The following is a 144,179-nucleotide window of genomic DNA, read 5'->3' as shown; positions in this document are numbered from 1 at the left end:
ATAGAGAGCTGAAGGACACTGTTGATAAGCAGTATTTGCCTACAAATACTATTCATGAGTGGGAATGGATGTGTTTTCACTTACTATTCTGATTTTTTTTTTAAAAAAAAAAATACTATTCTCTCTGTTTTCCTTTTAGGCTGCAGTTGAACTTGGTTAGGTATGCAAACCCTTCACCATTGCAACCAGTGGAGAGCTTTGTCCATTCATAATGAGCTCCATCCTTCTCCCTTATGAGTTTAGCCCTGGGACTAAGGAGGAGGAAACTGAAAGCCAATACCATCTCCCAGGACCAGCTGTAAGTAAGAAGGTAGGAAGGTGGGGGCTGGCTGAAATTGATGCGGCAGTGCACCATTAGCCCTAATGCACGAGCCTCCACCATATGCAACAATATGCAGTAGTGCCTTGGTTCTCAAATGCCTTGGTACTCAAACAACTTGGAACCCAAACGATGCAAACTCTTAAGTAAGTGTTCCAGTTTGCAAAGCTTTTTCGGAAGATGAACATGCTGTTTTGAGTGTTACGCTTCCAATTTGGCTGCCATACTTCCGTTCTGAGTGCCGCACTTCCGTTTTGAGTGTTACGCTGAGGTCTGTCTGTCTTTGCTATTTATTTTGCGTTTTTTGTGCCTTTTTTTGTTTTGTTTTTGTGACTGTATGGAACCCAATTCAGCTACTGATTGTTTGATTGTTTGACTGCAGTACATTGTTTATTGCTTTCATTTTATGGATCAATGGTCTCGTTAGATAGTAAAATTCATGTCAAATTGCTGTTTTAGGGGTTGTTTTTAAAAGTCTGGAATGGATTAATCCATTTTGCATTACTTTCTATGGGAAAGCACGCCTTGGCTTTGGAACGCTTTGGTTTTGGAATATACTTCCGGATTAAGTTTGAGAACCAAGGTACCACTGTAGTTTGCAAGGAAGTGTGTGTGTATAACTGCAGCCCTGCCTAAATCATTCTTGTGCTTCCCTTCTGTTTTGGACTTGGCTAAGGTAACTGTGTCCAGTTCTGGGCACCACAGTTCAAGAAGGACACTGACAAACTGGAACGTGTCCAGAGGAGGGCAACCAAAATGGTCAAAGGCCTGGAAACGATGCCTTATGAGGAACGGCTAAGGGAGCTGGGCATGTTTAGCCTGGAGAAGAGGAGGTTAAGGGGTGATATGATAGCCATGTTCAAATATATAAAAGGATGTCACATAGAGGAGGGAGAAAGGTTGTTTTCTGCTGCTCCAGAGAAGCGGACACGGAGCAATGGATCCAAACTACAAGAAAGAAGATTCCACCTAAACATTAGGAGGAACTTCCTGACAGTAAGAGCTGTTTGACAGTGGAATTTGCTGCCAAGGAGTGTGGTGGAGTCTCCTTCTTTGGAGGTCTTTAAGCAGAGGCTTGACAACCGTATGTCAGGAGTGCTCTGATGGTGTTTCCTGCTTGGCAGGGGGTTGGACTCGATGGCCCTTGTGGTCTCTTCCAACTCTATGATTCTATGATTCTATGATTCTAAGGTAGATGTGGATCATACTGCTACAAAACCATAAACCACCCTGGGTAAATCTGAGCCACTCACCTCACAGCCTAACTTAACTCACAGGGTTGCTTTAATGAGATGAGATGATGCATGGCACCATGAGCTCCTTGGAAGAAGTGTGTGTGTGTCCCAATTGTTACAATTTTGTAGAGCAGGGGTTTGGAACCTGTGGTCCTCCACACATTATTTGACTACCTTTTCCCTGACCACTGGTCATGTAGGCTGCAGCTGATGGAAACTGGAGTGAGCCTTAAAATATTTAGGACCTCCTCCATGTCCAGTTGCAGAGTCTGAAGACATTACTCATCTCATGTTAACCATATAGATGTACAGACATACTTTATTGTATCTTAGGAGTACTACTGCTGCCATATACATACAGATATCCACGCTCCACCCTCTCCCAAAAAGTTCATGCATTTGCTTAACCATTCTGCCGTAATTCATTCTGGAAAATCTGTCATGAACCAATCATAGACTACGACAGTGAAATAACATGTGCACTGTATGCAATGAAATGAAAGAGCAACTAGAGTATGTGAGTGCAGCAAAGTTATTTTATCATTTTTATTTTGTTTTATTAACATGTCAGGGGCAATACATCAGGGGGTTTATATGATTTCTTACTGAGTGCCACATAAAATGAAGCTCTGTTGCCGCATAGGCAACTGCCTTGAAACACCTTTTAGACTCCAGAAACCCTTTGCAGCTTCACAGTGATTTAATAAAGAAAAATGGTCCCATTCTGTTGTGGATGACTATGTACTTAAGTGGATTTTGTCATAGGGCTTCCGTCGGCAAAGGAAATCCACTATAGTTGCTTCTGATGCATTTTCTTAAAACAGAACAGGAACTTGTTCATTAATTTTAATGGGTCTATTCTGAGTCAAAATTTGTTGAATACCATCCATTGTAACCAACTGTGAAATGTGAGTAGATCCACTGAATTTAATGAACATGGCTACCTTAGGTTCACTAACTACAATGGGTAGTTGATAGATCTATATTCACATAATCCCAAATTTCAAATCTAACATTTCACATAATCCCAAAAGAATGAATGTTGAGTTTCAGTGTCATGATACTGATCTTTTACCCAAATAAAACAATATTACCAAAATGATGTTACACAGACCTAGTAAGTTTAGTAATGGCACCTAAATTTGTAGTAATTATCTGGTTCAGTTTGCGAATTTGCAAATGTTCTGCTGTATGACGAATCAAGCACCATTTCCCCTAGAAGTTCTCTAAATTTGAATGCTAAATTAAATTTTGTGTAGTTGTTGTCAACATTCACCAGATCCAAACCAGTGGCTGGACAAGATTTTTTTTTTTTTTAAATGTTAACTCCTTACTCTTAATGAAATTCTAGTTGATTGTTATGAGACTACTTGAACAGACCACCCGGTCAAGCAGCCATTTGTTTGGTGAGGGCTGTCAGTTCTCTTGGTTGTTCCTTGCAAATATGTCATGTGATTATTGTCACCCATCTAGATCTAGAAACCCTTCTTCTTGTTTTTTAAAAAAATGATATTTATTGAAAGTTTAAGATTACAGAAAAAAATAGGAAAAAGAGAGAAAAAAGAGATTAAACAATACCAGTCAGTACATATAAATAAATAAATAAATGAAAAGAACAAAGCACACAATACATCAAAGCAAAAATAAAAACAAAAACAATTAAAAACCCATCCAATATTTCCATATCTTTATCTTTCATTAACTTGTTTCATCGACCTCCTCACACCTCCCTTTTTTGTATTCTAGTTATTAATTATTTCAGCAAATCCTTTCCATCTTTCACTATTTTCTGTCATTTAATTGTCTTAATTTATTTTAACCTTATCTTACCATAAAAAACCCTAAAACTTATTTGTACATAACTCCTTATAACATTTCTACTAAAGCCATAGTTTCATTCCAACATTTTTCTAACACTCATTAATTTTACAGTATTTCTCTAAAAAAATTTTTAAACTTTCTTCCAATCTTCATCCACCATCTCTTCCCCCTGGTCTCAGGTTCTGTCAGTCCTTTCTATCCATTCCATATAGTCCATCAACCTGGTGACCTTCTGTCCGAGGCTCTTAACTCTCTTCCATGTCCCTTCTGCAGATCTTCTTCATATTTATACCTGCACTTTACTTTGTCTTCTGCTGATCTTGTTCTTAATTTCCTTCCTTTAACACTGAGGAGTAGATCTCGGGGAAGCTCCAACCTAAGAATGTCTTTATCCCTTCTCGACGGGCCAGCCCATTCTCCATAGTCAGAACTAAAATCCAAAGAATATTTCAGAGCATGTTTCAAAATCCCTCCACAGTTGAAGGCCCCCACCACTCCAATCTCCCCCTGGCCCAAAACAAGGTCCCAAAGGCCAGAACGTCCCTGCATAAGGGGATCTATCCAACTTTCCTTCTCCAATCCAAGCGGGACTCCATCTCTCCAAATCTGACTTTCTCCAGATTCGGTCATCAAAAACAACAGCTTATGTTCATACAAGGCCGAGGCTCTCTCCACTTGTATTACTTGAGGTTCAACAACAACCTCCTCCTTTATCTTCTCCACAGCTTGCCATGTCAAAACAGATTCCTAGGTTGGTTCCTGAGTAGTTTCTGTATAGGTATTCACTTTTTGTCCCAAATCAGTCATTTTTTGTCCAAAATTGTCAATTTTAGTAATCATCAAATCCGTCTTCTCATGAAGCTGTTCCAATAAGGCACTTGTCTTGCAAAAAGCAATCACTAAGGCTTCTTCTGTCCACATTCTTGTCTAAGTTCAATGTCTAATTCTCACGGTCTTTAATCTCTGCAGCTGGAGAATTCCCCAGCTCCACTCCTGCAACAGTTTCAAAAGCTCCCTCTAGGGGAAACAATTTCTAATTGTATCCGTCCTTTTACAAGCAGGTCCAGCAACAAAGTTATTTTCGATTTTCAGATATTTTGCTCCTTTTAAGTGCAAAAGGAAACATTGGAATCAATATCTTTCTCTTATTTGACTATCTGTCAACATACGTTTTATTCACAGTCAATGAACTTTCCCAAAACGTCGCTTCCTGGCAGCCCGTTCCCAGGTTCAAAACGGTGGTAATTTATCTTTCTTCACTCTCTCTCCTGCAGGCTTAAACAATCTGAAATTTCCCCCCTCTTCTCCTGCTTCCAAGGGGGGTTTAGTAATTTTAGCCGATGGAGGTTTAATCCTTTACAAAAGACTTTCCAGACTTTAGCTTGCAATGTCTTTGCTTCAATCTATTTACAAAAGCGGAAGGCGGACTTCCTGTTTGGAACCTTCCCACTTCGGTGCCAAATTAAGATGTTTAATAATCCAATTTTCCGTTCTACTCATAGGTAGTTGTTTAAAGTCCAATTGTCCACAGGAAAAAGTCAGCGCTCTCTGGCAACAACAATGCGGCTTCACTCCGTAAAAAGAGCAGTCGATTCGAAGCACTGCGCCGCTCACTCCACGTCGCTCCGGATCCCTGAAACCGGGTTTCCCTGCGAGTAGGGTGCCAGCCGAATCCCATGTCCACAGGCTTCTCCCACTGTGGTTTTTGATGGGTCTCCGCCTCGCCGTGGCGGTCCAGACCCTGATTTCCACGAAGCGGATTCCTCCCAGTCAGAGGAAATCCGCCATTGCCGGAGGCGCTAACCCGGAAGTCCTAGAAACCCTTCTTCTTGGGGATGTTTGGTTGTTGCAGCTTTTTAAAGTATAGGGCTTGAATTTCCACCATAGAAATTCATGGTGGATCAACCATCCAATATGGTGATCTGTACACACTGTTCACAAAACAAAATTACTCTCCCCAAGGGTCAATGTAATACTATGTGTGAGTATTACTCTTTATCCAGCTCTATGATGGGTAATACTTCAGCTCAACAGCCCAAAAATTGAGAGTAGGATCGTAGTTTGAGTAATTACAAATAATTTCATCATTTTGTTAATGACCTTTATAAGCCTTTAGACATGCAATTAGGATGAATTCAAAAAGTAAATCAAGCACATTTATCTGGTGGATATCCTCCTATTCCCTTCGTTCTAGACATGACATTGTTCTTAGTGCCACAAAAAAAGATTTTTTTGCTCCTTGTGTATCACCGCATGCTTAAAAACTCTGTATCAGGACTTCCCCTTTACAAATGCAATCAATCATTTATCCCCGGAGAACTGATAACATACCCTCCATTTACTTAGAATTAAATGCACAAGGTTCATCCTATGCTAATGTGAATTTCAGCTCAAGAGAAGGCACATAAAAAGAAATCCTGCCTCCATTTGTTCTCACAGCTGAAGTTATGAGAGTGTTGAATTATTCAAAGTCATTAAAGTTCTAAATCTATGACAAACTCTATAAACCTTACAAAATTGACTTAAAGTTTGGCTTTCACTTCATCTCTCATTTCTCCCACCTGCTTGTTGATTAGAACGGGAGGCTGCCAATTTTAGCAAAGTGTAAAGGATCAAATTGTCTGCATACATCTTTGGCTGTTGTGGTAGGCAATCACAAACTGACAATTCCCAGAACAGTGCACAAGGGCACACATATCTGAAACCCCATCGGCTGCAGAAATCTGCTTTGCTTAATCAACATTCGCTGGCAAATCAGTAGTTGTAATGGGTGGAAGAGACAGATATCGAGTTCAAATGTAATGCTGAAAGATAGTTTAGCACTCTGTGATTGAGTTTGTTTTTTTCTTCCATTCTGCTCTGCCACAATCAGAAGGAGACCATAAACAACAAACTGTGATTACCTTTAAAATGGTACTGGATTCTCCTTTTCTCCTGTTCATGGCTACAAAATACAAGGGTGGAGCATATGAGCCTGAAAATTGTGGTTTTACTGCTGACCTAACAGTGATGTGGCACATTCTTCCTCAGTGTTTTTGGACTTCAACTCCCATCAGCCCCTGTGCTCCAAAGTCTGCAAGGCCCCAAACTGGCTACCCCTGGCTTAACTTTTAGGACAAAACATGCATATACACCGGTGGTCTTCCAGACATATAGTTTTGCAGGAGTAATAGGGAATTTCTTCCTGCTATACTGCAATTGTTCTGAAAAGGGGAGACTCACCGAGAATGCAATGGAGGAGGAGAAGCAATCTCCTTTGAGTTACAGTCCTGACAGTGGTCATGTAGCACCCTGCTTGTGGTTAACGCTTAGCTGGAATGAAATATTCAACGCAGCAACAGAGAAATTAAAATAATAATTTATTTGTCAGACAAATAAATAAGAGGCACAGTGGTATATAGTTACCAAGCTCTGGCCTGGCTCCTGCCATTATGGCCAGCCCTTATATTCCCTTAATCCAGCCCCCTTTGCTCCTCCTGTGGCTGCCTCTGTCCAATCAGCCTGGTTGGATTTCCTATTGGCTGATTGCTATATCCAATCCTAAAAGATACACCCACATCCTCCTGTCCTTATATGGAACACAAACAGCTATATATTGTTACATCTATAAATGACAAATAAGTAGTAATATATCTTACATGTGTCTCAACAAGGAATCTTAATTACCAGCTCACCTCTTGCCCTCCCTGCCCTATTGCCTTCTAAAACAAATGGTTAATCTTAAATTTTTATCTTAAACATATGTCAAGGATCTTGAGTTTCACATCAACATTGAAAGATATCCTTCATTTGAAGGTTTCCAAACAAATGTCTGACAGCCATATATCAGGACAGCATTTGATGGCGTCTTCTTGTCTGGCAAGAGACTGGGCTCAATGGCTGACTTAATTTCAAGATAAATACAACTCTTCTAGCATTTGTTAAATCCTTTGCATAATTACATTTAAGCCAACATATTTAATACACAACACAGATAGCCTCTTAAAAGGAATAAGGCCTTTTTAAAGTAGAGAGAGAAAGAAAAAAAAGAACTCAGTTTAAAACAGTTTCAGAAGAAGCCTCTTCAGTTTACATCCCCCCCTTCAGCAAGCTGCTTTTCCCATTATCTGTTTAAGGAAGAAACAGCTTTAAAAAGACTTCCCAGCTAGATGCTTTAAAAAGACTTCCCAAAAAGCCTCTCTTTCTGCCAGCTAGATGTTTTTTCTCCCATTTGCCTCTGGCCTTAGAAAATACAGCTCAAGGTTTTAAGAGAGGCCCATGGTATCATTTTACTATTTGCCCATTCCTAATTATGTTTATCTCTGCCTTTGTTATCTTCTGTAACATGTAGGGTCAATGTCCTGCTCTTAGTCTGTATTTTCAGCTTTTACGACTTTGAGAATTGCTTTCTGCTATCAATCAAAGGGGCCCTTGTCTAGGAAGAACATTTGCCAGTGTTTTCTTAAGCAGCTAGCCTTCTTGCCTGGCATGAAACATTTGAAAATCTTTTAAGCTCACTCTTTAATATACAAGTCCTGATCAAACATTAATAAAATGCAGGCTTATGCCTGATGCCTCATTCCCCCCTTTCAAGCTCAAGGACCTTCATCCCAAGTGTCCTTGATAGCTTGACCTTCATCATGTTCCTGAGGTAAAGCTCTGTATAGGGCCATGATATGAGGTAGAGTTTCATTTGAAACCATCTTGCTAATTGTACTTCTAAAACATGAAATGATACATGGCATCATACATAAAACCATTACCACTACTGTCAAGAAAAACAAGCAAGACAATAGTATCCCTTTGAGTCCTGTGACATTAGGTAACCATCCCATATCCCATCCTTCCCTTGTTTGTACTGGGACATGTGCTATACTCTCCATCTTTGTGGCCAACACACGGATTGCCTCACCATTATCAGAAATGTTAAAGCAACAGGCATTCCCTGTCAAGTTCAAGACTCCACATAGGCAAGTACATAATCCATTCCCATTTTCAGCTGCAAAATGCGGCTCTACTTTCATCCAACTGTTGTGCAATAAGTCTCAAACTCCGGGCCGTTGCATTGGTTACAAGTTCCACTACTGCTTGCAATCGAATTATTCTGTTTAGATTATAAATAGGATCCCGTGCCCCTTGTATGAGCTCACCAGGATTCCAGGAGGCAGGATCATAATAGGCTATAATGCGCTCTGGTGGCCAATCATCAGTACCGCTCCAACTTTGGGTACTTCCTCCTGCTATATGAGAAATATCAGCGTTTCTTCGTGTTCGCTTGGCCAAATTAGTGGGCAAAATCCACATTGGTGGTAATACCCATCCCAGGAAACAAGTCCCACTCCATTTGGAAGGGAGTTTCTTGTATGCCCATTCTCCACATATCCACCACAACCATGGGTCTGAGGGTTTTGGTATGTGGAGTGCATAAGGCGAAATATCACAAGGGGTATATAGTTCACAGTGCAGTATGTTAGATTGCCTTTTTCTGTCACAGTTATGTTCCATACTACTTTCCATGCATGAATAAAAGGGGTTGCACAGGGCAAGGTATTCCGAGTTCGATAGGTAGTACCGTTTGCCCAGGTATGACTATTCTTAATATAATCCCAAGTATAGTGGCAATGAGAAGAGCCTATCATGGTAGAATCAGCTGCATCTGATGATTTATGTACACAGAATTCCCCTTGTACAGGTATAACTCGTAATATTTAGTTGAGTTCCATCCGGGGAAATTCTGTACTTCTGTTTGGTGTGGCATTTCGCTTACCATACCAATAGCATTTAATGGTATCGGTAATAAGGGCATACCTCCCTCTGAATCATCTGGCCCAAGAGAGCAAACAAGGCAATTAGTCCTATTTGCAACATTGGCTTACCATTTCAGCTAAACCTACCCACATATTGTGATCATAGCGGAATCCATATTTAGCAAATTTGGTCAGATTCAAGGACCCTTCCTCTTCCCAAGGGATCAGGATTAATAATAATATCATGTTGATGTCTAGCATATGCATTCCTTCCACAAAAGATTACCGTATTGTGATAGCATATAAATATTAGTCCCTATATAATTCCCCCAGTGACAGGAATGGGGAACCACCAAGACCAAAACATATATCCCAAAGATCCCCAATGTGTAATATCCCTGATAATTGTTCCACAAGGGGGCAGTCAATCAATTGTATAAGAGAATCTTCCCGCTCACAGTCTCTGGTTCAGACGCTCCTCAAGCTTCAGGCGTGCGCAGGTCAGCCAGCTTCCAGGGTGTGGCTGCAGCAGGCCGGTCGTCTAATGTTGCCCGTGACCTAGCCCGTTCCCGGTAGGGCTAGATACAGGGGTTTTTGGAGAGAGTCAGTTTAAGAGGATTAGAGGGGTCACCTTTGCATGTCCAACTGCCTTCGGACTTCTTCAAACGGGAGTGATGAATCCAGGGGGGTCACCTCAGCTACCTTCACCGCTGTTGGAGTAGAGAGCAAGACGGTGTAAGGTCCACGCCACTTAGGTGCAAGTGGATCACGTTTCCACTCTTTCACCCATATGCTATGCCAGCCTGAAGCTGATGAATCGGCACGGCAATGCTGCACGGCGTGCGCTCGAGGGCCCACCTGTTAAGATAAAAAACAAACAAACAAACACGGGAGAGAGACAAAAACACGGGAGAGAGACTGCACTTGTCCCTGTGTCACATGGTCTCTTATTTGTTTGAGGTCAGTTGGACTATCCTGAACAAAGGAGGGCGGCCTCCCATACAGGAACTCAAAAGGTGACAACTTAAGTCTTTTTGTGGGTGTGCACCGAACACGAAACAGTGTTATGGGTAACACGTCTACCCTCCTGAGACTTTAAACATATTAGTGGGCTTCTGGCATGCCCTGCAGATACCTTGCACAAGCGTCTGGCGGTAGGTGGTAAGCCTGGCCAGGTGAATTGCATTGTTTGGATCCCAATTAGGATCTTCCAAGGGAAAGTTGTCCTGGAGATGACGGTCAATATTATAAATATTTCCCACTCTGGCCTGCTCACGCAAATATATCTGTGCCTTTTCAATTATGTCTCTCCTTTCCTCAGTGGTGAAGAGAGTATTCAGGAGCTGGCGACAATCTGTCCAAGTAGGACTATGAGTATTTATTATTGAAGTCACCAAGTCCATCATAGCCTGAGGTGGCTGTATTGCTTGCTGACCGATCAAGGTCTCCCTGTAACTTCTGTAATAATTCTCTAGGACTTGGATGTACAGGGGTTTGGGGTAGGCAATCAGTTGTTCCACTAAAGGAGACTGTAGATGGAGTTCTACTGGGACTCACAGGTGGAATAACCACTTCTGCTTGGGCTTCATTATAGAACTCCAATGCCTCCTGAAGATATTTATCATAATCTATCAAGGAATCAAGTTCTGTGACTCCACCCCCATTATTCATTCCACTTTCTTGCCTTGGGGTTACAACTGGTGGAGTGTTTGGATTTATTTGGCAAGATTCCTTTCCTAGCTTTGGCTTTTACAGCCAATAATTTGCATCGTTGGACTTTGCATTCCCTTATCCATGGAGGATTTTTATTTAATGTGCTCAGCCAAGAATCTATATATGAAAATTGTTCTGGGCACCCTCCAATTTCTTTGGCGATGTTAGACCAAAGTTTGCTTACTAAATTTATATCAAAGGTTCCTTGAGATGGCCATTCAGTATTTTGCTTCGGCCACTCTAATTCACATAACGTTCTCAGGCGCTCTGGCGTCATTTTGACTCCATATGCCCCTGAGAAGGCTTTCTTAAAATTATTTAACATACATTCAAGAGGTGTATTTTCCCCTTTTGAACCCCCAACTCCCATTGTATGGCCCTGTGAAGTATCCACTCAGTCACTCACACACACGCTTCGTGGGTTTCCTTGCCCAGATGGAGTCGCCTCACTGGGAACCGAAGTACTACCCACTCCACACTCAGGTCAGCTACAGATTGCTCTGTACTTTCTCACACATACAATGCGTTAGATACTTCACCACACACTACCTCCCATTCTTCCCTTTTCCCCCACCAGATCACCATCTGATGTATCCAACCACCTAGCGTACTCAGTTCCCACTTACTGAGACGCAGAAGTTTGATCAAGACTTCTCTTCCTCCCAGTTAATTGGAGGGCCAAAAATCCCTTTGTGCACTTACCCCTGGTTGGTTCCGTTTCCCCCCGGTCCGTCGCCGCCAGTGAGCAGGGTATCAGACAGACGAGACTGCTGCGTTCCCCTGGAAAAAATTTTTCCAGTGCGCGCTGGGTAGGCACAGTTGTCCTCTCTCTTGTACCCCGTCCAGTGAGGCGAAGGCGCTGCGTTCCAGCAGACCACTTATCCGAGTCGCAGGCACCATAAAATGTAGCACCCTGCTTGTGGTTAACGCTTAGCTGGAATGAAATATTCAACGCAGCAACAGAGAAATTAAAATAATAATTTATTTGTCAGACAAATAAATAAGAGGCACAGTGGTATATAGTTACCAAGCTCTGGCCTGGCTCCTGCCATTATGGCCAGCCCTTATATTCCCTTAATCCAGCCCCCTTTGCTCCTCCTGTGGCTGCCTCTGTCCAATCAGCCTGGTTGGATTTCCTATTGGCTGATTGCTATATCCAATCCTAAAAGATACACCCACATCCTCCTGTCCTTATATGGAACACAAACAGCTATATATTGTTACATCTATAAATGACAAATAAGTAGTAATATATCTTACATGTGTCTCAACAAGGAATCTTAATTACCAGCTCACCTCTTGCCCTCCCTGCCCTATTGCCTTCTAAAACAAATGGTTAATCTTAAATTTTTATCTTAAACATATGTCAAGGATCTTGAGTTTCACATCAACATTGAAAGATATCCTTCATTTGAAGGTTTCCAAACAAATGTCTGACAGCCATATATCAGGACAGCATTTGATGGCGTCTTCTTGTCTGGCAAGAGACTGGGCTCAATGGCTGACTTAATTTCAAGATAAATACAACTCTTCTAGCATTTGTTAAATCCTTTGCATAATTACATTTAAGCCAACATATTTAATACACAACACAGATAGCCTCTTAAAAGGAATAAGGCCTTTTTAAAGTAGAGAGAGAAAGAAAAAAAAGAACTCAGTTTAAAACAGTTTCAGAAGAAGCCTCTTCAGTTTACATCCCCCCCTTCAGCAAGCTGCTTTTCCCATTATCTGTTTAAGGAAGAAACAGCTTTAAAAAGACTTCCCAGCTAGATGCTTTAAAAAGACTTCCCAAAAAGCCTCTCTTTCTGCCAGCTAGATGTTTTTTCTCCCATTTGCCTCTGGCCTTAGAAAATACAGCTCAAGGTTTTAAGAGAGGCCCATGGTATCATTTTACTATTTGCCCATTCCTAATTATGTTTATCTCTGCCTTTGTTATCTTCTGTAACATGTAGGGTCAATGTCCTGCTCTTAGTCTGTATTTTCAGCTTTTACGACTTTGAGAATTGCTTTCTGCTATCAATCAAAGGGGCCCTTGTCTAGGAAGAACATTTGCCAGTGTTTTCTTAAGCAGCTAGCCTTCTTGCCTGGCATGAAACATTTGAAAATCTTTTAAGCTCACTCTTTAATATACAAGTCCTGATCAAACATTAATAAAATGCAGGCTTATGCCTGATGCCTCAGTCACATCCAACCACAAGTCTCATATGAAAATATAAATATAAATTAATTGTAGATCATTGTAATGATGGGATTAAAAAAAGGGGGGATGATTGAAACTGACTAATGGGTATCAATGGTAAATTAAAGTGTAGCATTTTGTGCAGCAGCCTACTACCAATGTATCTGCTGTCTTTGTAGGTGAATACCTATGATCCCCGTCTAAAGATAAATGAAGTCTATCAGCTCCTACTCATCTCAGACAGATAATTGGAAGGTATCTGTGCTGAGACTCAAGAGACTATATAGATAGGCATCTTCCTTACCACAGGCATTGCAGGGGATGTTCCTATTAAACTGGGGAAATCAAAAAGAGCTAGCCTGAGACAGAATTATCAGGGAGAATTCTGCAGGTAAATGGAAAAGCACCAATTTCAAAGAACCTCAACAGATTCACAAGTTTGATTCACACACAAGCTATAGAGAAACCTGCCCTTTAAACAGATTTCCATTAAACAAAGTCAAATTTGCTGAACTTCTCAGAATGGTGGTATATTAATATTATAATGCTGAGCCTCGTGCCACAGGCTATATTTCAGAAGGAAGGCAAAAGGCAAAAGACAAATAAGTTTACTACAGGATAGTCTTGCAGTATTAATTTTGGCGGGAATGATAACTATGAAATAAACATGACTGATGGGAACAGTTTTATATTCATCAAGTTCCAATGTAAATTCATGTTATATTTATAGGATTTCTATGAAACAATTGGAATAGCTTCCAGAGCAGCAGCTGTTTTGCAGCAAAAGAAAAAAAAATAAGAATGCAGTCTTTCAGGAACTTAAAAACTGACAATCTCGCTATGACATAAGTTAGGCATGTCCAACTTTCAAGAGACTGAAATCTACTCCCACTATAAAAAAAACTGCTGGTGATCTACCAAAGTTGAGCTTTTTTTAGGGAGCCAAAGTTCTTGAGCTTTCAGGGAGGAGGGCAAGATCTACCATGGACACACCACGATCTACCAGTAAATTTTGATCTACCTGTTGGACATCCCTGGCATAAGCTATTTGTGGCTACAGTGCATCTGATGAAATGCACTGCAGTTCACGAAAACCTATGTCATAAGGCATTTTTAAGGTGCCACAACAAAGTCTTTGTTTTGTCTGAATAGTTTGCTACTGTGGGTGACTGCTGCTACACAGCTTCTTCTGTGACACAATTTGGGGTTGCCTCTTGTTCTTTGGTTTTTTAACATCAACAAACACTAGCAGGGGTTTCAGGGGGTGAGAGTACAACTTTATTTTTATCAAATCCAGGAGCAGTTGCCCAATCCCTGAACTTTTTGCCTTTATGCCTTGTTTGTGGGCTTCCTAGGAAAAAAAATTGGCTACCAATCTGGGTATCTGCAGCCAGAAGCAGAATGCCAGTCAGGTGCTCAATCTGATCCAAAATAGCCCTTGTGGTTTTATCCGTACAACCAGTCTCCACATACACCTATCAGTACTAGAAAGAAGGTGTACAAGTTCCATTTGGGACTTGTGCAAAATGGAGGGAAGGGGAACTGTGAACACCTGTGCTTCGTGTCCCTGGTCCCCCTTACCTTCAAATTTCTAGAGTTGCTGTTTGTGTGCATTTTTATACTGAGAAGATCTGCTCCTTGTTTCCATATTTTTTCAGATTTGGTGAGCTGGATCCACTTTTTCTGGAACTAAAACTAATTACTACCATCTGGGTTCCAGATGAATGCTATCTGACGTGCAACCCATTTCTCCAAAAGTTTGACCTGCTCAATTCTTCCAAATTAGGTAAGGCAAGAATGGGGATCCTGCTGTCTTCCAGATGTTGTTGGACTCCTGTGTCCATCAGCCCAAACCAGCATGGGAGATGGGAGTTGTATCAGCTTAGAAACATGTTGAGGGCCATATGCTCCCCATCCATGGGACAAGGGAATAAGAAGGGAGCTTAGGGCAAACAGGCTGTTTCTCTCAAAAAGAAGTTACTATGGATATGGAGGACTAACATTGATTTTTTCACTATGTGGCTATGATGCTTTCTTCTCAGAGTGGCAAGCACGTAGCCTTTTGAAGATCTGGTTAATGAATCACTCTTCCAATCTTTAATATCCCTCAGAGGCAGAGAGGAAGGGGGGAATCAAAGTAATTACTGAAAGGAACTTTTTTTTTTGCATCTTAATAATGGAGTTTAAATTCCAATAATTCCAATGTCACAGCACTCTGTCATATTTCTCAAGTGTGCAAGATAGTCTAGGCTGCTGTGTATTATAATATTTCCATCCATCAAACATAGTCTATCTTTGTATTTGAGAGGGGGGGGGGGAGAGAGAGAAAGAAAGAAATGTCAACCCACAGGAAGCAACCTCTGATCTGGAAGAGAGACAAATGGTAAATGACCCAGAAACAAGCCTTAGAGAATGCCTGAAAAAACAAGTGGAATAATGTAAATGTTTTGTTGTTGTTTTACCACAGAAACTAAGGGCTCAGCCACACTTCTCTTTGTCCCACCGCTTTCTCCCAGAAAAGACTGTGGTTTGGTGCTGAACCAGAGCAAACAACCATTGGGTTTCCCACGGACTGCCATTTGCTCTGATTTATCACCAAAGAGTGGGTTTTTCTGAGGGAAAGTTGCAGGGCAAAGACAAAATCACTCAGACCTGTGCTATCTAGGCACGAGACAGGTGGCAATGTGGACAAGCCCAACGCACACATTTTAAAAACAATAACAATTAAGGAATAAACTAATTACACCACAATTAACTAAGACAGTTTGGTACAAAAAAAAATAGCAGCGTATAAGATAAAATAAAACCTTAGGAAGAAATTTGGAGGTTAGTTGATAAGGGGAAGCCTTTTTGGAAGTTCAAGCCTTGTCTGTTGGTAGCTGTGGATCATCATCATCTTTATATGCTGCCTATCTGACTGGTTTCCCCAGCCACTCTGGGTGGCTCACAACAAAATATTAAAAATACAATAAAACTTCAAACATTTAAAACTTCCCTGAACAGGGCTGCCTTCAGATGTCTTCTAAAAGTCAGATTATCTCCTTATCTGCTGGCACAGGGCAGGCGTGACTACCGAGAAGGCCCTCTTACTTTAAAGGGACTGAGCAGAATAGTACATTCTGTGTGAGCCAGGAATACCCTCTGCTCAGATAGAATAGGTCCCAGGGGGTCTAGGAGGTGGCTGTTACAAAATAAAATGGTATAAGTTAAAACAATGTTGGGACGCAGGTGGCGCTGTGGGTTAAACCACAGAGCCTAGGACTTGCTGATCAGAAGGTCGGCGGTTCGAATCCCCGCAATGGGGTGAGCTCCCGTTGCTCTGTCCCAGCTCCTGCCATCTACTTGCACATCAAAGTACAAGTAGATAAATAGATACTGTTCCAGCAGGAAGGTAAACGGCGTTTCCGTGTGCTGCTCTGGTTCACCAGAAGCGGCTTAGTCATGCTGGCCACATGACCGGGAAGCTGTACGCCGTCTCCCTTGGCCAATAAAGCGAGATGAGCGCTGCAACCCCAGAGTCAGCCATGACTGGACCTAATAGTCAGGGGTACCTTTACCTTAAAAGGTAAAGGTAAAGGTACCCCTGCCCGTTACGGGCCAGTCTTGACAGACTCTGGGGTTTGTGCGCCCATCTCACTCTATAGGCCGTGGGCCAGCGCTGTCCGGAGACACTTCCGGGTCACGTGGCCAGCGTGACAAAGCTGCATCTGGTGAGCCAGCGCAGCACACGGAACGCCGTTTACCTTCCCGCTGGTAAGCGGTACCTATTTATCTACTTGCACCCAGGGGTGCTTTCGAACTGCTAGGTTGGCAGGCGCTGGGACCGAGCAGCGGGAGCGCACCCCGCCGCGGGGATTCGAACCGCCGACCTTTCAATCGGCAAGCCCTAGGCGCTGAGGCTTTTACCCACAGCGCCACCCGCATCCCCACCTTTACCTTAAAACAATGCTATTGATGGATTTTTCTCTCCCGGTATTCCTCCCTTGGATCTCATCCACAGATATGGGTTCCCCTGTGCAAAGCTAATAGGGGTTTCTTAACAATTATAGCGGGAAACAAAGTAATTTCTGTGGATCACAAATTGTTATGTACGGACTTGTAGTACATTGCTTTTAATGCCAATTATGCAAGTTGCTTTGTGAGACTTTTGTCCTAAAAGGCAAGGGTTTTTTTGGGGGGGGAGGTGTAAAAAATAAATTATTATAATATAATATAATATAATATATAATATAATATAATATAATATAATATAATATAATATAATATAATATAATATAATATACCGTATTTTGCGCCCCATAAGACGCTCCGGCCCATAAGACGCACCTAGTTTTTTGGGGGGGAAATAAAGAAAAAAATTTTTATTTCTCCCCCAGGTGCGGGGCTGGAAGAACCAGGTCGGGGAACAGTGGGAAGGCACGCTCTGCCTCCCCGCTGTCCCCCGAGCTTGTGGGGCTGGGGATGGGGAGAAGTGCACCAGTCCCGGGAGGGCAGGCAGCTCTGTGCCGCCATCCCGAGCGGGGCAGGACTTAGCGCCCCGCTCGGGATGGCGGCGTAGACCTGCCTGCAGTCCCGCGACGGCAGGCAGCTCTGTGCCACCATCCCGAGCGGGGCGGGACTTAGTGCCCCGCTCGGGATGGCGGCGCAGAGCTGCGCTGCTCCCAGGAGCGCAGGCAGCTCTGCTGGGCCACCGGGAGCGGAGCGGAGCTTCTCCCCCGGCTCCCGGTGGCCGGGCAGAGCTGCACTGGTCCCAGGAGCGCAGGCAGCTCTGCAGGGCCACCGGGAGTGGGGCGGAGCTTCTCCCCCGGCTCCCGGTGGCCGGGCAGAGCTGCGCTTGTTCCAGGAGCGCAGGCAGCTCTGCAGGGCCACCGGGAGTGGGGCGGAGCTTCTCCCCCGGCTCCCAGTGGCCGGGCAGAGCTGCGCTGGTCCCAGGACCGCAGGCAGCTCTGCAGGGCCACCGGGAGCGGGGCGGAGCTTCTCCCCCTCCCGGTGGCCGGGCAGAGCTGCGCTGGTCCCAGGAGCGCAGGCAGCTCTGCACGGCCCCCGGGAGCGGGGCGGAGCTTCTCCCCCGGCTCCCGGTGGCCGGGCAGAGCTGCGCTGGTGCCAGGACCACAGGCAGCTCTGCAGGGCCACCGGGAGCGCGGCGGAGCTTCTCCCCCGGCTCCCGGTGGCCGGGCAGAGCTGCGCTGGTCCCAGGAGCGCAGGCAGCTCTGCAGGGCCACCGGGAGTGGGGCGGAGCTTCTCCCCCGGCTCCCGGTGGCCGGGCAGAGCTGCGCTGGTTCCAGGAGCGCAGGCAGCTCTGCAGGGCCACCGGGAGTGGGGCGGAGCTTCTCCCCCGGCTCCCGGTGGCCGGGCAGAGCTGCGCTTGTTCCAGGAGCGCAGGCAGCTCTGCAGGGCCACCGGGAGTGGGGCGGAGCTTCTCCCCCGGCTCCCAGTGGCCGGGCAGAGCTGCGCTGGTCCCAGGACCGCAGGCAGCTCTGCAGGGCCACCGGGAGCGGGGCGGAGCTTCTCCCCCTCCCGGTGGCCGGGCAGAGCTGCGCTGGTCCCAGGAGCGCAGGCAGCTCTGCACGGCCCCCGGGAGCGGGGCGGAGCTTCTCCCCCGGCTCCCGGTGGCCGGGCAGAGCTGCGCTGGTGCCAGGACCACAGGCAGCTCTGCAGGGCCACCGGGAGCGCGGCGGAGCTTCTCCCCCGGCTCCCGGTGGCCGGGCAGAGCTGCGCTGGTCCCAGGAGCGCAGGCAGCTCTGCAGGGCCACCGGGAGTGGGGCGGAGCTTCTCCCCCGGCTCCCGGTGGCCGGGCAGAGCTGCGCTGGTCCCAGGAGCGCAGGCAGCTCTGCAGGGCCACCGGGAGTGGGGCGGAGCTTCTCCCCCGGCTCCCGGTGGCCGGGCAGAGCTGCGCTGGTGCCAGGACCACAGGCAGCTCTGCAGGGCCACCGGGAGCGCGGCGGAGCTTCTCCCCCGGCTCCCGGTGGCCGGGCAGAGCTGCGCTGGTCCCAGGAGCGCAGGCAGCTCTGCACGGCCCCCGGGAGCGGGGCGGAGCTTCTCCCCCGGCTCCCGGTGGCCGGGCAGAGCTGCGCTGGTCCCAGGAGCGCAGGCAGCTCTGCACGGCCCCCGGGAGCGGGGCGGAGCTTCTCCCCCGGCTCCCGGTGGCCGGGCAGAGCTGCGCTGGTCCCAGGAGCGCAGGCAGCTCTGTGCAACCCTCGGAGCCGGTCTCCTGAGGGTTGCGCAGAGCTTCCTGAAGCCTGGAGAGCGAGAGGGGTCGGTACGCACCGACCCCCCTCGCTCTCCAGGCTTCAGCCAAAGCCTGCATTCGCCCCATAAGACGCAGGCACATTTCCCCTTCATTTTTGGAGGGGGAAAAGTGCGTCTTATGGGGCGAAAAATACGGTAATAATATGGCTGCAAGCAGATTGCTGCCTTATCTTGCATACATCTGCTGTATATAAAATGTTCCATAATGGGCTTGAGAAAATTTTACAGCTGTTGCTTGGTAAATTGAAAACTAGTTTGGATAAGACTAGAAATGGTATATTAAGGAACCAGGCAAGCTCAAGCAGACACAAAGGCCAGAAGCTTTAATTGACCCTTTTATCCACAACATGGATCACTCGCGCTGGTGGAGAGTTGATTAGACATTGTTTTGCACTGAAAGTTTAACAGATATTAATGGAGCTGCCTCCCCTGGAGCACTGGAATGATTGCTTTCTACTCCCCACCCTTTCCCAGACACTGGGGGAGGAGAGAAAATGCTTTTAACTTTCCTCCCAAAGCACGTTACTTTAACTTATGGCACTAACTCTTCAACCCTAACACCTCCTACTACTGCCTCTCCCTGTACCTCTATCTACCTCCTTTGCTTTCCATTATTTCCCCTCCTCTCTGCTCAGTTTCTCTCCAGTGTTATCTATTTGCTACCAAAAAGAACCTAATTACACTCTTGACCCAAATTTCTCTCCTGCCTTTTCCCTCGTACCTTCCTTGTGTACATTGCAGGCTCCTGCCACAGTGAATTATGATTTTCCCATAGTAATTTATTCAGCTTTCCGATGCTTTACTTAAAGCATGTCTCAAATCTTGTGGGAGCCTGAGATGCTCCAATTATTGCCCCCATTTCTAGTATATATCTCACCACGGTGCTTGAGGACTGATATCCGGACTCTCTGCTCCCTCTCCAACCCAGGAATTTCCCAGCACAAAACATGCAATTCACTTGCCACCATAGCTAGAATCCCTGGATAAAAATAGCCCTACATTTTAAGAAGTTATTCTTTCATATTTCCCCCCACCCAAATGGTGAAACAGTTTTAGAATTCCCAATGTCAAATATAACAAATATAAGCAAAATAAATGTCTCCATCCTCCTCTCTAGGGTTCTGATTGCCAGCTGTTCTCCAATATATAGATCTAAATAACTTATTTCAATCAAACTCGGCATTCGTACCAATGTTTCTTGTAAACCACAGGCAGGGAATACAGGTTTTCCTCTGGAAGCTGGACCACCTTTATCTAATCTGATCTGAGGACAGAACTAGATAGGGATAGTAGAGAAATATGATCTAGGTCACATCTAGAGATGAACCGACCTAATCTTCACTTTCCAAAACAATATGAGAAATGAAACGCAGCATTCCTTCAAAATTCACACTACTCTGAATTTTGCAATGTGGTTCACAGCTAAGTAATGCACACAAAAATGCATATGCTGCGGTAAACTATGCCTAATAATTCACATATTTGCTAAAATAACACACAAAATGCATTCTATTGAAGAAAAATTGCTTTGCACAATTCAAAGTGTTGGTGCTGACCTTTAAAGCCCTAAACGGTCTCGGTCCAGGATACCTGAAGGAGTGTCACCACCCCCATCGTTCTGCCTGGACACTGAGGTCCAGCGCCAAGGGCCTTCTGGTGGTTCCCTCACTGTGAGAAGCCAAGTTACAGGGAACTAGGCAGAGGGCGTTCTCAGTAGTGGCACCTGCCCTGTGGAACACCCTCCCACCAGATGTCAAAGAGAAAAACAACTACCAGACTTTTAGAAGACATCTTTAAGACATCTGAAGGCAGTCCTGTTTAGGGAAGCTTTTAATGTTTAATAGATAATTGTATTTTAATAGTCTGTTGGAAGCTGCCCAGAGTGGCTGGGGAAACCCAGCCAGATAGGCAGGGTATAAATAATAAATTATTGTTGTTGTTGTTGTTGTTGCAAAATTGCATACAAAATTATGAGAAATTCACAGACAGATTTTCATGAGGATTTCCCCAACCCATTACAAATTGATGTAGAAATGGGGGGGGGAGAGAGAGAGAGATAAACTGAGAGAAAGCAAAATTGACAGATTCACCCATTCTTAAGCACAGGAGGCAGGTAGCTACCACCAAAATCACAGATCGCTGTCCTCCTCACCCCATTGATAGAATCTAAAAAACACACGGTGAGTTGTGATTGTAGCTAGCCCTCCTCGGATGTTGTTGCTGATAATTTCCTGATCATTCAATGAATGTGGATGGGGGTGGGAATGCTCTTCTCCAATCCATACATATTTGTTGATTGCTTCTGCAGGAGATCTGTGCTATAGTGTGGTGAAGTGGTAGCAAGGCAAGGCACATTTTTTAAAAAATATAGAAACAGTCTTGCTAGGGAGGCTATTGGCAAAACCTATTTGGTGTTTCGCAACTTTCTGACTAGTTGCAGGACCTTAGCCAGACCTAGCAGAGTACACGCAGAATCCACAGAAGTAATTGGCAGCTTGGCTGCAGACAGGATAGACGAAGCAGGAACCAGGAACTTGTAGTTAGGGGTTTATTATATACAGTGGACTATTTACAGGAACAGAACACGGATCTTTAGCTAGCTCTTTCTGACATGACTCACAACTCCTACACTCACTGACACACTGAACCATTGAACACTGAACTCTGAACTAACACATTCCAGTTATTAGGCCATTAATTATCACTCATTTGAGAGAGCTTGACCAATCAGGGAGCTGTCTCTACGTCTCCGTTATCACCAGGCAGACTTACTCCTTTACATGACCTTCTGGCTGTCTGCCAAACCTTAATTGACTCTGGGTGAGTAGCTGCACGTACACAGTTTCCCAACTTGCCATAGGAGAGTTTGTTTGAGGAACTGTTCCTTCACAGAGCAACAATTGTGTGTTCATTGGTGGGATGACATTTAAAAGCAAAACAGATTAAAGCAGAGACCATGTATACAGTGCAGGGTATCACACCATGAGAGAGTTGTTCAGAGTTGAGCAACTGCCCCTCTAGCATCACAGAAGGCAGAACCGGCAAGAACCGCAGTATAGGTAGTTCCAGGTTTCACTATACGTTACAGCATCCCAAGTTTTTGAGTTTAGCTCTAGACTTCACTTGGAAGTTCAGTTACTGCACTACAACCCTCTCAATTGCCTTTCTTCAAAGTTTCCAAGCAACAATGGGCCCATACTGAGCATTTTTCAGCAAAGGTTGAATCACTGCTTCTTTTGAGACATTTGGGGCGATGCCTTCCTGCAAGGATGCATTGATCACACCCTGGATCAGAGCTTTTTTCCCCCAGCCAGTACTCAATGGAACTCAATTCTGGCACGTCTCAGCTGGGTTCAAGCACCTCTCAACTGGGCACGATTGTCATTCTAAGAGAACGAGGGAGGTGTTCATGATGAGTTACGACACCTCTTTTTCTAGAAAAATAGCACTGTCCTGGATCCACGTAGTCATACTCTTTCTGCAAGCTTTAATCAGTCAAGAGGAACAAAGGTTCAATGAATACATGACTGGGAGAAGAAAGGTAAAATCAGTCGTGATTAAATGGGCACAAGGTGTAGGTCATAACATTATGATGGAAGATTGGGAAAAATTATGGAAAACTGATCTAAAATTTACAGACTGTTCCCTGTTGAAGGAGAATTATATGAAGATGATGTACAGATGGTATATGACACCAGTACAGTTAGGGAAAATGTACAAAACTAGTTCAAATATATGTTGGAAGTGTAAGGAAAAGGAGGGGACATTTTATCATATGTGGTGGGATTGTAATGTAATTAAAAATTTTGGGAAATGATATACAATGAATTGAAGAAAATGTTCCATCTAACATTTCTTTAAAAACCTGAAACATTTTTGTTAGGGATCGTAGGGAAAGACCTGCCAAAAAAGCTGGAAAATATCTTCATGTATGTGACAATGGCTGCGAGAGTCCTCATAGCACAAGGATGGAAGACTGAAGAAATTCCAGCTAAAGAATCATGGCAAAAAAAACCTGATGGACTATGCAGAACTGGCAAAATTGACACATAACCTATGGGACAAGGATAACTGTGACTTTAAGGATGAATGGGAACCCTTTACAAAGTATTTGAAGAGGCAACAAAGTGAATTGGACTCCTTGGCAGGTTTTGAATAAACATTCACAAACTTTTTATTGACAATAATCAGTTAAATAATTTAAGGATTTATACAACCTTGTAACATGCCGAGAACAGCATTCACAAAGAAACCAAAGACTGGAACTGAGGGAAGTCAGCAGGGTGGGGGTGGGTGGGTTTTGTTTGTGGGAGGGTGGGGTGAGGGAGGAAAATGGGGGGGGGGAATTAAGGATGACATGTTTTTGGATAATATGTTTCGTTTAAATCTTTAAACGATTTGTGGGAGGGTGGGGGAGAGAGGAAAATGGGGAAAAAAATAAGGATGACATGTTTTTGGATAATATGTTTAGTTTAAATCTTTAATAAAAATTATACAAAAAAACAACAATAAAGAATACATGACTGGTTGCCTCTTTGCAAAGTGGACAAGGTGCTTCTAGGTCAACAATATAAAAGGGAGAAGGGAAGCTGGATTATGGGTTGCCCTTAAAGGGCTAGTGCATACCTTCATTCATTTTGCCTAAATCAACATACAGGAGAAATAGTCATACAGTCACCGAGAGAAGAAAATGATTAGCATGTTTATCATTTCAGACTCTCTTAGTATGCATTAAAGATTGCACTTGAAAATAAATAAAATAAGTCTGTTCTTTTTGACGTACTATAGGGAAAGAATTTCAGATTCAAAGCTTTCCCATTTGTTTTGCCTGACATAAATTATATATCTTTTCCAGCTCAAAGATCCAGTAAATATGGCAAAAAAAGTTTCAAAAGTATAGATATTGAATTTTTGATGAATCCATTGAGATTTCTTTCTTCTTCTTCTTTTTTGGCTTATTGATAGTTTCTTTTTGCAGCAGCAGCTATTCCTAGATTAAGAATTCATCTTGGCCTACTTAATTAGAGATATCCTATTTTTATCTAGTTAGTCCTAGTTTTCTCGTTGGTATTGCATCAAGAAGCCTACATAAATATTTTTTATATGTCAACATTAACCTTCTTTCCAGTACCTTTGTTTCCCCAATACATTCAAAATTATTAGTAAATGTTGATTGCTGTGTTGGCATGGCAGCTTTGTTACAGAAGGATGCTATTCTAAATATTTTTCATGCTTGCTAATTTTGCATTCATCTAACACCTGGGTCATGAACGAATGCCTCCTTCCACATGACACAGCACAGAAATTATAGTCATGGCAGATGACCTTTTTACATCTCATCCCAAGAATATCTGATAGCATCCACTTAGCAGAACATCATACCCTGGGAGATCAACATTGCCTCCTTAGCTTCCTTCTTGTGAGAATCACATAAAGAAGAAGAAGAAGAAGAAGAAGAAGAAGGGGAGGTGTTCGGATTTGATATCCCACTTTATCACTACCCGAAGGAGTCTCAAAGCGGCTAACATTCTCCTTTCCCTTCCTCCCCCACAACAAACACTCTGTGAGGTGAGTGGGGCTGAGAGACTTCAAAGAAGTGTGACTAGCCCAAGGTCACCCAGCAGCTGCATGTGGAGGAGCGGAGACGCGAACCTGGTTCACCAGATTACGAGTCTACCACTCTTAACCACTACACCACACTGGCTCTCAGCGTGGCATCACCCATTAAAAAAGGGGCCGCAAGTTTGCAGCACTGACTCCATCCTTGAGGCTTTGCAGATCCTTGACCCCAGCCCCAACATCCACATGTAAATTGTGGACGTCCATAGGGAAAAAACGATGTGCATGGTTAGGGTTTGTATGCAGGCTGGAAGTTTGCACCGTCAGGGTTCAGACTTGCATGAAAGGCTACATGCATAGGCTTTCCCCTACAAACATTCAGGTCCAATAGATGGACATTAGCAATGGGGCTAAGAAGCTGTGCAAACCTCAGGGGCGGGGGCAGGGTGGGGCCTCAGATGCCTTATCTACATGTGATGCCCTTTCGTGTGATCCATGCATGTTTGGTCTGTGATGCTATTTTTATTTTATTTTGACTAGGGACGTGGGTGGCGCTGAGGTCTAAACCACTGAGCCTCTTGAGCTCGCCGATCAGAAGGTCGACGGTTCGAATCCCTGTGAGCTCCTGTTGCTCTGCCCCAGCTCCCGCCAACCTAGCAGTTCAAAAGCATACCAGTGCAAGTAGATAAATAGGTACCGTTGTGGCGGGAAGGTAAACAGCATTTCCGTTTGCTCTGGTTTCCGTCATGGTGTCCCGTTGTGCCAGAAGTGGTTTAGTCATGCTGGCCACATGAACCGGAAAGTTGACTGTGGACAAAGGGCAGCTCCCTTGGCCTGAAAGCAAGATGAGCACCACAATTCCATAGTCGCCTTTGACTGAACTTAACCGCCCAGGGGTCCTTTACCTTGTTTACCTTTGCTATTTCATATTTATATGGATAATAAATTGTACTTTGGCGGTATTCCCTTACTTCGGTTGGGCTTGTTAAAAAGTTTGCTGTTTTCTACAAGCTACTTTACTATACACTGTGCTATTTCAGTTCCCTATACGGTTCAGTATCCATTAGGGTCCTTTTTAAAATAGGTGCTATTTATGTGGGGGAATTTTAAGTATATAAAGCAGTAATCTGCTCTCTGTCATAATATTTGAAAGCCTTGGAATTATTAATGATCTTGTTACTAGACAGTTAGTATGTTCATGCATAATGCCTGTTTAATAGGAAGTGTATGTCTGGGATCAAAAAAGGTCCAATTCATTTTAGGCAGTGATGAAGATAAAAATTGTTAATGCATTATTATAAGAGCCTGAGAAAATTAAGGGGGCCTTAGAGGCAATAGGAACTCTATATGCAATGCTGTTCGGGCTTCAGTTAAGTATTGTAAAAAATGATGAGTTGTCAGCATAAGTTCTCAACATTGAACTGACATGTGGTGCCTCAATCCTTTTTTACCGGGTTGGCGATATTCCTAAATCAATTACAAAAGTAGCAGTGATGTGCTGAATCCCATCACTGTTCATGGCTATATGTTTTGCCCCAGGAAAATGGATTGGCTAAGCCAGCCCACATGTTTCTGCAATGTGTTACACCTTGAATGATGGAAACTGCTGCCATTTTCAAACTGTTCTGTACTCCTGACATCAGTTTTGGAGCTGAACAAATCTCTTCTTTTGGTTCTGGCTCAATTAATTATCACGAGCCGGGCAAGCCTTTATGAGTATCAATTTAAAATGGAGATAAAATTTATTGATCCTAGTTCATGAGATTCCTTACTGTATTTCAAAAATGCTACAATGTGGATGTGTTCCTTATCATTCCACTGAGTAGCTGTAAACAGCTGAGAAGACATTATTTACAGCAGAAAAGGACCAAGTGAGAGAAAGAGCTTTCTATCTGCTATCCAACTCCCCCGAGATAATCTTTCTCTGCTGATCTTCTCAGTGCATGCTTAGCTTACTATGTCACTGTCCCTTCCGTCTGCAGGTTTTTTCCGTGCTCACAGTTTACTCTGAGGTGTTAGAATGTTTGAAAACATTCCGTGACATCACAGTAGCTCTACCAATGACAAGGGGAGAATTCTTTTTTTAAGAAACTGGCTATATTATCAGGCGGTTTATCTGCATGTAACCTTAATGCTGCTACAGATCCATATAGTTCAATAATTTACAACATTCCGATGGGAATGTTCTCACCCTGAGATGATAATTTAAGCTGAACTTGTTTCCCAGAGCAGGATAGCAAACATAGCAAACACCGCTCAAAGCAAGTGCAAATCAGCTAACTGATTGTTGTAATCATGTCACAAGTTTTTGAAGAAGGTACTCCTCTATTTGTTGTGATATCACGCCCTTTCTAAAGATTGTTATCTGAACTGCAAAGGCATGATAACATGTGAACAACTCTGACTGTCTGCCACGTTCAGTTATTATCTTCTTATCGTGCTGGTAATGTCCAATCGCTTCAGATTATTGCTTCATTAACAGCCCAGTGATACAAGAAATATTTGTGTTGTACCTTTAAAGACTCATGTACAACAGAGTCAAAGGGAAAAATGCTGAGCACTTATTGCAAAGAAGAAGAAAAGAGCAACTTGGGGTATCTACTTTGGAATACATATTGCTGCCAGCTTAGAGATACAGCACCAAGCTTGGCATTCACATTTGCTGATCAGGTGCTCAGTTAGTGCTGTAACCCCGTCAACTGATAGGACACTCGTCTTTGCCACAAACAAGTGTTTGACGCTGCATGAATGCAAACAGTAATGGAATTCCCCTGCAGAACGTCCTTGCTCAACACAAGGAACTGAATAGAGGTGTCAGGGGTGGGGATTGAAAGTGTGTTCCTGCCCCCCCCCCCACAGTTCTAGCCAAGAATTCCAGCCAAATGCATATCCTGGAAATATAGCTGCTTAGTGTAGACCAACTGGTGGGAGTCCAAAGAATTTATGAAGAATTAACTAAAGCTAATTTAAAAAATTGTAATAAATGGGAGGGGTGAATCACAGGAAGATCTAAAGAGAGAATCTAATAGGGAATTGCATGCCAAGGCCCCCGTGACTCACAGTTTCCTAATAGACAATAAAGACACAGACACAATTATTTTGGTTTGTGGGTTCAAATAGGCCACAACTTTATTGGTTACAGAGGTGAGCGATTTGGCTAAGGCATTGGGTGAGGCAAGGCTGTATCACAACTCCAGCCCATCTGTTGGGAGTCCAACTATGGGTAAATCACCACGAGGGGGAGCTCAAATAGGGGCACCCAAGGAGTCCCGATAGGGATTGTGACATGGCCCTAGCCCACATCCAGGCTTTGGACAGAATCCACCCCACTCCCCAGATCCCTTTAACAGGATATCCTTACTGAGGAGGGGCAGGCAAAGGGTACAACCTCCCCACCCTGCAAACAAAGGCTTACCCAATGCCTAATCTCACAAATTTGTGACAATTGCTACCAGGTAGGTGAAAGCCAAATGGCTCGTGCCAATTTGCCAACTGGAAAAAAATCCTACCTGGCCCCAACAATATGGCGGCTGACAACTGTCCACAGCCAGGTCATATTATGATAATAATGCTAATACTACTAATAATATCTGCTTCTGTTGGTTTCCCACATTTATATGTAAGACAGTATACTGTATTTTTCGCTCTATAAGACGCACCAGACCACAAGACGCACCTAGTTTTTGGAGGAGGAAAACAAGAAAAAAAATATTCTGAATCTCAGAAGCCAGAACAGCAAGAGGGATCGCTGTTCAGTGAAAGCAGCAATCCCTCTTGCTGTTCTGGCTTCTGTGATAGTTGTGCAGCCTGCATTCGCTCCATAAGATGCACACACATTTCCCCTTACTTTTTAGGAGGGAAAAAGTGAGTCATAGAGCAAAAAATATGGTAAGTTATGGATATTAGTAAACTTACTTGCTTACCAGAGAAACATTTTTCAGTTCCTCCCAGCCTCCACTGCATCCCCATGACCTCTACCTTTTTCTTTGCTTCCATCCTTTCCCTTTACCCCACCCAACCCATCTTTCCTTCTTTCTATTCTTTCTTGTTGACCTTGGTTGCATTCACACAACAGTTTATTCAATTTTCACGACATTTCCCAGTTAATTTCACCATATAGTGAAGCTTTCGTACAATGCAAAAGCCACTTCTGAAACTTGGAATGTAGCACAGGTTTAGCACCCATTTCCACATTATTTGCAAATATATTTTTTTTCTAGAAGCAAATAAGTTGCACTAAATTCACTATATAGTTGTACCTTGGAAGTCGAAGGGAATCCGTTCTGGAAGTCTATTCGACTTCCAAAACATTTGGAAACCAAAGCGTGGCTTCTGATTGGTGCAGGAAGCTCCTGTTCGGCTTCCAAAAATCGTTCAAAAACCAGAACACTCACTTCTGTTTTTTGATCATTCAGGAGCTGATACGTATGAGTTCCAAGGCATTGGGCAACCAAGGTTGTGAAGATGGAATAAACTGCTGCATGAATACAGTATTTTAATTCAAGTTTTAAGCCATTGGTCTTGTTAGAAACCTCTCTTCTTCTTTTTAAAGAAATCCTTAAAAAAAATATGTAAGTCTTTAAGATGGAGATAGGATTGGGGGAGGATTTGAGGGTCAATATGAAAAGAAAGAAGAAGGGGGTAAATTGGGATAAGTATTGCTTTTGCTTAGCTGAGTTATTAGAACTAGCTTAACTACCAGGGTGAGCTCCCATTGCTCAGTCCCTGCTCCTGCCAACCTAGCAGTTCGAAAGCACGTCAAAGTGCAAGTAGATAAATAGGTACCGCTCTGGTGGGAGGTAAACAGCGTTTCTGTGTGCTGCTCTGGTTCGCCAGAAGTGGCTTAGTAATGCTGGCCACAAGACCCGGAAGCTGTACGCCGGCTCCCTCGGCCAGTAAAGCGAGATGAGCGCCACAACCCCAGATTCAGTCACGACTGGACCTAATGGTCAGGGGTCCCTTTACCTTTTTAGCTACCAGGAACAAGTGGTACAAAAGAGAACTGCTTAAAAAAGGACCTTATTTTTCTGATTTTTTGCCAAGCACACCAAGGATCTAGGTCTCTCATTTGACCCTCACAAGTAGTAAAATTATAGTCTTTTTAAAAAATCAAAAATCACCCACTGATAAAGAGTTAAATTGTGAAATACAAAACATAAAGGAAAATAATATGGTGGTGTTTAACTAACTCAGAGTAGACCCATTGAAATTCATGGACCTAACTTCATCAAGTTCATTAATTTCAATGGGTCTGCTATCAGCAAAGCTTAGTTGGATACCATGCTCCGAAGTTCACAAATATAGTGCTATATTATATTATGTCTTATCAAAAGTTTTAGCTGCTGCTGTTATTTCTGTAGATGCTAAAATAGTAAAAGCCACCCCCCTCAATAGCCTGGTTCAAGTGCAATTACCAGAAAGGACTGCATAAATAAATATAGGAATATATGGGTTGTGTGAGTTGTATGTATGAGTTATAAAAGTATTTTTCTATCTAGGAGCTATAATGGAAATGGCTTGTTTTTACAGCTCTGAAGCATTTCTGATATAATTGTTTTGCTGTAGAGCATGAATTATTCTGCATAGAAGAGCACAGGTATTTTGCACACTATTTAGAACTGAAAACCCACCCTCCCAGGAACAATCTATGCGCAGAAATTTAGATTGCTGCTGGCTTAGCTTTGAGAATCTTTCCCTGAAAATCTGCTTTATTTTGCATACTGACAAACGTGCTACTGGCAGATTCTTCGGTGGATTTCGTTCCAGAAAAGATACCATGGAGGAAAACGGACACCAGAAAATATTCCATGCAAAACACCTTCAAATGCGTAAACATTAATTGCCATGGGAATGCATTTGCAACACAGAAACATTAGATAAGCCTTGATAAAGTATCTTGATAACACAGAATATCCTAAACAGTATTGGGTCTTTTAATTCTGATCATGATCCTTTTGAGATGGACTCTATGGCAACCGGAAAGGGGTTATTTCACATCAGTGTAGACCGGTTTGTGGTGATACAAATTGCTTCTTCCTAGGCAAAGTGGCGCAGTAACCAAGCAAATGTCAGATGCAAAGAGAAATGCTTAATCATGGTAATGAGAAAATTGTGCAGGGAAACCTAATTGGCACACACCTGCAACAGCAGGAATCTAGTGTGAATTGCAGCCTGCAATTCTTAGTCGCTGATAGCTCTTGGAAGCCGCTTTGTTAAGGAAAGAAGGCTTGGCTTAACAACAACAACAACAACAACAACAACAACAACAATAATACCTTATTGTTTATACCCCGCCCATCTAGCCGGGTTTCCCCAGTCACTCTGGGTGGCTTCCAACAAAATATTAAAAATGCAATAAAACATCAAACATTAAAAACTTCCCCAAACAGGACTGCTTTCAGATGTCTTCTAAAAGTCAGATAGTTGTTTATTCCTTTGACATCTGATGGGAGGGCGTTCCACAGGGCAGGATATAAATATGTAAAGAATAATTAATAATTTTTTTAAAAAAAAAAACTTAGGAAGGAGGAGTGGGTCCATAGCTGTCAACTTTTCCCTTTTCTTGTGAGGAATCCTATTCGGAATAAGGGAATTTCCATTAAAAACAGGGAAACATTGACAGCTATGAGTGGGTCAAATATGCATACATTCCTTGATTATGGAAGAAAACTCAGATGCAGTCCACAGCATTTCCCCTTCCTTCCAGACCACCAGGCTCCTTTCCGCCATGTAGCCTCAATAATATGCCAATTTCCTACTATACAGGCCAATATTATATCTTTCAGAAGCCCGAATGAAAAGCCAAGCATTCAGTGGGCTCGTGAAGCTATAGAATATTGTCACCAGCCTAACCTCTAGATGCATCACCTCCTAAGTAAACAGATCCAAGGAATGTGTGATCAGTCGAGAGGCAAAAGCAGGGGGAAGAGGTGATGGAGAGGAAGGCGGACAAGGGGTAGGCAGACCTTTCCCTACATATTTAGTCTTCCCCTTCTGGGAAAACCAATAAGAAAGACCCACCCCCGCAAAAAATCCCTGCCACCCTTAAGCGCCCCTTCTTCCTCCCCTCTTTCATCCTGTCCCTTTTAACACAATTCATTTTATTCATTCTTCCATCATTTTGCAGGTGATTAAAATTGGGGGGGGGGCACCATTCATATCCTGATTAAAAAACATTAAAATGTCACACATTCAAAACTTCCCTGAACAGGGCTGCCTTCAGATGTCTTCTAAATGTCAGGTGGTTGTTTATCTCTTTGACATCTGATGGGAGGGCGTTCCACAGAGTGGGCGCCACTACCAAGAAGGCCCTCTGCCTGGTTCCCTGTAGCTTTGCTTCTCACAGTGAGGGAACTGCAAGAAGGCCCTCAGCGCTGAACCTCAGCGTCCGGGCAGAATGATGGGGGTGGAGACACTCCTTCAGGTATGTTAGAGGGTTTGTGCCTGGCCATGACCCTTTCCCCAGGAGAAAAAAAATGCATAATTCCCCTTCCCCTGGCTCAGTGTTACTTACTGAGTCAAAATTCGACAGCATTTGAAGTGGCACTGGGTGAAATGAAATTCTCATTCACAGAAAGAAGTCGTCTCTTGATGTTGCACTCCTCAAATGAGGCCTAGGCATGCACGGATCAGCCCTAAGTTACAAAATCAATAGAACACATTTCCAAGGATTTTTCAAGACTGCCTTGCTTCCTCTGAATGAAGCCAATGCAAAAAGAGGTCTTGCTTTCTAAGTGTTTGTGCTGGCATCAAACACTGACCTCAAACAGATGAAGTGGAATTAAACTGACAGTTTGCTGCTCTGAGACTATCCAACACATCTAGCATTCCTATTCACAGAGCTGATTTTCCAGAAGTGACATGGTCTGAACTGGATAGTTTTGGTTTGACTCATCTTTTACCTCTGCCCCACCATATAAGCCTATGAAATCAGAGAAAGCTGTCAAGGTTTGGACAGACTCTATTCTCACATAGATTGGACTCAAGACAAATAGATACATTACTAGGTCTACTATCATAGCAAAAAAATTAACAATTAAAATATGCAAAAAATGCATCAGACACAGAATCAGAAAAAGGAGGGTGCCTCATATATATGAATGATAAAATGGTCAAAACATATTAGCAAAGGGAAATATCATGTCAAAACTGTATAAATGACAATAAAGAGTTGGTGGCAATTTTATGTGACCATCTATACCTTAGAAGGTATACAAGAATATGGGACTGGTCTTTATGATTATAGTGGTACCTCGGGTTAAGAACTTAATTCGTTCTGGAGGTCCGTTCTTAACCTGAAACTGTTCTTAACCTGAGGTACCACTTTAGCTAATGGGCCTCCTGCTGCTGCTGCACTGCCACCACACAATTTCTGTTCTCATCCTGAAGCAAAGTTCTTAACCCAAGGTACTATTTCTGGGTTAGTGGCATCTATAACCTGAAGCATCTATAACCTGAAGTGTCTGTAACCTGAGGTACCACTATATTTTTTTTAAAAAATGCTCTGACCTGCACTCAGATTGGCTTATAAATTGAAATATAGATAAGCAGACACTGGGGTGCCAACTTGAATAAAATATTGGGAGGGCAGTTAAGCCCCGACATAATTGATCACACGATGTAGCACACCCCCCCCATCTGAATGGCAATGCCCATCTTCATTTTTTCAGAGGGGGGCCTCAAATATTTTAGGGGGGGCGAAGGGACCTTGGTCCTTAGGACTTGGCTCCTATGGCAGACATATTTATAGTTCCCATTGTTTCCAATTTTTTAAAAAGAATTGATACATTTTAAATTGAACCCTTGTATAAATAAGTAAAGTAAAGGGACCCCTGACCATTAGGTCCAGTCGTGACTGACTCTGGGGTTGCGGCGCTCATCTTGCTTTATTGGCCTAGGGAGCCGGCGTACAGCTTCCGGGTCATGTGGCCAGCATGACTAAGCCGCTTCTGGAGAACCAGAGCAGCTTACGGAAACGTCGTTTACCTTCCCGCCGGAGCGGTACATATTTATCTACTTGCACTTTGATGTTCTTTCAAACTGCTAGGTTGGCAGGAGCAGGGACCGAGCAACGGGAGCTCACCCCGTTGCGGGGATTCAAACCGCCGACCTTCTGATCAGCAAGCCCTAGGCTCTGTGGTTTAACCCACAGTGCCACCCATGTCCCATAAATAAGGGACATAACATTAAATAACATTAGGAAGAACTAATGTTCTTCAAACACAAAATAACAATAAATAACATTAGGAAGAACTTCCTGACAGTAAGAGCTGTTTGACAGTGGAATTTGCTGCCAAGGAGTGTGGTGGAGTCTCCTTCTTTGGAGGTCTTTAAGCAGAGGCTTGACAACCATATGTCAGGAGTGCTCTGATGGTGTTTCCTGCTTGGCAGGGGGTTGGACTCGATGGCCCTTGTGGTCTCTTCCAACTCTATGATTCTATGATTCTAAGTAGAATATTTAAATAGACTGGTACTTTATTGATAAGTATCCCCAAAAAAACATTATAGGTGAACCATTTTTCTTTAAAAACGTGAGAACTCGCCTGCTGGATCAGTGTATACACTAGTGGCCAAAATTGTGGAAACCTTTTGGAAAAGGTGTATTTCCGAGGTTTGATGGCTCATAAGACCACTTATTTCTTTCTTTTTAGTAATACCATAAAATTATATATCAATGGAAAAGTGTGATTTAGCCTAGCATCCTGTTCTCAACAGTGGTCAGACAAAAGCTTTCTAAGCTTACATGAAGGAAAGGATTGTCCTCCGTTGCATGTCCACACCAATTGGTATTCAGAGGTATCTTACTTAATTTAATGTATTTGTTTAATTAATTCATCACTTGAAATCAAACACGCCTCTAAGCAGCTTCCACCAAAACAAAGAAAATATAAAACATAAAGATCTAACCTTCTTTCTACTAGTGGCTACACATTTGGTGATGGTGCATTTTTGGAAATCCCAGCCTGAACTAGGTATGGTTCAGCAATATAATAATAATAATAATAATAATAATAATAATAATAATAATAATAATAATAATAATAAATTTTTATTTATATCCCACACTCCCCAGCCGAAGCCGGGCTCAGAGCTTATGATCTTAATGCTACATGGGTTTTTTTTCTGGAGTCTGTATTAAATTTGATTTAATGCAAAAAATAAAAAGTGTAAACATATGCCATCTAAAACACAATACGGTTTTCAAAAAGGCAAAAACGTAGCAGCAGACAAAGTATAAATAAATGGAATGCCAGGGAGAAGATTTATAATGAACTGAAAAAAATGTTGAAATATACATTTATTAAGAAACCAGAGGCCTTTCATCTTGGAATAACAAGTTTGGAACTGCCCAAGAAAGACGTTAAATTATTTTTGTATGCCACAACAGGTGCCCGAATATTACTTGCTAAAAATTGGAAAATACAAGAACTACCAAAAGTGGAAAATTGGCAGATGAAGATGATGGACTTTTCGGAGCTAGCTGACCTGACTGGGAGAATCCGCGACCAGAAAGAAGAGGAGTTTCAAGAGGACTGGAGGAAATTTAAGGACTGTTTGAATAAATATTGTAATATAAAAAATTAGAAATTACTTGAAAGAAACAAATAGGCCTAGGATTAAACTAAATTATAATTAAATAAATGGGATTTAGAATGTTAAGAAAAGTGAATAAGATGGACTATAATTGGAAATTGTTTTAGTTTAATAATGATATTGGAAAGCTGTTACTTTTAATTACAAGGAAACTCAGAAGGGAGGGATTTGAGGAAGTCAACCAAGATGTTTAAAAGGTTGGATTTGTGATGAATTAAGTTTGCTGTTATTGTTTACCTGTTTATTGTTCCCTTTTTTCTTTTTCTGTTTTTGTGTATCATTTTGCTTTGTGGTTTGTGTTATCATTGTGGAAAATCTAATAAAAAAATTATTTTAAAAACCAAAACAAATGGAATGCCAAACAGGCCAATTAAACCATATCCTCATTTTGTTCAGCCAGTTAACTGGTTTCGTTGCCCTTTTATGTTCATATTGGACTGGGCTTTTGCAACGTGGTTGTCTATAAGGAAAATGATCTTGCCCCAAGGTAAGAGAGTTGGAGCTCAAGTGATTCTTTGGTGGCATGATGACCCTTAGAAACAGAAGTGCAATCCATTAGCATCATTAACATCTCAACATTAACGGGATGGGGAGGGGGAAACACAGTGCAGAGGTCTACACAGATTGGCTTGCAGTACTGTACACTTCATATGTTTATTTGGTAGTTAATAGACTTTCTGCTAAGGAAGCAGACGTGCTTAGGGTGACTCATGAGGAAGTGCCGACTGCTTCTGACTGCCATATCCCATATTTTCTATTAGTGATTATCAATTCAGAGCTGTAATTGTGGGGGAGAGGAGCAGAAAGAAATATTTGCCACATACAGATTAAAGGCACAGCCGTCCCTGTTCACTTATAAAGCAAGGGAGAGCCCTGCTGGAGAAGTCCTATAAGTGCAGTCAGCTTTGGAGAGTTCAAGACAATGATTTACACGCAGCAGAGATAGCCGTGAGACACAGAGCTTAGACTAGGGGGTTACGTCACTTGACTTTTTAGGGTTATTCAGACAGCCTTGGAACAGACTGCATGAAATTAATTTGGTGCTCTTCAAAAGAAAACAAGGGGCATCAATAAAAGAGCACAGGAGTGTTCCTATAGTTAAGAAGAGTAGCAAATAATAATTAAAAATTAATAATTTTAAAAACTGTCATTATCTGCCTCAACATCTATAGCTTATATAAATGGCTAACTTGTATTTGGCATGTATGGTCTGCCTGATGGAAATGGCAAATTTCAAACTGATCCAATAAAAACTGCCACAGTTACAGCAAGTGAAAAAACTGAGAAAATTGTCAATTTCCAGTTCTGTTGAAAATTGCCCGTGTTCCTTATTCAGGCTTGTTTGTACAGCCTGTACTTCTATTAGTTTGATGAAGTTCTGACCAACCCTTTTTGTGCAAACTTATTGCACCTTGAAATGGCATTGCAAAATCTGAAGAAAGTGAAAGTTGTGTTTGATTTCTGTTCTTATCCTGAAGTAAAGTTCTCAACCCGAGGTACTATTTCTGGGTTAGCGGAGTCTGTAACCTGAAGTGTCTGTAACCTGGAGCGTCTGTAACCCAAGGTACCACTGTAATTCAAGAGGATTCTGGAAGCTTCTCTGTGTGAAAGAAGCAAGCAGAAGGTTCATGATGTTTGGGTTATTCCTTCAGAGAAGCTGAGTACAGCTGGCTTAAACTGGTTCTGTTATCTCTTTATGTCAAGGCCATACTGGCTATAAAAGTAAGGCCAGAAGGAGCCTGGGTTTCATTTTCTATCTCTTTTCCTTCTGGTGTGGTGTTCTGTACATAGTATGCTTAGTGCTAAGGTTTAGACTTACTATAGGTTATTGTAGGTTTAAGTTAAGTCTGCTGCAACTGGATTTCTTATTGCTTCTGCTAATTATACATTGAAATCTACTCTGGATCAATATTGAGTAGAATTTCATGACAACTTTAAGGGTCATCCTACCCAGTATGAACCAAGCTTATCTGTGGGAGCAGATGGACCAGAAGCATGACATGCAAAACATGTCAGTGCATTGCAGGGAGTTGGACTAGATGACCCGCGTGGTCTCTTCCAACTCTACAATTTGATGATTCTAATTAGGAATCAATCCTTCAGTGTACTGAGCCGAAATCTATGGAACTAACCTTCCATTAGAAATACGAGAGGCACTGCCCCTGCTAAGTTTAAGATGTGAGGTTTATTTCAGGAGGTGTTTTCACTAGGAATGTTGTTCTGATGTTTCTACTTTCCAAAGTTTTAATAAAGGTTTTAAATTTTGTATAAAGTCAATCCGTTCCGGAAACCAAGGCTTCTGATTGGTTACAAGAGCTTCCTGCATTCAAGCGGAAGTCGTGTTGGATGTTCGGCTTCTGAAAAACATTCAAAAAACTGAATATTTACTTCCGGGTTTTCAGTGTTCGGGAGCTGAAATGTTCCAGAACGGAGCCGTTCAGGAACCAAGGTTTGCTGTACTATGTTTATATTCTTCGGTAACCACTTAGAGACATACAGTGAAAAGTGACATAGAAGGTCCCTTAACTAAATAAAATAACATTATCACAGATTTATGAAATGCCTATAAAAGACTGTATCCCAAATCTTGAAATCTGCAATGGTAGCATCCAAATAGTCCATTCATTCAGATTTGAATGGGGTTGTGCGTTTATGAAAGCCTTTCAATGCAGGTGCATAATACATTTAGGAGTGTGATCCTGGTGTCATTCAAAGACTTGTTTTGAACTCAAACAAACACTGAGCACGAATGGATTGCAAAACGGGATTATGTTCTATTCAGAAGACATTTCCTGCTGCATTTTTGTTATGTACACAATATGCAAGGTAATGGTTCTGGGTACTTGAGGAATAACACTATTGAGAATGTATTTAGCATTGTGATATTTGAAGGTCAAAGGCAAGATTTAAAGTATCAGAATCAAGATAAACATTTGGAGAACATGTTTTTTCTGGTTGGAATAAGCACATACTTCCAGGACAACATACTTCCAAAATTAAACTGAGCATCTTTCCTGATTAATTTTCATCAAACTTTTAAAAGGGAATCTATTCTTTTTAGTAGGGTTTTCCCCCTTCAAATATTCTCTACATGGCCCTATGAACACCCACAAACCCTTCAAGTATCCCTATTTTCCAGGGACAGTCCCAGATTTACAGAAGCCATGCCAGTATCTGATTTGATCCCATAATGTCCTGCTTTTCCTTAGGATGTTCCTATTTTCACTGGCAAAATTTTGGTGGTTATGGGGTTATCCAACCCCGAGCCATCTGAAGGCAGCCCTTTATGGCGAAATTTATTAATGTTTAATGTTTTACTATGCTTTCGTATTCGTTGGAATCTGCCCAGATTGGGTGGGACAACCCAGTCAGATGGGCAGGCTATTATTATTATTATTATTATTATTATTATTATTATTATTAACCCCCCATATTCATCAGAGAAATGTTGGAGGGCATGCATCCATCACTGTCCCCATCTGCCTCCTTCCTGTGCCTTAAAGTTGGTTAGAGGGTCTTTCCTCCTAAGGCTCATCCACAAAGGATGTCTTTGAGCGGCTTCCCACTTAACCCACACTTTCTAGGCATCGGTCTGAGCAGTTCTCCCGTCGCCCTGCTCCTTTCCCAGGGAAAACCCACTCTTCAGTGCTAAATTTGAACAAACATCCATTTGGAGTGCTGTTTGCTCCGACTGAGCCCCAAAGAGAGGTCTTCCCCAGGGGAAAGCAGCAGGAAAAGAGGAAGTGCAAATAAGCCCCTAGTGGATGGGGAGGAGAGCAACCACCGTTTTGATGTGTAAATAGAAGTAATCAGAGCTGTGCCAAATTGTCCAGTCTAGATCAGACTCCCGCCACCAGTTAATTAGTTCTTGTTGGGGTGATACTGATTTAGATTAGTAGGAAGGACTTCCAGGGTCAATGCGAGTGGCTTCCTGGTAGGGTTGAGCCCTACCAATTCTCTTTCTCTCTCTCTCTTTAAAGAAATTAACCCCAAACTGCTTTCTGATTGATAAAATGGCCTACTATAAGCAATATAATAACAATTGCAGAAGGGAACAGTAGTCCAATGAAACCATAAACAAAGGCAATGAAGAACAAAAAGCAAATTAGAATTTATGACCTGAAAGCTATAAACTTTGGAAATGAGCTGCCTTCAGGTGAAAAGCAATAAATAATGAGTATATGCATCTCCGTGGAAGTCACCATCACATTATAAATTAATACTAACATCATAATGGCCCAAGACAAAATTAGTCTTGAATCTATAAAAGCAGATGCATAATACAAAGGAGTAATAAAAAGAAGACAGAAAGTGTGTTTAAAATTAGAAGGGCATATGGCCTTTGTTTTGTGAGGCAATTTCCATGGTGTTAAAGAGAGATGTTTTAGTATATAATCTGAACATATTGTCGGGTTGTCAAGAAATACCTAGTCAGCTTCTTTCTTTTTTTCTTGTTCAATTTCACACAACCCAGTTGAATTGTATTTTTGCACATCACAATTCCTTCTTGCATCTACACAGAAGTTTTTCATATTCTCAGTTCAGCACGGCAACACTAAAAAAATTTAAAAATTCATGTAGTAAAACAGGGAAAGTTTTCCAAATATTTTCCCTAACTCACACCTAAAATCTTTTTCTTTTGTGAGGCACAAAATATATCCATCTCATATTCACGGAATGAAGCTGATGTGATCTCCAGAGTCTGAAAAGAATGTCAGGCGTTGTACTGTCTGTGGTGGTCAGAGATGCTCTTGAAGAACATGCATATCCTTCTAAACTGTTGCTGAATTATAATGCCTGAGGAGCAAACAGCAGGCATTCTCTTCTATTTTACCTTTCCCAGTTTCATCCCCATGTCATGAGGTGAACAGAGGTGTTTGCTTAAAAGCAGCCACAGCACCCATGCATTTGGTTTTCTCTTAGGTCAGGGATGGGGAACTTGTGGGCCTCTGGAGATTCCTGGATCTTAACCAGCCAGCGTGGTGATGGCTGTTGTCATTCATCAACATCTGGTGGGTCACAGGTCTCTGTATTTTATATTATATATTGCACTTATATCCCACTTTTTCTTCAAGGATCTTAAAGTGGCATATGCATGATTCTGTCAGGCAGACTAGGCTGAGAGGTGGTGCCTGGCTCAGTGAGCTTCGTGGTCAAGTGGAGATTTGAACCCGGGTCTCCCAGTCCTAGTCCAACACTCTAACCACTACACCACACTGGCCGGAGTATGTGGTACACCCAGTGCTTTTTTTCTGGGGGGATGCAGGGGGGCGCATACACCTAAACATTTTGAGAAACTAAAGGGAGAAAAAACTTTTTTAAAAATATGTTTTTTAGTTTCTTCTCTAGCACAGTGAATCGTCAGTTCCGTTGCTACCCCTGATAGCGGCTCATTTATTTCCTGTCATGGTGTTTGCTGGGTACACCACATTAAGCAGTGAAGAGAATTTTACAGTCACATGGCTTCTTAAGATCAGTTGCTGCAATATAGTAAAAATAAACCTCACCATTTTGGCAGAAAATTCAGAAGACTGGTTTACCAAACAGTTATATGCACCCCAATGTAAACTGTGTTTAGCTTGTATTCATCTCTTTTAACCCTCTATGAAATGGTAATTTTGTGTGTGAGAGAGGGAGAGGGAGAGGGAGAGAGAGTGTTGTGGAGATTGTTTGTTGCCCCAGAACATACAGTTCTCTGACTACCTTACAATTAATAATAAAAAAGGAAGCAAAGGCAATTGAAATAGAAAGGATACACATGGACCAAAGTGGTGACTACATGAATGCAACAAAACACATTGCACCCCAAAATCAGATTTGAAAACAAAGAAAGAAAGAGCTATACCAGCAAATTGTCATAAAAGGTCTTCGTCAACAGAAAAGTATTTACCTGGTGTCCAGAAGAAAACAAAGAGAGTGTTTGGTGAGCCTCTCTAGGAAGACTATTCTATAACTAGGGTGTGACGCTACTGAAAATGCCCTCACACTGGTGGTTACTGGTCTCACCTCATTGGGTGAGGACACCTGGAGAATGGCCTACGAAGAGGATCTTAAGGCTCAGATAGGTAGATGTGGAAGAAGACGGACTCAAACCATTTGGGACAGCAACACTTTAAATTGGGCATGTAAAAGGATTGGAAGCCAGTACAGCTGAGAAAACACAGGTGTAATATGGTCAGCCCCAGAATAAGTAAAAAATGACTCCGTTATGGACCAGCTACAGTTCCCTGAGCATTTTTAGAGACAGCCTCGTGTACAGCTCATTGCAGTAATCTAAACAGGAAGTTTATTGGAAATATTAAGAACAATACATTCCTACACACACACACAAAAAAAACATGCTTAGTGCTTGGTGCTAAAATGTACTAAAAAGTCAATTTAAAAGTCAAAGACTGACTATACAATAATATTACATATAGTCTTCTTCTGGAAATTGCCTATACCTGTAAAATACTTCATTGGATTAAAAAGTTAGTTACCTAGAAACCATTTCACGTAGAGGGTGTATCAAAGCTGATAATAATTTATCGTTGCATACCCATATATTTTGTAAAGCTGTCAGCAAAGTCTCATAGAGACTGTTTTCTTCTTCTTCTTTTCCTTTGTTTGCTTCCCTTTGCAATGAAACTAAAGAAGTGTATACTCTGAGATGAGAGGGGAAAAAGTTGAGGCATATAAAAGAGGTCGTGCATGCAGAAAAGCTATTAAAAATACCAATATTTCATGACTAACGACTAAAGGTAGCGGTAAACTTGTCAAGAGGGAAGCAAATGGCATGACCCCAAATAAAATTGCTGAAACGAATGAAGAGGTCCTAACATCATCCACTGTTCATACTGATTAAGAAAACTAGGTAGAACAAACAGCTTTGATGTACTTAACCTTGAGCCGCAAACAATTAAACAGGGGTCTTGTTTTTTGTGGTGTTGTACTGTGGTGTTGTACTCTATTGTACTGAGAATTATGTAGCATATTATCTTAGGATAGAATTAATGGTGTCTAGTTTTATTCATACTTCATCTGTGCTAAAGCATATAATGGTGAGATAGCAACCACCCTCCGTTTCTTAGCCCATAAGTATACGCTCTTAGGAGCATCTGAACCAACTCAGATGACCTGGGCAGATGGAGGGCTGGTTACCACATGAGCCTGAGATCCACTAAAATCTATCTAGATATAGTAGCTCCAAGCTCTCATTTGCTACAGCTGGCCAGAGAAGCTTTCTGTCCTCTGGGCAATATAGTTGCCCTTACTGCTCCCCTTTCTGATCTTGCTCAACAGCACTTGGCTTATTTGGGGAGGAGTAATGGAGGTCATGATGGTTGGATAGTGTCCGTGAAGCTACCAGCATGAGTTTGACCAAACTTCGGGAGGCAGTGGAAGACAGAAGTGCCTGGCGTGCTCTGGTCCATGGGGTCACGAAGAGTTGGACGCAACTTAATGACTAAACAACACACAACAACAATGGAGGTCATTGTAAGTAAGTTGGCAGGCAAGTGAGTGATGCCTGAGGGCTTACTGACTGGCCCACTTTCCCTAATGGACTTAAGTATAGTAATTTAATTCACTGGCATTTTAAATGCTTGTGAGCATTACTATGTGTTTAAATATGATTGGTTAGTAACTGAATCGTCTCGTAGTTCTCCTGTGATTGGCTAGCGTTGGTCTCATGGGAGGTATCTAGTGAAGGAGAGACTCCACTTTATGCAAAGCAAAATGACAGTGTTTTAGAATCCACTGTGAATACTGCTAAGTTGAACAGAGTGTTAGGGTGCTTCTTCTCTGCTTGCAAGGAAGAGAGCAAAGTTGCAGGAAAAGGTGAAAGTGGAAATTTCTTATAGGAGCTGCAAGGCATGGCCTAACTAAGATACAGAAGGCTGAGTGCAGAGTTCTGGAAAGGGAGGAAAATACAGTTGTTTGGAAGTTATAAGAAGAGACTAAGCCAATGCTTGGATGAACATGTGACAGTAAATATGATGTTTTAATTCATCAATAAGTTTCTGCAAGTAAAGTTTTTGAATGTTAAAGTCTGGGCATTGGTTTCATTTCCAAAGAATGGTGTCAGATAGATAGAACAATGATTTGAGTGTCTTAGCTGCCATTTCGCTACCCTTACTTCAACAACTTGCCCCCACTGAATGGATGAGTTAGTTAATCACATGCTGCTACCTGAAGACACCATGCAGTGTTAAGGACGATTGCTTCTAAGGTTGCCATTTTTATGCCAGCGTGGTGGTGTGGTTAAGAGTGGTAGACTCGTAATCTGGGGAACCGGGTTCGTGTCTCCGCTCCTCCACTTGCAGCTGCGGGGTGACCTTGGCCCAGTCACACTTCTCTGAAGTCTCTCAGCCCCACTCACCTCACAGAGTGTTTGTTGTGGGGGAGGAAGGGAAAGGAGAATGTTAGCCACTTTGAGACTCCTTCAGGTAGTGATGAAGCGGGATATCAAATCCAAACTCTTCTTCTTCATGCAAGAAGAGCATTCTTATAATGGTTGAGGAGGAAGGAGTATAGCTCAGTGGTAGAATATCAGCTTTGAATGGACAAAGTTCCAGGTTCAGTCTCTGGCATTTCCAAGTAGGTTGGTGAACATCACCTTTCTGATACCCTGGAGAGAAGACTTCCATCTTTACTGATTTTTTAAACTCAGAAGGAATCTCAATTCACAATGGTTCAGAGATGACAATTCACAAGGCCATGCTATTCAACACCGAATCATCAAAGTTCAATAGCTAGTACCATTTCCTACGTAAGTCACAGAGCAAAACGACTCTTCTGTAATGGAGAAGTGGTATAACTGAGTTCCTCAAGCACTCAACACATCCCCCGCCAAGGTTATTTCCATACACCAACCTTCCTCCCTGGTGCCTTTAGGACTATACTGTTAATGTATAAAGGTTTGTGCATTTGGAGAAAAGAAGGACAAGAAAGGGTTAAGTTAGGTGTGCTGGTTAATTTTGGGTCTGTTTGTCTTGCACCTGCAACTTGTTAAACGCCTGTGAACTGCCTTGAGACCTGTGGGTATAGGGCGGTATATAAATTTAAATAATAATAACAAGAAGAAGAAGCAGAAGAAGCATGTGAGAATGAGTCAGCAAGCACAGACCGCCCAAGCGTCCCTATTTTCCAGGGACATCCCTGATTTAGAGAAGCCATCCCAGTTTCTGATTTGATCCTGGAATGCCCCACTTTTCCTTAGGATGCCCCTATTTTCATTGGTGTCATTGGGACATTCCTATTTTCATTGGAGAAATGTTGGAGGGTATGGAGTTATTTGACTCCCGCGCTGTCTGACGACAATCCTGTATACGGGCAGGGTTGTTGTTTTTTTAATAATGTTTAATGTTTTATTGTGTTTTTATAAGTAAGTTGTGTGGGGTATAAATAGTAAAATTATCATTATGGAATGGGACATTCCTATTTTCATCATAGGAATGTTGGAGAGTATGCAAGCATGTGGGAGTGACTCCGCATAATATAAAGTTGTGTTTCAAACAAGTTTGCTCTTAGTTCACGGCATGTAATGCCTTAAAAGAGAATTTAATGAAAACGATTTACAGGTGGTACATAACACCAGTCAAGCTTGCAAAAATTTATCATTTGCCCGATAACAAATGTTGGAAATGTAATGTATGCTACAACAGCAGCAAGAATACTTATTGCAAAGCACTGGAAGACACAAGATCTACCCACCAGGGAAGAATGGCAGATGAAGCTGATGGACTACATGGAATTGGCGGAAATGACTGGCAGAATCCGAGACCAGGGAGAAGAGTTGGTGGAAGAAGATTGGAAAAAATTTAAATTATATTTACAAAAACATTGCAAAATTAATGAATGTTAGAAGGATGTTGGAATGAAGCTATATGGTTTTAGCAGAAATGTAATAAAGAACTAAGTAAAAGCTGATTGATAATGGGCCAAAATGAAAAAAATTAAGGTTAGACCGTTAAGACAAATTATAGAACAAAAATTGAGAAAGATGGAAAGAATTTGTTGAAATAGTTAATTGAGCTAGAATACAAAAAGGGAGGTGTGAGGAGGTCGATGAAACAAGTAAATGAAAGGTAAAGATATGGAATATCGGATGTGTTTTAATGTTTTTTCTTTTTTCTTTTTTGTTGTATTGTTGTATTGTTTTTATTTTATGTTTTATGTTTTTTTCTTTTTTATGTATTGTAATGTATGTTTTGTTAATTTTTTATTGTTTTTCCTTTTTCTGCTTTCTGTAATTCTTAAACTCTTAATAAATATCTTTTTAAAAAAATGAAGCAAGTTTGCTCTTGGTCTGAGCCTAGTCTGTGTTGGAATTTTGCAGGGATTCTCACTGCAATCATAAACCTCCTAATCCCTGAATCGTCCACCAAAAACCATTTTGTCCTTCTTATTTTGCTTCATTTGAGGTGGTCATCCAAAATGCCCATGTTACAGTTCAGCCAGGCCACTGGAATCAAACAAAAGGAGACCAGCTCTAGTATCTGGTAAGGTAAAAAGAGTAGTTGCTTGACTATGGTGTATGGCTATTTAGCTTATGACTCTTTCTCCTGTAGGAAAGTGATGGCCTTGAATCTGCTGCAAAAAAGGCTCCTGCGCTAGTTGTACCATCTACCATTATTTGCAGAAATCCTCCTATAGCTACCATGTGTGCTAAAGTTATAAAGGCCTTTCATTCGCAAAGCATGCAGCTTGATTTAACACCATTATTATTTCTTGTATTTATGGGCCGTGAAAAGCAACATCGCACAGTCTCTTTACTGAATGCATAATGCCAGCAACAGCCAATTGTTGTGTTACATTCAGTGGATATAAAGAGGTTTATTGTGCAGCTTTTTAAAATCCTACATTGTTTACCAGCTTAGATGTCTTTGATGTGAATGCTTTGTGTGTCTTCTTATGGATCAAGTCAGATTGCTAAATCAACATGTCAAAATAAGGGAGGTTTCGAATGGAACATAATGTTATACTCAATAAGGGCTGCCATCAAAATTGTCAGTCCAATGTATTTGGAAAAGGTCTTTTTCAACCATTCGTTGGATGAGTGGGGATATTAAAAAAAGGATAATTGGGCAAAATAAATTTATCCCAAAATTGGGGGGCTGTGCCCTGCTTGTGTTTCTTAAAGCTATGAGGTGGCTGAGAGTTTTCTAAGTTCCTCCTTCTTACGTTTTAATAGAAGACCTGTGCTGCTTACATGGCATGAGGCTCTTTCCACAGCTTCTGTCAGTTGTACTTCCTCGTATGCCTTGGGAATGTCCTTAATGCCATGTCATGTTGCATCATTCCCAGGGTCTTCCAATGTCACATTGTCCCCAAGGCCAACAGGAAACAGCGCAAGACTCTCCTCATCTTCCCTCTGGCCACACTTCCTGGTATGCCTTGGGAGTGACACAATACAATATGACACAATGTAGATTTCCCTGTCTACAACCACGGTTGTTTGGCCGGGAAACCAGGAAAGGGTAGACACTATAAGGCATCTTTGTATTCCTATATTTCCATATTGTATTTCTATTTATTTTTTTATAAATTTTTTATTGGTTTTACAAAATTTTAATGAACAATACAAACAAATAAAAAGACAAAACAAACATGTATAATTTCCTCTCCTTTTTTCATAAACCTCACTTCTCTGACTCCCCCAAACCTCCCCTTTCTACATCCCAATTTCCAAAATTATTTCAGCAAATCCTAAACTTAATTTTATCAAATTTGTCCCTTATTTGTTCCTTTCTTTTACTTAATCTTTGGTCGCTGTAATCTCCTTTTCTTACTAAAAACCTCAACATTTTAGCATTCATTAATTTTATAATATTTCTTGAGATAAGTTTTAAATTTCTTCCAATCTTCATCCGCCGTCTCTTTCCCCTGTTTACGGATTCTGTCGGTCATTTCAGCCAATGTCATATAGCCCATCACCTTCATCTGCCATTCTTCCAGAGTGGATAGATCTTGAGTCTTCCAATACTTTGCGATAAGTATTCTTGCTGCTGTAGTAGCGTACATAAAAAAAATTCTATCTTTCTTCGACACCAATTGGTTAGCAATGCCCAAGAGGAAGGCCTCTGGTTTCTTAGGGAAAGTACACTTTAGTACCTTTTTCATTTCATTATATATCATTTCCCAGAAAGCCTTGATCTTCGGGCACGTCCACCAAAGGTGGTAGAAAGTACCTTCAGTTTCTTTACACTTCCAACACTTATTGTCAGGCAAATCATAGATTTTTGCAAGCTTGACTGGGGTCATGTACCACCTATAGATCATTTTCATAATATTTTCCTTTAAGGCATTACATGCCGTAAATTTTATACCGGTGTTCCACAACCATTCCCAGTCAGCAAACATAATGTTATGACCAATGTCCTGTGCCCACTTAATCATAGCTGATTTAACTGTTTCGTCTTGTGTATTCCACTTCAGCAACAAGTTATACATTCTTGACAAGTTCTTAACATTGGGTTCTAACAGTTCTGTTTCTAATTTTGATTTCTCCACCTGGAAGCCAATTTTCCTGTCTTGTTTGTATACCTCCATTATTTGGAAATAATGGAGCCAATCTCGTACTTTTGTTTTTAGTTACTCATGACTCTGTAATTTCAGTTTATCTCCTTCTTGTTCCAAAATTTCCCAATACTTTGGCCACTTGGCCTCCATATTGAGTTTTTTCACCGCTTTAGCCTCCAAAGGTGACAACCATCTAGGAGTTTTGTTTTCCAACAAATCCTTATATCTAGTCCAAACATTATGTAGTGCTTTTCTGACAATATGATTTTTAAAGGCCTTATGCACTTTAACTTTGTCATACCATAAATATGCATGCCATCCAAATGCATTATTAAAACCTTCTAAATCCAAGATGTCTGTGTTCTCGAGGAGCATCCACTCTTTCATCCAGCAAAACACCGCTGCTTCATAGTACAGTTTTAAGTCCGGCAGGGCAAATCCCCCTCTTTCCTTTGCATCCGTTAATATCTTAAATTTTATTCTGGGCTTTTTGCCCTGCCAGACAAATTTCGAAATATCTTTCTGCCACCTCTTGAAACAGTCCATCTTGTCAAGAATTTGCAATGTTTGAAATAAAAATAACATTCTAGGCAATACATTCATCTTTATAGCTGCAATTCGGCCCAACATTGAAAGCTTCAAATTTGACCATATTTCCAGATCCTTTTTAACTTCTGACCAACATTTCTCATAATTGTCTTTAAATAAATTCAAATTCTTAGATGTCATATGAACCCCTAAATATTTCACCTTCTTAACCACCGTCAAACCTGTTTCATTCTGGAACTTTTCCTTTTCCATGACTGATAAGTTTTTTTTCCAAAACCTTAGTCTTTTGTTTGTTCAGTTTAAACCCAGCCACTTGATCAAATTCTTGAATTAATTCTAGAACCCTTTTTGTACTAGTGTCTGGCTCTTGTAAGGTAAGCACTAAGTCGTCTGCAAATGCCCTTAACTTGTACTGTTTGGCTCCGACCTGTACCCCTTTAACCAGCTGGTCACCTCTAATCATATTTAGCAACACCCCCAAGACAGATATAAAAAGTAATGGGGAGATTGGGCATCTCTGTCGTGTCCCTTTTTCTATTTTAAATTCTTCAGTTATCACATTATTTACAATCAGCTTTGCTTTTTGTTCTGAGTATATTGCACCCATACCATTCTCAAAAGCTTGGCCTACCCCCATCCCATGAAGATTCTTTTTCATAAAGCTCCAAGAAATATTGTCAAAGGCTTTCCATATTGTATTTCTATAAGGCATAGCTTTGTATTTCTTGTAAACACATCACAACCTTTTCAGACTAATGTTGCGGGTGCATCTTCATAACTTGAGACTTATACAAGGTTTGACTTTGTCAAACCGCTTTACTAATAAACTTAAATATCCATGACATGGCATCTTTTGTCGTGATGTCTGTCCCTCTCCTGACTGAAGGACCTATTCTGCTGTTAGAATGGAAAAAACTTTGTCATCATCACCATAAACTTCATTGCACTAGCCGAAGGCCATGGCATCATTCACAAAGGAAAGAGAAAGAAAGACAACAATAACCATAAAAACCATAAAAAACATCAGGTACTGCAAATACAATAAACCACGGTCACATCTCCTAGAAATTATTTGTTGCATACGATAGAATAGCAGGGGGTTCTCAGATAGAATGTGCCAGCTTAAATGTTCGAATCACCTTTGTAATTGACCACTATTTTATCTAGTTCTTTTCTCCTGATCTTCTTAGCTGCCAGTGCATATAGTGCAAACTTTGTCAATTCTCTTTTTTGTGTGTGATGGTACTCCTCAGCGTGGAGTAGTGTCATTTTTGTCACTCATGGCAGCCATTTTGTGCTGGCACCCATGTTACTTTTATCAAGTAACCTTTCATGATGATGATGATGATAATTTATTATTTATACCCCACCCATTTGGCTTAGTTTCTCTAGCCACTCTGGGTGGCTCCCAACAGAATATTAAAAACCAATAAAACTTCAAAAATTAAAAACTTCACTAAACAGGGCTTCCTTCAGATGTCTTCTGAAAGTTAGATAGCTGTTTATTTCTTTGATATCTGATGGGAGGGCGTTCCACAGAGCGGGTGCCACTACTGAGAAGGCCCTCTGTCTGGTTCCCTTCATTATTTAAAAACCAAAAAAATGCACTGTACTTCATTCTTCTACTAACTCTAGTACTGGGATAGATAAAAGCTATGTCTACATCTACCATCCAGATGTGGACTTTCTGCTCTTTTTTGAGACCCATTTTGGAGTCTTCTGACTTCCTTCAGCACCTGCAACATATCTACCTCATGTTATTGACCAGAGGCAGTGAAAGCAATGCAGATGAGGATCTCATGCTTCAGTAAGACTACAATTTTCCTAGTTCCTTGGAAATTAAGATTCAGTGTATGTAATAACACAAAATGGCACCAGGATGGATGCTTTCCAGGCTAGTGATGTCATCAGGAACATAACTAGGTCTAAAAGCCCAACTGATCTAATGGTACAATAGCTTAGTTGGTAGATTCAATGTGGAACAGATGCTGCTGTGCTATTCTCTCACCTGAGATTTGTGGGATAATCAACCTTATGTAACCAACATGCTTAACTCTAATTAATGTATGAAAGGGGCTAAGACCATGGGATGGGCTGTCCTGCCAGGCTTAGATAGGTCAAGTCCTCTTACTTTGGGAGGGTTATCAAGCCTTTGTTCTTCCCATGTGAAGAACACCATGTGAACCTTAACAGTAAGAAGGTTTAAGCTGGATGCTCAAAGCTTAGACTGTGTGGCTTAAGCAAATAATCTTTGTGTTTCTATACAAATAATTTAGAACAAGTGCTGGAAGAGAGCTATGGTTTGGGGGAATTGAGACCTGAAGAAGAAGAAGAAGAGTTTGGATTTGATATCCCGCCTTTCACTCCCCTTCAGGAGTCTCAAAGCGGCTAACAATCTCCTTTCCCTTCCTCCCCCACAACAAACACTCTGTGAGGTGAATGGGGCTGAGAGACTTCAAAGAAGTGTGACTGGCCCAAGGTCACCCAGCAGCTGCATGTGAAATGGGCAGCAGAAGGGCTGGTGGTATCACCACTAGTCTCATCTTGAATGAAATCAGACTGAATTTAATGCTGAAGAACTTGTTCCAATGCTGTCAAGAACTTATTCCAGTGTCCTCAAAGGGACTTGTTCAAGGCTAATTTTAGCTGGACTGGGACCACTGTGTATTTGGCTCTTTCATAGCAAAGATATTTATTTGGATATACAGAGGCACAACCATTACACTGATGAATGAGACAATAAGACAGATTCACTTCTAGGCTAGAGGTAAGTGAATCAGGAAAGAACATGCTGTTTCATGGAGAGAGAAACATGGTTGCTTTTTTCAAGTATAAACTCAAACTGAAGCATAGTTACTCAGATGCAAGTCATATTGGTTTCAATAGAAATACGGTACTTCAAAATCAGTGGCCACGGGGTCAGCTACATTGACTTTGAAATTCCTTGCTTCCTTTCCCCCCTTCTATCTTATTTTCATCTTTCTTTCTTTTTAAAAACCAATCGACAGTGACATCACATGTGTTGGAACAGGCCAACCTGACCTAACAGATCTGAATTCTAAAGCAAGGTTAGTAATTCAGCTACCATGAAGGTGATTCTTTTCTGTCTTCATTTATGAATGTACTTTTGCCAAGGATAATAAAAAATGTTAAATCAGATGCCAGAGACTTTCTTTCTGGTTCTACTTATTTTCTCCGTTCAACAGAACAAATATAAATGGGCAGATTGATTTTGCGATGACATTAATAGAAATGGAAGTAGTAATTGAACTTTCATACTAAACTTTTTTGGAATGTAATGCTTGTTTATAAGAAGCTGATCCAACAGAAGAACTAAATTAAACTTCTGTAGGGTGGCTGATATTGGACCATGAAACTTGGTGTCTGTAGACTTTGCCCCAGGCATACAGGTAAGGGGAAATACAGATTTTATATATGACAAAGGGGTTAGTGGGGAAACAGTCCAAGAACACCCCTCTTCCCTTTGTTACCTGTGTGGAGTTCTCTGTATAGCTGCCCTTCCATATAGGAGGGCCATTGCTCCCTACTATTAAGGGGAAGATTGTTAAAGCATTAGCATTAAGACAAATCACAGTATTCATTTCTGGAAAAAGGGGTGAAGGAGATGGCTTGTATGAGGTATTCCATGATTGGTTCTTCAGTCATATAATCGGAGCCAAATTTAGGAGCTTCTGACAATCTAAGCCACAGCTGAGATGAATGAATTTTTCCAGATAGAAGGGGTGTGCCTCAGGACAGTGAGTTATAGATTATCATTGTTGTTGTCATTGTATATTTCTCAGTTTGCCTTTAGGAACTCCCATTGATCTGCTTTTCTTTATTTTCTTTTTTTAAAAAAACACTGTAATAGATCATGGACTTTATAGTGACACACACTCAGAGACAGACAGAGTCAACAAGGTCAAAATATTGGAAATTGAGATGAAAAGAGGATTGGGATACACAAAGCATTGTACGAAATAATAAAAAAAATGAAACAAGTATTTCCCTATTGTAATGCATAGAATGTTTCATGTTTGTCAAGACAGGGTTTGATAGCTGAAGAAGAGAGAGAGAGAGAGAGAGAGAGAGAGAGAGAGAGAGAGAGAGAGAGAGATGTGTGTGTGGAAAATGGATGCTTCCAGAATTCAGATTCTATGATGAACAATAATCTGAAGGATCATGAATCTGCAAGTTTCCTGTCTGCATCTCCAGCTGCTTTGGTGCTTGTGTTCAGTGAACACGGTGGCAAAAGGAATATGGAATATTGGCTAGCCACTAAGCAATACCTGCTCAGGATTAATATACTATGAAGGAATCTCATCCCATTCTAGGAGTAATAGAGACAGAATGGAGGTCTTTCTAGACAATCAGTCCAGCCATTTCATTTGGTGGTAACTTCATGAAGGTTGCTACATGAGGCAGAAACCCACAAAAGATACCAGTCATTATTCATACGGTAATGTGATGAAATCATCTCAATGAATTTTAAGCAATGACAAATATTTATTTGGGGTGGGAAGTGTCTCAATAACATTCACTAGTGTGGGGCATTATTGCAGTCAAACCAACAATTCATGCTTTGTCAGATGGGCAGAGAAAGGAGCTGAGGCTCACAGAGCTTTCCTGCAAAATTCACTCTGTGTGATCACTTTCTTTGTTTGCCTTGGCAGGAAGCTGTAACACTATATCCTTCCTTCCTATCTGGGCTTCTTTCTTCATCATGATTCCAAGCTGACCACACATGTATGTTTGAGTTCTGCAGCTCAGGCACCATTTTGAACTTACATTTTGTACTTTTGTAACTAAGATAGTAGTTCTAAACCTGCCTTCATTTTGCTACTGTTATAGCCGCTTCAATACCTAGATTGCGTAAGTAAATACTACTTTTATTTCTTCACCAAACAGTGTATGTCTGTGATTGTTATTTTTAAGGGGGAGAAAAGGGGCAATACCTTGACTATTGTTTCTAGAAGGTTAAATCAAACTTGTCTTAGCTTCCAAGTTTAAACTACAAATGATGGTACTCTGCTGATCTTGCTAATGTGAGCAAGGAAAAATAATAACTAAACAATATATCATCTCCTGGTATCTACCGGTAAATCCATTCCTACAACTAGTTGGCTGCAGTTCACTATATCTTGACAGGTGTGATAAAGGACGCAACCCTGTCAACAGTTCAATTGGCTTCAGTATATGAATAGTTCGTAGCACAACAGGGAACATACTTGGTCCAGTAACACCAGATCACCCAATTGATTCTTTGCCTCCCTAACACGAATGAAATAAGTGAAGCAGTTCTCATATACAGTCAGTTTCCATACACTTAGTGTGGCTACAGACTTTCAGCCTAACCCTTATTTCTCATGAATGTGGATCAACTTGCAGCAGCTTTCCATGAGCAATGAGTAACAGCAGGGAGAAGGATGTCTGATATTCTACAACTACATTGGAAGGTAAAGATAAAGAGGGGCTATAAGGAAATTGCAAAAGAGAGGCAGACGCTTTGTTGTCAGACGGCAAAGGTAGACCCTTGATTGAACTTATTTCAGAATGATGGAGCTTTGGTCTGCTCAGCAGGAATTAAGCACAATAGTACAAACAAAATGCAACCAAAGCCAACTGAATATGGCCATGTGTTGAAAATAAGCATTATAACTGGGGATGGGTGAATTAGAAAGAATTACCGTATTTTTCGCCCCATAGGACGCACCGCCCTATAGGGCGCACCTAGTGGTGTGTTTTTTTTGGGGGGGGAAATAAAGAAAAAAAATTATTTCCCCCCCAGGCACGGGGCTGGCGCGGGGGAAGCCCGAGCTTCCCCTGACCCCAGCCCCCAGAACAGCCTGCTATCCGCAAGCCTAGGGAGCTGCGCCGGTCTCCCCAGGCTTGTGGACAGCTGTGCGGAGCCCGGGAGCGCTCTTCAGCGCGCCCGAGGCTTCGGAATGCAGGCAGCTCTGCGCGAACCTCCGAAGGCTTGGCGCCGGGCTCCAGAGGGTTGCGCAGAGCTTCCTGAAGCCTGAAGAGCGAGAGGGGTCGGTGCGCACCGACCCCTCTCACTCTCCAGGCTTCAGCGAAAGCCTGTATTCGCCCCATAGGACGCACACACATTTCCCCTTCATTTTTGGAGGGGAAAAAGTGTGTTCTATAGGGCGAAAAATACGGTATTTCGTTTCTCACCCATAACTCTATTCCATTCCGTTTCTGTATTAATCTGCATCTTTTTTTAAAAAAAAAGTGCAAGGCAATTCATAAGTACACATTTTTAATTTATTTATAATTTTTTAATGCTATTTTTAAGAATCTTAACACTGAATAAGGCAGTACTGCTCTGATGACTGGGTAGGATTTGTAACTAGCTCCAGCTAATCAACTGTCCACAGCCGATTTCTGCTGTTGGCTTCTTCAGGGGGTTCCAGAGGTACATCTGAGATAAATGTAGTGAGATCCCTCTGAAGAAGCCCACATCAGAAATTGGGTGTGGACAATTGATTAGCTGGAGCCCCACCTCTCTGTAAAGAGATTCTTGACCCACAGTCATGAAGTTGATGGAGAACCAAATTTCAGCCTGTGTGTTACTCGGAGAGAGCACATCAGGTCAGTATGTACTGGCATTAGCAATGACTGAATTCCTCAAGCATCTCTAATTATGAAGAATGGGGCTGCAAAGGTCACATTCAATCAGGATCCAGAAGGATCATATAGATTCATTAAGTCTGTGACCCTGAGTCTGTGACCTTGAGGCTCCACCAATAGTTGAGTCACTGATATGTACTACTCTTGCGTAAATTGGAAATGCAGGCTAATACTACATGGCAAAAGGAAGCTGTGATGTCTGTTTTAAAGTTTTGCAGGCATAAACTGAGAACTGTCAATGTGTAATGAGAGCTAGTGTATTTAACTGATGTCTTCTTCACGTGTACATGTTTTAGTGTATTATTATGTATTATTATGTATTATTATTATTATTAGTGGGCAAGGACTGCAGGGCCACACATTTAGCTCTGCCCAATCTTTGCACATCTTATGCCAACTTAGAAAAATAGAAAGTGCCTTCTACTGAGATAGACCGTTGTTCCATCTGGCTCAGGACTGGCAACACTAGTTGGTAGTAGGTTTCCAGACATGGGATATTCCCAGTCCTACCTGGAGATGCTGGGAAACTCTCTGCATGCAAAACAGATGCTCTGCTACTGAGCTAAGGCCCTCTGCTTCCTCCTCCCTGAAGATTAAGAACTCTGATTTTCCAGATTCCTAATTGCATGCTGAGTCTATATGAGTAGAAAAGGCTCCTCCTTGCATTAAAATAATAGAATTCTAGAGCTGGAAGGATCCTGAGGATCATCTAGTCCATGGGTAGGCAAATTAAGGCCCAGGGGCTGGATCCGGCCCAATAGCCTTCTGAATCTGGCCCACGAATGGTCTGGGAATCAGCGTGTTTTTGCATGAGTAGAATGTGTGTTTTTATTTAAAATGCATCTCTGGGTTATTTGTGGGGCATAGGAATTTGTTCACATTTTTTTCTTCAAAATATAGTCTGGCCCCCCACAAGGTCTGAGAGACAGTGGACCGGCCCCCCTGCTGAAAAAGTTTGCTGACCCCTGATCTAGTCCAATCCCATGCAATGCAGGAATATGAAGCTGCCCCATACAGGAATCAAACCTGCAACCTTGGTGTTATCAGCACTACTCTCTAGCAAACTGATACATGGGGAAGCCAGAAGGAGCAATGCAACTGGCTCCTTCCACCCTGTTCAACTATGATGACCTGGGCAGGTCATTGGTTCTCAATAGAAGACATTTCACAGGATTGTTGTGAAGATAAAATTGGGATAAATTCATGCTCACTAGACAATTTTCATAGTAGAGGGCTTCAGTAGTGCTGGGGCATTTTATATTTTATTGCTACCACTGGGAAGCAGAATTAGAAAGGTGGTTCTAACAATATTGTATAACTTTCATCATATGCAGAAGACACAACTCTTTGCCCTGGCTGTGAGACCAGATATATATTTATTTACACACACAGAGAGAGAGGTGGGGGGGACCATCCCAGTCTTCTGACTGTAAGTTTTTTCAAGTGCTTTTAATTTTATATTGTTGATACCTATCCTGGAACCTTGTGGTGAAGGACGGCTAAGAAATCCCATAAAACAACAACTAAAACCACAGTGATTATGATGATAGTGTAATTAACATGAAACCATTAGAATAACACGTGCAGAGATACGATCTAGCCCTCACTTTGCTGATGGTGCTGCATGGTGACTGAGCTGTCTTTCATGGAAGTGAAAGTTTCCAAACTGCCAACGGACAGATTATGCAGCATATTTTGTGCAGAGTTTAGATTCCCCACAAGGTTGAGATTTGGGTTCCTTTTAAACGCTGGACCACTTCAAGCAACAGGAGTTGGCAGAAAGCCATGAACAGTAGCAGCTTTTGGATTTCAATATCATTTCAAATGCACATCAGCTGCCAAGGTTAAATCTGTAATTAAGTGATAATCCCATAGCAGCACAGGGAGTAGGGAAGACATAGTACTACCCACGTTCACAGTGACGGAGGTGGGAATCTGTCTTTCTAAGTTGTGTAATGTTTCAAAGGGCATCACAGATCTATTACGGAACTTAACTAACTGGATAAGAACAGTACTTGAAGAGATAGATAGATATATACCACACCAGCCAAATGTCTCCCTTCTCTCCATAATTGAAATACAAGTCAAGGTAAACTTATGGCAGGAAAAGAACTTTTTTTTAAAAAAGGAGAGCTGTCAACTTTTCCCTCATCTGGGAATATTCACGTACCACTTCCTATATTCCTAGGAATATTCACACCCTGTTCCTATGACCGTACAGCCAAGAGAATGGCGTGCATCTGGCCTCCCCCTTAAATAGGCCAGGGGTGTGGTGGGTTCAGCCCCCAAGCACCTGTCTCTTTTGACTTTGTGGGTCCTGCCCTCCCATACCTGAGAGGCCATTGCAGCCAGAGGTGGGTGGTATCAAGTGACCATCCCCTCCCCCGGCCGTGCCAGAAGATGGCTGCCTCAATAGACCCACCATGGCCACACCATGCGGCAAATGTCACCCACCCAGAGTCCCAAGTGAGTGGTTATTTCAGGACACACCCTTTCATGTAACTGTAATCTGTTACAGTGGTACCTCGGGTTACAGATGTTTCAGGTTACAGACTCCGCTAACCCAGAAATAGTACCTCGGGTTAAGAACTTTGCTTCAGGATGAGAACAGAAATTGTGGTGGCAGCGAAAGCAGCAGGAGGCCCCATTAGCTAAAGTGGTACCTCAGGTTAAGAACAGTTTCAGGTTAAGAACGGACCTCCAGAATGAATTAAGTTCTTACCCCGAGGTACGACTGTATAACTGTTTCTGAAACTGAATTTTTAACTCTAACATGCCCCGGAACCTGCTGTTGAAGGATGGGTGATAAATTTTGTAATCGTCATTTCCCCCCTCTCCTTTTGTTTTCCCTTTCTTCTCTCTTTGCCTCAGGCAGCAAACTATTTTGGTCTGGCCCTGGTCCAGAGTCTTGTGGAGTGGACAGCTATTTAATCCTGGACTTTGTCTCCCGAAGTGCTGGCAATGATTCTCTCTGTGTGTCTCCCCTGCCACTCACCTGATCATCCTTTATTTTGAATGCCTTGGGAAGGCTTTTTAGACCACAGTGCCACCCGCATCCTCTTGGGAAGGCTTTTTAAAGGCTTTTATGCAGTTTCTGTGAGTATTCAGGATGATGAAGAAGAAGGAGGAGGAGGAGGAGGAGGAGGAGGAGGAGGAGGAGGAGGAGGAGGAGGAGTGGTGGTGGTGATTTGGTGTCATGCAAGCAGGAATTCTGGGAGTCATGGGGTGGACCCACTTTTTATTTAGTCGTCAAAGATGCTCATAATAGCTGACTCAATTTCAAATCAATCCAAGAGATGTTCTCTCATCATTGCAATATGTGGTGTTTTGCTCTCCCATAGCTTTTGATAAGAGCCAGGTGTGTTCTGACTGCAGATGATCATTCAATATTACAACCAAAAGAAATCATGAGTATTGGGAATTTTTAGCAGTATCCTATGTTCTGAGGTCAGATTTCAATGTCTTTTCCTATTTTGTTCCAGCGTCTTTGAGGCATCTTTTCATTTTAGTCTAGGCATGTTGCCTCACAGCTTGAGTACTTGATTTGCAAGCTCCCTTCTGATGATTTATATCTATAGAGAAAGGAAGCCAAATGCAATCAGCAATTGAAATAAACAACCCTCCAGCTAGCAAACTGTTTGTCCCTCCGATGGCGAGTTCTGCATAGGTTGCAGAAACCCACAAAAGCAAAACACATTCTGACCTTTGATGAAAAATTGCAGAACATTTGCAACCCCCCTAAAAGTAGCCTCTGCAGCTATAAAGCATTCAAAGGTATCATGAAGTGTGAATAGAAGAAGCATGATGGATACACATGCACATATATATTTCCCCAAAGCATATATTGGGGACTTTATTATCTCTGACCATTGGGCATGCTGGCTGGGACTGATGGGAATTGAAGGCCAGCAACATCTGGAGGGCCGCAAAACTTTCCCCATAAAATCCTGTTTCAGACTTATCTAAAATGTCTGCCTGAGCAGAAAGGAATTTAAACATTTGGGGTGCATCCATACCACAGACTTCAAATCACTTCTGCTGTTTGGGGATATACACCTTTAAAGCACATTCAAGGCACACATGCCAAAAAGAATCCTGGGAACTGTAGTTCACTGATAGTGCCAGGAATTATAGCTCCGTGAGGGTATAAATTACAGTTCTCAGGATTCTTCTGGGGGATGCACCTTAAATGTATGGTGTATGCATAGTCTTGGCTTACAATAAAGCTTTTTGTAGGTTTCTTGAAGCAATTCTGTTTTTTCTATGAAGAGACCTCTACCACCTTTACAAGATTACGATGACAATGCTTAATTGTGTGGTGTGGGAACTCTTGTGATTTGCAAGCCTCGTGTCTTATTGTCTTCCTCAAAATTCCTTCGATACTTTGCCTGGGTATCAACCTCCAAATTTACCTCAGTGTTTCTTGTAGTAAAAAATCTGGTAGGGATCTCTAGTCTATGGGACATGGCACTCGTAAACAGGCACTTGGGGAAAGCAAGAAGGATTTTCAATAAAATTAACAAAAATTCTGAGGGGAGTTCCTTCAGCAGAGTCCAAGACCTCACCCTGTTCCTCCTCCTACATGTCCCACCTTGGACACAGAGGTAGCACGGCACTCTGTATTTATTCATTTGAAATATGTAGGTGCCACCTTTCAGTGGAGTTTTCATGTTGGTTTACAAGAGAAGAAAAACCATGTTGAGTCATTTAAAAGCCTGGGAGAATAAATATCCCTTTGCCTGGTGCAAAAGGAATAATAGTGATGGCATCAGATGGGCCTCACTTGGGAGTGAAGACCACAAACAATGAGAAGGTTCCCTTTCTGATGACCACCCAGCTTACCTCTCATGGCTGGAGGACCTGGAGGAGGACCTCAGTGCACAGACAGGTTGGGATTGGATCAGGTACTCCTTCAGATATCCTCAGCCTTGTGGCTTTGAAGGTAAGCACCAGTGTAGCTGGGTACTGCCAGACTTGTGCCCAACACTAGCTGCCCCCCTTGCCCCCAAGCTTGCCTCAAGCTTCTCAAGACGGGGACAACTGCCCCAACACTCTCACTCCATGGAGAACTAACAGCTGAAGCTAGAACAGAAAGGAGTGAGTGGGGTCAGCCAACGTGGGTTGAAACATAAATACTCAAGTAAGCATGCTCAGTATATTTCATGGAGAGCAGAAGATGGAGATGGCTGGGCATGGGATGGAGACACAACCTTTAGCAGTCACCCAGAAGGAAAGAAGCCAACAATTCCAGGGGCTGAGGGTGCAAAGATGTGTGTTTCTGGGGATTAGAAACAGTAACAGGGCATGGATGCCTCCTACATATTTCTTCTATCACTGAATATTTCCGATGCTCGGGCTCCCGCCCACAACCACTCCCCTCTCTTTCAGGGAGGAGAGTCTTTGTCATAATTCGTCTGCTTGCTTGTACAAAGTCAGTTTGTTCTGTAACATGTTTGTACTTTGAATATTTTAAAGGTTCAATAAATTCTATATTCCTCTATTTTCTTTTTATATCGTATACATAACAACTTCACAATTGACATGGATTGTTCTTGGGTCGTCCCCCCCCCCCAATTGTTAGCTACATACCACTAAAATGATTATTTCTGCTTTTGTTTATGTTTTCCTCGTGCCATTAAAGGATTTTCCTCCAGATTCAGAGGTGGTCAACCCCTCTCCTGATTTTTGTACATTTAGGAGAGGGAGGAAGGAAGAAAAGGAGGAAGGAAGGAAGGACTCAAGGATTCTTACAATTTTCTGATATTTTGTACTTTGGCAGCCACCTGGAAAGATGCTGTTGTCCGTAGCTCTCATTAATACACCATCTGACTATAAGATATGTCAGCAATGCACATGGTGGTGGGAGGAAGGCTGTAACTGGCACAGAGGTGCTTGCACACTTTCCAGATTAGCTGTGAAAGCATGTCCATGTAGGGAAAGCAAGAATTTGTAAGCCAAAGGTGAGACGTTGGGCTGTGTGTTAGAATCATAGAGTCGGCACCACTCTCCTGAGGGTGTGTGTAGGTGGATGGGAAATGTCAAGTTGATCAGTGACCCAGCACAGAAATAAACCCAGACTTTTTATAATATTGTGAACACAAGAGGAGACGAAGATGGAAGAGGAATTAATAGCAGCTGGAGCAGGGAGAATGAATAAACAAACCAAGCCAAGACTCTCCATGTGCACTGGTAACCTATATATAGTTTCTCACTCTTTATTGCTGGGACATTTTTTGCATGCACAAAGCTTTGTTTCTTTTCTTTTTTAAGAGACCCACCTCAAAAAATAAGTAAATCCTGAGATCAAATATGTGTGCATCAGTATTGAGGAACCTTTTCAGACTGAAGCTTTCATACTTTCATGGACATCCTTCCAAGGGGAATATTCAAAAGTGAGCAGAGCAACAGATGTAACTCTCACTGTTGTAACAATGCATTCCAACCACAAAAAATCAGTAGTACATAGACCTACAGTCCACTCACATTTTCTGATCCTCTGTCCAGGCAAACAAGAAGCAATATCATAGCTCAATAAATACATTTTTAATGTAATTTGAAAGACTGGAGAGCTTGTCCATTACAGCAGACCCTCCAAGTGTCCCTCTTTTTCAGGGACAGTCCCAGATTTACGGAAGCCATTCCAGTTTCTGATTTGATCCCCGAATGTCCTGCTTTTCCTTGGGACATCCCTATTTTAATTGGAGATGTGTTGGAGGGTATGGAGTTATGCCACCCCCAAGCCAAGGAGGTAAGTAAGCTTTGGAAGACGTCTGAAAGCAGCCCTGTATAGGGAAGTTTTAAAATGTTTAATATTTTATTTTGGTTTTATATGTGTTGGAAGCTGTGCAGAGTGCCTGGGGCAACCCAGTCAGATGAGTGAGGTATAAATGTTGTTGTTGTTGCTGCTGCTGCTGTTGTTGTTGTTGCAGTTGCATAGGATGTCTGTATTTTCATCAGAGAAAAGTTGGAGGGTGTTACAGTGTTATTCGTTTATTTTCCTCAAACATATTAATGCAGAACTATTTGCTTCCCTCAAAGAAAACTTGAAGTAAAATGTCAATCATGGGGATGTGTAAGCATTAGGGAGATGTGGTCTACACCAGATGTTTGAGGTAGAATCTGAAATGTGTCATGTGAGAAAACAGCTGGTACAGAATACCCAAAGGGCACTGTGGAGGCAGCTGTTTGAGGCAGAAAAGAAGATTGCATTTATTTGTCTCCTTTGGCATCTTTCTGACATGAGTAGGAAATGTAGGTTGCTCAAGCCAACTTGTTTCCAATTCCCATAAACAGAGGAAGGATGCAAAAGGTAGCATTGAGCCCTCAAGGCCTCAATTTCCAAATATTGCTTTTGGAAGTCAGAGCTGTAGTCAGGTTTTTTCCCCAGCAAGAACTCAGTTCCAACACCTCTGAGGTCGATGTCATTGACATTCTAAGAGAACAAGGGTGAGTTCCAACACTCTTCTTCTAGAAAAATAGCACTGGCTGTAGTTATAGAGTTCTAAGTTTAGTTAATATCTTCACTCTATTGCCTCTTTCCAGCTGAGCATCACTAACTGTGAGATGTCAGTATGCTTCTGTCCTATTTACAGGGCAAACTAGACATTAGACTAAACATGTGGTGAGAATATACTTATTTTGAAAGGTGCATCAGGTCATTGGGGTTCAATAGATATTATTGTAATTAAATATAAATATTGACCAAACTGTGGGAGGCAGTGGAAGACAGGAGTGCCTCGTGCGCTCTGGTCCATGGGGTCATGAAGAGTCGGACACAACTAAACAACTAAACAGCAACAAATAAAATATAAATATAACCAAGATAGATTATTTTTTATTAAGTACAATTTCAAATGCATTTGAATGCAACTTACTTAATTTTAGCCATTTAGAATACAGTGGTACCTCAGTTTCTGAATGCCTCCATTGTCATATGTTTCAGTTCTCGAACGCTGAAGACCTGGAAGTAAATGCTTCTGTTTCTGAACATTTTTCAGAATCTGAACGTGCGATGCGGCTTCCGCTGAGTGCAAGTAGCTCTTGCAACCAATTGGAAGCCACACCTCAGTTTTCAAACGTTTTTGGAAGCCAAATGGGCTTCCGGAACAGATTCCGTTCAAGGTACCACTGTAATAGGTATTTATAAACCACAACTCATATATGGCAGTGTGGAATAAAATCATTAATATCATAAAATAAAAAACAAAAGCCCAACTCTTAATCAAATTAATTCACCGAAACAGAAGAGATGAGTTACAGCCTAGAAAGGTCGGAATTTTGCTCAAACCTGCTCACCCCAGAATGCTGTCAAGGAGGGAATGCAACTGCCAGAATGAATCCCACCTCCTGATTTGCAAACATACAAGTAGAGCATAGGAGGAGACAAACAGCACAGGACTCCCAGGAGGCAGCAGACCTACTGCCTGTAGCATCCAGTGTGGTGGGCGGAGCCAGCCTCCCAACATCAGCATCAACTCAGTTTACCACTCATGGATGAAAATTATGGTTAGAAAAGCCACTTCGATTGGTATGCCACCTTCTTTCCTGTACCATCTGGGCTATGATACGCCCTTGAATCTCTGAGGCAAAGGATCTGGGACATATCACATAGTGATCTCCGATCTCAATCTCATGTCATCTGCAGCCCATTAGCAGTAGGAATTCACTATGGGTTCGAGTTTCAGACACCTGCATATCTTAGAAATTTGTCTGCACCAACATATCAGCGTCTTTTCACCAAAACCAGATTAAATGTCTTCCCATCAGAAGTGTTAAACGACAGACTGAGAGGTACCCCTTATCAAAATAGGATCTGTGTGTGCTCTCAGGACGTCAACTGCATGAGGCATATTTTATTGCATTGCGGACAATATGATCAAGCTAGGGAACTATTGATTAAACCACTATTGGCAAATTGGCCGGGTCAATCTGAAGCCTACTATATCAAATATCTTCTGGATGACAAGTCCAATGATATCACAGTGACCATGGCAAAATTTATTTCAGTAGTCATATGAATAAAAGATCAACATACCCATGACTAAACAAATAACGCTTTGGTCTCCCTTCCCTGGGGTGTAGTCTGTAGGAATCTGTATTTTATTCTGAAGCCATGTTATAGGTCGTTGGACCACAATAAAGATTATTATTATTAACTCAGCTTACCTGGATGAGATAGGGAAAGGATGGGGCTGAGGTTGGGACTGCTTGGACATAGCATCAAGACACGCAGATTGGCTCTTCCGGTGCATTTGTGCAGTGACAAATTCACCACCATGCTGTCCCATCCCCGTCCAAGTAAGCACAGTGATGCCAGTGTCGGGAGGGGGTTCGTACATCTACCTTTCCACACTGGTGGAGGATGTCAGAGTTTCGGGGACTGGACTGAGGAGGAATGGTGGGGACCGCTCCCACTCTTCCTGCACCTTCCTGAGAAGAGGAGGACAGTATAGATTAAGAACAGTGGTTTGCAGAAGGTCATAGTTTAGATGCTGCAGAGGGGAGAAGCTGGGAAATATTGGGAGAGGAGCAGGAAGAAGAAGCGCTAGGGGAGACAAAGCTGACAGACTCATTGCCTTTGGAAAGCATTCCTGACTGTGATAATGTTTAATACTACTACTACTACTACTACTACTACTACTACTACTAATAATAATAATAATAATTTATACTCTGCCCATCTGGCCTGGCCTCCCCAGCCACTCTGGGCGGCTTCCAACAAAATATTAAATACATTAATGCATCAAACATTAAAAGCTTCCCTAAACAGGGCTGCCCTAAACAGAGCTGCCTAGGAAATGATATATTGAATAAATATTATCCGCCCTTCACTCACATTATTAAGTGATGTAGCAGAGCAGATTCCCCTCATTCTAGCTGGAAGCTAGTTTGCAGATTTGTTTGAATCTCTTAGTTAAGATTATTTCCTGGTGTCCCCTTTAATCCCTCTTAAAAGAATAAAAACACAAGAGTCTTTCTGAGTAAAGTAACAAAAAGTTCACATATTTCAGTTCACGATTTGATCCCTGAAAGGTAGGCTTTACTTGGTAGTTACAGAAAGAAACTGTGACTTCATCTCATAAGGAGTCTGAACTCATGTGCTGCTGGCTGATAGCCAGCAGACAGCAAAATTATGTTAAGGTAACAAAATGGCTGCAAGAGAGCAGCATGACAGCAAGAGAACAACAAGAGAAAGACAAAACAGACTGAGAAAATGGCTCGGCTCTTTTATAGAGTCAGCCAGAGCCATGCCCATCTCCCAGATCACATGCAGGGGGGAAAAGCTCCAGACCAGTGGAACAGGAAGTTACACTGACTGGATGTCCCCCTGCATGTGCCCACTCTAGGGAAATAAGGAATGTTGCATTTGACTGCACCAGTGGCTTACATCCCACACAGACCCCCCCTCCAAGGACCAGGCGTGCCTTGAGAGTAGTAGAACAGAAAGCTCAGAGGCAGAAAGCACAGATCTGCCGGCGCAGGGTTGAAGTAGAATAGGAGGGACTGAGGAGGTGGGACTTTACTTGGAGCAACGCCATTATTTAAGAGAGACCACATTCCTCCGTCTCTGTGAATATTGAATAAACTACTTGGTAAGAGGGACGCGGGTGGCGCTGTGGGTTAAACCACAGAGCCTAGGACTTGCTGATCAGAAGGTCGGTGGTTCGAATCCCTGCGACGAGGTGAGCTCCCGTTGCTCGGTCCCTGCTCCTGCCAACCTAGCAGTTTGAAAGCACGTCAAAGTGCAAATAGATAAATAGGTAACGCTCCAGCGGGAAGGTAAATGGTGTTTCTGTGTGCTGCTCTGGTTCGCCAGAAGTGGCTTAGTCACGCTGGCCACATGACCCGGAAGCTGTACGCCGGCTCTCTCGGCCAACAAAGCGAGATGAGCACCGCAACCCCAGAGTCGGTCATGACTGGACCTAATGGTCAGGGGTCCCTTTACCTTTTTACTTGGTAAGAACTCTTCTTGTTTATCTGCTTCTTGGCATCCCACCATGAGAGGGATAGGATTCCCTGAAGCCTGACACAGAATCACTCACCTGCTCCATCCAAACCCCTCACACCTGGCAGGCTGGGGGACTGGCTTGCTTTGCAAAATGTTGCAGAGATTACTATAGTCATAGAGGGCTTCTCAGTGTGTGCCTTTAAGATCCATAAGTTTGCAATCGCAGCTAATGAGACGCTGCCCTCATACAGGAGTGGGCTGTGACACTTCTCAGTACTGCTGGAAAAAATAGTCGCTGGGTATATCAATGATTTTTTGTGTTGTGATCCCTTTTGCTTTTAAAAAAATAATGCCATGATCACTGGAACTGTTAAAATAATCTCAGCCAGCTGAATTTTGCATGACAGAAAGTTCAATCACATTTGCTTTTAAAAAGAGCCACCCTTATTTTATTTTATGGAAAATTCCAGTGACTGAGGTCTCCTCCTGCGTGTAATTTATGTACTAATATCAAATAGGCTCTAATCCTCTTACGCTCAAGACCACATAGCATATCAAATGCCCTTCTGGGTTCCTTTTACTTCCCTTGCTTTAAACTGTAATGTGTTAAATGATATTTAAGTCAAAAAAGTAACTTTCATTTGATGGAAATGAACCCACTGTAATTTTCCGTACATGTGCTGGAAATGTAAAACGGGGGGAAAGTAAATAGTCAATTGACATTCAGAGACTCTGATAAGGCATTGGCATATGTATTAGACTTGAATGCTAAAATAATGAGCTTACGAGAGCAAGTGTATGTGTACTATGGCACCCTATGAAATAGATCAAAATGCAAAGTCCTTACACTTTTCATCTATCCTGCTCACTGCATGTACTATGTTGTTATGACACCTCAATAAGAGGATCAGAAAGCATGAGTCCCCAAAGCCAAATCTGACTCCGAGAAATGCCAGCTGGTTCCCCAGTTATCTGGCAAAAAGAAATGTGCAGAGGAAGTAAGGGCGGATGTGAAAGTTGATTTTATTTGTATTTTAATGAGAAATGACCTAACTTGCACTTCTTGAACTGATACACATTCCAAAACACAGCTATCCTTCAAATTTTGTACCACTTTCCCCCTCAAAACTGCATTCCAAGTCTGTTCCATTACATTTCTGCAGAAACCTATACTTTAAAAAAAAAATGTATAAAAATTTAGATTACTTTCCGTACATCTCCCCACCACCACCCAAATACATACTTTGGAAAACACTTCACCCTGAAATATGCTCTTCAGTAAATATTTTGTATACTTGTTTTTGAGCTGGAATCATTCCAAGAAGCATGAAAGCTGAAGGATAACTCCATTCTGACCTGTCTCAGAATAGGAAATGTAGATCACGACAGTTCACTTAAAATGTTGACCAGATGAAATCTCTAATACCTTACTGCAGTGCAAGAAGTTTCTAATTCCCTCTGGACCTACTTAACGTATCTGAAAGGCCTCCCTACTGTTTGGCTCCATTGGGTTTGCCAGCCTGAAAGATGTTGTCACCCAATACAGCTTCATAGCTGAGCTCCTACATTGTTGCTGTTCTAAATCTTGTGAACTACAAAAAGTAACATCTGGAAAGGAGTTTCTTGTTGGGCTTCAAGTGTTAGGAGATTACATAATACTGCAGAATTATCTTTCAGATAGATCCTTTACAACCCCAAACTTTTGCAGTCCATCTGATGCATCTTATTGCAGCAGTAACAGTGTGCTGAACAAAATTTTACATTCATTTGGGTAAGATTCACCTAACCAGCCCATCATCCCAACACAAGGTCTCACTTCTGCAATGGCGATTCACCTCCTTCTCCCCTCTACCCCTCAAAATTTGTTCAGGGGGGTCAGTAACCCCCCCCCCCCAGAACAGCACACAGGGAAAGGAGAAGGTGAATCGTTCTGTTGGACAAGCTGAAATGCTTCCACATATGGGAACAACTGGGAGAGGACAATGTTAGATGCCACTCTTTGTATTTGGCTCACACAGAATATTCTTAAAGGGACATCTTGATGCAAATTGTGCAGAGTGGAAAGAATTCCCAGACATTTTCCTTTATTCTAGCCAAAACCCAATTATTTTCTCTCATTGAAACATTGCACATGCATTGGTTTCCCATCTTTTCCTGAATTCAGAAATTCAGGTGAAAAAGAAGTTGTATTCGGACACTATGACTTTCCTGGAAAACAGGAAAGAAGAGTGATTAACACTGCTATAGTAAATAAATTCAAGGTCTCATTTTGGACCTTATTAAAGAAGTCATCGTGTGTAGTTGCTATGAGTTAGTGGTAGATGAGTCAAGGAACACATACCTCAAAACATTCAACAGATAATTTGTCATTGGTTTCAATGGGAGCAAGATTTCAGCCAGAGCATTAAGTTTAACATTATAGAAAAGGCACTTTCATGACTTCATTTAAGTTTAGTTATTGTGAGCAAAAGACTCTTCTGTTTCTAAGAACTTTCCCCCCTTCTGATCTTTGACCTTTCCGACCGGCTACCTGGTCAGATTCCGCACTTCTCAAGTAGCAACGTTTATGATCGGGAGGGTTTTGAGCTCAGAGTTCTTACAGAATTCATTATCCTATTAGGCCAACACTTTTTGAACTTCAAAACTGTATAATGTTTGATCTGGTACATGATCTGAGGGGTAAATGTACTCATCTCTGTTCTCCACACAATGGTTACCATTGTGTACATTTGCCCCTGAATAGCCCTGGGGGACAATTTCATCTCTAAAGAACAAAGCATTTCACATGACCCTTGGATCTTGCCTTGAACCTTTGCTGACCTCAGGGGCCAAGGAGATGGGACCACACTTTGAATGCCAGTTATATATGACTACATGCATTAGTCTTGGGTCAAGCTCATAGAGAAGATGATAAATTCCCATTTTTATTCTATTTTCCATTTTTTCTTTCATAGACTTTGTGCTCTATCTAAATTTAGGCCTCATCGCCAAAGGAAAGCATGACCTTCCAGGGATCTAAGTTCCACAAGGAACCTTCATGAACTCAGGAGAGCAATAAAGCTTGGCACGTCCATCACCACTTCCCCCTCACATATTACTACCTACATAGGACATTATAATGCACAGAGTGCTCATGTTTGAATCTAAGATGAGCTAAAATGGTGGAGAGCTGTTGTCAGACAGTGTCAGCATTACTGAGATAGATGGTCAATTGGTCTGACTTCGTATAAGGCACCTCCCTGTTTTCCTGTGAGTTTGAAAGCATAGAATTCTTTTTGCGTGGAAAAATCCAAGTTCTTACTGCTACTCAAGCATTTCTGTGGATCATGACCATAATCTCTGCTCCCATGTCCTCCCATTTTTCTTTCTTTCCATTATCCTGCCTTAGACCTGACTATGCAACTTTACAGACCATTGGTTTGCTTACTCCGAACACTATGGCCCATTATATACATACTTATTGCATAAGAACAACAGCATCAATTGAAAACTCACAAGAGCCACCACAGATATAACACCAATGGCAGCAGTTACATCACCCAATCCCACTGGATTTTTCGCTGGAGTCAGATTACATATTTAAATGCAAGTTCTGAGAATATGTCAAAATAATGACTTGGTAATTAAATGATGGGAAATCAGGTGACACAAGTTCATGTGATATGTGAACCTGTCAGGTTTCAAACCTGCCCAGACTTGCAACTTGGGATCTCCTTGAAACAGGAGTGTCAGTAGGATGCCCAGATGATCTCTGGGCTACGCAGCAACCCTGAGGATCTGTCACATTCCTGGAACAGGGCTGGAGATTTCCACACAAGTTGCCTGGGTTCCTGGCCAGCTCTGGACTCCCACAGGAGCAGGTAGGAGCTCCAGTGCCACCAGTTAGATGCAAATGGGGCTACTTGGGAAGACCTGGTTGAAGAAGAAGAAGAAGAAGAAGAAGAAGAAGAAGAAGAGGAGGAGGAGGAGGAGGAGGAGGAGGAGGAGGAGGAGGAGGAGGAGGAGTTTGGATTTGATATTCCGCTTTATCACTGCCCTAAGGAGTCTCAAAGCGGCTAACAATCTCCTTTTCTCTTCCTCCCCCACGACAAACACTCTGTGAGATGAGTGGGGCTGAGAGACTTCAGAGAAGTGTGGCTAGCCCAAGGTCATCCAGCAACTGCATGTGGAGGAGCGGGGAATCAAACCCGGTTCACCAGATTATGAGTCCACCGCTCTTAACCACTACACCACACTGGCTCTTTGAAAGCCTGGAAGGGGAGGAACCTCCAGCAGTTTTATGAATGCTCAGATCCACCTGCTTCACTGCTGAAGCAATAGCTCCCTTAGAGCTCCAAGCTCCAGTTCAAAGCCTTCCAGAATGGGAAGAACCACCCATTAACCTAACAAAGTAACTGTAGCTGCTTTCACATTTTACAGGACAATTTAGTTCGAAGGAATGCATACCGGCTCAGTCTTACTTTCTCTGTATCTCATTTATTTATATCTGCAAAATTCCCACTACAGTCATGTTGTAAAGCATGAATCATTAACAAAATGGTGTTAAAATACCTATTTTCCAAGATGAAACCAGCCAGTCGCTTTGGTAGTGGGAAAACATCAACATCTAAGGTCTCTGAAAGCATGAAATGTGGCTTGATTGCCATTGCTGCAGATCTCTTGAAATAAAAGATGGAAATGCTCAGAGTTTTCAGCTTCATTACATTGCCAATTTGAGACCTGGGTATATTTAGCAGAAATGCAACTTCTAATGAGATGTCAGAAACTGAACAGACTGCAGTGAGCTTTCTGAAGGTATGGGCTGTAGGGAAAGAGGTATATTCCTTGTGTGACAAAACATTAAACTCTCCTTCCTTCTCCTAGCAGCATTTTAAAGGCTTTCCAGTGGAGTGGATGTATTGTGGTACTGTATTTTTATTTAAGCCAACACTAGTTCCAGGCCAATTTCAATGATAATACTCTTGTAATAAAGAGGCTGGGGTAATGCCCTCTATCAGCACATTTCAATCTTATTCCTTTCCAAGATTTGTATATCTGAAACTGTAAAATATCTTGGACCAGTTGCATGACACGCTGTGGCACTTGATAAGGGGGGAAATCATGTTAAAGATGAGAACAACTCAAGTAGCTGTAAGATGCAATGCACGTTCAAGAAAGCCACTGCTGTTTCTGAGAAAAGGAACAGTTGAATCCAAAATTGGAGTGGCTGTGTATGTCTGTTGTTTGTACAGATGAAGGCACTCAGCAACTCAAACGTAACCATTTGAGGTAACTTTTCTGACAAGTGTGCAAATACACAATGAGGGAAATACCTGGGAATTTGTAAGTATAGTACGCTAATTTAACTCACCGAAATTGTAAATGCTTGTATGCATTACTATGTATTTAAATTTGATTGGTTGGTAACTGAATTCTAGAGCGTTCCCTAGTACTTCTCATGGGACTGGCTAATGTCGGTCTCATGGGAGGCATCTAGTGAAGGAGGGACTCCATTTTATGTGATGCAGGATGACAGTGGTTGAGAATCCACTGTGAACACTGTTAAGTCAAATAGAGTGTTGGAGTGCTGCTTCACTGCTTGAAAGGAAGAAAGCAAAGCTGCAGGAGAAGTTGAAAGTGGAAATTTCTCATAAGAATTTCAAGGCATGGTCTAACTGAAATAGAGAAGGCTGAGTGCTGAGCTCTGGAAAGAGAGGAAAATACAGTTGTTTGGAAGTTAGAAGAAGAGACTAGCCCACGCTTGGAGAAGCATGTGACTGTAAATATGATGTTTCAATTCATCAATCAGTTTCTGCAAGTAAAGTTTTTGAATGTTAAACTCTGGACATTGGTTTAGTTTCCAAAGAATGGTGTCAGTCATATATAATGATTTGAGCTTCTTAGCTTCATTTTCACTACTCTTACTTCAAGAGGAAAGTCAGGGATCGAATTTGGGACCTTTGAATGCTCTACCAAAAAGCTGTGGTGCTTCCACCAACCTGCCTTGTCAACTAGGGTCAGAGGTCAGCCAGGAGTTGTTCCAGGAGATCATAGTTGAGGGACAAACCCTGTAGTCATTCTTACCCAAGCGTCAGATGTTTTTTCCTCTTTCTTAGTGTGTGTAGACCTGTGTCTGTCCAAGGCATACAAATGAGTAATTGCTGCACTTAGTCACACCAATCTCTACTATAAAGGATTGTTATTTATTTATATGCCATCAGTCGTGCCAAGATAAACCCACATCGCCATAGGCACGTAGGTATCCCTTTCATGCTTAATTTGTATGTCAGATATTAAAGGAGAAGAATGCAATGATAAACATTGTGAATTGTTAAAAAGGAGACGTGGGAAGCACAGGCTATAAAGCTGAACACTATGAAGTAAAATATTAAGCACCTTTTACACGGAATGGCTTTCAGCAAAAATCAGCTTGTTGCAAATGCTTCTTCCACACTGTTATTTTCTAGCATGATGAATTTGTCTCATTTGAGGTTTAGGTTTAGAAAATGGTATATACATTGGAAGCCCAACTAGATGAAAAGAATCTGAAAGTGTGTATCATTATTCTAGAGAGCATAACAGTGCTAGAAAAGAAAGGAGCTGTAAACCTTGCTCTATCCTCAGAAGAAGAAGAAGAGTTTGGATTTGATATCCCGCCTTTCACTCCCTTTAAGGAGTCTCAAAGCGGCTAACATTCTCCTTTCCCTTCCTCCCCCACAACAAACACTCTGTGAGGTGAGTGGGGCTGAGAGACTTCAAAGAAGTGTGACTGGCCCAAGGTCACCCAGCAGCTGCATGTGGAGGAGCGGAGATGCAAACCCAGTTCCCCAGATTATGTGACTACCGCTCTTAACCACTACACCACACTGGCTCTCAGGATTTTTTCTGTTGGGGCACAGCTGAGACAGGTAAAGGTAAAGGTAAAGGATCCCTGGATGGTTAGGTCGAGTCAAAGGCGACTATGGGGTTGTGGCACTCATCTCACTTTCAGGCCAAGGGAGCCGGCATTTGTCCACAGAAAGTTTTCCAGGTCATGTGGCCAGCATGACTCAACTGCTTCTGGTGCAACAGGACACCATGATGGAAACCAGAGTGCATGGAAATGCCATTTACCTTCCCACTACAGCGGTACACCCTTGTGCAAATTAATTGAAACAAACAATGAATTTAGTACAGTAGCTTATGTTGGGATTTTTGACTACGTGCTATCTAATGCAGCTTCCCACAGAAGCAATTAAGGAGTTGGCCAAAGGCCAAGAAGACTGAGCAGAGGGAGTTATTCTGCCTAGAGATATGGGACCTTGAATACAATTCTGCTATTGGTCGAGGTCACCCACATAGGCACGATGACTCATGACTTTCCTGTGTTTGGTTGGTCAGTGTTGTTCTGAGAGTTAGTTGGAGTTTGTTAAGAGAGAGTTGAGATCCGTGTCTGTATCTTGTATATAGTAATTTGTGAGTCTGTTGTAAATAATAAACCTATAAGCAACCAAGTTACTAGTAGCAGCGTCTTGTTGCTTCATCCTGCCAGCTTGCAACTGACTGCTTCTGGACAGTCTGTGTATGCTCTGCAATATTCAACAGTTTACTGTACAAAACTCACATATATGTACATTAGTAACGGATATGATCGCCACTATTTTTAAGCAGCATTTGAACACGGTTTGGCATGGAGTCTACTAGTTTTGAACAGTCACTGTTGATTTTTGGATCCCTGTACCACACTTGAATCAGCGCCTGAATGAGCTTCTCCATAGTCTTACAGTCTATAGTATGGAGGCGACTTTTGCATATAGCCCACAAATTCTCAATGGGATTTACGTCCAGGGAATTTCCTGGCCAATCAAGTACCTGCATTTGCTGCTCTGTCATGAATTTCTTCACCACTTTTGATGTGTGACAGGGGGCTAGGTCCTGCTGCAATATCCCAGGACCATCAGGATACCTCTTTTCCAGCTCTGGAATAACTCTCTTTCGTAGAACCTCAATATACTATGGCGAGCGCATCATTCCTTCCACTGGCTGCAGGCTTCCGACACCATAACTGAAGCATCCCCAAAACATCTTCTTTTGTGGGTGCTTGACAGACTGATCAATGTGGCATAGAAAACATGTTTGTTTCAGTTAATTTGCACAAGGGTGTACCTATTTATCTACTTGCGCAGGTGTGCTTTCAAAACACTAGGTTGGCAGGAACTGGGACAGAGCAATGGGAGCTCATTCCATCACAAGGATTCAAATCACAGACCTTCCAATTGGCAAGCCCAAGAGGCTCAGTGGTTTAGATCACAGCGCCACTGCTGACTAGGAGGGGAAGGGGTGAAATTAGTGCTATGTAGATGCACCAGTGGTTCACAGGGGATAAATTTGGTTTGGTTTACATTTTAATGTAAAACTGCCTCATTTGCACTTCCTGAAAAAATGCGCAAACCAGAATACAGCTATCCCTGAACACAGCTATCCACACTTCTCTGAATTTTGTCATACGTTTCCTCACCCAAATATCACAGAAGATTTCATGGGATAGCTATGTTCTGGTTCATGCTGTGTACTTCAGCTCTGCCCCACCAGGAAAGTTGCTCATTCCACCCAAGGAAAGAGCGAGGTATAAAGTGCCTTTATTCTGTAACCCTATCCTGGACTTCCAGTAGATACACCATTTTCAAAGTCTAAATTAGAAAATATATAATTATGTCTAATTACATAAACCACAGAGCCTAGGGCTTGCTGATTAGAAGGTCGGCAGTTCGAATCCCCGCGATGGGGTGAGCTCCCGTTGTTCAGTCCCAGCTGCTGCCTCCAGTTCGAAAGCACGTCAAAGTGCAAGTAGATAAATAGGTACCACTCCGGTGGGAAGGTAAACAGCATTTCCGTGAGTTGCTCTGGTTCACCAGAAGCGGCTTAGTCATGCTGGCCACATGTCCCAGAAGCTGCCTGCGGACAAACACTGGCTCCCTTGGCCTATAGAGCGAGATGAGCGTCGCAACCCCAGAGTTGTCCACAACTGGACCTAACGGTCAGGGGTACCTTTACCTTTACCTGTATACTCCAAATGCTGCCAAAACTTTGAGCGTCTAAAGAAATGCACACTAAAATACAGATGAATTATCATGAGAACCTTTTTTTTTTTTTTTACTGCAAACTGCAATGTGGAGAACAGAACCAAATACTGGGGAAAGGACAGAAACAGAGAGACACCAAAGTTAGAAGATTTGTCAGTTCCTAGATGCCCGTACCATGGATGTTATGCAGAAAGACAAAACATCTAGCCACTGGAGGGTGGGAGGAAATGAAGGCAGGGACTGGGCCCTGGGTAGTAGAATAAAACTAATAGCTCCAAGAAGGGAAGGGTGGTGTATGGATTCTGCAAAATGCCCTGGGCTAGCACAACAGTGTCTGAAGAATACACGGTAAGTGCATTTTCGCTTCAGGCTATTCAGATAATTTATATCTGGATGTGCCCTTTAATAGCTTGATTACTGTCTGTACTTCTTGTTGGAAGATATGCTAAGCATTCATCGGGCAAAGCTCCTTGAAGCAAGAGCGAAATGCAAGCTTGCAATACAGTCATACCCTTGCGTCTTTCTAAATAAATGAAAATTAGGCAATTGTTTTAATTGAGATATCCTGATGTTTTGGTGATATTTGGAGTACAGTGGTAATTATACTAAATGTCATCTCTTGCTAATTAGGCACATTCTGTGGCGTTCATGCATATTCATCCTTTCTGTTGTTTATTTCCACAAATCATCATTCACTGGAAATTATAACGGTGCCCTCCAATTTTCTGGGCCAATAATTTTCCAGGCGCAATTCCCAATCATATACTTAGAAGAACACATTTGAAGTTACAAATGCATCACAATTGCTCAGCACTACTTGTAAATGGCCAATTTTGAGTAATGATAGTCATGCAAGAATAGCAGCAGAACCACTTGGACATAGAGAATATCCCTCTTTTATATCCGACAATTCATAGATAATGCAGACAATTAATACTTGAGCAGCATTAAGCCCTATCCTGATTTTCTCAGTCAGATTAATAAACCAATATATTTAGCTGCAGATGCATCCCCTGTGAATGGTTTTTGAAACCCGGGGTGCTTTTCTGTGAAACTGAAGCATGACTTGGAAGCAGCAGGGTACAAAGGCCATGAACAAAGATGAAAGGCATCCCATGTGCTACATTAAAAGAGCACAGACAGGAACTGTAGTGCCAATGAGGGTGGAACTGCTTGCTATCAGACCATTCATTGGCTAACCTGGCACTGGTGAGGGTACGTGCAGTGTGATAATGTCAGGATCTGAGATTAATTGGACCATGGAGTGTTGTCTGGAGCCCATTGGGAAATGTAGGAAAGTAGGGTCAATGGTAGGTGGAGTCAGAGTCAGTGGTAGGCAGAGTCAGTGGTAGGCAGAGTCCATTCTAATTTTGTCCCCATCCATCTCCTTGTTGAGTTTACAAAAGCAACACTGAGGTGGAGGAGGAAGAAGCTGACAGCTAGGTGGAATCTACACACATATACAAAAAAACCACACACCCAAAAAAACACTGTGAAAAATGCTTTTTTTAAAAAAAACACGTTTTGATAAATACATTGAATTTTGCATAGCTCACTGTCGCCATCTAGGGTTGCATTTGTATATTGCACTTTACAACACATTTGAAATGTTCTATTTGCAGCTGTATAGCTGTGTCCCTAGTGACACCCTGGGCCAACAAGAAGGCAGGAAGGAATAAGAAGGCAGGGAGGTGAATGCAACAAGAAGGCAGGGAGGATAACCCAAGGGATCAGCCTCTACCATGATGATGTATAGCACCCTGTGGTATTTTATCAGCACATAATTTGTATACCTTCCTGGGAACTCTTAGGTTAAAGAACAATTCAAAAATGAAGCGAAAGAAATAATACAATCCATTTTATCATCTCAGAACTTATTTCCTCCTAACCTTCTTCATGTGGAGATCCAGCCTAAGGCAAATGTGCTTATTGGACTTGTTTTTCCTTTGGCATCGAATATTCACATGAAAGAGGGCTGTACAACCTCAAACACAAGAAAACTGGCAGATCAATACATTTTCTGTTTACCTTTATAGTCTTCACATCAACGTCAACATGTATACCTACGTAGGTACAAAGATCACACATGAAAAATGAAGTCCTTCTTAGGTGGAAATGCTTCTTCACTTTCAAACTCTCAGATCTTTGTTCATAAGGTAGATTAAATATTGGGAAATATCCAAAAGCATTCATCTGCTTGAAAGCAAACCATGCTGACATAAAAAACTTACTTAGCAGTCCCTCCATCGTACTTTGTAACTATTCTTGTCTGTTTTGTTCCAGTGTACGAATTTTGTGCTTCCCGGCTAAATTGCTGCTAATTCCCTTACTAATGCTGTTTGATATCATTGAAAAGGGACATATTTTTGCAAAGTTTCCTGTATTTAACGCAATTTAACAATGACAATTCAAATGAAACAACACATCTACTGATGCTTGAAGAAACACTTGTCTGAGACTTCTCTTTTCTTTATTTGTTTTAAAGGTAAAGGGACCCCTGACCGTTAGGTCCAGTTGCAGATGACTCTGGGGTTGCGGCGCTCATCTCGCTTTACTGGCCAAGGGAGCCGGTGTACAGCTTCCGGGTCATGTGGCCAGCATGACTAAGCTGCTTCTGGCGAACCAGAGCAGCACAAGGAAACAGCGTTTACCTTCCCGCCGGAGCGGTACCTATTTATCTACTGGCACTTTGACGTGCTTTCGGACAGCTAGGTTGGCAGGAGCAGGGACCGAGCAACGGAAGCTCACCCCATCACGGGGATTCGAACCACTGACCTTCCGATTGGCATGCCCTAGGCTCTGTGGTTTAGACCACAGCGCTACCGGCGTCCCTGGTATTTTAAAGGTACCTAGAATGATATTTGCTAATATAATTCATCAACTCGCTGTCATCTGAGAGATGGGTGGCATTCAATAAGCAGCAACTGTATCCTTTACCCCAAGCTATATAAAAGCAGGAAACTTTCATTCATATAAGTCATATTGAGAAAAATTGTCTTCCTGTGGTATTTTTTCATAGACATTCAGAAGGGCAATTACAACTGCTGTCTGAAGCCAATCTGCAACTCCAAAACAGTCTTAGCAGCTTTGGTTAGATGGTCCAAGTTCAAAGCAGTGGGGCAATTCTTTGAAGAAGGCCTTTGAAAGTTGGCACCAAGCAGTAGCTGATTTAAGACTTAGGTGGACTGGCTCAGTGCAGCTGCTTATGACCTTTTCTGTATCTGAATTAGACAAGATGTACCAAATATTTATCCTCTCTGCTAAGCCATTCTTATCGAATTAATGACGACAAAGAAATAACCTCAAAATTCAAAAAAGTATCAAAAGGAAGAGAAAAGTATCAGTGAAATTATAATGGATGGAGTGCAGAGTTTTTTTTGTGCTTCCCTTTCTACTGAGGTTTTGTGAGCATCTCCCCCCCCCCCGTCCTCTTGTGGTCCACATGCTCAGCTGGGCTTTCCTCATAGCATGGGAAGCCAAGAAGGCTACATACTATGTGTGCTTGAAAACTGTTCATTGTTATTGAAAGCTTAGAAGAAGATCTTGTGATATAACTCAGCCCATGGAAAGTTGAGGAGACTGCAGAGTGTTGGAGAATGGTTCACTGGAAATAAAGAAAAACTCAGCCACACTCACAATAATAAGGTAAGCTCAACCCTACACACTCCTCAATTCTTGTGTGAGGTCAAGTGTTTCAGGGTCCCAGGCAAGCAGCTGAAAGTGAAGGAATAGTGGACTTTGGATTACCCTGTGTTTTCCTCTTCTATGGTAGGTCTCACATTTACTGATCTTTGTCTAGGCACTCACTTTTGCACAGGTAACTGCTGGTGAAGATGGACCAATTACACTGTAATCAGTATTGTGCTGTAAGCAGTGTTCAAAGATGAGCTAGAAGTAGGAACCAGAAGCTATGAGTTGTGTCATCAAGTTGAAGGAGAAACACCATAGGCAAAACCTAACAGTAAGGACTAAGCAGGAGGCCGGATCAAAGAGCAGGCGGGGGGGGGGGGAGAGAGAACCAGAGGACATTAAAAGGATATGAGCACATGCCAAAACTCAGGAAGACAGCATTGCTCAGAAAAAGGCTCAGCTAGAACAGGAAACCATATTGTCTGTCTTCTTGCCCTGCAACATCCAATCACCAGCTTTGTTATAAGTCCAAGTAAATCCTGACAACTGTACAGGCAAAAAGGTGCAACCTATTCCGCTCTCAAAGGTTTGATGAAAGGGCATTAGCTCTACTTAATCAGAATTTGCCTGTTATTAATTAAATGTATATATTATCCTTCATCTGAAGATCACAGGGCAGTTCACAACATAAAAATACAAAACGAGAACACAAAACACATAATAAAACAGGAAGAAAAACAAACCAACACCCCCTCCAAAAAAAGGCCATTTAAAAGACCATCAAATGTTCAGTTGCCCCAAGGCCTGGTTATAGAGAAACATTTTTGCCTGCCACCTAAAGATATGTAATGAAGGTGCCCAGTGAGTCTCCCTGGGGAGAGCATTCCGCAACTGGGAAGCTACTGAAGAAAAGGCCTATCCTCATGTTGCTGCCCTCCACACTCAAAGAAGGGCCTCAGATGATTATCACAGGATCTGGGTCAATTTATATGGGGAGAGGCAGTTCTTGAGGTACAGTGGTACCTCAGGTTAAGTACTTAATTCATTCCGGAGGTCCATTCTTAACCTGAAACTGTTCTTAACCTGAAGCACCACTTTAGCTAATGGGGCCTCCTGCTGCTGCTGCCGCTCCGCCGGAGCACAATTTCTGTTCTCATCCTGAAGCAAAGTTCTTAACCTGAAGCACTATTTCTGGGTTAGCTAAGTCTGTAACCTGAAGCGTATGTAACCTGAGGTACCACTGTACTGTGGTCCTGAAACATATAAGGCTTTATAGGTCAAAACCAGCACTTTGACTTGGGCCTGGAAACTAATTGGAAAGACTACTGCAAAAAAACCCAATGACACAGTCACTGATGTGTTAAAATGTACTATTTATTGCAATATAGTGCATCATTTAAAATTACATTTGCTACTGTGGAGTTTACTTGTCTGTTCATCTCTTTTTCTCTTCTGAGAGCTTCTGCTCTTGCTCCAGCTGAATTGTTTCCGACAAAAAGTGTGCAGGTTCGGGCCAATTAAAACTATCCAATTTAGAACAAATCAGAAAGTTCAGATTGGTGATGTAATGGAATACAGCACAGGGGTAGAGGTTTCTGCCATCAAGAAAAAGTGAGTATTAGTTAATTTAGTTTTCTATTACAGAACATGGATTTTTAATTCTCAGCTCCAAATGCAATTTCTTCTAATTCTATTTTATGCCTATCAAATTGCATTGTCCACTATGGATGAACCTTCAATTGAATCCTAGCATAAAATTCCTATTAAATTCCATATCAATTAGAAGTGCCTTGTTTCATTATACTTCATATTTAAATGATTATTGGAGGACAAAGCCCTTGGAAAAGGACCCACACAGGTGATTTTAAACCTCCACTATAATGTACTCTGTGACTCGATTCACTAACCATCCACTCACCCTTGTATGCTCTGAATAGTATACTTTAATAACCCAAAAATGCTTTTGTTCAGCTTCATATCTTTCCTGTTGCACAGAAACTATGGATGTTAAGTTGTGGGTGAACATATCAGACAACACAGCGATTCTTCAGACAGCTCTTGTTTATTCACAGGCCAGAACAGAACTGGGCTGAAGGGTTCAGCCAACCTGCTTATATAGATCTCAACTACAAAGCAACAGTAACAACTTTCTGTAACTATCCAATCACTGAACGTTACTTTCAATTCCTTATTTGTATATGCGGACCTGAATGAAAACTATCTACAATATCCCCCTGCTGGCCCAGGGTGAGAACTGCAGTGCATAACAATGGGCAAAAGGGCTGAAAACATTGTCTGTAGTTTTCCTTGAAGTTGCTTCACAAACACATACTTAAACCAGGTGCACAGAACTACATATGAGGATCAATCCCTCCCTGTTTGCTAAACGCATGTGATCACAGTTACTTGAAGACTTGGCACTTCTGTTTTCCCTTAGATGAGCAGCAGCACTTATATTCTGTAAAAAAATCGGAAATGTAGATTGAGATGCTCAGACCTGATAAGTGAATTAGGATGACCGAGGATCATAATTCCTTCTAATATTGAACATGGCAGCAGGGATGGAAAAATCTATCAAGTTTGGGTTCTGCCTTTTTCTCATTTTTTCCAATCTTTAGTTCAGCTTGCCTCATTTCAACAAAATCTTGCAGTATAATAACAACACAGTTGAAAATTCACATGTACTTTCATGCACATTTATCCTAATAGTTTTGTACACAATTTTGCCTTAAATACATGTTTTTGCAAGCTATTTCCTCTAATACTGTGCATGGCAGGGAAGAAACATGGAGATACAGTAGTTGATTGGCTCAAGACTCAGAACAGCTTACAGTTTGTATCCTGTAGGTGGGAACTAGAGTTGGGAGGATGCACACAGAAAATAGATAACACTCTCTATTTGCAACAAATAGAGATATTACCAGCAAGAAGATTAGGGAATTTACCATCCATCTATCTGGTTACCTGCTGAGGGAAAGCGTAGGATCCCACAGTGGAAGTACTGCAAAAATGTACTGGGCTAAGCAATGAAACAAAACAAAACATTATTGGTACTGCCTGTATCTGACCCAAACACAACTATAGATTTCTGGCATGGAAAAACAGGGAAAGACCTGGCCTCATTCGTAAGCTCCCTCACTTCTTCGAAGGGTGTGGGTGTGTAACCACAAAGGAGGATGATAGGAGATGATTAGCAAGCCTGCATATGCAATAGGGCTTTCGCCCATCTCCTCCCCTGGCCCCGTGCTTCCAAAATTGGCTTAGAGTGTGTATCGAGAACTCCCCAGAACAGCACACAGATGAAGGAAAGAGGGGATTGCTTGTGCACATGGAACAACTGAAAGACCACGATACTGAATTCTATCCTATCCTGACATGAAGCTGGAGTGCTGCTCAGGTCTATTTCTCATGCACTGCTGCTGACACGTTTTTCCTTATTAATTTACAAGCCTGGCTTGTGGTTCGAGGACCTGATCCCCGCTTTGTGGAATAAAGACACACGGACACAGTGTATAAGGTTAATGGGCAAGAAAAGGCCACAACTTTATTGATTACAGCAAGTGAGAAGGTATTGGCTTAGGCATTGGACCACGAAAGATTGACTCCACCCACTCGGAGAGGGGTGAGCCTAAAGGGGGTTTATTCACCAGTAGGTGGAGCCTGTTGATGCTAATACAACTCCCCTGATGTCACTGAGGGTCGTGCCATGGCCCCCTGCCACACAGGCATCAGACAGGATCCACAACCGCCAGATTCCTTTAACGGAATACCCAAATTTGAAGGGGTAGGCGATGGCCACACCTAGGCCTTCCACACACCAACAACACATTCCAATGCCTAACCGCCAAATACCAAGAAAGTTGTGACGATTGCTACGAGGTAGGCGAAAAAAACCAAAAGGCCTAATGCCAGTTGGAAAAATTCCTACCAGGTCCCCTGGGCAACCTGGGCAACCAACCAAAGGTCCATAGCAAGGTCAAGCGAAAAGCTAAGCCCTAAGCCCTAAGCCCTAAGGGAGTGGTGGGTGGGTGACTCGTGATGAGAAGGTGAAAAGTGAGGCGGAATGGCTGGCGCAGTGGTATCTTAAACCGCAAACCACACCCCCGACAAGCCACCCGGTTGGGCGCTTACCTGTGGACGTGGTGCGCCAGCCAGGTGAGTGGGGCAAGGGGCATGACGCCCCCTGCATGAGGCAGAAATCGCATCCTGCCCACAACACCTCCCCTTCATGAGGAGGAGAGGCTTTTTCAGCAAGCCATTCTAAGTCATTAGATCCAGTGGCGTAGCGTGGGGGGTGCAGGGGGGGCCGGCCGCACCGGGCGCAACATCTGGGGGTTAGGGTTAGGGGGCGCAAATCCACGGGTTAGGGGGCACAAATTACTTGCCTTGCCCCGGGTGCTGACAACCCACGCTACGCCACTGATTAGATCACCAAAGCTATGTGAACGTAAGTGCAGTTTTCAACCCCCTTTTAATCATATTGCCTATTTCTGGACGTGGAATGTTTTGTGTCGTCTGTATGTACACACAGATCACAGTAATTCAGTATGACTTTGCCGTGGCTGCTTGCACCTAAGGGACTGCAAGTTCACCCAGATTCCTATGGGAAGCCTGCAAGCAACACCGGAGCACCAGAACCATCTCACCTCCTGCAGTCCCCAGCTACTGGTATTCAGAAACATACTGCCACCAAGAATGGATGTAGACCCTAACCATCAGGCTTAGTTGCCGTGGACTACTTTATCCTCCCTGAATCTAATTCTCTTTTGAAGCCCTCCAAGATAGTGACCATCACTGCTCCTTGGGGGAGCAAATTCCATAATTTAACTATGTGCTGTTTGAAAAAGTACCGTATTTTTCCATGTACAGGATGGTGTTTTTTTGCTAAATAATGTTAAGCAAAAATGGGGGGAGGGGTTTATGCATGGATAGTGAATAAGACAAATGGGGGACGGGCAATTGGCGTTGGTGAGCAATTGGCGGCAGTGATCTCCCCCCCCCAAAAAAAAAAAATAGGTAAACAACTCAAGAAATCAAGAATATTGATTTCTTAATTTTGGGTTCAAAAAAATAGGGGTTGTCTTATACATGAGGACATCTTATACACAGAAAAATACGGTACTTTCTTTTGTCTCTTGTCCTAAATCTTCCCACTTTCAGCACTGTTGCATGTCTCTGATTTCTAGCGTTATGAAAGATGGAGACAGTGTGTTAAAATTAAGTCTCTACTTACCAACTCATGCTTCTGTTACATTTAATATATATGAATAACATTTAAGGACAGCCATGATGATGGTTATGAAAAAACAAAAGCAGCCCCCTTTCATACATTTACGCAACTTGGGGGGGAGGGCTCTCTGCCAAAAACTGAACTAAGAGTTAAAATGTCAAGGGGAAACTGGTTCTTTCAGAAACTTCTTTTTCTGAGGTGAGATTGCCAGAGCTCTAATTTTTAATTCTCCTTTTGAGAATGTCATAGGCCCTTATTGCATCTGTGAGATTTAATTACTTATAGTTGCAAGGGGTCACCACTGGCTCACGGCAGGGAAGATAAAAAATGCTGAGCTGCTAAATAAAGGATAGTTAGTGGAGTTGTTCTTTCTCTCCCCCCCCTTCCCTCCCCCCATAAAGTGGAGGCTGACAAAAGTACAGATGTTCTTTTGGGCAATATCTTCCTGTCTCATCTGAAGCCTCTCTCCGCGTTCAGAATGAAATGTTCTTCTGTATATTCTGTCCTTAATGCCTTTTGAAATAGTTCCATAATTCAAATTCTATGCAACCTAAAGCTGAGCTTCATCAAGACCTTTTGAACTGCTTTAGAATTCAAGCAAGGACGTCTAATCCCGTTTTTTAAACATGAAGCAGAACAAGTTGGTGGGGGGGGGAGTTTCTATATATGTTACGAGTTTATGGAGAGTTTTGGGCTGTTCTCAAAAGCCTTTTTTCCTCCTCAGAATATTTTGGGTGGTTTAATGATTGTAGTGAAGACAGAAGTGCCTGGTGTGCTCTGGTCCATGGGGTCACGAAGAGTCGGACACGACTAAACGACTAAACAACAACAATGATTGTAGTCTTGAACCTGAGCATGGCAGAACTGGGTTCAGGTCGGTCCCTGTTTAGCGAGCAGCATGCAGGGTACATCTCAATGCTAAGGCCCTCAAATAAAAATAGTATTGCACTGCTATGCATGTTTGTGGGAAGGACAAACTAAAAACTGCAAAAGACACTACAAGCTGAAGTGCTGTAGGAATAATTAATGGCTGCTATACGTACATGTTTTAATGTTACTTGCTTATTTACGATAATCCACATCTTTGGCAGTGACAGAAAGGAAATATAGAACGTGTAAGATCATACAAATCCTATATAGTTACAAAGGGCTCCCCCAGGCAAACTGTTTGAACAAAGCTTACATGGCGCTTAAATTATATCCAGTCTTTATTGAACATTCATTCTGATTTGTTTGTAGGGAGGTTATACAACTGAGCATTCATCCTATATTTATCCTAATTTGCACATCTTCCTATTAATCATTCCTTCAAGGCACACTTTTCAATGCATTTCCTCGTTCAATCCAAAGTCCAGTCTTTTGGAGAAAGTGAGTTTATTGTGCAAGAAATCCAAATCAGCTTTAATTGTGCAACCTGAATTTGCCAGTACAAGTATGTGACTGGAGGTGCTCCAAGATACATAGCTGTTATATATATTTAAGCTCACATCTAACTTGGCCCACTGTGAGGCAAGCCATACACTAGGAGAGGGAAAGGGTAGATAAGAAAACTGTGGAAGGAATGTTGATGAGGACCACGGCTGCTTCTAGTCCTGTTTAGGGATGTCAGAGAAGCCTGAAGAAAATTGGAGCAGGAGTAAAAATTGCAAAGGTCCCCTTTTCTATCCCATATCCAGAATGGAAATCAATCCAGCGAATATTATCAATAGTCACTGTTGTGATTTTCTGCCCGCAAATGGTACTTCCTTGATCACCTTTCCCCTCCCCCCTCCCCATTTGTATTGCATTTTCTTTGCGCTGAAATGATTGGGGTGGAAGAAATTAAAAACAATACAAATTATGTAATTAAGTTGCGTATTTTTGCCACAGCAGACAGCGAGATAAATAACATGGTTTTTGGTGGAAGATTAACTGCAGCGGAACAGAAACAGCGTCACATGTGATGAATACAGGTTGAAACAGGAAATGATGCCTTCTTATATCACCAGTCTTACTCATGAGACCTAAAGGGCATTCAGAGGCTGAATAAGAAGGAGAAAGTTTATCTATAGTATGTATTGAATGTTTTCTAAACTCTACATCAACCATTTTCACCATTTCAGACTATAGTTCTAAAGCTTATACAAGCAGAGATGACATACTGCATTAAATAAAATGCCCTTCTCTACACGGTTGAAGCTACAAAAGGCTGATTTGCATGTGGTCATCCACATAAGAGAGATATAGTGATTGACTACAAGAAGTCTATATAAGAGCTAATACCCTCATTAGGCCAACCAAAATGTCATAATATGTCATAATATAAGGTTTAAGCTCCCTAACATCAGTCTAGATGTTAAAAGCAGAGCAGAATGATACAATGGGCACAAGATATTGGGCACAATATCTGATTCTTATCTTGGGAAAAGTTATGGAGGGAGGACTTAAAATTCACAGAATGATACGTTGAAGGAGACCTATGTGAAAATGATGTGTTGGTGGTATTTAACACCTGTAAAATTAGCAAAGATGTACAGAACTGCTTTGTTGGAAATATAAGGAGAAGGAAGGCACGTTCTAGCACATGTGGTGGATGTGCAAGATAACAAAAGCATTCCGGGAAATGATTTATAATGAGTTGATTTTTTAAAAAAAAAAGTTTGTGAAAAAACTAGAGGCTTTTTTACTAGGTATTTTAGGTACAGAGATACCAAAGGAGCAGAAATGATTATTTATGTATGCAATGACAGCAGTGCGAATACTGCTGGCTCAGAGATGGAAAGAAGACAGAGTCCTGACCAGAGACAAATGGTTGATGAAGATGATGGACTACGCTGAAATGGTCCAGGAAAATAAGAAACCAGGAAGAGAAGAACTTTGAGAAGAAATGGGAAAAATTTACAACGTACTTAAGAGAACACTGTAAACGACTAAAAACTTTGGCAGGATTTGAGTAATGCTTGCAAAGTAGGAAAAATTATGGTAGAAATGGATTCTTTTTAAAAAATAGAGAAAATTAAGGGAAGCAATTGAGGGGAAAAAGATTGACAGTGGTAACCATGGAAAGGCAGAGGGAAGTCAAAGGGTTCAGGGTATCCTAAATGTTGATGTTTAATGTTTGAATTAAAATTTGCAATGTAAAATTCAATGAAAATAATTTAAAAAAAATAAAAAGCAGAGCAGGAGGAGAGGAAAATACTTCTTGAGTTCATCAAGTCTTCCATGTCTGCCTCCGATATGTTTCACAGTGAATTATGGGAAGAGCTAGCAGACATTCAAACAAGGCACTTTCAGTGCTTGCAAATTCCATAAAAATGTGAAAAGGCAGCCAGGGTGAAGATCACAGATGTGATGTTATTTATGCATTGAATACTTTTCTAAAAGCATTAGGCACTTAAAAAACCCAAGTCCTTCTGTTCTAAGTTTACAGTTGCAGTTCACACAGGGTTTACCAACTTTTCAACCAGCTACCATAGATTTCTCTTTAATGACAGCTTCATGATGAAGCAGTGGCAAGTGTTAGGGATGGATGGCTGTCAATTTTGATTTCTCTATGTTTCTCATATTTTTTTAAAAAATCTTAACTTCAGTTCTCCAGATTTCTGCAGCAAGTTTAAAAAAATCCTCACAAACGTTCTCCTGCATTTTAGTGCAATTTTTTTTAACATACAGACGATAGCAGTGTTTTGCACATTGCTTTGAGAAGTGCGTGTTAAGGAGCTTCTCATGACAAACAAAAGTGAATTTCTCCTCCATCCCTAAGAAGTGGTCATGCTGTATTCTGAAAGCTTCAAGAGTATGGCAGACCAAGCCGCTGGGCAATTGCCTCCGTCAGTACCAGGAGAGGCATGAAGAGAGCAGGGGAGAAGTGAGCTTCACACAGGCACAGTCTCAGATTGCTTGAGAAAAGCCCTGGAGAGGAGGGGACTTAGGCAGCTGTGGGGAGGCGGGAACCTTCAGTCTCAGACCTGCTTCATGGGGGGGGGGGTAAGACCTGCTGGAGATGAGTTGCTGTGCTCATTAGGACTGACACTTCTATGCAAATCTTATTTTTGCTTTTTTAAAAGAAAGAGTTAACTTCAACTTGCTCAGTGTGATTTATTGCTGGCTCACTCCTGTCAGATGCCTTCTGGAGGCCCTGGATCACTTGCATTCCCCCACCCACGGCCACCCCAGCTTCTTCATTCCTGCCACAAGTAATGGATAGAAGACTAAGCCCCTTTTTACTTTTTTTTGGGGGGGGGAGAAAAGAACTAATTCTCTCCTTGCCGCAGGTGGTTTGTAGGAAGGAAGGAAATAATTCCTGCTGCTTTCTTCAAGGCTGTAAGGCTACAGCACACCCAAGAGCCTGTATAAAAACTTTTTTTGGGGGGGGGATAGCAGGGAACTCCTTCTTCTTCTTCTTCTTCTTTCTCCTCACAACATACCAGTTATTATTCCCCCTTAGCAGGTGGCATGGCAGTGCATCTATGTCTTGCATTTTCAAACAGAATAGGTAAATGGCAGAGCTTGAGATAGTTCTGTCGGCCATCTTCATTTCTCAGAATCTCATGTGGGACAGAGTCACATCACTTGGGGAAGCAAAGATGGCCAGAGTGACTGCAAGTTTCTTCCTCAATGTGCCCACTTTGTTAACACACACACACACACACACACACACACACACACACACCCTGCAGCTGGCTGCCATTGATGGAGTGAGGACATTCAGGGAGGCCTGTAACTGTACCCCATCATCCAGTCATAGCAGCACCACATTGTCACATAATTACTGCAGTCCTGTATTCCCTTGCTGCTTCCAGCCTCTCATTCCAAACTGTGGCTGTGATTCTACATCACACATTTAACTGGGAGTAAGACCCATTTACGGTAACCCAAATGATATAGGATTTTGCTGCAAGGGAGGTAGTGCCAATTAACAGATGTTAAATAAAACAATTGTTTGAATGCAGGAGTTGAAATATCTTTTTAAATGACTAATACTTTATATCTGAGATGCAAATAATCATTCCATTCTAGAAATTTATATTCATTCATTCATTCCAAAATGGATCAAAAATACATCCAGAAACAATCAGATTTACATAGAAAAAGGGGAGATTAACTGAATGCCTATCAGCCGAGAGATCAAAAGCACACCTCAAATGGATTAGTATGTGTCATATTCTCTCAAAATGTTCTCCCTTCTAAATTGTTATGATGTGGTACAAACTTTTTTGTTCCAAACAGGTCATTTTAGCACACAATCTTCTTGGTAACCACATATTTCAGCACCTGGTATGCCTTAAACTAGCAATTGTGGAGGTATCACAAAAAAGACAAAATAACCATTTTGTACCAAAAGGAATTGTGTGTTTTTTTAAAAAAGCAAACTGTCTCTAGGGCAGCAAGGATGTCAAAATGGCAGGAAAACTACAGAACTGTCAACACCTCTATTGAATACTGTCAGAAAATACCAGGATTTCCAAGACTACCTGTAGCTTTTTTTAATGGACAGTCCTGAAACTATGGTTTTCTTTTATGGTAATCACTGACATTTTTGTCCACTATAGTTTCTAGAAGTCGAGAGCAGATTGCATCCTGGAAAGCAATAGTCAGCCTAATGAAACCCACAATTAACGAGAGCTACTGAGCCTTAGAAAATGTATACAGTGGTACCTTGGTTCTCAAACTTAATCCGTTCTGGAAGTCCATTCCAAAACCAAGGCGTGCTTTCCCATAGAAAGTAATGCAAAACGGATTAATCTGTTCCAGACTTTTAAAAACAACCCTTAAAACAGCAATTTAACATGAATTGTACTATCTAATGAGACCATTGATCCATGAAATGAATGCAATAATCAATGTACTGTACTATAAAATAAATAAAACAGTATTGTAGATGATAAAAATTAAAATTATTTTTTTTTCTTACCTGCACTGATGATAGTCATTGTTTGGATGGGGGGCTTTTATCCATTTCCGCAGTCACACAATCAATCAATCAGTAGCTGAACTGGGTTACATACAGTCAGAAAAAGAAATTGACCAAAAAAGCCTCAAAAACAAAAAATGCAAAATATATGGCAAAAACAAAAGCACCAAATATAAGCTCTAAATACCACCTTAGAACACTGCAATTGGTAACGGAAGACTTCAATTACAATGGGGGGGGGGTGCAAATTAGCAGCGCAACAGTGAAAACGGAAGCTCAGTAACACATTCAGCTTTCGAAGCAAAGTTTGCAAACCGGAACACTGACTTCTGGGTTTGCAGCATTCAGGTTCCAAGTTGTTTGGGAACTAAGCTGTTCAAAAACCGAGGTACCACTGTACATACATTATCTAAAGATCTTTTGAAAGTGTAAATTCTTTTCAGTTTCTAAGTTCAGTTTCTAAGCGCAGTGTTCAGTTCACTCAAAGTCTAGTTGCTTTCTTTGAACTTAGCAGCGGGTGCTTGAGTCAATCATTAAAGCAACTTTATAATATATATCATTTATGTATGATACATTATGCATCTCACAAAGAAACATCACTGAAAAATGCAATTCAGTGGAAATGAGTGTAAAGTGATACATATTAGGATAAAAAACCTTGATTTCACATATACGCTCATGGCGTGTGAACTGGCAGTGATGAACCAGGAATGAGACCTTGGATGTCAGAAGCCAGAGTCAGGAGTAGGTCAACAATTAAAAAAACCTACTGATGTCAGTGAAATTAACTCTTTATTCAAGAAACCAAATCAAGGCAGGCCTGGTGATCACAGCAACTCTTCCCAGTAGGTCTTGCCCCAATGTGTCAGTTGCAAGAACTGAAGGTCGCTGCCTTCCCACCACTCTCTAAGGCCCCTCCCCTGGTTCCTTCCCCAGAAGCCTAAAGCTCCATTGTCTTGCCTCTCATTGCTCCGCCCTCTTAATTTCTCTGTCTGTACTGAGAGACCAGGAGGTTGGGAGCTCTCCACAACAGAAGGGAGAGACTCCCTGGGTTTAATAATAATAATAATAATAATAATAATAATAATAATAATAATAATAATATATTATTTATACCCCACCCATCTGGCTGGGTTTCCACAGCCACTCTGGACAGCTTCCAATAAAATATTAAAATACAATAGTCTGTTAAATATTAAAAGCTTCCCTGAACAGGTCTGCCTTCAGATGTCTTCTAAAAGTCTGGTAGTTGTTTTTCTCTTTGACATCTGATGGGAGGGCGTTCCCCAGGGTGGGTGCCAGTACCGAGAAGGCCCTCTGCCTGGTTCCCTGTAACTTGGCTTCTCGCAGCGAGGGAACCGCCAGAAGTCCCTCAGAGCTGGACCTCAGTGTCCGGGCAGAATGATGGGGGTGGAGACGCTCCTTCAGATATACTGGACCAAGGCCGTTTAGGGCTTTAAAGGTCAGCACCAACACTTTGAATTGTGCTCGGAAGCGTACTGGGAGCCAATGCAGATCTCTCAGGACCCGGTATTGTATGGTCTCGGTGGCCACTCCCAGTCACCAGTCTAGCTGCAGCATTCTGGATTAATTGCAGTTTCCGGGTCACCTTCAAAGGTAGCCCCACATACAGCACATTGCAGTAGTCCAAGCGAGGGATAACTAGAGCATGCACCCCACAACTGCCTCGTTTCTGTCTCCTGGCCCCCCTCCCCTCCCACCTCTGAGTCTGGACTGCTCTCTGCTGCAGCCTCTTCCTGCCCACTAAACCCTATAACCTCTTCAGCTTCCAACACCTCCTCCTCCCAGTCTGCTCCCTCTTCTGAATGCAGTTGCCCCACCACCAATCCCCTGGCTCTGAGTCTCCTTCCCTTCATGGTTCCCGTGGGGGATCCCTAGACGGTGCCTCCCACTATTCCTCTGTATCCAGCCATTCAATGATAGACAATAGCAATGCATCTGAGATTACTCTGTACCTTTCAGTTGCAATGAAAGCTCAGAGACTGGTGTGCCCTTTGGATGATGCCATTCATTTGTCCATATATTTGCACAGGGCCTTCTTCTCCAATGATCTGAATGTGGTCGATGCATCCATCATAGTTGTTGTTCCCCCCACCCCCCAAGGTACAGTAGCTCAGTCAGTAGAGCAAGAGACTCTTAATCTCTGAGTTATGGGTTCAAGCCCATGTTGGGCAAAAAGATTATTGCATTGCAAGTGGTTGGACTAGATGACCCTTGTGGTGAATTCTATGGTTCATCCCTTTTCACAACACACTGTTTGGCAATCACTCATCACATTTGTAAGGTTTCTGTGCCTTGGTATCTCCACAATTGGGTCAGAGAGTTGGAGTTCTAACTAACTAACAGCATACTCTAGCTATGTCTACTCAGAAGTGAGTCCTAATGAATCCTGTGGGGCTTAAAGGTAAAGGGACCCCTGACCATTAGGTCCAGTCGTGGCCGACTCTGGGGTTGTGGCACTCATCTCGCTTTATTGGCCGAGGGAGCCGGTGTACAGCTTCCGGGTCATGTGGCCAGCATGACTAAGCCGCTTCTGGCGAACCAGAGCAGCGCACGGAAACGCTGTTTACCTTCCCGCCAGAGCGATACCTATTTATCTACTTGCACTTTGATGTGCTTTTGAACTGCTAGGTTGGCAGGAGCAGGGACCAAGCAACGGGAGCTCACCCCATTGCTGGGATTCAAACCGCTGACCTTCTGATCGGCAAGTCCTAGGCTCTGTGCTTTAACCCACAGTGCCACCCGCGTCCCTCAGTGGGGCTTACTCTCAGGTATATGGGTTTAGAACTGCTGCCTAAGTCATACCAAGAAGAGACCCGCTCAAATCAGCTTAAATCAATTGCTTTCCATGTGTCTAATCTATGGCTCAGTCAGATGCAACCCTGATTTATTGTTTTAGTTGACATATTAAACTTTTGCATGACAGCGAGAAAGATTTTGAACTCTGCAATGGTCTGTGCCTCTGACATTGTAAAGCTGTGAACGAATATGAATGAAAATTTGAAAGCATTCCAAATAAGTTGGCTAGCCCAGAAAAGGTCAAGGGAAGGCTCTCAGTTCCACCAAAGCATTTTATTACAGCCTATTGTGCATGTTATGCAGATGAGAGCAATGGAATGAAATAAAATGAAATCTCACGATCAGATATGTTTGGTTCCCTCTGATTATTTTCTTAGTCTCTCCATGGCAATATTATCTCTTATGTCAAGCTAAAAAGAGAAAAAAAATAAATGGGTACTCAGACGCTAAGGCTAGTGATTCTTAAAAAAATAAAATAAAATCTTGTCTGTCAGCATCTACAGCATGAATACAAATGTAGCCTATTTACTGACACATCAGATAAACTAATCCCATCTCACAGGGGGGGAAATGAGATTGGGAAATTGGAAAGATCAAAGATAGGGGGGTATAATAGGGTGCACAATTTCAGGCAGCATTGTATTCATTTTGTGAAACCTACCAACATGGTGTAATATTGTTGCATGCATCATGAAATTAGGCTCCCATGCTGTGGTTAGAACTAAGCAGCAATGACATGAACGGCATAATGAAAAGGTTCGTATGTTGCTCAAAGTACAGGGAAATCGAAGGAAGCTGGCAACCCCAAGGTATATCTTACCTGTGCCTGGGATGGAGAACTTGTGACCTTCCAGATGTTGGACTCCAACTTCCATCATCCCTGATTATTCATCATGCTGGCTAGGGTTGGCGGGGGCAGGAGTCTGACAACATGTGGAGGGTCATAGGTTCCCCATCTATGACTTATGGTCTTAAGAACGGCTGAAGAGCCAACCCTTTGAGAAGCACAGTTGTAATGGGCGTAGGCACTGGCTCTTATATTACACAAAAGGTCCTCTGGGGACCTTCATCACCGTTCCATCCAGCATTACTCTGGCAGGAAAGGATATTTTTTTAAGAAATCAAAAACTTTATTGCAGTCCAAAGACCCATAAAACAATTTCAAAACTAGATACAGTTAAAATGACCAGACAGACAGATGGAAGAGGCCAAGGTAGTCATTTTGTTTTATCTAGGGCATAATGATCTTTGTTTCTTATAACCTCCGAAAGAAACTTTGCCACGGCCAGTGTAATATCATTTGACCCGTCTTCCAAAATATATTTAATATGGGAGGCTTCGGATTTGCTCACTTGCTTGCTCATATTACCCATAATGCAGTAGGATATGCTTTGTACAATCGACATCCTGGGAACATAAACAAAGCCTATTCTGATAAGGGATATAATAATAATAATAATAATAATAATAATAATAATAATAATAATAATAATAATTTATTTGTGCCCCACCCATCTGGCTGGGTCTCCCCAGCCACACTTGGTGGCTTCCAACAAAGATTAAAAATACATTAAAATGTCACACATTAAAGACTTCCCTGAACAGGGCTGCCTTCAGATGTCTTCTAAATGTCAGACAGTTGTTTATCTCTTTGACATCTGATGGTAGGGTGTTCCACAGGGCGGGCACCACTACCGAGAAGGCCCTCTGCCTGGTTCCCTGTAGTTTTGCTTCTTGCGGTGAGGGAACTGCCAGAAGGTCCTCGGAGCTGGACCTCAGTGTCTGGGCAGAACGATGGGGGTGGAGAAGCTCCTTCAGGTATACTGGGCCAAGGCCATTTAGGGCTTTAAAGGTCAGCACCAACACTTTGAACTGTGCTCAGAAACATACTGAGAGCCAATGTAGGTCTTTCAGGGCCGGTGTTATATGGTATCAGCAGCCGCTCCCAGTCACCAGTCTAGCTGCTGCATTCTGGATTAGTTGTAGTTTCCGGGTTATCTTCAAAGGTAGTCCCACGTAGAGCGCATTGCAGTAGTCCAAGTGGGAGATAACTAGAGCATGCACCACTCTGGCGAGGCAGTTTGCGGGCAGGTAGGGTCTCAGCCTGCATACCAAATGGAGCTGGTAGACAGCTGCCCTGGATACAGAATGCCTCTCAGGATGACTCTGAAAGCATACCAGACTTTGAAAGCACGCTTAAGAGTCATGGCTTTCCCCCTAAGATTCCCTGGAACTGTAGTTTGTGAAGTGTGCCAGTCAATTGTAGCTCTGCGAGGGCTACTGAAACTCCCAGGATTTGCGGAGGGTGGGGGGAGCTGCAACTGTTAATGTGGCCTCAATGTACTTTAAATGTTATGTTGTGGATGTTGACCCTTGGAATACACAAGATGAGAGCCGAGCACATCAACATCTTTTCCCTTGAGATCTTCCCCATTCTATTGTTACTGGAGCAGTGTATGGTGGAGACAGAGAAAATCACAACCACGCCTCTCCTCCAGACTAGTGATAAGAAGCAACTGAGCTATGACTGATAGTTCATGCAAGATCACAATACCATCAGCTGGAAATAGTGCACTCAATAATGAATGCACTTGGAGACTATTGTACTCTTTGCCCATTAAATTTAGGCACCGCCTGTAATTTTCTTGATTAGCCAGTCTTTTATTGTTTTGTATTGCTTTGAAATGTCTTTTTTTTTTTTCTTGCTGTGCACTGGCCTGATATTTTGCAAGGTGGCAATTCATAAATACTTCTTTAAATAAACACAAATAATGAGTCTTCCATGCTGTGGGGTGCCTAATCATGCATTTTAGACACCATCTTAAAACTCAATTGTCCCAACAAACCTTCTCTTGAAGGTGACCCATATTATAGTACCAAGAAACTATGTGAACATGCTGCATTTTATTATAATTTCTGTCTGATTTTTAATTTTTTTAATTATACACTGTGCAAGTATATATATACAGATGATTATACAGTATGAAAAATTGCTGAATAAAATAAATGAATAAGTCTGGAATGTAGATCTCTCAAATTGCCTTGCATATCAACCCGCCTTTTAGATTAGCCCAATGTGATTCAGATTATAGTGAATCTTGTGTATGAAGGCTGCAATGTACCAGAGATGACTGGAGGCAAAGGGAAGTTTAATAAATCCAGTTTAAAAGCTTTAGCTTTGGGAAAACTTGATCAGAAGTGGATTTGTATTACGATCACATTTGCCCAAAGCCAGGTAACATTTTTACTAAAGCCCTTCTTCCTTAAGATATTTCTGCAAACTTGAAAAATGTTCCAAAACTCACTCAGTGCAGTTAACCCAATGTAATTCGGTAGAAACGGTACTTGTGAAACTCTTCAGATGACTTTTACTATATTCTTGTTCTTGTACATATCACTCTATGTACTATATGACCAGGTGTTTTTTTATTTAAGTTTACAGTTATTAATATGAAACAACTTGCTCTGTTTTGTAAAACCAACAAAAAGACAGCAAAGGTAGGAATTTGGGGGCTAGTTTTTAATGTTTCTTATAGAGTAGAAAGTAACAAGTAAATGAAAAGAAGCAAAGTTCCATCCATTCTCTATATAGAATATTAGACTCATAATTTGTGTGCAGATCCATTTTTTAAAGGCAGAGAATTATCTGTGCTCTATAAATATATACAGGTATTATAATATTCACAAAGCTAGCCATATTCAGATTCTTTTCCACAAAGGGCGGCAAATATGTTCCAGCAGCCTTAAGGGTTTTCAACGCAAAACCCGTTTCCCAACTCCTGTACGCTGCAAATGTCTAGCATAGTAGGGACCTGCCAAAGCTAGATGGGTTTCAGGCAAAATTTCTATGATCTCTGCTGCAGGTACCCAACTGTGTCCCCAACTCCATACTTCTGTTAGAAGCTGGTGAATGCCCAATTTCAACTAAAGCATGGTGGGCTGCCCTAAAACATTGGCTCGGGATTTCAGTGTTTGATCTAGGGAAGGGTTTGTACCAACACCTGACCAATGAGGAATTTGTCAGCAAATGGCAGAAAACCATGACTAAAAAAGCCACCTCTATTGGTCTGTCACACCCCCCCCCCCAACTGTATTACCTGGGTTATGAAGGCACCCAAAAGATATTAAAGCAAAGATTATGGGATAATGCACACAGTGACTTGTGATCTCGATCACACGGAGTCTGTAGTCCGCTGGCAGTAGGAGTACAATATGGGCATGTCTTTAAGTTAACATCTTACATTAAAAACCTGACAGTACCAAACTACCGAAGGCTTTTCACCAAAACCAGACTAAACGTCTTTGCTTCTGCAGTGTTGGATGGCAGGTTGAGAGGAGTTCCCTACCAGGACAGACTTTGCTCATGTGCTCAAGACATCGATTCCATAAAACATATTTTGTTACACTGTGCAAAATATGAGCAAGCCAGGGCAGAACTGATACTACCCTTGCTGGTATCTTTCCCGGGAAAATCAGAGGCTCACTATGTCAGGTTCCTATTGGAAGACTGGACAAATGCTAGAACATTAGCAGTGGCAAAGTTTTTATCAGTGGTTGCAAGAACCAATGATCCCTATATTCTGAACAAAATAATTGTTTAACCTGGAGGTAGGCTGTATGAATTGTGTATTGCTTTGTAACGATTTGTTGGGTCTCTGGACTGTAATAAAGATTGGTATCTGAAGAAGTGTGCATGCACACGAAAGCTCATACCAAGAACTAACTTAGTTGGTCTTTAAGGTGCTACTGGAAGGAATTTTTTATTTTAAAGATTGTTGTTGTTGTTGTTGTTGTTGTTGTTGTTGTTGTTGTTGTTATATTTTTTAAAAAAACAGAAACAACCTATGAGTTTGTCCCAACTTCAGTCTCCATCCTCTTAAAAAGAACACCTCATAGGACTAAAGAGGACTATTTGAGGCATTCATGCTCTCATCTAGCCTACCTGCTAAACGACCACCACATCCAAGGTTCCCTCCCGCCTGCCAACAAAGTGAGGTTGCAATTAGGAAACTTCTGAGTCAAAGAGAAACCTTTGTAGAAACATTCTTCATCAGCCATGGAAGTGAAGGTTTTTTTCAGCCTGGTAAGACATTTTTTTGGGGGGGGGGGTTAGGTCCTAAATATGTGTCAGAATATAGATTTGCTGAGAGAAAAACTGTGTATACTGCAATAGTGAATAGAAACTTGCTTTAATCAACCTTTCATGGCTCATCAGCCTGAGAGGACTTGGGACCCTCAGCCCGAGGGTCTCAGGACTCATCAGTGTGAAAGTCCCATGGAGCCTGCCCACCTCTCTGGATCCAAAGTGACTTGGGTGGGTGGGTAATCAGCACACCATTAAGGTGTGGGGGCAGTGAAAAGTGAAAGTGGATAGAGACCACTGTCCTTATGCTTTGAACCAGGGTGATGTTGTCCAAATCAAAGAGTAAACTGGAGGCAGTAGTGTCCAAAGCCTCAAATCACTTTACCATGCCTAGGAGCTCGGTACCTCAAATATCATCCAGGCATAGGCTGCAGGTAAGCTATTTAGCAAAGTTGCAGACTTAATTCAGTCCCATTTTAATGTTCTGTGTTTTTGTTTGGGTGATGAACGCAATGGGCGATTCTCTTCTCTACACTTCCAGAAACTATTCACCATTTCAATACGCTCTTCCACCTAGTGAGTTATTGTCAAATGGATTGCTTCTTTGGCACTCTCAGCTGTTTAATAAGTACAACTTCCCAGAAGAACAATTACGAGTTTAAGGAGAAGAAATACTGTTTTATCTATTAGATGATGAATGCATAGCATTGCCCAGACACTCAGCTATAAAAATCTGTAACAGATTGTAAGCCCACATCCAATTTGTGAACGTCAAGATAAATAACTGGGAAACTACATCTTAAAGGAATATTATGGATGCTACCCCTATCTCATATGTGTGTTTGGATCAGATCAGGCCTGTTGCAATGGTATAATCCAACTAGGCAAAACTGAACCCTGGGGCATGAATGGTGATCACCCACTAAGGCTTCAATGTATCTCCTGTGTTTGGCTCCTTTCTGGGGACAACAAACCTGGGGAGGGGGAGTGCCAAACACTTACCAGGACACAATGCATCTCCCTGTTGGGTTGCATTCAGCTTGTTGGGTCACAGATTGTTTTCTGGACCTACCAGTTCACTTACCCGGAATCATAATGGACACCATTGCAGAAGGAGAAGCCACTATGTCCAGGGATGAAAGGCAGTTAGTATTGCTGGGGAAATATTTAAGGCAGCATCTTTGGAATATGCTCCATCCTTGGAACCTGTGGAATTCAGGGACCCATTCAGGGTCCATCAACATCTAGAGGGCCACAGGTTTCTCATCCCTGCCATAGCACTACGCCTAAGGATGGATTAAGGAATTCAGTATTTTCAGCATCAGGTCCCCAACGGTGCACCAAGAAGGGTAGGCTTTAATCAGCTGCTCTCAGAAGCCAAGTGATGTACCTGGTAGAGGAGTTCCACAGCTGCTTTGTACTCTAGCCATATGAACCTAATTTTATAGCATTGATCTACTACTCAAGAAGTTTCAGCATTTGTTGATAATGGGCACTTGCAAATATCTGGGTAGCAAAGCTATATGCATGATAGATAAAGACTGCATCAGCCACGTCAGTGGAAGACGAACAAAACCTTCTTGAGAACAATTTTTATTGGAGATGTTTCTAATTAGAAATTGGCTCATGCATTGAAGTGTGATGGTTTATGACCTTTAATAAATCTATCTTGGTGTACATGTATATCATCTAACTAACTAAAGCTTTTTACCCTAACAACCCATAAACTAATCCAATTAGCTATGAGGAGATGCCATATACTTCATTGGCACCATGCTTTCTGGTGTACCACTTTTGATTTCATATTTTGAAATTGCCTAAAGATTTAATGCAAACATGAGCAAACATCACAGGGAATGCAGGGAACAAACCAGTCTGAGGTAGGTGCAGAAAACCAGCATCTCTGATATGAGGATGAGAGGACACTCAAGAGCTGGAATAAGTAAAAATGTAAAGGTAAAGGACCCCTGGATGGTTAAGTCCAGTCAAAGGCGACTATGGGGTGCAGGGCTCATCTCACTTTTCCAGCTGAAGGAGCCGACATTTGTCCACAGACAGCTTTCCGGGTCTTGTGGCCAGCAGGACTAAACCGCTTCTGGTGCATGGAGGACCATGATGAGTTCCAGAGCAGAAAGTGGGATAGCACTTCAGGATTGCTATTGTTCATGGCAGTAGCAAAGAAGATATTGCAGCAATGACTCTCATATCTGTCTTGCTTTTATTCATGGACTGGGCTCTGGTATACAGCCAGCCACTGTCCGAAAGGGGTGAAGGGATACTACAGCTGAACAATCCCACCATGGGTGAAGGTCTGTTTCTGTGCAAGGCTCATGCTTTTAATTGTATGTTTCTCAATAAAGTTGTGCCCAATTTAATCAAAGTTCATGTATTCAAGTTCTTCTTCCACCCACTGGGGGAATTTCTGGTGGTTATTCAAAATCATTCTGAGTTTTAGAAAAAAAACCAAACAATGTTGGATTTGCCTGCTATATGGGATAGCAAGCTGAGATAAATGTCAGATACAAAAATGAATAAGGCTCCCTTCAGAGAGGAGTGGGTAACTAATAAGCTCAGGTTTGTGCAAAGGTGTAGCCAGTGTGACTTTTCTGCTGTCTTGTTTAATGGGGAATAATCCCCCCTCCTGGTTAATGTAGGAGTTCAGAGATGCAGTATTTTATGACAGAACATGAGTATGGAAGCACAAAGGTACCATGTTTGAGGCAGAAGTACAACCTTATCCCCACAGATTGAGAGGAGGAAAAACCTGTTCTTCTGCTTTATAGTTCTTCTGCCCTTTTAAGTCTGTTACTGATGCTGATGATTTCATACTTGCTCTCCACAAGAAGGTCCCAGAGTGGGTTAGAGCAACAAAAACAGCACACTTTAAAACAAAATAAAACCAAGATAAAATTCATGAAGCACCACACCTACACTGCTCTTCTCAGAGCAGCTTCTTGGGTGTAAAAAAATATTTTGAAATAAAAGATACTTTGAAACAAACTGCTAAACAAACCTTGATTGGGTAAATATGCAGTGTGCTTGAAGAAGAAGAAAAAAACACAAGAAAAGAGAGGGCAAGAGGTACAGGCAATTTGCATTCAGTTCCCAGGCTATAATGTGTGCTATTTGAGGTGAAAAACGGGGGGAGAAGAGTTGAGGAACATTGTAAGATGCCTTAAACTGAGTCAGATCTTTAGTCCAATTAGCTGAGTGTGGTCTACAGTGATTTCAGAATTAGGGGGTCTTTCTCTGCCCTACCTGGAGAGACTGCAACCTGGGAACCTCTGCATGCAGCTCTTCTGCAGTTTATGTTGTGAAAGAAAAAATGCAAAAAAAAAGAAAGAAGAAAGGTATTTGCTCCTGTTTGCAAATACACATTTAAGTCTGAAACTAAAGTCCTATGTGGGCATTCAATGCATCATTGATGACCCTGTGAGGCAAGAGAGTTGGGGTGCAAACACACATGGAGAAAGCCAGCATCCAAGAAAGAATCTGTCGGCTTTGATACGTGATCAAAGACATTGTTGCTGCTTTACAGAGAAAGGAAAATGTAAGCAACAACTCATAGCCAGTTTTATGCATTTATTTTCATAAGGTGAGGGAATCGTCTTTGGCAGAGGGAAATGTTCCAACACAAATGAAGGAATGCAAGCATTACCATATCAGAGTAGCTAAGGAAATGATTTATTTACAATATTCATTACCTATGCAAGTTTGGCTCTGTATATCGCTGTGAACATTTCCCTCTGTTTAGTCACCTTGAAGGCTGTTATCATATAATCATAGAATTGTAATCTAACCCCATGCAATGCATGAGTCTTAAAAAGCGGTCCACCATCCAGTTTGGAACCATGCCAGACCTGCTAGCTTTTGCAAATGTGCTAGCAATTTTATTGATGCACCACTAGGAAGACTAGATTAGGAACTATAGAATCATAGAATTGTAAAGTCTGAAGAGACCACAAAGATCATCTAGTCCAATCCCCTACAATGCAGGAATCTTTTGCCCAATGTGGGTCTCGAACCCAATTCCCTGAGATTGTCTCATGCTCTAGCAATTAAATAATATTTCAGTGCAACATTCACCATTCATCAGGCATGGCCAAACTTTGCCCTCCAGCTGTTTTGGGACTAAAACTCCCATCATCCCTAGCTACCAGGACCAGTGGTCAGGGATGATGGGAATTGTAGTCCCAAGACAGCTGGAGGGCCAAGTTTGGCCATGCCTGCCATACACCATACATTTGGGAATCTGTACCTTCCAATTCTAATCAGAGCCCATCGCAGCCACAGGAGGCCCTGCTGCCAAACTTTGGGGAACCGGCTTCCCCCCCTGTGGCAGTAAACAAAGGATCAAACAAAAGAAATGTCTTACCAGTTAGAATATTTAATAATCACAGTGAGAGAACAAAGAACACATCTCCTAGAATGGTGGTGCTCCCAATTAAGGGTCACTCCCCCCCCCTCGTTCATCCCTATTAATCTACATCACTCCTACGTCTTGTAATCTGAGTTTGTAACTTCTGTGCTTTCTGTTCTGACACTTTCTGAGCTCTCCGTGACTTTGGACAAGGGGGGGTGAATACTATCCAGAGACTGTGAATCTGTTAACTCTCTCTCTCTTCTAGTGTTTCTTCTGTGAGCTGTTCCCCATCCAGTATTTCCCAGCTGAACTATGCCCTTCTGCAAACCACGGTTCCAAATCTATACTGTCCTCCTGCTCCTGGGAAAATTCAGGATCAGGATCAGGGGAGGGGTGGCTCCCACTATTCTTACTCAGTGCAGCCCTCCTCCACATAGTCCCTGACACCTGCTGGGCCTTTGAAGGGTGTGCCAGAGTGCCCGCTGCTGCGACGGACTCTGATGGAGCCCACTGCTGCAGTGGGAGGGTCTGCTGGAACCCAACTGGCTACAAAATACTGAGATGGCCCAACCCCCTCATTGGAAATTTTCTGGGCACCCAGGGCTCCACAGAGACGGCACCCCTCATCTTACCCTATGTTTCACTGGAATTAAATAGCAGCCCTAAATCCCCATCATAAGCATTCAGAGCACCCCATAAACCCTGTCTTGACTCCCCCTCCCCCACTAAGGCTCACAACAGACAACAGTTTCAAAGATATTTCATGGTAGTGTAATGAGGCCATCATTTTTTGTTGTGCATCCACTTACCTTCCATCACCTCGGGTCAAACTGTTTTGATAGGAAAAAGCTGTGAAGGCAGTGGAGTGCATGTTCATGTACCACAGATGTCCCTTCATATAAATTTCAAATGCCTGAGCAAAATAATTCTCTGTTTCTACCCTAAGAGGCATGAAGGGCTTGAGAGTCATCACTTTGTAACCTGTGAATTTACGAACTGTCCACCTATTTGCAACATCAGTGGAGTACAAACTGAAGCAGCTGAGTCCAGCCCTCTGGGCATTGTAGATACCATGTGATGCCATTAAATTAGTAATTTTGGAGCCTGAAAAATAGGTCACTCATACCAACAATCGCTGCAATCCTATTGGTGCCCTTACCTTCACAAAAAGACTGAAAGAAGAAGTGTTAGAAGGGAGAGTTAGCTTAAACAGCACATGTCTCCACTTCTTATGTTTGCTAAACTCACTGCTGAGCCAGGAAGTAGCCAGTTGAGGTACAGATCTGCTGGATCTCAAGCTGCTCAGTTCAGTGATTGCATCCTAGGTTAGATCCATTCAATACAAACATGACCCATATAAATTATGAATAGCTGGCAACTGCAAAAGAGGAATTTCCCTGCTACCTTTTCATTTAGTGCTGGGATGACAGGTGGAAGAGGCGAGCAGGGCCTCATGGGAAACAACTCAGCTTTATGAACAAAGATGTTTCCAACACAAAATGGGTGCCACATTCACAGCCTAGAACAGGGACCACCAACCTTTTTGGACTCATGGATAAACTTTGGGAGCATCAAACATATACCAAAATGCTGTCTTCTTTCTTCTTCTTCTTTGGCGATCACTCGTAGCCCAGTAAGATTGTCTTCCATAAACACGGTCTTAACAATGAGCCCGAAAGTGACTGTGGAGGCCAAATCTGGATCCACACGTCCTTCCACAGTGGGGACATTGGTTCCCGGGTGGGAGTTGGATTTGCCAAACATGCCTTCCTCTTAGCACGTTTCTCCCTTGCGTCCTGAGTTTGAGTGTCTTCAAAGCCCATGACACCTTTGGTAAAGGCTGTTCTCCAACTGGAGCACTCGCAGGCCAGTGTTTCCCAGTTGTCGGTGTTTATACTACATTTTTTAAGATTTGCCTTGAGAGAGTCTTGAAACCTCTTTTGTTAACCACCAGCATTACGCTTTCCATTTTTAAGTTGGGAATAGAGTAGTTGCTTTGGAAGACGATCATCAGGCATCCGCTCATACTTCTTTCAATAAAGGACTTGGTGACCACATCTGTCACCCATGGGTGCCATGATGGTGACCCCTTTTCAAGAAAATTGGAAACTCCTTTTTTCTTTTAATTCTTCCCTATGTAAACTGTAATCATAATCAACCCTTGTCCGGGTGGCGGGGGGGGGGAGAAATATCCCACCTCAATCCCCTTATTTTCTGGTAAATAATCATTTCTCTCTCTCTCCTTCTGCCCCTCTATTTCTCTTTTTTGCCCTACAGCAGCAATGTGTTCAGCCTGATATATGCTGTACTGGTGAGAACCTTAAATAATTTAGTAAAAACTGTGTTCTGCAGACTCCCTCAGCCATCCTTGAGCTGGTGGAAAATAAATGCATTACCCAGTAAACCCTTTAGACTTGATTAAGCATGTGATAAGCTTTCCTAAAATGTGTTTTCTTAGCAATCTGAAGTCCAGACACAGGCACACTTAACCAACTGCAATGCATTCTTTCCAAAGAGGACAGTGATCTTATGGGATTACAAGAGGAAGAAAGACCAATGCAGCCCTCAGGCATTGCTTTGAAACCACAAACACTGAGCTGAAGGCTTCTGTTTCTTCTGTGCTACCCTCTTAGGCATCGCTTCACAGGTTAGAAAAGTCAACTAGCTGCAGTAAGAAGAGGAAACCTTTTCAAACTAAAAAATTATCTAGTCTGGTTTTGTTCACTGAATTCAGCGGAGACATTCTGGTTCTTTCTCCAGATCTTAGTACTGATGGTCAGTTCTCCAAGGGTGATAAGCCAATGTTAGTCATACTCAAGAGTATACCCATTGATGGACAAGCACATTAATTTCAATAGGTCTACTCTGGCTTGGTTGTATATCATTCAAGTTTCAAAGTGGTGGTGGGCAAATTCATCCTAGTCTGTGAAACCACTTGGTGGAATAAGAGTGGGGAGAGTTCTGAACTTGACCAGAACTGCACATAGTATTTCAAGTGTGGTTGCAGCATAGATTTGCATAGCACAACTTCCCCAACCAAGCACCCTTCAGACGTTTTGGGCTACTTCTTCTTCAGCTATCACTTATAGCTGAGTAAGATTGTCTTCCATAGACACAGTTTTAACAGTGAGTCTGTAAGTGACCGTGGAAGCCAATTCTGGATCCACACGTCCTTCCACAGTGGGGACATAGGTTTCTGGGCGGGAGTTGATCATGGTGAGGGTTTGCAAGCATGCCTTCCTCTTAGCACGTTTCTCCCTTTCGTCCTGAGTTTGAGTGTCTTCAAAGTCCATGACACCATTGGTAAAGGCTGTTCTCCAATTGGAGCACTCGCAGGCCAGTGTTTCCCAGTTGTCAGTGTTTATACTACATTTTTTTCAGATTTGCCTTGGGAGAGTCTTTAAACCTCTTTGGTTGACCACCAGAATTATGCTTCCCTTTTTAAAGTTGGGAATAGAGTAGTTGCTTTGGAAGACGATAATCAGGCATCCACACAACATTACTAGTCCAACGAAGTTGATGTTGAAAAATCATTGCTTCCAACACTGGCGATCTTTGCTTCTTCCAGGACACTGGCATGAGTTCGCCTGTCTTCCCAAGTGATGTGTACATCTTTTCTGAGACACTGTTGACAGAATCTTTCAAGGAGTTGGAGATGGTGTTTATAAGTGGTCCATGTTTCTGAACAATGTGGTGTCGGATGAACTCAAAATTGAAAAAGGGACACGACAGGGGTGCCCTTTATCCCCTCTGTTATTTATTTCTGTCCTGGAGGTGTTGCTGAACATGATTAGGGAGGACCGGTTGGTGCAGGGTATAGTGGTCGGAGCGAAACAGTACAAATTGAAAGCCTTTGCAGATGACCTAGTTTTAACATTACAGGAGCCGGAATCTAGTACAAAAAGAGTTCTTGAACTTATCTCGGAGTTTGGTCGGGTGGCGGGATTTAAGTTAAACAAACAAAAAACTAAGGTTTTGGCCAAAAACTTGACACCTACAGAAACAGATGGGTACCAGAAAGAAACAGAACTAAGTGTGGTTAATAAAGTGAAGTACCTGGGGGTATATTTGTCCACCAAAAATTTGAACTTATTTAAAGACAATTATGAAAAATGTTGGTTGGAAATTAAGAAGGACTTGGATACTTGGTCAAGATTGAAACTTACCTTGTCAGGTCGAATTGCAGCTATAAAGATGTGTGTTTTGCCGAAAATGCTATTTTTGTTTCAAACCCTACAGGTCGTGGACAGAATGGAATGTTTTGGAAAATGGCAGAGGGATATATCTAGGTTTGTCTGGCAGGGCAAAAAGCCCCGAATAAAATTTAAAATATTAACTGACTCAAAAGAAAGAGGGGGGTTTGCCCTGCCGGACTTAAGGTTATATTATGAAGCCGCAGCCTTCTGCTGGCTGAAGGATTGGTTTTTGTTGGAGAACACCGACGTCCTAGATCTGGAAGGGTTTGACAATGCTTTTGGTTGGCATGCATATTTGTGGTATGACAAGGCGAAAGTTCATAAATTGTTCAAAAACCATATTGTCAGAAAATCAATTTTTGCCGTCTGGATGAAATACAAGGATTTGCTAGAAAGCAAGACCCCGAGGTGGCTATCACCGATGGAGGCCAAGGTTCTTAAAAAAAGGCCCAATATGGAGGCCTACTGGCCAAAATATTGGGAATTAATTGAAAGAATTGGAGACAATTGGAAGCTACAGAGCCAGGACAAACTAAAAAGTAAGGTGCGAGATTGGTTACAATATGCTCAAATTCAAGAGGTTTTTAAATTGGATAAAAAAGTTGGTTTCCAGGTGGAGAAATCGAAACTGGAGACGGAGTTATTAGAACCAAAAACTAAGGTACTTTCGAGAATGTATAATTTGCTGCTTAAATGGAATACACAGGATGAAATAGTTAAATCTGCTATGATAAAATGGGCACAGGATGTTGGACATAACATTATGTCTGAGGACTGGGAAAGGTTGTGGAACACCGGTATGAAATTTACGGCATGTAGTGCCCTGAAAGAAAACATTATGAAAATGGTATACCGGTGGTACATGACCCCAGTCAAATTGGCCAAGATATATCACCTGTCTGACAATAAATGCTGGAAATGTAAGGAGGCAGAAGGGACATTCTTTCACCTCTGGTGGACCTGCCCGAAAGTAAAGGCCTTCTGGGAAATGATATATAACGAATTGAAAAAGGTATTTAAATATACCTTCCCCAAGAAACCAGAGGCCTTTCTTCTGGGCATGGTGGACCAGAAGGTGTTAAAGAAGGATAGAACTTTATTTATGTATGCAACCACAGCAGCAAGAATTCTTATTGCAAAGTACTGGAAGACACAAGATTTACCCACACTGGAGGACTGGCAGACGCAGTTGATGGACTACATGGAGTTGGCAGAAATGACTGGCAGAATTCGAGATCTGAGCGAAGAAACAATGGAGGAGGACTGGAAAAAATTTAAGGACTATTTGCAAAAATATTATAAGTTGTTTGAATGCTAAGATTGTGCACGATTAGGAAATGTTATGCTTCTGCAACTTGATTAGGTGAATGATAAAGTAAGTTATGATAAAAAAGGAGACAAATTTGAAACAAATATATTATGTTTATTGTAAAGGTATTAAAACTAAATTACAAACTTTTGAAATTGGTAACATAATAAATTCAAAGGTACAATAGGCGGTGAAATAAGGTAATAAATTGCTGACATTGTTAGATTAAAGAACGCAATGTTGGGAGAATGTGGGGAGGTCCAATGAAAATTAACTTTTTGAAAGATGATTTGAAATATGTTTCTTTTTTCTTTTTTTTCTATACTTTTAAAAAAAATGTTTCTTGTTTTATGCTTTGTAACTGAACCTGTGAACCTATGAAAAGAAACGCAATAAAAAATTTATAAGAAAAAAAAATATAAGTGGTCCATGTTTCACAAGCGTACAGTAAGGTTGGTAGTGTTGGTTTCTGTTTCACTCACTGAGCAGCAAAATGCACATTACCTGCTTATCCTTCTGCTGTGTGACGACGCTCTGCTTGGGCTCAAGATAAGACGAGCCTGTATCAGCTTCAGATGGGCAAAGCTGGTCAAAATCTCACATTTTTGGTTATGGGCCCAGAAAAACGGAATGCTGGCAGAGGAATGCTGGCAGAGGAACAGAGGGACGGATTGGACGTTATCTGCTCTGCATGTCAAGAAGATTGATGAGAGGTATGTGCTCATTGCCCCGAGAAGCCTGCCAGCTCCTAATTAATGGCTATAAGGCTGGACTTTGAACTTTTCAAGCCGTTTGCAGCGGCAGAGGCTCAAAGGCTTGAGAGGCTTGAAAACTGAAAGTGCTTTTACAAGTGCTTTTGGAAGCAGCTGTACTCAGAAGCAGCTTGATTAATTACGCAGAAGGCTAATGCCAGAGTCATGGCGGCCCTTCGGGATGCTTTCGGGATTCCAAAGCGCAATAAGAAGAATTATGCGGAGTGGGCATTGTATGCAGAGGCTTTGCTACAAAAAGAGGGTCTGTTTGAAGTCATAACAGGTACCCCCCCAGCTCCAATGACGGATGAATGGGCAGCTAAGGATTCCAAAGTAAGGGGAACTCTTACATTGATAGTCTCCCCAGAAGAGCTCTGTCTGTTGCGTGATAAGACCTCAGCCAGAGAAATTTGGGACCCTTTGAGAGATTCTCATTTGAGAACAGAAGCTGGTGCTTCTTTGTTCTACTATGCCAAGCTGCATGATATGGCACTTGCTGAAGGTGCAGATGTGCGTACACATCTGATGGAGATGCAGAATCTGAGACATGAGCTGCAACAGAGAGGACTCACCTTTCCAGAGGCTGTGCACTCCTTCATGATACTACATTCTTTGGGTTCAAGTTGGGAGTCCGCTGCCACTCAGATTGCTGTTCAGCCAACTGCTCAGCTCACGGTAGCCCGTGTTACTGCCGTTGTTCTGAATGAAGCGGACAGGCGAGGTGCTAGGTACATCGGTAAGGGGGAGTCTTCACAGATGTCATCCCAGAATGCAGTGGAACCACCAGATGACGCCAAAGCTTTGAAGGCAGTGAAATGCTACTCGTGTGGACGTCTAGGCCATATGAAGAGGGAATGCAGATATCCCAAGGCCAGACAGACAGAGCAGCACAGCGCAAGCTCAATGCGTGGAAAAGGCAAAGGCAACGCAGCACAAGGCAATGGTCTCACGCTTCACTCCAAAGGTTGCAAAGGTCCAGAAGACATCTAGATTTTTGGTTCTGACATGTGGGTTAACACATCCAAGTTAGGCAAGCGTGGATTGCATGGTATCTTTCTAGGTTATCAGAAAGGTTCTTACAGAATAATGATGACTGACTCTAAGACAATTAGGCTCACAAGAAGTGTTGAGTACAATGCCAAGTGGGGGGAGAATGTGGGAATTTTACAATGTTATCCTGATGACAGTGATGAGACTGAGGATAGGCAACAGCCACAGCAACAGCAGCAGCAACAGCCACAGCTGCCGCAACAACCCACACCCACTGATGAAGGTCCTGATTCTGAGTCTGAGACGGAATCAGATGATTCAGAGGATTTCAAGAGTGTGAAAGCCTCTATGCAACCCTCGACAACTTAATCAGCAGAAAAAGATTTTTTTTTAAAAAAAAAAAATCCCTATTTCATCAAATATCTGACTTTCAGCCATTCACTCAAAAATGGTGCCTACTGAAGAAGGTAGGAAAAACCACTGGGCCGGTAAGATATAATCTAAGTCAAATCCCGTATTTTGACTACTGGCTCCTCACACAGCTCCTGACTCACGACAGTGTGTTGACCATCGCTCTGTTCTGACTGCAGGATTTTATGCAGCCACTGCTGGTGGGGACATTTTGGGACCCAAAATATCCAACACCACTAAATTCTGGTGTACTTTTTAACATAATAGTGTAAACAGGGATCAACATACAAACACTGAGAAGCCATTCCCCCCACCCCACTACTGTATATGGAAACAACTGGAAAAACCTCTGTGATTGAGGCTACCAACATGGCGCCTTTTTGTACAACGAACACTTCTGGGGTAATTTTTACTACTGCTTTACTACTGCTTTACAACCATTTTACTACTGCTTTACTACCACTTTACTACTGCTTTACTACTACTTTACTACTGCTTTACTAGTACTTTACTACCATTGTACTACTACTTTACTACTTTACTGCCATCTTACTACTACTTTACTACTACTTTACTACCATGTTACTACTACTTTACTACTGCTTTACTACTGCTTTACTACCGCTTTGCTACTACTTTACTACCACTTTGCTACTACTTTACTATCATTTAACTAATGCATTACTACTGCTTTACTACCATTTTACTACTATCTTACTATCATTTTACTACTACTATTTTTCTACAATTTTTCTACAACTTTACTACTACTTTAAAGCTATTTTACTACTATTCCACCACTTTACTATTGGACCATTTTACTACCGCTTTACTACTATCTTACTGCTATTTCACTACTGCCTTCCTACCATTTTACTACTATTTTACTACTGCGTTACTACTACTTTACTGCTATTTTACTGCTACTATTCCACCACTTTACTATTGTTTTACCATTACTTAACTGCTACTTCACTACTGGTTTACTATTGCTTTACTACCACTTTACTTCCACTTTACTACTGCTACTTTATTACTTATACTACTTTACTATTTATACCCCTATTTATACAGTAGACCTTCCTGAACAATGGCATGCCTGTCTATAGTAACAAATAGTATTGTTACTATTTTATTAATTGTATATACTGCCCTTCATCCATAGATTTAAGGTTGGTTTACAACTTAAAAATGCAAGGTAAAAAACACAAAATACACAATAAAAACAAGAACAAACCAATAAGCCTCCTCCCTCAACCTCTCCTTTGGCTTGTCCTTCACTCATGACTTCTCTCTTGTTCCTTGATCTTAACTTTCCCACTTTTGCAAACCTTCCAGTTGTCCCTAATTTTCCCGGGAAAGTCCCAGATTTATTGAAGCTGTCCTGGTTTCTGATGTTATCCTGCTTTTCCTTAGGACGTCCCTATGTTCTTGGGAGAAATGTTGGATGGTATGGAGTTATACATAGAATAGAATGATAGAATGATCTCGATACGAATCCAAGGCAGACCTTTTAACATCACAGTAATCCAAGTTTATGCACCAACTACTGGTGCTGAAGAAACTGAAATTGACCAATTCTATGAAGACTAACAACACCTTATAGAAGTGACACCAAAGAAGGATGTTCTTCTCATTATAGGGGATTGGAATGCTAAAGTAGGGAGGCAAGAGATAAAAGGAACAACTGGCAAGTTTGGCCTTGGAGGTCAAAACAAAGCAGGGCAAAGGCTAATAGAGTTCTGTCAAGAGAACAAGCTGGTCATCACAAACACGCTTTTCCAACAACACAAGAGACGACTCTACACATGGACATCACCAGATGGGCAGCATCGAAATCAGATTGATTATATTCTCTGCAGCCAAAGATGGAGAAGCTCTATACAGTCAGCAAAAACTGTCGGATTCTTAAGCCTCAGTCAGAGGTAACTGGCCACTCTCCAGGCACCAGGCTTAAGATCCTTGTTGACCTCCCCGTCTGCGTCTCCCGGCAGGATACAGGCAAGGTCACAATCGGTGATCCCACTCAGCGTGAGAGGGACACACCATTTCTCCCTCCTCCCTGCTTCCCTCAGGGAGGGGAAAGAGACAGACAGAAATCTATTTACATGTCTTTATTTCTGTCATTGCAGCAGTACAGAGAAACACGTCTGCACTCTCCAGTCTCCTACAGAAGAGAGAGATAGACTCCTCCCCTGTACTTCCAGTACAGGTCAGATGACACTCTGAGCTAACATCTGGTGCTCAGTACAGTGAATAGACTGTCCCTTTGTTCCCACGGTACAGTCCCAAACATCAACATCCTGTTTGGCTTTCCAGCCACCTGCAGCTCGCTGCCGCATTGCTGCTTTTTCCTGACATCCTCCCCCAAAAGTATCAATGTGGGTTGCGAGCAAACTGTTATCCAGAGAAGAATACAAACAGTTGTTATACATATAACAATCCCCTGTTGTTTCAGTTCCACCCTTGGAACTACCCGCCACTGGTTTCCCCAGTGTATCTCTCTGGTTGTCTGGCTTCCAAGGAATGAGTGCATCTGCATTACCTTGGCTAGCAGCTCTCTGTTGTTTCTTTGTCTCTGACTTAGACACTGCTTCAACCTGTCCTCGGTTGTGTACAACAGCAACACATGTAACAGCTAAGTTAGCAAACTCTTTTGAATACCTCTTGGGTGGTACACCCTTTGTAACTCTTTCAGACCTGCGTATGAGGTGCTGATCATCTCTGCTCACTGGTTCAGCCTCTGGACTCTTAGGAGAACCAGATCCAATAGTAAACAGTGGTTCTTCCTCCATCTGTGAAGGCCTATCCATTGAGTAAAACTTCCTCTCAATGACTGTGTCAACTGAGCTCTGTGAGCTATCACTGTCATTTTCATCACCACTGTAATCTGTAAAATCTTCATCATCTGAATCGTCCTCTGTGGGAAATGTTTGAACAATTATTCTCTCCTGTTCAGGAGCACTCTCTAGAAATTTTGTGAGAATCACCTGACCAGATTCAGACAAAATTACTCTGTAGAGACCCTTTTCATATCCCACAAAAATGCCTCTGGCATTCTTTACTCCACCTGGAGCTTCTGTCCTCACATTAGACCCAAAAACCTTAAAATAGGCAACAGAAGGTTTTCTATGGAACAGCTTCTCAAAAGGAGAACTTCCCAACTCTTTTGAGACCTTTCTCAACCACGTGTGAACATAAGACATTAACGACTCTGCCCAATATTCATGTGGTAAATGTGAACTAAGCAATTGCGCATTCATCCCCTTTTGCAATTCTTTGTTCACCCTTACACAGACACCTCTGTTCCACGCTTCCGCTGAAACAGCAACCTTGTGCCTTATCCCTTTCTTCTGCAGGAACTCCTGAAAATCCTGTAAAAGAAAAATTGGCTTCTCATCTGTGAAAAGACAATTGATGTTAGCATCATGCTCACTTTTAACCTTGTCACAAAACTCCTTAAACCTTTCTAAGGCTTCTTTTGGTTTCTCTAATGTATATACCCACACATAATGAGAGAAACAATCCACACACACCAGATAATATCTTGCATTGCCTCTAGATGGTGCTAGAGGGCCAATCACATCAGCATACACCCGCTGAAATGCTCTGTCGACACTGGCCACCTTCTACGTGCTCTTGGTCACACCTACAAGAGATATTTCGTTAGTACCAAATAATGCATTACATTTCATGTAATCACTTTGATCAAAAGTCAACAAATACAGTCCATCTTTCTCTCTGGCAGAAAGATATAACTCTCCATCTTTGAAGATCTTGCAGCTTTTACTATCATAGGACAGTCTCAGTCCTTTCTTTGCAATCTGCGACACACTCAGCAGATTGAACTTCAACTCAGGAACCAGGTACACATTGTCTATAGTCAAGTTCAGACTCTCAAGATACACAGTTCCAACCCCGGTCGCTTCCAGCTCCTGACCGTTGGCCTGCTTCACAGTGAAGCTTTGCTTCTTAAACGTCGAAAACAGACTTCTGTGTGGGGTCATGTGGAAAGTGCAACCTGTGTCAATGACAAACGTGTCCCCCACCTTTGGTGTGGTTCCTTTCGACATCAAAGCCTTTGCAGGTTTCACCTGGGTCTTGGTACAATTTTTGCCTGACGCCTCAGGCTTCGCAGAGCTCTCCTTAGCTCTTTTCTGCTGACGTGGCTTCTTACAGTTCCACTGAAGATGCCCAGTCTGTCCACAATTGTAACATCGGACAACATTCAAAGCTACAGCATGCTCTCCAGTAGCAACATCAGTGGGGGAGTCAGAACTCCGTTCCTCCCTCCCCCTGTCCTTCACATCCAGTGCAGCAAGGCGATCGTGTTCATTCAGAACAACCGCACACACTCTCTCCGCCGTGAGATCCACAGCCGGTAGGGAACCAAGCTGACTGGCAACCGTTTTGTAAGTCCTATTAAGGCTGTTGATAATCATGAAGCAAAAGACCTCTTCTTGTAGACGGAAATTGCGCTCCGCCATCTGCTGACGCAGGAACTTCATTTCAGTCAAATGCGCTTGTACATCTCCATCAGGCGCAAGCCTCAGATTGGTCAGCTTTTCAAAATACAGCAACGCTGAAGAACCAGCATCTCTCTGATGTGTTCTACGCAGCGTTTCCCAAATCTCTCGTGCGTTCTGTAAATCCTGAATGTGCACGAGTTGCTGATCTGAGACACACAGAATTATAGCCGTCCTGGCTTTCACATTCTGTGAATTCCAACCTGGCGTTGGTGCTGCAGGAATGGTGTTCTCAATCACCCCCAAAACCCTCTGATTCTGCAGCAGGGCTTTCATCTTTATAGACCAAGATGAGTAATTGTCATTAGTCAGGGGAGGTGGATAAGGTAGGCCTCCCCCCTTCTTGGCATCCATTTTGAATCCAAGCCTCAGCTCTCACTCTCGAGCCTGTAAAATCCAACAGTTGTTTACTGCCTTCTCTTCACTTGGCAGATAAACCGCAAGCTGCATAAAATGTCCTTGCACAGAACAGCGAAGTTAGTCAAAACACACTCCGTGTTCCAGCCCCCAGTCAGTGACTCTTCTGACTCCTCGTCGCTTAGCAACTGTGCATTCCAGCGTTATCTAGGAATGCAAGGTATGCGGCTGTTTTCCCCACAGTGCTGGTTTCTCTCAAACGCAGACACTATTTGTGAACCGAAGACTGCCTCTTAACGCGTTCACTTCACAGCCATAAATTCTCCATACCTTGGGGCTCCGTCGCTTGGCTTTCACACCGTCTCGATGCCCAGCCGTCTGTTCAGCTTCCAGCTGCACGCAGACTTATCTTCCTCCCTTGGTGCAGAGGATGAAGAACGATTCATCAACCTCTCATGCAGATTTCCATGGATCAGAACCACCGGCTCTGCTACCAGATGTCGGATTCTTAAGCCTCAGTCAGAGGTAACTGGCCACTCTCCAGGCACCAGGCTTAAGATCCTTGTTGACCTCCCCGTCTGCATCTCCCGGCAGGATACAGGCAAGGTCACAATCGGCGATCCCACTCAGCGTGAGAGGGACACACCATTTCTCCCTCCTCCCTGCTTCCCTCAGGGAGGGGAAAGAGACAGACAGAAATCTATTTACATGTCTTTATTTCTGTCATTGCAGCAGTACAGAGAAACACGTCTGCACTCTCCAGTCTCCTACAGAAGAGAGAGATAGACTCCTCCCCTGTACTTCCAGTACAGGTCAGATGACACTCTGAGCTAACATCCGGTGCTCAGTAGAGTGAATAGACTGTCCCTTTGTTCCCACGGTACAGTCCCAAACATTAACATCCTGTTTGGCTTTCCAGCCACCTGCAGCTCGCTGCCGCATTGCTGCTTTTTCCTAACAAAAACAAGACCTGGAGCTGACTGTGGCTCAGATCATCAGCTTCTTATAGCAAAATTCAAGCTTAAACTGAAGAAAGTAGGAAAAACCACCGGGCCGGTAAGATATAATCTAAGTCAAATCCCTTATGAATAAACAGTGGAAGTGACAAACAGGTTTAAGGATTTAGATTTGGTGGACAGAGTGCCTGACGAACTATGGATGGAGGCTCGTAACATTGTACAGGAGGCAACAACGAAAACCATCCCAATGAAAATGAAATGCAAGAAAGCAAAGTGGCTGTCCAACGAGGCCTTACAAATAGCGGAGGAGAGAAGGCAAGCAAAATGCGAGGGAGATAGTGAAAGATACAGGAAATTGAATGTAGATTTCCAAAGAATAGCAAGGAGAGACAAGAAGGCCTTCTTAAACGAGCAATGCAAACAATAGAGGAAAACAACAGAATGGGAAGAACCAGAGATCTGTTCAAGAATATTGGAGATATGAAAGGAACATTTCGTACAAAGATTACCATAATAAAGGACAAAAGTGGTAAGGACCTAACAGAAGCAGAAGACATCAAGAAGAGGTGGCAAGAATACACAGAGGAATTATACCAGAAAGATATGGATGTCTCGTACACCCCAGGTAGTGTGCTTGCTGACCTTGAGCCAGACATCCTGGAAAGTGAAGTCAAATGGGCCTTAGAAAGCACTGCAAATAACAAGGCCAGTGGAAGTGATGGTATTCCAGCTGAACTATTTAAAATTTTAAAAGATGATGCTGTTAAGGTGCTACACTCAAAATGCCAGCAAATTTGGAAAACACAGCAGTGGCCAGAAGATGGGAGAAGATCAGTCTACATCCCAATCCCAAAGAAGGGCAGTGCCAAAGAATGCTCCAACTAAAGCACAATTGCACTCATTTCACACGCTAGCAAGGTTATGCTTAAAATTCTACAAGGAAGGCTCTTTATCAAAGGAAAAGAAATCAGCAATCGACAACTTAACCAGCGGAAAAAGTATTTTTTGGAAAAATCCCTAAGCCCCGGGGTCACAATTTCATCAAAAATCTGACTTTCGGCCATTCACTCAAAAATGGTGCCAAACGGTCGCATATGCTCCCTTGAGAGGTTTGGCGGTCGAAACAGAAGGCTTTTTATCTCAGGAAAAGAAATGATCCCTCGACAACTTAACTGGCAGAAAAAGATTTTTTTAAAAAAAAATCCCTAAGCCCCGGGGTCACAATTTCATAAAAAATCTGACTTTCGGCCATTCACTCAAAAATGGTGCCAAACGGTTGCCAATGCTCCCCTAAGAAGTTTGGCGGTCGAAACAGAAGGCTTTTTATCTCAGGAAAATAAATCAGCCCTCGACAACTTAACCGGCAGAAAAAGATTTTTTTGAACTTAATCAGACAAGGTCGAGGGCTGATTCTGTTTAGGGTTTTTTCAAAAAAAAGTTGTTCAGACGTCGAGGGCTAATTCTGTTTCCGATGATAAAAACCCATCTGTTTCCACCGAAAAACCTTTCAGGCGATCGTTTACAACAGTTTGGCAGCATTTTTGAGTGAATTTCAGAATGTCAGATTTTTGCTGAAATTGTGACCGCGCGGCATAGGGTTTTTTCAAAAAAAAGTTGTTCAGAGATCGAGGGCTAATTCTGTTTCCGATGATAAAAACCTATCTGTTTCCACTGAAAAAGCTTTCAGGGGATTGTTTGCAACAGTTTGGCAGCATTTTTGACTGAATTTCAGAAGGTCAGATTTTTGCTGAAATTGTGACCGCGCGGCTTAGGGTTTTTTTCAAAAAAAAGTTGTTCAGACGTCGAAGGCTAATTCTGTTTCCGATGATAAAAACCCATCTGTTTCCACCGAAAAAACTTTGATGGGATCGTTTGCAACAGTTTGGCAGCATTTCTGAGTGAATTTCAGAATGTCAGATTTTTGCTGAAATTGTGACCGCGCGGCTTAGGGTTTTTACAAAAAAAAGTTGTTCAGAGGTCGAGGGCTAATTCTGTTTCCGATGATAAAAACCCATCTGTTTCCACCGAAAAAGCTTTCAGGGGATCGTTTGCAACAGTTTGGCAGCATTTTTGAGTGAATTTCAGAATGTCAGATTTTTGCTGAAATTGTGACCGCGCGGCTTAGGGATTTTTCAAAAAAAAGTTGTTCAGACGTCTAGGGCTAATTCTGTTTCCGATGATAAAAACATATCTGTTTCCACCGAAAAACCTTTCAGACGATCGTTTGCAACAGTTTGGCAGCATTTTTGAGTGAATTTCAGAAGGTCAGATTTTTGCTGAAATTGTGACCGCGCGGCTTAGGGATTTTTCAAAAAAAAGTTGTTCAGAGGTCGAGGGCTAATTCTGTTTCCGATGATAAAAACCTACCTGTTTCCACCGAAAAAGCTTTCAGGGGATTGTTTGCAACAGTTTGGCAGCATTTTTGAGTGAATTTCAGAATGTCAGATTTTTGCTGAAATTGTGACCGCGCGGCTTAGGGTTTTTTCAAAAAAAAGTTGTTCAGAGGTTGAGGGCTAATTCTGTTTCCGATGATAAAAACCCATCTGTTTCCGCCGAGAAACCTTTCAGGGGATCGTTTGCAACAGTATGGCAGCATTTTTGAGTGAATTTCATAATGTCAGATATTTGCTGAAATTGTGACCGCGCGGCTTAGGGTTTTTTCAAAAAAAAGTTGTTCAGAGGTTGAGGGCTAATTCTGTTTCCGATGATAAGAACCCATCTCTTTCCACCAAAAAACCTTTCAGGGGTTCGTTTGCAACAGTTTGGCAGCATTTTTGAATGAATTTCAGAATGTCAGATTTTTGCTGAAATTGTGACCGCGCGGCTTAGGGTTTTTTCAAAAAAAAGTTGTTCAGAGGTCGAGGGCTAATTCTGTTTCCGATGATAAAAACCCATCTGTTTCCACCGAAAAACCTTTCAGGGGATCGTTTGCAACAGTTTGGCAGCATTTTTGAATGAATTTCAGAATGTCAGATTTTTGCTGAAATTGTGACCGCGCGGCTTAGGGATTTTTCAAAAAAAAGTTGTTCAGAGGTCGAGGGCTAATTCTGTTTCCGATGATAAAAACATATCTGTTTCCACCGAAAAACCTTTCAGACGATCGTTTGCAACAGTTTGGCAGCATTTTTGAGTGAATTTCAGAAGGTCAGATTTTTGCTGAAATTGTGACCGCGCGGCTTAGGGTTTTTTCAAAAAAAAGTTGTTCAGAGGTCGAGGGCTAATTCTGTTTCCGATGATAAAAACCCATCTGTTTCCACCGAAAAAGCTTTCACGGGATTGTTTGCAACAGTTTGGCAGCATTTTTGAGTGAATTTCAGAATGTCAGATTTTTGCTGAAATTGTGACCGCGCGGCTTAGGGATTTTTCAAAAAAAAGTTGTTCAGAGGTCGAGGGCTAATTCTGTTTCCGATGATAAAAACCCATCTGTTTCCACCGAAAAAGCTTTCAGGGGATTGTTTGCAACAGTTTGGCAGCATTTTTGAGTGAATTTCAGAATGTCAGATTTTTGCTGAAATTGTGACCGCGCGGCTTAGGGTTTTTTCAAAAAAAAGTTGTTCAGAGGTCGAGGGCTAATTCTGTTTCCGATGATAAAAACCCATCTGTTTCCACCGAAAAACCTTTCAGGGGATCGTTTGCAACAGTTTGGCAGCATTTTTGAATGAATTTCAGAATGTCAGATTTTTGCTGAAATTGTGACCGCGCGGCTTAGGGATTTTTCAAAAAAAAGTTGTTCAGAGGTCGAGGGCTAATTCTGTTTCCGATGATAAAAACATATCTGTTTCCACCGAAAAACCTTTCAGACGATCGTTTGCAACAGTTTGGCAGCATTTTTGAGTGAATTTCAGAAGGTCAGATTTTTGCTGAAATTGTGACCGCGCGGCTTAGGGTTTTTTCAAAAAAAAGTTGTTCAGAGGTCGAGGGCTAATTCTGTTTCCGATGATAAAAACCCATCTGTTTCCACCGAAAAAGCTTTCACGGGATCGTTTGCAACAGTTTGGCAGCATTTTTGAGTGAATTTCAGAATGTCAGATTTTTGCTGAAATTGTGACCGCGCGGCTTAGGGATTTTTCAAAAAAAAGTTGTTCAGAGGTCGAGGGCTAATTCTGTTTCCGATGATAAAAACCCATCTGTTTCCACCGAAAAAGCTTTCAGGGGATTGTTTGCAAGTGTTTGGCAGCATTTTTGAGTGAATTTCAGAATGTCAGATTTTTGCTGAAATTGTGACCGCGCGGCTTAGGGTTTTTTCAAAAAAAAGTTGTTCAGAGGTCGAGGGCTAATTCTGTTTCCGATGATAAAAACCCATCTGTTTCCACCGAAAAACCTTTCAGGGGATCGTTTGCAACAGTTTGGCAGCATTTTTGAGTGAATTTCAGAATGTCAGATTTTTGATGAAATTGTGACCGCGCGGCTTAGGGTTTTTTCAAAAAAAAGTTGTTCAGACGTCGAGGGCTAATTCTGTTTCCGATGATAAAAACCTATCTGTTTTCACCGAAAAACCTTTCAGGGGATCGTTTGCAACAGTTTGGCAGCATTTTTGAGTGAATTTCAGAATCTCAGATTTTTGCTGAAATTGTGACCGCGCGGCTTAGGGTTTTTTCAAAAAAAAGTTGTTCAGAGGTCGAGGGCTAATTCTGTTTCCGATGATAAAAACATATCTGTTTCCACCGAAAAAGCTTTCCGGGGATCGTTTGCAACAGTTTGGCAGCATTTTTGAGTGAATTTCAGAATGTCAGATTTTTGCTGAAATTGTGACCGTGCGGCTTAGGGTTTTTTCAAAAAAAAGTTGTTCAGAGGTCGAGGGCTAATTCTGTTTCCGATGATAAAAACCCATCTGTTTCCACCGAAAAAGCTTGCAGGGGATCGTTTGCAAGTGTTTGGCAGCATTTTTGAGTGAATTTCATAATGTCAGATATTTGCTGAAATTGTGACCGCGCGGCTTAGGGTTTTTTCAAAAAAAAGTTGTTCAGAGGTTGAGGGCCAATTCTGTTTCCGATGATAAGAACCCATCTCTTTCCACCAAAAAACCTTTCAGGGGTTCGTTTGCAACAGTTTGGCAGCATTTTTGAATGAATTTCAGAATGTCAGATTTTTGCTGAAATTGTGACCGCGCGGCTTAGGGTTTTTTCAAAAAAAAGTTGTTCAGAGGTCGAGGGCTAATTCTGTTTCCGATGATAAAAACCCATCTGTTTCCACCGAAAAACCTTTCAGGGGATCGTTTGCAACAGTTTGGCAGCATTTTTGAATGAATTTCAGAATGTCAGATTTTTGCTGAAATTGTGACCGCGCGGCTTAGGGATTTTTCAAAAAAAAGTTGTTCAGAGGTCGAGGGCTAATTCTGTTTCCGATGATAAAAACATATCTGTTTCCACCGAAAAACCTTTCAGACGATCGTTTGCAACAGTTTGGCAGCATTTTTGAGTGAATTTCAGAAGGTCAGATTTTTGCTGAAATTGTGACCGCGCGGCTTAGGGTTTTTTCAAAAAAAAGTTGTTCAGAGGTCGAGGGCTAATTCTGTTTCCGATGATAAAAACCCATCTGTTTCCACCGAAAAAGCTTTCACGGGATTGTTTGCAACAGTTTGGCAGCATTTTTGAGTGAATTTCAGAATGTCAGATTTTTGCTGAAATTGTGACCGCGCGGCTTAGGGATTTTTCAAAAAAAAGTTGTTCAGAGGTCGAGGGCTAATTCTGTTTCCGATGATAAAAACCCATCTGTTTCCACCGAAAAAGCTTTCAGGGGATTGTTTGCAACAGTTTGGCAGCATTTTTGAGTGAATTTCAGAATGTCAGATTTTTGCTGAAATTGTGACCGCGCGGCTTAGGGTTTTTTCAAAAAAAAGTTGTTCAGAGGTCGAGGGCTAATTCTGTTTCCGATGATAAAAACCCATCTGTTTCCACCGAAAAACCTTTCAGGGGATCGTTTGCAACAGTTTGGCAGCATTTTTGAATGAATTTCAGAATGTCAGATTTTTGCTGAAATTGTGACCGCGCGGCTTAGGGATTTTTCAAAAAAAAGTTGTTCAGAGGTCGAGGGCTAATTCTGTTTCCGATGATAAAAACATATCTGTTTCCACCGAAAAACCTTTCAGACGATCGTTTGCAACAGTTTGGCAGCATTTTTGAGTGAATTTCAGAAGGTCAGATTTTTGCTGAAATTGTGACCGCGCGGCTTAGGGTTTTTTCAAAAAAAAGTTGTTCAGAGGTCGAGGGCTAATTCTGTTTCCGATGATAAAAACCCATCTGTTTCCACCGAAAAAGCTTTCACGGGATCGTTTGCAACAGTTTGGCAGCATTTTTGAGTGAATTTCAGAATGTCAGATTTTTGCTGAAATTGTGACCGCGCGGCTTAGGGATTTTTCAAAAAAAAGTTGTTCAGAGGTCGAGGGCTAATTCTGTTTCCGATGATAAAAACCCATCTGTTTCCACCGAAAAAGCTTTCAGGGGATTGTTTGCAAGTGTTTGGCAGCATTTTTGAGTGAATTTCAGAATGTCAGATTTTTGCTGAAATTGTGACCGCGCGGCTTAGGGTTTTTTCAAAAAAAAGTTGTTCAGAGGTCGAGGGCTAATTCTGTTTCCGATGATAAAAACCCATCTGTTTCCACCGAAAAACCTTTCAGGGGATCGTTTGCAACAGTTTGGCAGCATTTTTGAGTGAATTTCAGAATGTCAGATTTTTGATGAAATTGTGACCGCGCGGCTTAGGGTTTTTTCAAAAAAAAGTTGTTCAGACGTCGAGGGCTAATTCTGTTTCCGATGATAAAAACCTATCTGTTTTCACCGAAAAACCTTTCAGGGGATCGTTTGCAACAGTTTGGCAGCATTTTTGAGTGAATTTCAGAATCTCAGATTTTTGCTGAAATTGTGACCGCGCGGCTTAGGGTTTTTTCAAAAAAAAGTTGTTCAGAGGTCGAGGGCTAATTCTGTTTCCGATGATAAAAACATATCTGTTTCCACCAAAAAAGCTTTCCGGGGATCGTTTGCAACAGTTTGGCAGCATTTTTGAGTGAATTTCAGAATGTCAGATTTTTGCTGAAATTGTGACCGTGCGGCTTAGGGTTTTTTCAAAAAAAAGTTGTTCAGAGGTCGAGGGCTAATTCTGTTTCCGATGATAAAAACCCATCTGTTTCCACCGAAAAAGCTTTCAGGGGATCGTTTGCAAGTGTTTGGCAGCATTTTTGAGTGAATTTCAGAATGTCAGATTTTTGCTGAAATTGTGACCGCGCGGCTTAGGGTTTTTTCAAAAAAAAGTTGTTCAGAGGTCGAGGGCTAATTCTGTTTCCGATGATAAAAACCCATCTGTTTCCACCGAAAAACCTTTCAGGGGATCGTTTGCAACAGTTTGGCAGCATTTTTGAGTGAATTTCAGAATGTCAGATTTTTGATGAAATTGTGACCGCGCGGCTTAGGGTTTTTTCAAAAAAAAGTTGTTCAGACGTTGAGGGCTAATTCTGTTTCCGATGATAAAAACCCATCTGTTTCCACCGAAAAAGCTTTCAGGGGATCGTTTGCAACAGTTTGGCAGCATTTTTGAGTGAATTTCAGAATGTCAGATTTTTGATGAAATTGTGACCGCGCGGCTTAGGGTTTTTTCAAAAAAAAGTTGTTCAGACGTCGAGGGCTAATTCTGTTTCCGATGATAAAAACCCATCTGTTTCCACCGAAAAAGCTTTCACGGGATCGTTTGCAACAGTTTGGCAGCATTTTTGAGTGAATTTCAGAAGGTCAGATTTTTGCTGAAATGGTGACCGCGCGGCTTAGGGATTTTTCAAAAAAAAGTTGTTCAGAGGTTGAGGGCTAATTCTGTTTCCGATGATAAAAACATATCTGTTTCCACCGAAAAAGCTTTCAGGGGATCGTTTGCAACAGTTTGGCAGCATTTTTGAGTGAATTTCAGAATCTCAGATTTTTGCTGAAATTGTGACCGCGCGGCTTAGGGTTTTTTCAAAAAAAAGTTGTTCAGAGGTCGAGGGCTAATTCTGTTTCCGATGATAAAAACATATCTGTTTCCACCGAAAAAGCTTTCCGGGGATCGTTTGCAACAGTTTGGCAGCATTTTTGAGTGAATTTCAGAATGTCAGATTTTTGCTGAAATTGTGACCGTGCGGCTTAGGGTTTTTTCAAAAAAAAGTTGTTCAGAGGTCGAGGGCTAATTCTGTTTCCGATGATAAAAACCCATCTGTTTCCACCGAAAAAGCTTTCAGGGGATCGTTTGCAAGTGTTTGGCAGCATTTTTGAGTGAATTTCAGAATGTCAGATTTTTGCTGAAATTGTGACCGCGCGGCTTAGGGTTTTTTCAAAAAAAAGTTGTTCAGAGGTCGAGGGCTAATTCTGTTTCCGATGATAAAAACATATCTGTTTCCACCGAAAAACCTTTCAGGGGATCGTTTGCAACAGTTTGGCAGCATTTTTGAGTGAATTTCAGAATGTCAGATTTTTGATGAAATTGTGACCCCGCGGCTTAGGGTTTTTTCAAAAAAAAGTTGTTCAGAGGTCGAGGGCTAATTCTGTTTCCGATGATAAAAACCCATCTGTTTCCACCGAAAAAGCTTTCAGGGGATCGTTTGCAACAGTTTGGCAGCATTTTTGAGTGAATTTCAGAATGTCAGATTTTTGCAGAAATTGTGACCGCGCGGCTTAGGGTTTTTTCAAAAAAAAGTTGTTCAGAGGTCGAGGGCTAATTCTGTTTCCGATGATAAAAACCTATCTGTTTTCACCGAAAAACCTTTCAGGGGATCGTTTGCAACAGTTTGGCAGAATTTTTGAGTGAATTTCAGAATCTCAGATTTTTGCTGAAATTGTGACCGCGCGGCTTAGGGTTTTTTCAAAAAAAAGTTGTTCAGACGTCGAGGGCTAATTCTGTTTCCGATGATAAAAACCCATCTGTTTCCACCGAAACAGCTTTCCGGGGATCGTTTGCAACAGTTTGGCAGCATTTTTGAGTGAATTTCAGAATGTCAGATTTTTGCTGAAATTGTGACCGCGCGGCTTAGGGATTTTTCAATAAAAAGTTGTTCAGAGGTCGAGGGCTAATTCTGTTTCCGATGATAAAAACCCATCTGTTTCCACCGAAAAAGCTTTCACGGGATCGTTTGCAACAGTTTGGCAGCATTTTTGAGCGAATTTCAGAATGTCAGATTTTTGCTGAAATTGTGACCGCGCGGCTTAGGGTTTTTTCAAAAAAAAGTTGTTCAGACGTCGAGGGCTAATTCTGTTTCCGATGATAAAAACCCATCTGTTTCCACCGAGAAAGCTTTCACGGGATCGTTTGCAACAGTTTGGCAGCATTTTTGAGTGAATTTCAGAAGGTCAGATTTTTGCTGAAATGGTGACCGCGCGGCTTAGGGATTTTTCAAAAAAAAGTTGTTCAGAGGTCGAGGGCTAATTCTGTTTCCGATGATAAAAACATATCTGTTTCCACCGAAAAAGCTTTCAGGGGATCGTTTGCAACAGTTTGGCAGCATTTTTGAGTGAATTTCAGAATCTCAGATTTTTGCTGAAATTGTGACCGCGCGGCTTAGGGTTTTTTCAAAAAAAAGTTGTTCAGACGTCGAGGGCTAATTCTGTTTCCGATGATAAAAACCCATCTGTTTCCACCGAAAAAGCTTTCAGGGGATCGTTTGCAACAGTTTGGCAGCATTTTTGAGTGAATTTCAGAATGTCAGATTTTTGCTGAAATTGTGACCGCGCGGCTTAGGGTTTTTTCAAAAAAAAGTTGTTCAGAGGTCGAGGGCTAATTCTGTTTCCGATGATAAAAACCCATCTGTTTCCACCGAAAAACCTTTCAGGGGATCGTTTGCAACAGTTTGGCAGCATTTTTGAGTGAATTTCAGAATGTCAGATTTTTGATGAAATTGTGACCGCGCGGCTTAGGGTTTTTTCAAAAAAAAGTTGTTCACACGTCGAGGGCTAATTCTGTTTCCGATGATAAAAACCCATCTGTTTCCACCGAAAAAGCTTTCACGGGATCGTTTGCAACAGTTTGGCAGCATTTTTGAGTGAATTTCAGAAGGTCAGATTTTTGCTGAAATGGTGACCGCGCGGCTTAGGGATTTTTCAAAAAAAGTTGTTCAGAGGTTGAGGGCTAATTCTGTTTCCGATGATAAAAACATATCTGTTTCCACCGAAAAAGCTTTCACGGGATCGTTTGCAACAGTTTGGCAGCATTTTTGAGTGAATTTCAGAATCTCAGATTTTTGCTGAAATTGTGACCGCGCGGCTTAGGGTTTTTTCAAAAAAAAGTTGTTCAGACATCGAGGGCTAATTCTGTTTCTGATGATAAAAACCCATCTGTTTCCACCGAAAAAGCTTTCAGGGGATCGTTTGCAACAGTTTGGCAGCATTTTTGAGTGAATTTCAGAATCTCAGATTTTTGCTGAAATTGTGACCGCGCGGCTTAGGGTTTTTTCAAAAAAAAGTTGTTCAGAGGTCGAGGGCTAATTCTGTTTCCGATGATAAAAACCTATCTGTTTCCACCGAAAAACCTTTCAGGGAATCGTTTGCAACAGTTTGGCAGCATTTTTGAGTGAATTTCAGAATGTCAGATTTTTGCTGAAATTGTGACCGCGCGGCTTAGGGATTTTTCAAAAAAAAGTTGTTCAGAGGTCGAGGGCTAATTCTGTTTCCGATGATAAAAACCCATCTGTTTCCACCGAAAAAGCTTTCAGGGGATTGTTTGCAAGTGTTTGGCAGCATTTTTGAGTGAATTTCAGAATGTCAGATTTTTGCTGAAATTGTGACCGCGCGGCTTAGGGTTTTTTCAAAAAAAGTTGTTCAGAGGTCGAGGGCTAATTCTGTTTCCGATGATAAAAACCCATCTGTTTCCACCGAAAAACCTTTCAGGGGATCGTTTGCAACAGTTTGGCAGCATTTTTGAGTGAATTTCAGAATGTCAGATTTTTGATGAAATTGTGACCGCGCGGCTTAGGGTTTTTTCAAAAAAAAGTTGTTCAGACGTCGAGGGCTAATTCTGTTTCCGATGATAAAAACCCATCTGTTTCCACCGAAAAAGCTTTCAGGGGATCGTTTGCAACAGTTTGGCAGCATTTTTGAGTGAATTTCAGAATGTCAGATTTTTGCAGAAATTGTGACCGCGCGGCTTAGGGTGTTTTCAAAAAAAAGTTGTTCAGAGGTCGAGAGCTAATTCTGTTTCCGATGATAAAAACCTATCTGTTTCCACCGAAAAACCTTTCAGGGGATCGTTTGCAACAGTTTGGCAGCATTTTTGAGTGAATTTCAGAATCTCAGATTTTTGCTGAAATTGTGACCGCGCGGCTTAGGGTTTTTTCAAAAAAAAGTTGTTCAGACGTCGAGGGCTAATTCTGTTTCCGATGATAAAAACCCATCTGTTTCCACCGAAAAAGCTTTCCGGGGATCGTTTGCAACAGTTTGGCAGCATTTTTGAGTGAATTTCAGAATGTCAGATTTTTGCTGAAATTGTGACCGCGCGGCTTAGGGATTTTTCAAAAAAAAGTTGTTCAGAGGTCGAGGGCTAATTCTGTTTCCGATGATAAAAACCCATCTGTTTCCACCGAGAAAGCTTTCACGGGATCGTTTGCAACAGTTTGGCAGCATTTTTGAGTGAATTTCAGAAGGTCAGATTTTTGCTGAAATGGTGACCGCGCGGCTTAGGGATTTTTCAAAAAAAAGTTGTTCAGAGGTTGAGGGCTAATTCTGTTTCCGATGATAAAAACATATCTGTTTCCACCGAAAAAGCTTTCAGGGGATCGTTTGCAACAGTTTGGCAGCATTTTTGAGTGAATTTCAGAATCTCAGATTTTTGCTGAAATTGTGACCGCGCGGCTTAGGGTTTTTTCAAAAAAAAGTTGTTCAGACGTCGAGGGCTAATTCTGTTTCCGATGATAAAAACCCATCTGTTTCCACCGAAAAAGCTTTCCGGGGATCGTTTGCAACAGTTTGGCAGCATTTTTGAGTGAATTTCAGAATGTCAGATTTTTGCTGAAATTGTGACCGCGCGGCTTAGGGATTTTTCAAAAAAAAGTTGTTCAGAGGTCGAGGGCTAATTCTGTTTCCGATGATAAAAACCCATCTGTTTCCACCGAGAAAGCTTTCACGGGATCGTTTGCAACAGTTTGGCAGCATTTTTGAGTGAATTTCAGAAGGTCAGATTTTTGCTGAAATGGTGACCGCGCGGCTTAGGGATTTTTCAAAAAAAAGTTGTTCAGAGGTTGAGGGCTAATTCTGTTTCCGATGATAAAAACATATCTGTTTCCACCGAAAAAGCTTTCAGGGGATCGTTTGCAACAGTTTGGCAGCATTTTTGAGTGAATTTCAGAATCTCAGATTTTTGCTGAAATTGTGACCGCGCGGCTTAGGGTTTTTTCAAAAAAAAGTTGTTCAGACGTCGAGGGCTAATTCTGTTTCCGATGATAAAAACCCATCTGTTTCCACCGAAAAAGCTTTCCGGGGATCGTTTGCAACAGTTTGGCAGCATTTTTGAGTGAATTTCAGAATGTCAGATTTTTGCTGAAATTGTGACCGCGCGGCTTAGGGATTTTTCAAAAAAAAGTTGTTCAGAGGTCGAGGGCTAATTCTGTTTCCGATGATAAAAACCCATCTGTTTCCACCGAAAAAGCTTTCACGGGATCGTTTGCAACAGTTTGGCAGCATTTTTGAGTGAATTTCAGAATGTCAGATTTTTGATGAAATTGTGACCGCGCGGCTTAGGGTTTTTTCAAAAAAAAGTTGTTCAGACGTCGAGGGCTAATTCTGTTTCCGATGATAAAAACCCATCTGTTTCCACCGAAAAAGCTTTCAGGGGATCATTTGCAACAGTTTGGCAGCATTTTTGAGTGAATTTCAGAATGTCAGATTTTTGCAGATTTTGCAGATTTTTCAAAAAAAAGTTGTTCAGAGGTCGAGGGCTAATTCTGTTTCCGATGATAAAAACCCATCTGTTTCCACCGAAAAAGCTTTCCGGGGATCTTTTGCAACAGTTTGGCAGCATTTTTGAGTGAATTTCAGAATGTCAGATTTTTGCTGAAATTGTGACCGCGCGGCTTAGGGATTTTTCAAAAAAAAGTTGTTCAGAGGTCGAGGGCTAATTCTGTTTCCGATGATAAAAACCCATCTGTTTCCACCGAAAAAGCTTTCACGGGATCGTTTGCAACAGTTTGGCAGCATTTTTGAGTGAATTTCAGAAGGTCAGATTTTTGCTGAAATGGTGACCGCGCGGCTTAGGGATTTTTCAAAAAAAAGTTGTTCAGAGGTTGAGGGCTAATTCTGTTTCCGATGATAAAAACATATCTGTTTCCACCGAAAAAGCTTTCAGGGGATCGTTTGCAACAGTTTGGCAGCATTTTTGAGTGAATTTCAGAATCTCAGATTTTTGCTGAAATTGTGACCGCGCGGCTTAGGGTTTTTTCAAAAAAAAGTTGTTCAGACGTCGAGGGCTAATTCTGTTTCCGATGATAAAAACCCATCTGTTTCCACCGAAAAAGCTTTCCGGGGATCGTTTGCAACAGTTTGGCAGCATTTTTGAGTGAATTTCAGAATGTCAGATTTTTGCTGAAATTGTGACCGCGCGGCTTAGGGATTTTTCAAAAAAAAGTTGTTCAGAGGTCGAGGGCTAATTCTGTTTCCGATGATAAAAACCCATCTGTTTCCACCGAAAAAGCTTTCACGGGATCGTTTGCAACAGTTTGGCAGCATTTTTGAGTGAATTTCAGAAGGTCAGATTTTTGCTGAAATGGTGACCGCGCGGCTTAGGGTTTTTTCAAAAAAAAGTTGTTCAGAGGTCGAGGGCTAATTCTGTTTCCGATGATAAAAACCCATCTGTTTCCACCGAAAAAGCTTTCCGGGGATCGTTTGCAACAGTTTGGCAGCATTTTTGAGTGAATTTCAGAATTTCAGATTTTTGCTGAAATTGTAACCGCGCGGCTTAGGGATTTTTCAAAAAAAAGTTGTTCAGAGGTCGAGGGCTAATTCTGTTTCCGATGATAAAAACCCATCTGTTTCCACCGAAAAAGATTTCACGGGATCGTTTGCAACAGTTTGGCAGCATTTTTGAGTGAATTTCAGCAGGTCAGATTTTTGCTGAAATGGTGGCCGCGCGGCTTAGGGTTTTTTCAAAAAAAAGTTGTTCAGAGGTCAAGGGCTAATTCTGTTTCCGATGATAAAAACATATCTGTTTCCACCGAAAAACCTTTCAGACGATCGTTTGCAACAGTTTGGCAGCATTTTTGAGTGAATTTCAGAATGTCAGATTTTTGCAGAAATTGTGACCGCGTGGCTTAGGGTTTTTTCAAAAAAAAGTTGTTCAGAGGTCGAGGGCTAATTCTGTTTCCGATGATAAAAACCCATCTGTTTCCACCGAAAAAGCTTTCACGGGATCGTTTGCAACAGTTTGGCAGCATTTTTGAGTGAATTTCAGAATGTCAGATTTTTGCTGAAATTGTGACCGCGCGGCGTAGGGTTTTTTCAAAAAAAAGTTGTTCAGAGTTTGAGGGCTAATTCTGTTTCCGACGATAAAAACCCATCTGTTTCCACCGAAAAACCTTTCAGGGGATTGTTTGCAACAGTTTGGCAGCATTTTTGAGTGAATTTCAGAATTTCAGATTTTTGATGAAATTGTGACCGCGCGGCTTAGGGTTTTTTCAAAAAAAAGTTGTTCAGACGTCGAGGGCTAATTCTGTTTCCGATGATAAAAACACATCTGTTTCCACCGAAAAAGCTTTCAGGGGATCGTTTGCAACAGTTTGGCAGCATTTTTGAGTGAATTTCAGAATGTCAGATTTTTGCAGAAATTGTGACCGCGCGGCTTAGGGTTTTTTCAAAAAAAAGTTGTTCAGACGTCGAGGGCTAATTCTGTTTCCGATGATAAAAACCCATCTGTTTCCACCGAAAAAGCTTTCCGGGGATCGTTTGCAACAGTTTGGCAGCATTTTTGAGTGAATTTCAGAATGTCAGATTTTTGCTGAAATTGTGACCGCGCGGCTTAGGGATTTTTCAAAAAAAAGTTGTTCAGAGGTCGAGGGCTAATTCTGTTTCCGATGATAAAAACCCATCTGTTTCCACCGAAAAAGCTTTCACGGGATCGTTTGCAACAGTTTGGCAGCATTTTTGAGTGAATTTCAGAATGTCAGATTTTTGATGAAATTGTGACCGCGCGGCTTAGGGTTTTTTCAAAAAAAAGTTGTTCAGACGTCGAGGGCTAATTCTGTTTCCGATGATAAAAACCCATCTGTTTCCACCGAAAAAGCTTTCAGGGGATCATTTGCAACAGTTTGGCAGCATTTTTGAGTGAATTTCAGAATGTCAGATTTTTGCAGATTTTGCAGATTTTTCAAAAAAAAGTTGTTCAGAGGTCGAGGGCTAATTCTGTTTCCGATGATAAAAACCCATCTGTTTCCACCGAAAAAGCTTTCCGGGGATCTTTTGCAACAGTTTGGCAGCATTTTTGAGTGAATTTCAGAATGTCAGATTTTTGCTGAAATTGTGACCGCGCGGCTTAGGGATTTTTCAAAAAAAAGTTGTTCAGAGGTCGAGGGCTAATTCTGTTTCCGATGATAAAAACCCATCTGTTTCCACCGAAAAAGCTTTCACGGGATCGTTTGCAACAGTTTGGCAGCATTTTTGAGTGAATTTCAGAAGGTCAGATTTTTGCTGAAATGGTGACCGCGCGGCTTAGGGATTTTTCAAAAAAAAGTTGTTCAGAGGTTGAGGGCTAATTCTGTTTCCGATGATAAAAACATATCTGTTTCCACCGAAAAAGCTTTCAGGGGATCGTTTGCAACAGTTTGGCAGCATTTTTGAGTGAATTTCAGAATCTCAGATTTTTGCTGAAATTGTGACCGCGCGGCTTAGGGTTTTTTCAAAAAAAAGTTGTTCAGACGTCGAGGGCTAATTCTGTTTCCGATGATAAAAACCCATCTGTTTCCACCGAAAAAGCTTTCCGGGGATCGTTTGCAACAGTTTGGCAGCATTTTTGAGTGAATTTCAGAATGTCAGATTTTTGCTGAAATTGTGACCGCGCGGCTTAGGGATTTTTCAAAAAAAAGTTGTTCAGAGGTCGAGGGCTAATTCTGTTTCCGATGATAAAAACCCATCTGTTTCCACCGAAAAAGCTTTCACGGGATCGTTTGCAACAGTTTGGCAGCATTTTTGAGTGAATTTCAGAAGGTCAGATTTTTGCTGAAATGGTGACCGCGCGGCTTAGGGTTTTTTCAAAAAAAAGTTGTTCAGAGGTCGAGGGCTAATTCTGTTTCCGATGATAAAAACCCATCTGTTTCCACCGAAAAAGCTTTCCGGGGATCGTTTGCAACAGTTTGGCAGCATTTTTGAGTGAATTTCAGAATTTCAGATTTTTGCTGAAATTGTAACCGCGCGGCTTAGGGATTTTTCAAAAAAAAGTTGTTCAGAGGTCGAGGGCTAATTCTGTTTCCGATGATAAAAACCCATCTGTTTCCACCGAAAAAGATTTCACGGGATCGTTTGCAACAGTTTGGCAGCATTTTTGAGTGAATTTCAGCAGGTCAGATTTTTGCTGAAATGGTGGCCGCGCGGCTTAGGGTTTTTTCAAAAAAAAGTTGTTCAGAGGTCAAGGGCTAATTCTGTTTCCGATGATAAAAACATATCTGTTTCCACCGAAAAACCTTTCAGACGATCGTTTGCAACAGTTTGGCAGCATTTTTGAGTGAATTTCAGAATGTCAGATTTTTGCAGAAATTGTGACCGCGTGGCTTAGGGTTTTTTCAAAAAAAAGTTGTTCAGAGGTCGAGGGCTAATTCTGTTTCCGATGATAAAAACCCATCTGTTTCCACCGAAAAAGCTTTCACGGGATCGTTTGCAACAGTTTGGCAGCATTTTTGAGTGAATTTCAGAATGTCAGATTTTTGCTGAAATTGTGACCGCGCGGCGTAGGGTTTTTTCAAAAAAAAGTTGTTCAGAGTTTGAGGGCTAATTCTGTTTCCGACGATAAAAACCCATCTGTTTCCACCGAAAAACCTTTCAGGGGATTGTTTGCAACAGTTTGGCAGCATTTTTGAGTGAATTTCAGAATTTCAGATTTTTGATGAAATTGTGACCGCGCGGCTTAGGGTTTTTTCAAAAAAAAGTTGTTCAGACGTCGAGGGCTAATTCTGTTTCCGATGATAAAAACACATCTGTTTCCACCGAAAAAGCTTTCAGGGGATCGTTTGCAACAGTTTGGCAGCATTTTTGAGTGAATTTCAGAATGTCAGATTTTTGCAGAAATTGTGACCGCGCGGTTTAGGGTTTTTTCAAAAAAAAGTTGTTCAGAGGTCGAGGGCTAATTCTGTTTCCAATGATAAAAACCTATCTGTTTCCACCGAAAAACCTTTCAGGGGATCGTTTGCAACAGTTTGGCAGCATTTTTGAGTGAATTTCAGAATCTCAGATTTTTGCTGAAATTGTGACCGCGCGGCTTAGGGTTTTTTCAAAAAAAAGTTGTTCAGACGTCGAGGGCTAATTCTGTTTCCAATGATAAAAACCCATCTGTTTCCACCGAAAAAGCTTTCCGGGGATCGTTTGCAACAGTTTGGCAGCATTTTTGAGTGAATTTCAGAATGTCAGATTTTTGCAGAAATTGTGACCGCGCGGCTTAGGGTTTTTTAAAAAAAAAGTTGTTCAGAGTTCGAGGGCTAATTCTGTTTCCGATGATAAAAACCCATCTGTTTCCATCGAAAAACCTTTCAGGGGATCTTTTGCAACAGTTTGGCAGCATTTTTGAGTGAATTTCAGAATGTCAGATTTTTGCAGAAATTGTGACCGCGCGGCTTAGGGTTTTTTAAAAAAAAAGTTGTTCAGAGTTCGAGGGCTAATTCTGTTTCCGATGATAAAAACCCATCTGTTTCCACCGAAAAACCTTTCAGGGGATCGTTTGCAACAGTTTGGCAGCATTTTTGAGTGAATTTCAGAATCTCAGTTTTTTGCTGAAAATGTGACCGCGCGGCTTAGGGTTTTTTCAAAAAAAAGTTGTTCAGAGGTCGAGGGCTAATTCTGTTTCCGAAGATAAAAACCCATCTGTTTCCACCGAAAAAGCTTTCCGGGGATCGTTTGCAACAGTTTGGCAGCATTTTTGAGTGAATTTCAGAATGTCAGATTTTTGCTGAAATTGTGACCGCGAGGCTTAGGGATTTTTCAAAAAAAAGTTGTTCAGAGGTCGAGGGCTAATTCTGTTTCCGATGATAAAAACCCATCTGTTTCCACCGAAAAAGCTTTCACGGGATCGTTTGCAACAGTTTGGCAGCATTTTTGAGTGAATTTCAGAAGGTCAGATTTTTGCTGAAATGGTGACCGCGCGGCTTAGGGTTTTTTCAAAAAAAAGTTGTTCAGAGGTCGAGGGCTAATTCTGTTTCCGATGATAAAAACATATCTGTTTCCACCGAAAAACCTTTCAGACGATCGTTTGCAACACTTTGGCAGCATTTTTGAGTGAATTTCAGAATGTCAGATTTTTGCAGAAATTGTGACCGCGCGGCTTAGGGTTTTTTCAAAAAAAAGTTGTTCAGAGGTCGAGGGCTAATTCTGTTTCCGATGATAAAAACCTATCTGTTTCCACCGAAAAACCTATCAGGGGATCGTTTGCAACAGTTTGGCAGCATTTTTGAGTGAATTTCAGAATGTCAGATTTTTGCTGAAATTGTGACCGCGCGGCTTAGGGTTTTTTCAAAAAAAAGTTGTTCAGAGGTCGAGGGCTAATTCTGTTTCCGATGATAAAAACCCATCTGTTTCCACCGAATAAGCTTTCACGGGATCGTTTGCAACAGTTTGGCAGCATTTTTGAGTGAATTTCAGAATGTCAGATTTTTGCTGAAATTGTGACCGCGCGGCTTAGGGATTTTTCAAAAAAAAGTTGTTCAGAGGTTGAGGGCTAATTCTGTTTCCGATGATAAAAACCCATCTGTTTCCACCGAAAAAGCTTTCAGGGGATTGTTTGCAACAGTTTGGCAGCATTTTTGAGTGAATTTCAGAAGGTCAGATTTTTGCTGAAATTGTGACCGCGCGGCTTAGGGTTTTTTCAAAAAAAAGTTGTTCAGAGGTCGAGGGCTAATTCTGTTTCCGATGATAAAAACCCATCTGTTTCCACCGAAAAAGCTTTCAGGGGATCGTTTGCAACAGTTTGGCAGCATTTTTGAGTGAATTTCAGAATGTCAGATTTTTGATGAAATTGTGACCGCGCGGCTTAGGGTTTTTTCAAAAAAAAGTTGTTCAGACGTCGAGGGCAAATTCTGTTTCCGATGATAAAAACCCATCTGTTTCCACCGAAAAACCTTTCAGGGGATCGTTTGCAACAGTTTGGCAGCATTTTTGAGTGAATTTCAGAATGTCAGATTTTTGCAGAAATTGTGACCGCGCGGCTTAGGGTTTTTTCAAAAAAAAGTTGTTCAGAGGTCGAGGGCTAATTCTGTTTCCGATGATAAAAACCCATCTGTTTCCACCGAAAAACCTTTCAGGGGATCGTTTGCAACAGTTTGGCAGCATTTTTGAGTGAATTTCAGAATGTCAGATTTTTGATGAAATTGTGACCGCGCGGCTTAGGGTTTTTTCAAAAAAAAGTTGTTCAGACGTCGAGGGCTAATTCTGTTTCCGATGATAAAAACCCATCTGTTTCCACCGAAAAAGCTTTCAGGGGATCGTTTGCAACAGTTTGGCAGCATTTTTGAGTGAATTTCAGAATGTCAGATTTTTGCAGAAATTGTGACCGCGCGGCTTAGGGTTTTTTCAAAAAAAAGTTGTTCAGAGGTCGAGGGCTAATTCTGTTTCCGATGATAAAAACCTATCTGTTTTCACCGAAAAACCTTTCAGGGGATCGTTTGCAACAGTTTGGCAGCATTTTTGAGTGAATTTCAGAATGTCAGATTTTTGCAGAAATTGTGACCGCGCGGCTTAGGGTTTTTTCAAAAAAAAGTTGTTCAGACGTCGAGGGCTAATTCTGTTTCCGATGATAAAAACCCATCTGTTTCCACCGAAAAAGCTTTCCGGGGATCGTTTGCAACAGTTTGGCAGCATTTTTGAGTGAATTTCAGAATGTCAGATTTTTGCTGAAATTGTGACCGCGCGGCTTAGGGATTTTTCAAAAAAAAGTTGTTCAGAGGTCGAGGGCTAATTCTGTTTCCGATGATAAAAACCCATCTGTTTCCACCGAAAAAGCTTTCACGGGATCGTTTGCAACAGTTTGGCAGCATTTTTGAGTGAATTTCAGAAGGTCAGATTTTTGCTGAAATTGTGACCGCGCGGCTTAGGGTTTTTTCAAAAAAAAGTTGTTCAGACGTCGAGGGCTAATTCTGTTTCCGATGATAAAAACCCATCTGTTTCCACCGAAAAAGCTTTCAGGGGATCGTTTGCAACAGTTTGGCAGCATTTTTGAGTGAATTTCAGAATGTCAGATTTTTGCAGAAATTGTGACCGCGCGGCTTAGGGTTTTTTCAAAAAAAAGTTGTTCAGAGGTCGAGGGCTAATTCTGTTTCCGATGATAAAAACCTATCTGTTTCCACCGAAAAACCTATCAGGGGATCGTTTGCAACAGTTTGGCAGCATTTTTGAGTGAATTTCAGAATGTCAGATTTTTGCTGAAATTGTGACCGCGCGGCTTAGGGATTTTTCAAAAAAAAGTTGTTCAGAGGTTGAGGGCTAATTCTGTTTCCGATGATAAAAACCCATCTGTTTCCACCGAAAAAGCTTTCAGGGGATTGTTCGCAACAGTTTGGCAGCATTTTTGAGTGAATTTCAGAAGGTCAGATTTTTGCTGAAATTGTGACCGCGCGGCTTAGGGTTTTTTCAAAAAAAAGTTGTTCAGAGGTCGAGGGCTAATTCTGTTTCCGATGATAAAAACATATCTGTTTCCACCGAAAAACCTTTCAGACGATCGTTTGCAACAGTTTGGCAGCATTTTTGAGTGAATTTCAGAATGTCAGATTTTTGCAGAAATTGTGACCATGCGGCTTAGTGTTTTTTCAAAAAAAAGTTGTTCAGAGGTCGAGGGCTAATTCTTTTTCCGATGATAAAAACCTATCTGTTTCCACCGAAAAACCTATCAGGGGATCGTTTGCAACAGTTTGGCAGCATTTTTGAGTGAATTTCAGAATGTCAGATTTTTGCAGAAATTGTGACCGCGCGGCTTAGGGTTTTTTCAAAAAAAAGTTGTTGAGAGGTCGAGGGCTAATTCTGTTTCCGATGATAAAAACCTATCTGTTTCCACCGAAAAACCTATCAGCGGATCGTTTGCAACAGTTTGGCAGCATTTTTGAGTGAATTTCAGAATGTCAGATTTTTGCTGAAATTGTGACCGCGCGGCTTAGGGATTTTTCAAAAAAAAGTTGTTCAGAGGTTGAGGGCTAATTCTGTTTCCGATGATAAAAACCCATCTGTTTCCACCGAAAAACCTATCGGGATTGTTTGCAACAGTTTGGCAGCATTTTTGAGTGAATTTCAGAAGGTCAGATTTTTGCTGAAATTGTGACCGCGCGGCTTAGGGTTTTTTCAAAAAAAAGTTGTTCAGAGGTCGAGGGCTAATTCTGTTTCCGATGATAAAAACCCATCTGTTTCCACCGAAAAAGCTTTCAGGGGATCGTTTGCAACAGTTTGGCAGCATTTTTGAGTGAATTTCAGAATGTCAGATTTTTGATGAAATTGTGACCGCGCGGCTTAGGGTTTTTTCAAAAAAAAGTTGTTCAGACGTCGAGGGCTAATTCTGTTTCCGATGATAAAAACCCATCTGTTTCCACCGAAAAAGCTTTCAGGGGATCGTTTGCAACAGTTTGGCAGCATTTTTGAGTGAATTTCAGAATGTCAGATTTTTGCAGAAATTGTGACCGCGCGGCTTAGGGTTTTTTCAAAAAAAAGTTGTTCAGAGTTCGAGGGCTAATTCTGTTTCCGATGATAAAAACCCATCTGTTTCCACCGAAAAACCATTCAGGGGATCGTTTGCAACAGTTTGGCAGCATTTTTGAGTGAATTTCAGAATCTCAGTTTTTTGCTGAAAATGTGACCGCGCGGCTTAGGGTTTTTTCAAAAAAAAGTTGTTCAGACGTCGAGGGCTAATTCTGTTTCCGATGATAAAAACCCATCTGTTTCCACCGAAAAAGCTTTCCGGGGATCGTTTGCAACAGTTTGGCAGCATTTTTGAGTGAATTTCAGAATGTCAGATTTTTGCTGAAATTGTGACCGCGCGGCTTAGGGATTTTTCAAAAAAAAGTTGTTCAGAGGTCGAGGGCTAATTCTGTTTCCGATGATAAAAACCCATCTGTTTCCACCGAAAAAGCTTTCACGGGATCGTTTGCAACAGTTTGGCAGCATTTTTGAGTGAATTTCAGAAGGTCAGATTTTTGCTGAAATGGTGACCGCGCGGCTTAGGGTTTTTTCAAAAAAAAGTTGTTCAGAGGTCGAGGGCTAATTCTGTTTCCGATGATAAAAACATATCTGTTTCCACCGAAAAACCTTTCAGACGATCGTTTGCAACACTTTGGCAGCATTTTTGAGTGAATTTCAGAATGTCAGATTTTTGCAGAAATTGTGACCGCGCGGCTTAGGGTTTTTTCAAAAAAAAGTTGTTCAGAGGTCGAGGGCTAATTCTGTTTCCGATGATAAAAACCTATCTGTTTTCACCGAAAAACCTTTCAGGGGATCGTTTGCAACAGTTTGGCAGCATTTTTGAGTGAATTTCAGAATGTCAGATTTTTGCTGAAATTGTGACCGCGCGGCTTAGGGTTTTTTCAAAAAAAAGTTGTTCAGACGTCGAGGGCTAATTCTGTTTCCGATGATAAAAACCCATCTGTTTCCACCGAAAAAGCTTTCAGGGGATTGTTTGCAACAGTTTGGCAGCATTTTTGAGTGAATTTCAGAAGGTCAGATTTTTGCTGAAATTGTGACCGCGCGGCTTAGGGTTTTTTCAAAAAAAAGTTGTTCAGAGGTCGAGGGCTAATTCTGTTTCCGATGATAAAAACCCATCTGTTTCCACCGAAAAAGCTTTCAGGGGATCGTTTGCAACAGTTTGGCAGCATTTTTGAGTGAATTTCAGAATGTCAGATTTTTGATGAAATTGTGACCGCGCGGCTTAGGGTTTTTTCAAAAAAAAGTTGTTCAGACGTCGAGGGCTAATTCTGTTTCCGATGATAAAAACCCATCTGTTTCCACCGAAAAAGCTTTCAGGGGATCGTTTGCAACAGTTTGGCAGCATTTTTGAGTGAATTTCAGAATGTCAGATTTTTGCAGAAATTGTGACCGCGCGGCTTAGGGTTTTTTCAAAAAAAAGTTGTTCAGAGTTCGAGGGCTAATTCTGTTTCCGATGATAAAAACCCATCTGTTTCGACCGAAAAACCATTCAGGGGATCGTTTGCAACAGTTTGGCAGCATTTTTGAGTGAATTTCAGAATCTCAGTTTTTTGCTGAAAATGTGACCGCGCGGCTTAGGGTTTTTTCAAAAAAAAGTTGTTCAGACGTCGAGGGCTAATTCTGTTTCCGATGATAAAAACCCATCTGTTTCCACCGAAAAAGCTTTCCGGGGATCGTTTGCAACAGTTTGGCAGCATTTTTGAGTGAATTTCAGAATGTCAGATTTTTGCTGAAATTGTGACCGCGCGGCTTAGGGATTTTTCAAAAAAAAGTTGTTCAGAGGTCGAGGGCTAATTCTGTTTCCGATGATAAAAACCCATCTGTTTCCACCGAAAAAGCTTTCACGGGATCGTTTGCAACAGTTTGGCAGCATTTTTGAGTGAATTTCAGAAGGTCAGATTTTTGCTGAAATGGTGACCGCGCGGCTTAGGGTTTTTTCAAAAAAAAGTTGTTCAGAGGTCGAGGGCTAATTCTGTTTCCGATGATAAAAACATATCTGTTTCCACCGAAAAACCTTTCAGACGATCGTTTGCAACACTTTGGCAGCATTTTTGAGTGAATTTCAGAATGTCAGATTTTTGCAGAAATTGTGACCGCGCGGCTTAGGGTTTTTTCAAAAAAAAGTTGTTCAGAGGTCGAGGGCTAATTCTGTTTCCGATGATAAAAACCTATCTGTTTCCACCGAAAAACCTATCAGGGGATCGTTTGCAACAGTTTGGCAGCATTTTTGAGTGAATTTCAGAATGTCAGATTTTTGCTGAAATTGTGACCGCGCGGCTTAGGGTTTTTTCAAAAAAATGTTGTTCAGAGGTCGAGGGCTAATTCTGTTTCCGATGATAAAAACCCATCTGTTTCCACCGAATAAGCTTTCACGGGATCGTTTGCAACAGTTTGGCAGCATTTTTGAGTGAATTTCAGAATGTCAGATTTTTGCAGAAATTGTGACCGCGCGGCTTAGGGTTTTTTCAAAAAAAAGTTGTTCAGAGGTCGAGGGCTAATTCTGTTTCCGATGATAAAAACCTATCTGTTTTCACCGAAAAACCTTTCAGGGGATCGTTTGCAACAGTTTGGCAGCATTTTTGAGTGAATTTCAGAATGTCAGATTTTTGCTGAAATTGTGACCGCGCGGCTTAGGGTTTTTTCAAAAAAAAGTTGTTCAGACGTCGAGGGCTAATTCTGTTTCCGATGATAAAAACCCATCTGTTTCCACCGAAAAAGCTTTCCGGGGATCGTTTGCAACAGTTTGGCAGCATTTTTGAGTGAATTTCAGAATGTCAGATTTTTGCTGAAATTGTGACCGCGCGGCTTAGGGTTTTTTCAAAAAAAAGTTGTTCAGACGTCGAGGGCTAATTCTGTTTCCGATGATAAAAACCCATCTGTTTCCACCGAAAAAGCTTTCAGGGGATCGTTTGCAACAGTTTGGCAGCATTTTTGAGTGAATTTCAGAATGTCAGATTTTTGCAGAAATTGTGACCGCGCGGCTTAGGGTTTTTTCAAAAAAAAGTTGTTCAGAGGTCGAGGGCTAATTCTGTTTCCGATGATAAAAACCTATCTGTTTCCACCGAAAAACCTATCAGGGGATCGTTTGCAACAGTTTGGCAGCATTTTTGAGTGAATTTCAGAATGTCAGATTTTTGCTGAAATTGTGACCGCGCGGCTTAGGGATTTTTCAAAAAAAAGTTGTTCAGAGGTTGAGGGCTAATTCTGTTTCCGATGATAAAAACCCATCTGTTTCCACCGAAAAAGCTTTCAGGGGATTGTTCGCAACAGTTTGGCAGCATTTTTGAGTGAATTTCAGAAGGTCAGATTTTTGCTGAAATTGTGACCGCGCGGCTTAGGGTTTTTTCAAAAAAAAGTTGTTCAGAGGTCGAGGGCTAATTCTGTTTCCGATGATAAAAACATATCTGTTTCCACCGAAAAACCTTTCAGACGATCGTTTGCAACAGTTTGGCAGCATTTTTGAGTGAATTTCAGAATGTCAGATTTTTGCAGAAATTGTGACCATGCGGCTTAGTGTTTTTTCAAAAAAAAGTTGTTCAGAGGTCGAGGGCTAATTCTGTTTCCGATGATAAAAACCCATCTGTTTCCACCGAAAAAGCTTTCAGGGGATTGTTCGCAACAGTTTGGCAGCATTTTTGAGTGAATTTCAGAAGGTCAGATTTTTGCTGAAATTGTGACCGCGCGGCTTAGGGTTTTTTCAAAAAAAAGTTGTTCAGAGGTCGAGGGCTAATTCTGTTTCCGATGATAAAAACATATCTGTTTCCACCGAAAAACCTTTCAGACGATCGTTTGCAACAGTTTGGCAGCATTTTTGAGTGAATTTCAGAATGTCAGATTTTTGCAGAAATTGTGACCATGCGGCTTAGTGTTTTTTCAAAAAAAAGTTGTTCAGAGGTCGAGGGCTAATTCTGTTTCCGATGATAAAAACCCATCTGTTTCCACCGAAAAACCTATCAGGGGATCGTTTGCAACAGTTTGGCAGCATTTTTGAGTGAATTTCAGAATGTCAGATTTTTGCAGAAATTGTGACCGCGCGGCTTAGGGTTTTTTCAAAAAAAAGTTGTTGAGAGGTCGAGGGCTAATTCTGTTTCCGATGATAAAAACCTATCTGTTTCCACCGAAAAACCTATCAGCGGATCGTTTGCAACAGTTTGGCAGCATTTTTGAGTGAATTTCAGAATGTCAGATTTTTGCTGAAATTGTGACCGCGCGGCTTAGGGATTTTTCAAAAAAAAGTTGTTCAGAGGTTGAGGGCTAATTCTGTTTCCGATGATAAAAACCCATCTGTTTCCACCGAAAAACCTATCAGGGGATTGTTTGCAACAGTTTGGCAGCATTTTTGAGTGAATTTCAGAAGGTCAGATTTTTGCTGAAATTGTGACCGCGCGGCTTAGGGTTTTTTCAAAAAAAAGTTGTTCAGAGGTCGAGGGCTAATTCTGTTTCCGATGATAAAAACCCATCTGTTTCCACCGAAAAAGCTTTCAGGGGATCGTTTGCAACAGTTTGGCAGCATTTTTGAGTGAATTTCAGAATGTCAGATTTTTGATGAAATTGTGACCGCGCGGCTTAGGGTTTTTTCAAAAAAAAGTTGTTCAGACGTCGAGGGCTAATTCTGTTTCCGATGATAAAAACCCATCTGTTTCCACCGAAAAAGCTTTCAGGGGATCGTTTGCAACAGTTTGGCAGCATTTTTGAGTGAATTTCAGAATGTCAGATTTTTGCAGAAATTGTGACCGCGCGGCTTAGGGTTTTTTCAAAAAAAAGTTGTTCAGAGTTCGAGGGCTAATTCTGTTTCCGATGATAAAAACCCATCTGTTTCCACCGAAAAACCATTCAGGGGATCGTTTGCAACAGTTTGGCAGCATTTTTGAGTGAATTTCAGAATCTCAGTTTTTTGCTGAAAATGTGACCGCGCGGCTTAGGGTTTTTTCAAAAAAAAGTTGTTCAGACGTCGAGGGCTAATTCTGTTTCCGATGATAAAAACCCATCTGTTTCCACCGAAAAAGCTTTCCGGGGATCGTTTGCAACAGTTTGGCAGCATTTTTGAGTGAATTTCAGAATGTCAGATTTTTGCTGAAATTGTGACCGCGCGGCTTAGGGATTTTTCAAAAAAAAGTTGTTCAGAGGTCGAGGGCTAATTCTGTTTCCGATGATAAAAACCCATCTGTTTCCACCGAAAAAGCTTTCACGGGATCGTTTGCAACAGTTTGGCAGCATTTTTGAGTGAATTTCAGAAGGTCAGATTTTTGCTGAAATGGTGACCGCGCGGCTTAGGGTTTTTTCAAAAAAAAGTTGTTCAGAGGTCGAGGGCTAATTCTGTTTCCGATGATAAAAACATATCTGTTTCCACCGAAAAACCTTTCAGACGATCGTTTGCAACACTTTGGCAGCATTTTTGAGTGAATTTCAGAATGTCAGATTTTTGCTGAAATTGTGACCGCGCGGCTTAGGGTTTTTTCAAAAAAAAGTTGTTCAGACGTCGAGGGCTAATTCTGTTTCCGATGATAAAAACCCATCTGTTTCCACCGAAAAAGCTTTCAGGGGATTGTTTGCAACAGTTTGGCAGCATTTTTGAGTGAATTTCAGAAGGTCAGATTTTTGCTGAAATTGTGACCGCGCGGCTTAGGGTTTTTTCAAAAAAAAGTTGTTCAGAGGTCGAGGGCTAATTCTGTTTCCGATGATAAAAACCCATCTGTTTCCACCGAAAAAGCTTTCAGGGGATCGTTTGCAACAGTTTGGCAGCATTTTTGAGTGAATTTCAGAATGTCAGATTTTTGATGAAATTGTGACCGCGCGGCTTAGGGTTTTTTCAAAAAAAAGTTGTTCAGACGTCGAGGGCTAATTCTGTTTCCGATGATAAAAACCCATCTGTTTCCACCGAAAAAGCTTTCAGGGGATCGTTTGCAACAGTTTGGCAGCATTTTTGAGTGAATTTCAGAATGTCAGATTTTTGCAGAAATTGTGACCGCGCGGCTTAGGGTTTTTTCAAAAAAAAGTTGTTCAGAGTTCGAGGGCTAATTCTGTTTCCGATGATAAAAACCCATCTGTTTCCACCGAAAAACCATTCAGGGGATCGTTTGCAACAGTTTGGCAGCATTTTTGAGTGAATTTCAGAATCTCAGTTTTTTGCTGAAAATGTGACCGCGCCGCTTAGGGTTTTTTCAAAAAAAAGTTGTTCAGACGTCGAGGGCTAATTCTGTTTCCGATGATAAAAACCCATCTGTTTCCACCGAAAAAGCTTTCCGGGGATCGTTTGCAACAGTTTGGCAGCATTTCTGAGTGAATTTCAGAATGTCAGATTTTTGCTGAAATTGTGACCGCGCGGCTTAGGGATTTTTCAAAAAAAAGTTGTTCAGAGGTCGAGGGCTAATTCTGTTTCCGATGATAAAAACCCATCTGTTTCCACCGAAAAAGCTTTCAGGGGATCGTTTGCAACAGTTTGGCAGCATTTTTGAGTGAATTTCAGAAGGTCAGATTTTTGCTGAAATGGTGACCGCGCGGCTTAGGGTTTTTTCAAAAAAAAGTTGTTCAGAGGTCGAGGGCTAATTCTGTTTCCGATGATAAAAACATATCTGTTTCCACCGAAAAACCTTTCAGACGATCGTTTGCAACACTTTGGCAGCATTTTTGAGTGAATTTCAGAATGTCAGATTTTTGCAGAAATTGTGACCGCGCGGCTTAGGGTTTTTTCAAAAAAAAGTTGTTCAGAGGTCGAGGGCTAATTCTGTTTCCGATGATAAAAACCTATCTGTTTCCACCGAAAAACCTATCAGGGGATCGTT

Source organism: Podarcis bocagei, assembly GCF_964188305.1.
Source record: "Podarcis bocagei genome assembly, chromosome: 6".
In the NCBI taxonomy this organism is placed as follows: Eukaryota; Metazoa; Chordata; class Lepidosauria; order Squamata; family Lacertidae; genus Podarcis; species Podarcis bocagei.
This window is presented reverse-complemented; position numbering follows the sequence as displayed.